Source organism: Ranitomeya imitator, chromosome 4, assembly GCF_032444005.1.
Source record: "Ranitomeya imitator isolate aRanImi1 chromosome 4, aRanImi1.pri, whole genome shotgun sequence".
In the NCBI taxonomy this organism is placed as follows: domain Eukaryota; kingdom Metazoa; phylum Chordata; class Amphibia; order Anura; family Dendrobatidae; genus Ranitomeya; species Ranitomeya imitator.
This window is the reverse complement of record NC_091285.1, coordinates 638,641,265-638,785,443: the sequence shown is the minus strand read 5'-3', so window position 1 is coordinate 638,785,443 and position 144,179 is coordinate 638,641,265. Positions and strand designations below refer to the sequence as shown.

General features: G+C 43.9%; 1 protein-coding gene across 1 annotated transcript; it reads right to left on the bottom strand.

The window, feature by feature from the left end:
- Window positions 1–40,465: 40,465 nt before the first annotated feature.
- Window positions 40,466–130,983, bottom strand: LOC138677043 (G protein-coupled receptor kinase 5-like). The gene is made up of 16 exons (XM_069766854.1): window positions 130,393–130,983; window positions 89,322–89,417; window positions 70,262–70,374; window positions 68,982–69,059; window positions 67,182–67,282; window positions 65,652–65,744; window positions 64,797–64,860; window positions 61,280–61,420; window positions 60,423–60,613; window positions 60,152–60,189; window positions 48,880–48,969; window positions 48,588–48,796; window positions 47,966–48,103; window positions 47,633–47,770; window positions 46,847–46,978; window positions 40,466–41,344 (listed from the first exon to the last, which is right to left on the bottom strand). The coding sequence occupies exons 1-16, from the start codon at window positions 130,442–130,444 to the stop codon at window positions 41,243–41,245; spliced, it is 1,776 nt and encodes a 591-aa protein (XP_069622955.1). The 5' UTR covers window positions 130,445–130,983; the 3' UTR covers window positions 40,466–41,242.
- Between the last annotated feature and the right edge of the window lie 13,196 nt (window positions 130,984–144,179).

Sequence of the window (144,179 nt, the reverse complement as noted above, 5' to 3'; positions counted from 1 at the left end):
TTAAGGGGCCATGGATATGGCCCCCCCAGCCTAAAAAAAAGCAGCCCGCAGCTGCCCAGAAAAGGCGCATCTATTAGATGCGCCAATTCTGGAGCTTTGCCCGATTCTTCCCACTTGCCCTGTAGCAGTGGCAAGTGAGCTAATGAGGGGTTAATGTCACATTGCTATTGTAAGGTGACATTAAGCCGGCTTAGTAATGGAGAGGTGTCAATAAGACACCTATCCATTACCAATCCTAGAGTAGTTAAATGGTTAATCAAACAGTATTAAACAAAGTATTTTAATGAAATAAAACAATATACACAGTTTTTCCATCTTTGTTAGTTTGCCATTCCAAGCGAAGCCCTCGATCTCCTGGAAAAAATGTTAAAATAATAAACCAACAATATACCCATACCTGTCCGGCGTACAGTCAGTCCCACGCAGCAATCCATATCTAGGGTAATTTACAGTTTACAACCGGGAGTGCTGCTAATGCGACCACCACCGGTTGTAAACTACTGGGGAATGAATGAAATGCTGGGAGCGGAGTTTCAGTGACTAGCGGTGACATCACCGAAGCTGCACTCCCTGCCGGCCTGAACTAAAATGAACTCTTCGGCGTGGGAAAATGCAGTCCACACTACATGGATTTCAGTCAAGATGCCGCTGATTATTGTAAATGTCGTTTTATATGTACCCCAGAGCATCTGTCTGAGCTCAATAGATGACTTTATATATAGTTAAGTGATAGTGATGAGCGAACATATTTAGTGATGAGCAAGCATGCTCGGGTAGTCTCCGAGTATTTTGGCGTGCTCGGAGATTTTGCTTATGTCGACGCAGCTGCATGATTTGTGGCTGCTAGACAGCTTGAATACATGTGGAGATTCCCTAACAAACAGGCAATCCCTACATGTATTCAGGCTGGCTAGCAGCCGTAAATCATGCAGCTGCGTCGACATAAACTAAATCTCTGAGCACACCAAAATACTTGGAGACCACCCAAGCATGCTCGGAGAAACAAGAGCAACGAGCATACTTGTTAATCACTAAATGTGTTCAGATTAGTTGTTATTTGACCATGCCCGGGTGCTAACCGAGTGTGTTCAGTGTGCTCGAATAATATGTTTGAGTTCCCGTGGCTGCATGTCTTGCAGCTGTTAGGCAATCCCTGCATGTGTTGTGGCTGTCGAACAGCCGTGAGAAATGCAGCCGCAGGGACTCAAACATATTTGTCAAGCACGCCGAAGACACTGTTAGCACATGAGCATGCTCGGATAACACCTGATTGGAACACATTCGCTCATCACTATTAAGTAACTATTTGCTTTTGGGAAATGTGTGGTTGTGGAGGAACGGGGTCAGTGGGTGCTCTCGTCCGCTGGCCCGGCTGTCTTTAGCAAGACTGCATAGACCACGGCTCATATCACTGAACGCCCGCTCTATCTCCCGGTGGGCAATACACTACACAGACAACACAGGGTTAAGGTAAAACAGTGTAAAAATACTTTATTGAACCAAAACACACAATAGTAAACAGAACAATCTCAGCAATTACCCCAACATAGACCCTGTCATGTGCACTTACTCTTCCATTGTCTTGCCAGGATAATGGTAGATGTTATATGAGAGCTCCCAGGGTCGCTATTCCACCAGTGATATACACACAGAGAAGAGATTCGACAAGCATAGGGAGATGACAGAGTACAGTCCATAGAGTCCGTACAAGGTCAAAAGCCAGTTGACATGATGGCAGAGCTCCCAGGGTCACTATTCCACCTGTGATACACACACAGAGAAGAGGTAACGATAAGCGTAGGGAGATGACCAAGAACTGTCCATAGAGTCCGTACAAGGTCCAAAGCCAGTTGACATGGGAGTCACCACCTGGCTTATCTGACCATCTCCATGGAACCAGGCGACCAGCGGGTCCCAAACCTGGCTTTCTCCAAACAGATCCATGGTTCAGAGATGGTCACTGGATCAGATCTGTGTCCTTCCAACAGGAGCCGAAAACCCCTAGGTTGTTTCCTATAGAATCATAGATCAGTGTCCCTTGTGATGGTGCCATGATGAATTGGCTGCAGTCCGTTCTCTTGTCTGTTAGGTGGTATGCAGAATGTCCGGCTGGTAGCTCTGTCTCTGTGCAGTTTTTTCATGATGTGATCTCTGATTATTTTCTGGTTAGCCAATAAAGCTATCACTCCTAGAATACTTCTGTCATCATTGGGCAGAAAAATATTCACATCGATTTTTCTGGCTAAAGGTACCTTCACACTCAGCGACGCTGCCGCGATACCGACAACGATGTCGATCGCTGCAGCGTCGCTGTTTGGTCGCTGGAGAGCTGTCACACAGACAGCTCTCCAGCTACCAACGATCCCGAGGTGCCCGGTAACCAGGGTAAACATCGGGTTACTAAGCGCAGGGCCACGCTTAGTAACCCGATGTTTACCCTGGTTACTAGCGTAAACGTTAAAAAAACAAACACTACATACTTACCTTCAGCTGTCTGTCCTCCCGCGCTCTGCTTTCCTCTGCACTGTCAGCGCCGGTCAGCCGGAAAGCAGAGCGGTGACGTCACCGCTGTGCTTTCCGGCTGGCCGGCGCTGACACAGGATGCAGGAGGAGTGCAGAGAAGCAGAGCGCCGGGGACAGACAGCTGAAGGTAAGTATGTAGTGTTTGTTTTTTTAACGTTTACGCTGGTAACCATGGTAAACAGCGGGTTACTAAGCGCGGCCCTGCGCTTAGTAACCCGATGTTTACCCTGGTTACCAGTGAAGACATCGCTGAATCGGCGTCACACACGCCGATCCAGCGATGTCTGCAGGGAGTCCAGCGACGAAATAAAGTTCTGGACTTTCCTCAGCGACCAACGATCTCCCAGCAGGGGCCTGATCGTTGGTCGCTGTCACACATAACGATTTCCTTAACGATATCGTTGCTACGTCACAAAAAGCAACGATATCGTTATGTCTGAAGGTACCACAATACAATTTGTTATTGTACATCATTATACCCAAAGCATGTAAGCTATTTTTAGAATTACCCAGGGTCCTTCAGTCCAACATCAAGATAAGGTAAATAATGGTGATGGGATCTATTAGCATATCAGCACACATCAATAAACAAAGCTTAACACACCCTATGTACAGTCACTATTACAGACTTAAGGTACCGTCACACTCAGCAACTTTACAATGATAACGATAGCGATCCGTGACGTTGCAGCGTCCTGGATAGCAATCTCATTGTGTTTGACACGCAGCAGCGATCTGGATCCCACTGTAATATCGCTGGTCGGAGCAAGAAGTCCAGAACTTTATTTCGTCGTTAGGTCGGCGTGTATTGTCATGTTTGACAGCAAAAGCAACGATGCCAGCAACGTTTTACATGGAGCTAACAACCAGCGAGAACGATCAGTGAGTCGCCGTTACATCACTGGATCGCTGCTGCGCCGTTCTGGAGCTGCTGTGTTTGACGTCTCTACAGTGACCTAAACAGGGACGCTCCAGCGATCTGCTCGTTGTCTATATCGCTGCAGCGTCGCTGAGTGTGACGGTACCTTTACACAGTATGTAGATAGTATATCAGTGGGCAGTCTGTCTTCTTGACCCACCAGACATAAACACTTAAATTCACAAGCCAATATACAGATAAAAAGCCAGTTCTTTTGGTTTGCAAAAACATGGTTGTCTGGGAAATTAAGATACAATCTGGTTTCTTCACAGTGGTCTTCCCAGGATTCAAACTTACCACCTCTAGCATGGCAATGTTCAGTAGTGAGACACAGGCTGTGCTGCTAAAATGTTTCTCTGCCTAAAGATCTAAATTGTATTTTCCATCTTTACAGACATTTTGTGCCAGTGCACCAAGATAAATCTGTATATTTTATTATTTTAGGGGAAAAAACTAAAACTCTTTTTTTTTATTAATTTCTTTTACTATAAAATAATTTAAAAAATAATGAAAAACAAATTACAGCAATCGCTTTTTAACAATAAATGTCATTAATCAGCAAATAACACGGACATATTTGGTGTCCCTGTAATTGTAACAATACAGGGAGCAGATTATTTATGGTGACCTGCAATTGGTTTTCTTTTCATTAAACCAATAAAAAGAAGTGAGTACGGAGTAAAGTGAGAAAACAGATCTGATCAGAAGTGCTTCATTTTTATGCAACACTTTGATAAATGTGGCACAAATAATGGCAACTTATTTTAAACTGACTTCAAAATCTATAGTCATCCTGATAAGTCTCTCCCCCTTGTCTCCATCTTCCTAGGACTCATCATTAACGAGAGATGAATTTCCGCTTCTGATCTTTATCAGCAAAATGAATTTCCTTCTTATGAATCATGTGACCAGGAAGAACGTTACGCTCCTGCAGACGGACAATACCGAAGACTCTGAACTGTGGGAGCCTCATACCGTGATTGTGGTGGTCATCTTCGGACTTGTGTGCGTCCTCCACCTGACGGCATTCCTGTACACGGTTTGCCTGCAGAGTTACTTAAATATTGGCGCCCAGACCTTTTCACACCCCTTCCACTACAGACGACAAGACAAGGAAAAGAACGTGTTTTATGGGCTTATATCTCCCATGTTCATGGACAATGAAGACTCTCAAAAAAAGGAGAGAATCCCAATAATGGTTGATATTTGACCCCAATATCCACTTCTTGGTCCCAATATCTGAACCTTTGGAAATAAGACTCATCGAAAAAAAAAAATTATGGATAATTAATATTACTAAAAATCTGTACAGACAACCCAACTTCATTTTTCGTCAATGTGGATTTTATTTTTCTAAAAAGAAAAAAAAAAAAAGAGAGCATGAACCGCACATCCCAAAATCATACGTTGATCTAAAGCCACTAGGCAAAAATTAATATAACTGAATATGAGGTTTTCAGTTTAACATTCTGATCAGACTGTATGAAGCCCACTGCCCCTTCACGGCAAACCTCGTAGTGGGTCCTAACGCCCTAACGGAGCGGAGCCGTGCGGCGCCCACCGCCACAGCGGCCATGCACCATTAGAGCGTTAGGACCCACTACGAGGTTTGCCGTGAAGGGGCAGTGGGCTTCATACAGTCTGATCAGAATGTTAAACTGAAAACCTCATATTCAGTTATATTAATTTTTGCCTAGCGGCTTTAGATCAACGTATGATTTTGGGATGTGCGGTTCATGCTCTCTTTTTTTTTCTTTTTTGCAAAGATTTTATTTTTCTATTGACCACACTTGTTTAACGCACAATTTTAAAGGGGTTGTCGTATTCGGATAATCACTTCTACGGCAGCTAGACATTAATCCCCAACCTAAAAGGTTATATACACCTTGGCGCAATTTTTTTTTCACGTTCATTTTCTCCCTACATGTAAAGTTAATACTTTCTAAATAGTAATTATTGAAAAAAATCTACCATTTTGATTCTGCTGAGTGTCTGTAAATCCTTTATCAAGTGGAAAGATCTACAAAAAAAAGTTACCTATCCCCCAGAGCTTGTGATGGCTCTCTGCTCTCCAGTCCCTTTTCTCCATGTTCGGTCTGAGTGCGATCCGACAAAACATCAGATAGCACTTAGACCAATGTTAGTCTATAGGGCCCATGCACAGAGTTGGTCCAAGGAAAAAAATCGCTGCATACCCAGGTTTGATTCGATATTTGGAACACTCAGCCATGCTTGTCAATGAGTCTGTTGAAAATATCAGACTGCACTCGGATGACATCTAACTGCAGTCTGATTTTCACAGACTGATAGAAAAATTCCCCATCTTCTCCTCATCTGAGAGAATCGGATCACACTTTGATCAAACTCTGATCAGAGATTGATCAGACTGTGATTTGCATAATTGATCCAATTCTCTCCGATGAGTGAATACACTGTCATGTGACCCTAGCCTTAAGGTACCGTCACACATAGCGACGCTGCAGCGATACCGACAACGATCCGGATCGCTGCAGCGTCGCTGTTTGGTCGCTGGAGAGCTGTCACACAGACCGCTCTCCAGCGACCAACGATCCCGAGGTCCCCGGTAACCAGGGTAAACATCGGGTAACTAAGCGCAGGGCCGCGCTTAGTAACCCGATGTTTACCCTGGTTACCATCCTAAAAAGTAAAAAAACAAACGCTACATACTTACCTACAGTCGTCTGTCCTCGGCGCTCTGCTTCTCTGGTCTGGCTGTGAGCGCCGGGCAGCCAGAAAGCAGAGCGGTGACGTCACCGCTCTGCTTTCCGGCTGACCGACGCTCACAGCCAGTGCAGGAGGAGAGCAGAGAAGCACAGCGCTGGAGGACAGACAGCGGTAGGTAAGTATGTAGTGTTTGTTTTTTTACTTTTAGGATGGTAACCAGGGTAAACATCGGGTTACTAAGCGCGGCCCTGCGCTTAGTTACCCGATGTTTACCCTGGTTACCAGCAAAGACATCGCTGAATCGGTGTCACACACACCGATTCAGCGATGTCTGCGGGGAGTCCAGCGACGAAATAAAGTTCTGGACTTTCTTCCCCGACCAGCGATCTCCCAGCAGGGGCCTGATTGCTGCTGCCTGTCACACTGGACGATATCGCTAGCGAGGACGCTGCAACGTCACGGATCGCTAGCGATATCGTCTAGTGTGACAGTACCTTTAGAGATAGCACCAGAGAAGTGGAGGAGATTCTACAGATCTCTAGTGTGGATAGGGAAGAAAACATCTATAGTCTCATGGAGGGCAGAAAAAAAATAGGCTGCAGAAAGGGAGGAAAGTACATGAAGAGGAAAAAAGTGCAGGAAAAAAAAACTGTGCTGGAAATGGAGTCATATTGCAGACAAATGTATTACAATTTATTGTCTCAAGGTAACCACTAACGTAATAATTTCTTGTATGACAAGGCTGTCCCTAACATTTAAAGTAATGACTAAGTATTTGGATACCTGGCCCCCCAGTAAGAAGCTATAATCTGAGGAGGAACTTGGCAGCACCACCAAATCAATGGGCTGCCCTCATAATATAAGGATATGCCGGATCCTCCGGAGCAAACACTCTTTGTAGTTGTTCTCCACTCTGGCTGATGAGGGTCCACGGGGAACACTCGTTCCATATTAACCTAAAATCACATATTCAGGATTGTAATGATTGATTTTCTAAACCTGACAACCACTTGAAGGCTAAAATTTTCACCCCGATTGGCCCAACGCAAATATCAGATCCTGGGGTATAATTGGACTGACATGAAGGTCTCCATCACACGAGTTTAAATGTTTTCTTTGATTTTTTTTTGCAGAATTTATTAGTGTTTTGGTGGCATTTGCTTATTTTGTAAGATTATATACAGTACATGCATTTTTCAAGGTTTTATAAATAAAAATGAAAGATACCCTAAGCTGGTTGTTTTTAAAGAAAAATGACAAAAACCAAGACACTGTGTTGTATATTGTAAAATAGTATAGTCTTTAAGGTATAAATGCATTGAAAAGCGCCCAAGCGAGCACCGGTTTCGCAGAAATTTTTTGCAGATAGATGTTGGTTTTCAATTAATAGGAAAATATGAAACCTTCCAAAAAGTGCATGTTTTTTTCCCAACAATTTATTCTTGTTTTTTTTTTTCACATTATCATAGGCTTCCTTTTGAAGATTTAAAAAAAAAAAAAAAGACAAGAAAAACAAAGATATAAAAGAGCAATAACTTCTCCATTGCAGAAGTCAAACAAACAATGCCTTTATTGGGCTGTGGTAAAGAAAAATCTTATATTCTTTTTGGCATGATCAAATCAAACAAATGAATCAAAAAATATTAGATCATTTCATTTGTATTGAGGAAAATTAACCTATATAATGTGTCTGTGAATGGCAAAAGTATGTGACCCCTTGTGCGCTAATATATGCATCTAAACATGTATAGCACAATGGAATTAATGGTGCTATATAAATTAATAATAATAAACACTCTCGGCGATTGTTGATTAGTGCCGCCCATCAGCCTGGAGGAATTTTAGCACATTCGTCCCAACAAAACAGCTTCAACTCTGTTATGTCGGTGGGTTTTCTCCCATGACCTGATTTCTTCGGGGCCTTCCACCTCATTTCTATAGGATTAAGGTCAGGACTTTGCCAAAACTTTAATTTTATTCCTCTTTAACCATTTTTGGTCGAATTTGGGTTATTTCGCTCGTTCTCGTCCAACATGACCCACTCTATTGAGATATAGGTCACGAACAGATGTCCTGACATTTTCCTTTACAATATAATGAAACTGGATGGTTATTGGCTGAACTGGATGGATTATAGGCTGAACTGGATGGACAAATGTCTTTTTTCGGCCTTACTAACTATGTTACTATGTTACTATGTAATATTCTGAACTCATTATTCCATCAATGATGGCAGCCGTCTTTTCTGATATGTAGGAAAACAAGCCCAAATTGTGATACTACCACCACTGTGCTTCACAGATGGTATGAAGTTTTCTTTTGTTGTAATGCAGAAGTTTTTTTTCTCCAAACGTAACACTTTTCTTTTAAGCTAAAAAAAAAACCAATAACTTTATTTTGGTCTCATCAGTCTACAACGCATTGTTCCAGTAGCCTTTTGGCTTGTCCAAGTGAACTTTAGCAAACTGAGGACAGGCAGTAATGTTCTTTTTTTACGGAGCAATGGTTTTCTCTTTGCAATTCTGCTATGCCCATCATTGTTTTTCAGTTTCCTCTAAATGGTAGACTTATAAACATTAACTAATGTTAAACAGGCCTTTAGGTGCTTGGAAGTTACCTTGGGTTCCTTTGTGACCTCGCAGACTTTAATACACCATGCTCTTGTGAGCTTTGTTGGTTGAGAACTCATGGGAAGTGTGCTGATAATGAATTTCCTCCATATGTACACAATCTGTCTGAATGTGGATTGGTGGAGTCCAATTTTCTTTGTTCGTGTCATGATACACTTGCACAAACATGCTGTGACGATCATATTGATATCTCATTGACCGAAGACGCTAGACTCTAATTTCAACTTCATATTATCTGTTAATCCTAGAGATTCACGTACTTTTGTCATTCACACACGAGATTGGATACATTTATTAAAAATAAAAAAGACAAAATATAATATATATTTTTTTTAAATAATTTGTTTTATTCGCTATCTACTTTTAGGACTTGTGTAAAAAGTTTAGTGAAGTTTTAAGTCAAATTCATGCAGAAACAGGGAAAATTATGAAAGGTCACAACCTTTCAATCACCATTGTACTTCATCACCTTATTTTGGATCTCTCTCTCCCAAACACCAAGCAAAAAGTGTTATCTTAACTGCCAAGTTTATCATCCTTTCTAAGCTGCTTTGAGCTGCTGCTCTAATAGGAATCCACATTCTAACACCATTTGGAAACACATTTCTTGTGTGAGCTTCTCTGCTTCCATGTTCAGAAAGGGAATTGTGTGTAAAAAGTGTTTGTCATGGATTCTGGCAAGAGCAGAAGTTCTAAATAGCTTCTAACGGAAGATGAACTAGTCAGTTAAAACAACACTTTTACGTGATATTTGGGTAAGAAAGAACTAAGATAAGGTAATGAAGTGTATTACAATATTTCATAACTTTACAATGCCTGGAGCACGGTGGCTCAGTAGTTGGCACTTTTGCTCTGCAGTGCTGGCGTCCTGGGCTCAAATCCCACCAAGGACAACATCTTCAAGGAGTTTGTATGTTCTCCCCGTATTTGTGTGGGTTTCCTCCAGTTTCCTCCCACACTCCAAAGACATATTAATAGTGACTTAGATTGTGAGCCCCAATGTGGACAGCAATGATAATGTTTGTAAAACGCTTTGGAATTGATGGCGCTATATATTTACCATCTTTACTATATGGTAAAACCAACCTGCCATTATGATTCTCCAGGTCAGTATGAGTATGCAGATGCCAAACATGCATATATTTTTAAGTGATCAAAAAATGTTTGGAATTTAAAAAAAAACAAATAAAAAAACATGTTGGTTTTGTCACCTGATGTTTTCATAGACTGACAGTCAATATAAAAGAGGGAAAACTTTCCCCCCCCCCCCCTTTTATCATTAAAGGTCACTCAGTTCCTATAGATCTCTTGATGCTATATTGAATTACCAAATGACTGCTGAACTTTAATCTCCGCTCTCTTTATTCTTGTTTTTTTTCTGTATGGCTTGTACAAAATTCAATGAAAAAGTTGTTTTTTGTTTTTTTTAAGTCGCTTTTTAATAGCCGGAAATAAAACAAAAAACATGCACGAAGGAAGCGTAAAGATATTTGAACCTAAAATAGGTGTTGATACAATAGAGACGTATAAAGCCGCAGTCAGACATAGTACAGAATCCACAATATACGGTAAATCTATCAATTCAGAGAAAAGTACAGTAAGGAATTGGGCTTTACAAAACATTTTTCATATTTGGCTGAAAACATTGGTGCTAGTTTCTGGTCCACGATATGACCAAAATGAAAAAATGTGGAGAAAAGCGGTCTGTTGCAAATCTACCGAAGTATGTACACATTGTACATGCAAAGCCTAATCTAGACCAAAAAAAGTAGGTAGAAAAGATGCGATAGCACTCACCAATCTGTGGCAATTCAAACGTCCTTTATTAGAACATACAGCAAGCAATCTTCACGGCTCGAGAAAGGGAGTGAGAATAGGAGTGCACAGGCAAGACGACGATGGCCGTTTCGCGCTAACACCAAGCGCTTCCATGGGTCTGTGTCCAGGAGGAAGTGACGCCTAGATAAGCAGGTACGTGACCACCAGCTCCTCCCGCGCCACCTCCCCCCGAGACAACCAAAGTGCACAGTGCGTGTAAAACAACACAAAACAGTTAAAAACAAAAGCTAGAGCACCTTACTACAAGCAGCAATATACAATAAGAACGGTGGCCAATTATAAATGTCCATTCTATCCATAATACTATAATGTCCTCCATTCAAAGACATGTAAAATAATCCACACCTGAATTCCCCTGACTTATCAGGAGAGAGAAAACAGAGAAACATGTATGCGGCTCACAAATACTTACCAAATTAACTTTTAACCCCTTTACCCCCAAGGGTGGTTTGCACGTTATGGACCGGGCCAATTTTTACAATTCTGACCACTGTCCCTTTATGAGGTTATAATTCTGGAACGCTTCAACGGATCCCGGTGATTCTGACATTGTTTTCTCGTGACATATTGTACTTCATGATAGTGGTAAAATTTCTTTGATATTACCTGCGTTTATTTGTGAAAAAAACGGAAATATGGCGAAAATTTTGAAAATTTCGCAATTTTCCAACTTTGAATTTTTATGCAATTAAATCACAGAGATATATCACACAAAACACTTAATAAGTAACATTTCCCACATGTCTACTTTACATCAGCACAATTTTGGAACCAAAATTTTTTTTTGTTAGGGAGTTATAAGGGTTAAAAGTTGACCAGCAATTTCTCATTTTTACAACACCATTTTATTTTAGGGACCACATCTCATTTGAAGTCATTTTGAGGGGTCTATATGATAGAAAATACCCAAGTGTGACACCATTCTAAAAACTGCACCCCGCAAGGTTCTCAAAACCACACTCAAGAAGTTTATTAACCCTTCAGGTGTTTCACAGGAATTTTTGGAATGTTTAAATAAAAATTAACATTTAACTTTTTTTCACAAAAAATTTACTTCAGCTCCAATTTGTTTTATTTTACCAAGGGTTACAGGAAAAAATGGACCCCAAACCTTGTTGTACAATTTGTCCTGAGTACGCTGATACCCCATATGTGGGGGTAAACCACTGTTTGGGCGAAGGAGCGCCATTTGACTTTTCAATGCAAAATTGACTGGAATTGAGATGGGATGCCATATTGCGTTTGGAGAGCCACTGATGTGCCTAAACATTGAAACCCCCCACAAGTGACATGTAAGACTCATGCTGGTGTGGTAGTTGGAGGCAGGTATATCTCGCCCAGGTGTTTGTCCTATGTGAATTAGGCCACTCAGTATCTTCAGGGTGCTAATGGGTTAATGTTTGCAGGAATAAAAGATGACCAGCTGGGGGTTTCCAGTGTCTGCCTGGGGCACACAGATTGCCTGCCTGTGTGAGACAAACGTGAGTGAAGAGTTGTGCTCAAGATCTGTGTGATGTTAGCTGGGTGGGAGAAGCCCCCCCAGTTGTTAAGATAGCAACGTATTTGTTTAGTTAGTGCCGGACAGGCTAGGATTTATTTTTATGTTTTGTTTTGTTCATGTTGCTTTCACGTTAATAAATCTGACCTGAGGTCAGCCTGCTCAGAAACCTGCTGTAAGCCTCAGATTCAATGCACAAACCACGTGACCTTTGACCCCAGCAAAGGCGATCCCAGAGTGTTTTGTCACATTGTGGTGGAGAACGCGGGCATACCGTGGCACAGGCGACAGCATGGAAGACGTGGTGAAAGCCTTAGTACAGTCCACTGCCGTACAGCAGCAGGCCACTGCCGCACAGCACGGAGCTAATCGCTTGATGGCCGCACAGCTGAAGGAGTTAGTGGACATGACGGTTGCAGACCGCCAACTTCTCCAACAGGTGGCGCAGCGCCTGGTGAGCATGCCTGACGCTGACCCGGAAGCAGAGTCCAGAAGGATCCATGTGAGTCGATACTGGCAAAAGCTGACTGCAGAAGATGACGTCGAGGCATACCTGACAACGTTTGAGCGGACGGCGTTGAGAGAGAAGTGGCCGAAGGCACGATGGGCCGATTTGATCGCCCCGTTTCTCTCTGGCGAGGCCCAAAAAGCTTACCATGATTTGGACCCGGAGGTCGCTCAGGACTTTGAGAAACTGAAAGCTGAGATCCTGAGATCCTGGCCCGGCTGGGTGTGACGACGGCTGTCCGGGCACAGAGGTTACATCAGTGGACATACCAGCAAGATAAACCGGCGCGGTCTCAGATGTTCGACCTGATCTACTTAACAAAGAAATGGCTGCAACCCGAGGTACTGACAATACCCGAAATAATCCAGCGGGTTGTCCTGGACAAGTACCTGAGAGTACTACCACCAGCGCTGAAAAGGTGGGTAAGCCAAGGAAATCCCACGACAGCGGATCAACTTGTGGAGTTGGTCGAGCGTTATTCCGTGGCAGAAGGACTTCCCGACGACACCGCCAACCCCCGGTCTGTGCCTCCTCCTCGTGGAACCGGTAAGACTGTTCCAGGGACCACGGGTGAAGGAAAATCGCTTAAAACTGTGGGGGAGGAGTCCGGGAATGCTCGCACTCCGAGACCAAGAGTATTGGACGGTGGTCTCAGTAGGGGACCTGTTAGGTGTTTCCGCTGCCATGAGAAGGGTCATGTTTCTGCGAACTGTCCTGTTACCGCTGAACTCATGCAGTGCGACGTTATAGACTCTAGAAAACGCATGTCTTTGGTTACACAGCTAGTGAGTGTGAATGCAGGTCAAAATGATACAGCGAAACACCTATGTGAATTATCTGTTGATGGGAAAAATGTTGTGGCATTACTAGACTCTGGAAGTGTGGTGACTCTGGTGAAAGCTAGTCTGGTGGCACTTCCGTCTGGTCCGTCTGACAAGTTTTCTGTGACGTGTGTGCATGGTGACACCCGCTCGTACTTAACAGCGGTCATATGGATTTCTACTCCCTATGGGTCAGTGCAGCACAAAGTGGGACTCGTTCCCGCATTGTTACAGGATGTAATCCTGGGCAGGGATTTTCCCTATTTCTGGCAGTTGTGGGAGAATCAGTTGCTCCTTCACGGTAGCTGTACCCGTGAATCTTCTCCCATGCCATCTGGAGGTCCCGAGTCCCTAGAGGAGACCCCACAGGAAGATGTTGCTGGGGAGGTTAGTGAATCTAACCTTCAGTACCCCTTCTCCGTCATGGCGGGGGAAACGGAGGAAACTGAGGAACCTCAGCGAGAGGCGGAGGCAGACAGCCATCCGGCACCCTGCCTGCCAGATTTGGGAGTCCAGGTGGATGACTTCCACAGCGAGCAAATGAAAGATCCTACCCTGACTCCGGCTAGGAAAAATGTAAAAATGATAGATGGGGTAACCGTAGAACCTGACACTAGGCTAGCGTACCCGTATATGGTTCTTGAAAATGATTTGCTCTACCAGGTAGAAAAAAAGGGGAAGACACAGTGCAACGGTTAGTGGTACCCAAACCTTATCGGCGGAAGGTACTGGATTTGGCCCACGGACATATAATGGGGGGACATCTGGGGGTACAGAAAACCACAGAAAGGATATTGCATTGTTTTGTGTGGCCTGGAATACATTATGATGTGCGTAACTATTGTGAGTCCTGTCCAGAGTGCCAAATCGCGGCCCCTAAATCTCAGTTCCGTAGCCCTTTGGTACCCTTTCCTATCATCGGGGTCCCTTTTGAGAGAATTGGGATGGATTTGGTTGGGCCCCTTCCCCGATCCGCACGTGGGCACCAACATATCCTCGTCATCGTGGACTATGCCACTCGTTACCCGGAAGCCGTCCCTTTGCGTAACACAGCTACCAAGACGATCGCCAAGGAATTGGTACAAGTGTTTAGTCGGGTGGGAATTCCAAAACAGATACTCACCGACCAGGGGACTCCCTTTATGTCGAGGGTAATGAAGGAGCTCTGCAGGCTCTTACAAATAGACCCGTTGCGTACGTCTGTCTATCACCCTCAAACAGATGGCCTGGTTGAGCGCTTCAACAAAACCTTAAAACAGATGCTCCGGAAGGCGATAGACAAAGATGGGAAGAACTGGGATTACTTGTTACCCTATTTGCTGTTTGCCATTAGGGAAGTTCCCCAGTCTTCCACAGGGTTTTCGCCTTTCGAACTGTTGTACGCCCGTCGTCCCCAGGGACTGCTGGACGTCGCAAAAGAAACCTGGGAAGGTCAAGTCACTCCCTTTAAAACGGTGATCGACCATGTAACACAAATGCAGGATCGTATTGCCGCTGTCATGCCCATTGTTAGGGACCATATGTTACAGGCCCAGGGAGCCCAGAGGCAAAGTTATGATAGAGGCGCTAAGGTCCGTACATTTGCACCCGGCGATAGGGTGTTGGTCCTAATCCCTACGGTGGATAGTAAATTCCTGGCGAAATGGCAGGGCCCATTTGAGGTCCGAGAAAGAGTTGGTGAAGTGAACTATTAAGTGTACCAGCCGGGTAAGAGAAAACCGGAACAGATTTATCATGTGAATCTGATAAAATCCTGGAAAGACCGCTCTGCCCTAACGGCGGATCTGCCCCGTCCGGTTTGTTCACCTACTGTACCGGAGGTGCAGGTTGCCGAGACTCTCTCAGAACGACAAAAATCTGAGGTTAAGCAATTTTTGTTACAGAACCGACAGTTTTTCTCCGAAAAACCTGGCCGGACTAAGTTGGTGAAACATGAGATTGTCACAGAGCCTGGCGTCACTGTTCATGTGAAGCCCTACCGGATTCCGGAAGCCCGCCGTGAAACCGTCTCCCAGGAAGTGATGGCAATGTTGGACTTAGGAGTCATTGAGGAGTCGCACAGCGCCTGGTCCAGTCCAATTGTGTTGATACCTAAACCGGATGGCTCCATCCGGTTTTGTAATGACTTTAGGAAACTGAATGCAGTTTCTAAATTTGATGCGTACCCTATGCCCCGGGTCGATGAGTTGATCGACCGGCTTGGTAAAGCCCGATACATTACGACCCTGGATTTAACAAAGGGGTACTGGCAGATTCCTCTGGCCGAGGCGGCCAGAGAGAAGACGGCATTTGCTACACCGGAAGGTCTGTTCCAGTATGTCTATATGCCGTTTGGACTTCACGGAGCTCCCGCAACGTTCCAGAGATTGATGGATCGAGTCTTGAGGCCTCACAGACAGTACGCTTCTGCCTACCTGGATGACATCGTAATTTACAGCATGGACTGGGAAACTCATCTCCAGAAGGTACAAGCGGTGATTGATGACCTGCGAGATGCAGGTTTAACGGCAAACCCCAAGAAATGCCACATCGGGCTTGAAGAAGCCCGATACTTGGGCTACGTGATTGGCCGAGGAGTGGTTAAACCCCAGATCGACAAAATACAGGCAATTCAGGGCTGGCCACAACCAGTGAACAAAAAACAAGTACAAGCTTTCCTGGGGATTGCCGGCTATTATCGCCGGTTCATACTCAATTTTGCAGCCATGGCTACTCCCTTGACGGATCTTACCAAGGGGAAGGGTTCCGTCATGGTAAAATGGACCTCAGCTGCTGAAGAGGCCTTCCACAGCCTGAAACGGGCTTTGTGCTCTCAGCCCGTACTAGTGACTCCTGATTTCAGCAGCGAGTTTGTGGTACAAACTGATGCCTCTGATACTGGTGTCGGAGCTGTACTTTCCCAGGTGAGGGACGGAGTCGAACACCCGATCCTCTATCTCAGTCGGAAACTGAATGTACATGAGCAGAGGTATGCGGTGGTTGAAAAAGAGTGCCTAGCCATTAAATGGGCTCTCGACTCCCTCAAGTATTACCTGGCCGGTAGGAAGTTTAGGCTGGTCACAGACCATGCCCCTCTCAAGTGGATGCACCTCCACAAAGACCGTAATAGTCGGGTAACCCGGTGGTTCCTTGCCCTGCAGGCTTACTCTTTTACGGTGGAGCACCGACCTGGGGTGCAGATGGGGAACGCCGATGCCCTATCCCGAGTGCACTGTTTCAAAAGTGTTCTTGCTCGACCGGAGTGGTCTGAGCAAGGGGGGGGGATATGTAAGACTCATGCTGGTGTGGTAGTTGGAGGCAGGTATATCTCGCCCAGGTGTTTGTCCTATGTGAATTAGGCCACTCAGTATCTTCAGGGTGCTAATGGGTTAATGTTTGCAGGAATAAAAGATGACCAGCTGGGGGTTTCCAGTGTCTGCCTGGGTCACACAGATTGCCTGCCTGTGTGAGACAAACGTGAGTGAAGAGTTGTGCTCAAGATCTGTGTGATGTTAGCTGGGTGGGAGAAGCCCCCCCAGTTGTTGAGATAGCAACATATTTGTTTAGTTAGTGCCGGACAGGCTAGGATTTATTTTTATGTTTTGTTTTGTTCATGTTGCTTTCACGTTAATAAATCTGACCTGAGGTCAGCCTGCTCAGAAACCTGCTGTACGCCTCAGATTCAATGCACAAACCACGTGACCTTTGACCCCAGCAAAGGCGATCCCAGAGTGTTTTGTCACAGACACCATTTTGGAAAGTAGACCCCCTAAGGAACTTATCTAGAGGTGTGGTGAACACTTTGACCCACCAAGTGCTTCACAGAAGTTTATAATGCAGAACTGTAAAAATAAAAAATCATTTTTTTTCACAAAAATTATCTTTTCGCCCCCAATTTTTTATTTTCCCAATGGCAAGAGAAGAAATTGGAACCAAAAAGTTGTTGCACAGTTTGTCCTGAGCACTCTGATACCCCATATGTGGGGGTAAACCACTGTTTGGGCACATGGGAGAGCTCGGAAGGGAAGGAGCGCCGTTTGACCTTTCAATGCAAAATTGACAGGAATTGAGATGGGACGCCATGTTGCGTTTGAAGAGCCACTGATGTGCCTAAACATTGAAACCCCCCACAAGTGACACCATTTTGGAAAGTAGACCCCCTAAGGAACTTATCTAGAGGTGTGGTGAGCACTTTGACCCACCAAGTGCTTCACAGAAGTTTATAATGCAGAACCATAAAAATAAAAAAATATTTTTTTTCACAAAAATTATCTTTTCGCCCCCAATTTTTTATTTTCCCAATGGCAAGAGAAGAAATTGGAACCAAAAAGTTGTTGTACAATTTGTCCTGAGTACGCTGATACCCCATATGTGGGGGTAAACCACTGTTTGGGCGCATGGGAGGGCTCGGAAGGGAAGGAGCGCCATTTGGAATACAGACTTAGATGGAATGGTCTGCAGGCGTCACATTGCGTTTGCAGAGCCCCTAATGTACCTAAACAGTAGAAACCCCCCAAAAGTGACCCCATATTGGAAACTAGACCCCCCAAGGAACTTATATGGATGTGTTGTGAGAACTTTGAGCCCCCAAGTGTTTCACTACAGTATCTAACGCAGAGCCGTGAAAATTAAAAATCTTTTTTTTTTCCCACAAAAATTATTTTTTAGCCCCCAGTTTTGTATTTTCCCAAGGGTAACAGGAGAAATTGGACCCCAAATGTTGTTGTCCAATTTGTCCTGAGTACGCTGATACCCCATATGTTGGGGTAAACTCCTGTTTGGGCACACAGGAGAGCTCGGAAGGGAAGGAGCACTGTTTTACTTTTTCAACGCAGAATTGACTGGAATTGAGATCGGACGCCATGTCGCATTTGGAGAGCCCCTGATGTACCTAAACAGTGGAAACCCCCCCCAATTATAACTGAAACCCCAATCCAAACACACCCCTAACCCCAATTCCAATGGTAACCCTAACCACACCTCTAACCCAGACACACCCCTAACCCTAATCCCAACCCTATTCCCAACTGTAAATGTAATCCAAACCCTAACCCTAACTTTAGCCCCAACCCTAACTGTAGCCTTAACCCTAGCCCTAACCCTAGCCCTAACCATAACCCTAGCCCCAACCATAGCCCTAACCCTAACCCTAGCCCTAACCCTAGCCCTAATCCTAACCCTAACCCTAACCCTAGCCCTAGCCCTAACCCTAATGGGAAAATGGAAATAAATACATTTTTTTAATTTTCCCTAACTAAGGGGGTGATGAAGGGGGGTTTGATTTACTTTTATAGCGAGTTTTTTAGCGGATTTTTATGATTGGCAGCCGTCACACACTGAAAGACGCTTTTTATTGCAAAAAATTTTTTTAGTGTTACCACATTTTGAGAGCTATAATTTTTCCATATTTTGGTCCACAGAGTCATGTGAGGTCTTGTTTTTTGCGGGACGAGTTGACGTTTTTATTGGTAATATTTTCGGGCACGTGACATTTTTTGATCGCTTTTTATTCCGATTTTTGTGAGGCAGAATTACCAAAAACCAGCTATTCATGAATTTCTTTTGGGGGAGGCGTTTATACCGTTCCGCGTTTGGTAAAATTGATAAAGCAGTTTCATTCTTCGGGTCAGTACGATTACAGCGATACCTCATTTATATCATTTTTTTAATGTTTTGGCGCTTTTATACGATAAAAACTATTTTATAGAAAAAATAATTATTTTTGCATCGCTTTATTCTGAGGACTATAACTTTTTTATTTTTTTGCTGATGTTGCTGTATGATGGCTCGTTTTTTGCGGGACAAGATGATATTTTCAGCGGTACCATGGTTATTTATATCCATCTTTTTGATCGCGTGTTATTCCACTTTTTGTTCGGCAGTATGATAATAAAGCGTTGTTTTCTTGCCTCGTTTTTTTTTTCTTTTTACTTACGGTGTTTACTGAAGGGGTTAACTAGTGTGACAGTTTTATAGGTCGGGTCGTTGTGGACGCGGCGATACTAAATATGTGTACTTTTATTGTTTTTTTATTTTATTTAGATAAAGAAATGTATTTATGGGAATAATATATATATTTTTTTTTTCATTATTTAGGATTTTTTTTTTTTTTTACACATTTGTAAAAATTTTTTTTTACTTTTTTACTTTGTCCCAGGGGGGGACATCACAGATCAGTGATTTGACAGTTTGCACAGCACTCTGTCAGATCACTGATCTGTCCCAGAGCGCTGCAGCGTTACCAAGTGCCTGCTCTAAGCAGGCACTTGGTAAGCCACCTCCCTCCCTGCAGGACCCGGATCCGCGGCCATCTTGGATCCGGGATTTGCTGCAGGAAGGGAGGTAGGAGACCCCCGGAGCAACGCGATCACATCACGTTGCTGCGGGGGTCTCAGGGAAGCCCGCAGGGAGCCCCCTCCCTGCGCGATGCTTACCTGCACCTCCGGCACATCGCGATCATGTTTGATCGCGGTGTGCCGGGGGTTAATGTGCCGGGAGCGGTCCGTGACCGCTCCTGGCACATAGTGCCGGATGTCAGCTGCGATAAGCAGCTGACACCAGGCCGCGATCCCCCCGTGAGCGCGGCCGATCGCCTATGACGTACTATTCCGTCCTTGGGAATTAAAGCCCACCCCACATGGACGGAATAGTACGTCTAATGGCAGAAAGGGGTTAAACAACAAAATAATTATTTCCAACTAGATGAGCACAAAATGGGGATCAATACAGGACGACAATCCATATAGAACAACAAATGTGAATAGTAACAACACTAGCGTTCTATAAAAAAACGGACATGTCGACACGATCATTGAGACCAGCTGGACCAGTGGCTTTCGTCCGTATGATCCTTAGTTTCTTGCCTCAGTAGAATTTTATGCAGATCACCACCCTGCGCCGGTAGATTAACTCTTTCAAGGCCCGCAAACATTAACACCTCTGGGTTACCCTGATGTTCCTCTCTTATATGCTCGATTAATCTCGGGACCCCTTTCCCAGTTTCAATAGATTTGAAATGTTCACGGTACCGTACATATAAACTGCGGATCGTCTTGCCAATGTAGAACCTCCTGCAGGAACAGAAGACCACATATACCACATATTGCGTCTTACATGAAATAAAGTGCCGTACTTGATGTGTAATGGGGCCAATATTCACCATTGGACCCTGCATATGAAACTGACAAAACCGACAGTGGCCACAGCGGTAATTACCCAAAGGTACGGCACGTTCCAGCCATGTGGATCTTTCTTTCGTGATCCGATTACGTACCAACGAATCTCTAAGGCGTGTACTTCGTCTGTTGGAGACTAAAGGGCCTCCTGTAGTCCTCCCTGCAAGATCCCTGTCCCTCTCCAACACATGCCAATGTCTACGAATCGACGTTCTTATTTCCCTATCTAACGGGCCGTATTGAAAGCAAAAAGTAAACCGTTGTCCGGAGGCATCCGGTCGCCTACCCTTTCTATCCAGTGATGTCATCTCAACCCGTTTTATGGCGGACCTCAAAAGCTTCTCTGGGTACCCTCTATCACGAAACCTCCCACAAAGCTCCTTAGACTGGCGTTCATAGCCTTCTTGCGTGTTATTCACTCGCCGTGTTCTCAACAGCTGGCTATATGGCAAAGACCCCTTAGTATGATGTGGGTGAAAACTATTAAAATGTAAGATAGAATTTACTGAGGTGGGTTTACGGAATATGGAAGTGTGTATGCTGCCATCTACCATTACCATTACCATGGTAATCTAGATTGCTTTTTCTTTCAGGGATGTTCTTCAGGACGTGATGTACTAACCTCAGCTCGATTTTCCATTTTTTTTCTTCCAAGTTCCAAGACCATAACTTTTTAATTTTTCCCTCCACATGAGAGCTTGATTTTTGCAGGACAAGTTGTACTTTTGAATGACAACATTTATTCTACCATATAATGTACTGGAAAACAGATAAAAAATTCCGAGTGCAATGCAATTGCAAAAAAGTGTAATATAAATTGTTTTAGGGGTTTATATTTACCGTCATTACTATATGGTAAAAACAAACCGCCATCATGATTCTCCAGGTCAGTACGAGTATGCAGAAACCAAACACATATTTTTAAGCAGTGAAAAAATGTTCAGAATTTAAAAAAAATAAAACTTAATACTGGCGTTTTGATTTTTTTTTTCCCATTACGTCGATTACCGCTCCTATTAATTTATCTTATATTTTGATAGAGCAAATGTTTTATGAATGCATCGATACCAAATTAGGTATATTTAACCCCTTAGTGACGGAGCCAAATTTTTGAAATCTGACCAGTGTCACTTTATGTGGTAATAACTCTGAAACGCTTCAACAAAGCCCAGTGATTTTAAGATTGTTTTTTTCGTGACACATTATACTTTATGATAATGGTAAATTTAGGTTGATATGCTTTGTGTTCATTTATAAAAAATATCAGAAATTTGAAAAAAAAAATGTAAAAAAATTTGCAATTTTCAAACTTTGAATGATTATCCCTTTAATCCCGACAGTCATACCACATCAAAACATTAATAAATAATATTTCCCACATGTCTGCTTTACATCAGCACCATTTGCAAAATGTTATTTTATTTTGTTAGCATTTTCTGAGGTTTAAGGCCGGCCTCTCACTCAGCGTATGAAAATACGGTCCGTATATTACGGCCGTAATACGCTGAAAAGTCCTGAAAATAGTGGTCCGTATCTCCTCCGTAGGCAGGGTGTGTCAGCGTTTTTTGCACATGGCATCCTCCGTATGTAATCGGTATGGCATCCGTACTGCGTGTTTTTATCGCAGGCTTGCAAAACCGACATACACCTATACAAGGGATCCATGTGTTAAAAAACAAAAAACAAAACATATATACTGATATAGATAGATAGATAGATAGATAGATAGAGATTCAAAAAAGAGGCAGCACTCCATTGTTAAGGTGAAAAAAAGTGGAAGGTTTTAATCAACCCACATAGCCGGGCGACGTTTCAGCTCCAACTGAGCCTTTTTCAAGCAGTGAGTAACCATACCTAACATCTATTTATACGTGTCTCAACAAATTTCTAATTAAATCCAATCATAATTTACAATCAATTTGTGCTTACATATCATATATATATATATTTTTTCCATTTGTTATTATCATATAGTGCCCATATTCATTAAAGTGACTTGTGCTTCTGTGCAATAAAACTAATTCCTCTTTTGTCATCCTCAGATTCACCTGATATACTGCCTGTAGTTATTATGCTGATAAACACCCCAATATCCGTTTTATTTTATGTACATTACAGTCCACTTACCCCTGTTTCACATGTGGACCCATGGAGGATGATTTGTTTGTAAGTCGGCGTTCCTTGCCGCTCACTGCGCATGTCACACATGCATCATCAAGCAGGAACGCTATTCTAACCAATCGGACGCTCTGTGTGGCCTTTTTTGCACGGCGCATGCGCAGTAGCGCCAAAAATCGCCATGTTGGTTGTGGCATATTACATTGTAGCGTCCTATGTTACTAACGCTTGCGCAATAGCGCTAAGCAGTTTAACAAGATTCTTATCACTTTACCTAGTATCATTACCACAGTGCTGCATGGAAAATATTTGAACAGGACTATTTTACTCTGAAATATTGCACTGTGTCAGACTGCATGTCTGAATACACTTAGTTGCCCAGCCATATTGAGTTTTCTATACTAGGTGGATCACTCTTCAAAGTCACTGGAATATTCTAATTAAGTTGCCTATCTAAGGAGACAACTAAAATAATATAATATATGACACACTGGTTTACTTATGTTTCTTTTCCTATGTTTTTCCTTTTTTCGTGGACCTTAAACTTCCTATCCTTCTTTTTTACATCCTCCTTAACTGAGTTTAAAAGCTTTCTGGGATACCCTCTCTCAGTAAATTTTTTTATTAATGTCTCCAATGCCTCATCTACATCTTCCTCCTTCTTGACAATACGTCGTACTCTTAGTAACTGACTCAGTGGTATTGATTCAATGGTTTTACGTGGATGTTGACTATCGTATACTAGCAGATTGTTTCTGTCTGTATTTTTGACATAGAGTTTAGTAATCAACTCATTGTTTTTTTTGTACAATCAATACGTCCAGAAACTGCATTTCTGTAGTTGAGGACACTAATGTGAATTTTATAGTTTCATCTATGGTATTGCGCAAGCGTTAGTAACATAGGACGCTACAATGTAATATGCCACAACCAACATGGCGATTTTTGGCGCTACTGCGAATGCGCCGTGCAAAAAATGCCACACAGAGCGTCCGATTGGTTAGAATAGCGTTCCTGCTTGATGATGCATGTGTGACATGCGCAGTGAGCGGCAAGGAACGCCGACTTACAAACAAATCATCCTCCATGGGTCCACATGTAAAACAGGGGTAAGTGGACTGTAATGTACATAAAATAAAACGGATATTGGGGTGTTTATCAGCATAATAACTACAGGCAGTATATCAGGTGAATCTGAGGATGACAAAAGAGGAATTAGTTTTATTGCACAGAAGCACAAGTCACTTTAATGAATATGGGCACTATATGATAATATTAGCAAATGAAAAAAATATATGTATGATATGTAAGCACAAATTGATTGTAAATTATGATTGGATTTAATTAGAAATTTGTTGAGACAAGTATAAATAGATGTTAGGTATGGTTACTCACTGCTTGAAAAAGGCTCAGTTGGAGCTGAAACGTCGCCCGGCTATGTGGGTTGATTAAAACCTTCCACTTTTTTTCACCTTAACAATGGAGTGCTGCCTCTTTTTTGAATCTCTGTGAATCTGGTGCAATCGTTGGACTGGTTGCCTGGGGCCTTGCACCTGAAGATAAGTACTAGTGTTGTGCTGTTCCTTTTTTCCTAATATATATATATATATATATATATATATATATATATATATATATATATATATATATATATATATATATGTCAGTAGACACATATGTATATATATTATTACTTCATACAGCGCGAGATAGCAGAAAGCCGGTAATTCAATTGCCGGCTTTTGCTTTCTCCTTCCTAAAACCCGACATGATATGAGACCTGGTTTACATACAGTAAACCATGTCATATCACCATTTTTTTTGCATATTCCACACTACTAATATTAGTAGTGTGTATATGCAAAATTTGGCCGTTCTAGCTATTAAAATAAAGGGTTAAATGGCGGAAAAAATTGGCGTGGGCTCCCGCACAATTTTCTCCGCCAGAGTAGTAAAGCCAGTGACTGAGGGCAGATATTAATAGCCTGGAGAGGGTCCACGGTTATTGCCCCCCCCCCTGGCTAAAAACACCTGCCCCCAGCCACCCCAGAAAAGGCACATCTGGAAGATGCGCCTATTCTGGCACTTGGCCACTCTCTTCCCATTCCCGTGTAGCGGTGGGATATGGGGTAATGAAGGGTTAATGCCACCTTGCTGTTGGAAGGTGACATTAAGCCAAAATAATAATGGAGAGGCGTCAATTCTGACACCTATCCATTATTAATCCAATACTAGTAAAGGGTTAAAAAAAACCACACATTATTAAAAATTTATTTATTGAAAAAAATCACAAAGGGTGTTGTATTAATTTATTCTACTCTCAAACCACTCACTGAAGACCCTCGATCTGTAAATTAAAAAAAAAATAATAAACCAACAATTTACATACCTTCCGAAGATCTGTAAGGTCCAACGATGTAAATCCATCTGAAGGGGTTAAAATATTTTGCAGACACGAGCTCCGCTAATGCAGGCTGCTCATGTCTGCAAAACCCCAGCGAATGAAGGTAAAGTAGGTCAATGACCTATATTTAGCTTCATTTGCGGTGAGGCGCCCTCTGCTGGCTGTTCCTAGATTGTGGGAACTTTCCTAGAAAGCTCCCTTGCTCGAGATCATAAGAGGGCGCCCCCTGCTGGTTGTCCAATTTTTTCCGCCATTTCCCACGCCAATTTTTTTCCGCCATTTAACCCTTTATTTTAATAGCTAGAACAGCCAAATTTTGCATATACACACTACTAACATCAGTAGTGTGGAATATGCAAAAAAAATGGTGATATGAGATGGTTTACTGTATGTAAACCAGGTCTCATATCATGTCGGGTTTAGGAAGGAGAAAGCAAAAGCCGGTAATTGAATTACCGACTTTTCTATCTAACAGCGCTGCGTATTCCTCGCAAGTCACACTGCTGGTCCGTGTGTAATCCGTATTTTTGGGGCTTCCATAGACTTTCATTGACGTTTTATTTGCGCAATACGGTGACAAACGCAGCATGCTGCGATTTTCTACGGCCGTAGAAAGCCGTATAATACTGATCAGTTTAATACGGCAGATAGGAGCAGGGTCATAGAGAATAATTGTGCCGTATTTTTTGCGAGTTTTACGGACGTAGTTTCTGCGCTCTTACGTCTGTAAAACTCGCAAGTGTGACGCCGGCCTAAAAATGTAGCAACAATTTAAATTTTTTTCAAGGAAATTTGCAAAATGTATTTTTTTAGGGACCTATCCATGTTTGAAGTGAATTTGGGGGTCCTATATATAGGGAAATCCCCACAAGTGATACCATTTTAAAAACAGCACCCCCTGACATATTGAAAACTGCAGTCAGGTAGTTTATTAACCCTTCGGGTGATTTTCAGGAATTAATGCAAAGTGGCATGAGAAAAATGAAAATGTGTATTTTTACCATCTAAATGTCACTAACTTCTGAGCAGATTACTACAGCCGTCAGACTCTAAATCCGCTATTTGGTCGTGAATTGCCATAGCAAACATCAGGACCACACAATCATGATCTGAGACCACCAATTGGGATAAAGAGGAAGCCCCCACACACTGTTAACCATTTTAAATGATGTAGTCACTACTGACAGCAGCATCTAAGGGGTTAAATAGATTTGGACGGTGCAAACACTGATCGTCGCTGATGCAGCAAGTTGTCAGCTATAGTGTACAGCCGACAGCTGCTGGATTGTCACCTGTATTTTATATTTGCCTCTTTCTTTAAGCAGAAGATAGATAACATCAGACAAAGCTTTGGCCCGCAGCCCCCAATGCCCCTCCTCTTGACTACTCAGCCCTGTTCCAAAGCCAGCTTCTCCACCATGACAGACGATCAGCTCTCCCTCCTTCTATCAAGATCACATCTCACCACTTGCACTCTTGACCCGCTCCCATCCTACCTCATCCCTAACCTCACAAAAGTCTTCATCCCAACCTTAACACAACTCTTCAACCTCTCACTTACAAACGGTGTCTTCCCCTCATCCTTTAAACATGCATCAATCACACCTATCCTCAAAAAACCCTCCCTCGACCCATCCTCCGTGTCCAGCTATCGCCCGATATCCCTTCTCCCTTTTGCCTCAAAACTACTGGAACAGCATGTCCATCTTGAACTGTCCTCCCACTTCTCCTCCTGCTCCCTCTTTGACCAGTTACAATCTGGCTTCCGAACACATCACTTAACTGAAACTGCCCTAACTAAAGTGACCAACGACCTACTAACCGCCAAGAGCAAGCGACACTACTCTGTCCTCCTCCTCCTGGACCTGTCTTCAGCCTTCGATACTGTGGACCACTTTCTTCTGCTACAGATCCTCTCATCTCTTGGCATCACAGACTTGGCCCTATCCTGGATCTCATCATATCTAACAGATCGGACATTCAGTGTCTCCCTCTCCCACACCACCTCCTCATCTCGCCCCTTGTTTGTCGGTGTTCCCCAAGGCTCAGTTCTAGGACCCCTACTCTTCTCCATCTATACCTTCGGCCTGGGACAGCTCATAGAATCCCACGGTTTACAATATCATCTCTACGCTGATGACACGCAGATCTACCTATCTGGACCCGACCTCACTTCCTTACTGACTAAAATCCCGCAATGTCTGTCTGCTATTTCATCCTTCTTTTCTGCTCGTTTTCTAAAACTGAACATGGACAAAACATAATTTATCATCTTTCCCCCACCTCACTCTACCCCTCCACCCGACCTATCCATCAATGTCAATGGCTGCTCACTTTCCTCGGTCCCGCACGCTCGGTGCCTCGGGGTGATCCTTGACTCTACCCTCTCTTTCAAGCCACATATCCAAGCCCTTGCCTCCTCTTGCCGATTCCAACTCAAAAACATTTCCCGGATCCGTACATTCCTTGACCATGAAACCACAAAAACACTAGTGCATGCCCTTATCATCTCCCGCCTTGACTACTGCAACCTCCTACTCTCTGGCCTCCCTTCTAGCACTCTGGCACCACTCCAATCCATCTTAAACTCTGCTGCCCGACTAATCCACCTGTCTCCCCGTTATTCCCCAGCCTCCCCTCTCTGCCAGGCCCTTCACTGGCTTCCTATTGCCCAGAGGCTACAGTTCAAAACATTAACAATGACATACAAAGCCATTCACAATCTGACTCCTCCATACATCTGTGACATGGTCTCCCGCTACCTACCTACACGCAACCTTCGATCATCTCATGATCTTCTACTCTACTCCTCTCTCATCTCCTCCTCCCACAACCGCATCCAAGACTTCTCCTGTGCTTCCCCCATACTCTGGAACTCTCTACCCCAACACATCAGGCTCTCACCTACCACGGAAACCTTCAAAAGGAACCTGAAGACCCACCTCTTCCGACAAGCCTACAACCTGCAGTGATCCCCAGTCTACTGAAGCGCCACATGACCAGCTCTACCCTCACCTAGTGTATCCTCACCCATCCCCTGTAGACTGTGAGCCCTCGCGGGCAGGGTCCTCTCTCCTCCTGTACTTGTGTGTGCCTTGTTTTACTCATGTTTATTATACTTGTCTATATTTGCCCCATTCACATGTAAAGCGCCATGGAATAAATGGCGCTATAAAAATGAATAATAATAATAATATCTCAGGTCAGTTAAAAGGCGTATTGGCGGTCACTAAGGGGATAAAAAATCTTTTTTAAATAAATGGGTGCAAAAGGAAGTGGTTTGACTTTTTCATATTTTTTTCCACTTTTACTGGATTTAATAGTCCCTTTTAGGCACTTGAAGATGCGATCATCCGATGGCTTGTGCTATGCATAGCAATGCATAGCTAAAATCACCATCTCCAATGAATGGCAGCCACGGGCTGGCTGTCACAGGAGGATCTTAATGACAGGCACAGGGGTCTTCAGCAGACCCTCGAGTGCCATGTCAAACCATTGGCGTCCCACGATCGAGCTTATATCCAAGAAAAAGAGACCTCATAACTCATGAAGGGTCTACAGGGTTGCTCTATCGTTTAATAGTTATACCTTATCCACAGGATCTAATCACCGGAGGTCCCGACTGTTGGGGGCTCTCCCGGAACCGAGAACTGTAGTGGAGGTCAATCTCGCACACTACTGCTTCATTCGTTCTTAATGAAAGTTCAGAAGATTGCTGATCGCAGCGCTCGGCTGATCTTTGAACTCCTATTAGAAGGAAAAGAGAAGCAGTGCGCATGATTGACCTCCGCTCCATTCAGCTGGGGCTAAGCAGAGCCACGGTTCTGGAGATTGGTGGGGTCACAGCGGTCGGACCCTTAGCGGTCAGAAAGTTATCCCCTATTGTGGTTTTATGGGGGCTAGTAATCAGTCTTTTGGTTTGTCCCAGACCTGAATGTTCTTTGATGGTTCAAAACCCGCAAGGTCAAAATAAGCAGCGTGTGCATGAGACCCCAAAAATCTCATTCATATTGCACTGGAAAAGCGTGGGAACAAGCCCTTATATTGTATTTTTCAGATAAATCGAAATTACTTAAAGATCTCCTCCCATCAAAGTTTTCATCCTCCTAATATATTGCATTCATATTATAAAGCACAGTGTACTTACAATTGCTCATTTTGCCTTTCTATCCAGATAATTCTTCTTTGCTCTATGTAGAAACAGGAAATCTCTTGTCCCTGCATTTATCATTCCCGCTTCCTCTCCTGACACAGCTGCTCCCTCCTCTTTTTGCAGCGACTCATGAGTCAAGCAAGGAAAATTGACCTCCTGTTTCTACATAGAAGGATTGAGCTCGTCAGTTTTTAATCACGTCATATCATAGACCTACTGGAAAAGAGAAGAATTAACTGGGTAGAAGGGGAAATTAGCAATTGTAAGTACATAGTGCAGTATAATATGATGACTGCTGTGTATTAAGAGGATAACATTTTTTTTTAATGATAGTAGACATACCCGCGGCTATTAACCAGTTAAAAACCGCTGTCAAACGCTGACAGCGGCATTTAACAAGCGCTTTGTTCCGGCAATCTCTCCGGAAATACGCACACCGGTGACATCAGTCACGTGATCGCAGGTCACCAGTGTGTTGACATGACAATCTGAGGTCTCCTGGAGACCTCTATGGTTGTCAATTCTGGCTTGCTGTGAGCACCACCCAGTGGTCGGCGCTCATAACAAGTCAGTAAATCTGCTATATAGAGGCGATCTGAGCATCAAGTTTTAATTTTTTTTTTTTTAAATAGGGATTTTTGTGTACTCACCGTAAAAATCATTTTCTCTGAACCACTCATTGGGGGACACAGAATCATGGGTGTTATGCTGCTGTCGCTAGGAGGCTGACCCTAAGTTGAAACAAAAAAAAGTTAGCTCCTCGCCTGCAGTAAACACCCTCATGCTGGCTTCCAGAGACCCAGTTCAGTGTAAAAGCAGTAGGAGATCATTAACAACATATAACATAATATTAGAGTATAACAAGTCAGAGTAAGCCAAAAAAGAAACGAGCCATAAGGCTAACAGGGTGGGTGCTGTGTCCCCCAATGAGTGGCTCGGAGAAAAGGATTTTACGGTGAGTACACAAAAATCCCTATTTCTCCTTCGCCACATTGGGGGACACAGAACCATGGGATGTCCCAAAACAGTCCCTGGGTGGGGAACAACATAACCAAATAACTCCGTATACCAACTGACTAAGTGCGCAACGGCCGCATGCAGAATACGTCTGCCATGGGCTGCATCCGCAGAAGATTGAGTGTGGACATTTTAGTGCTTCGTGAAAGTATGCAGGCTGGACCCCCCTGCGGCCTTGCAAACCTGCTCTGCCTACGCCTGGTGCCAAATGGCCCAGGAAGCACCTATCGACCAAGTTGAGTGTGCCCTAATCCCCGACGAGATAGGTCTGCTTCTGACCCGATAAGATTCTTGAATAGCTGATCGGATTCATCTGGCTACCGTGGCTTTAGAAGCGGCTAAACCCTTTCTGTGACCATCAGGGAGCACAAAGAGAGAGTCCGATTTACGGAAGGGGGCAGTCCTAGAAATGTACCTCCGGAGAGCCTTTACCATGTCCAAGGTGTGAAGGGCCTTTTCAACCCTATGTCTTGGCTGTGGACAGAAGGAAGGAAGAACGATATTAAGATGGAAGGATGAAACCAGCTTGGGAAGAAAAGACGGAGAAGGGCGTAGGACCACTGTCCTGGTGGAAGGTAAGGAAGGGCGCCCAGCAGGACAGTGCAGCCAACTCAAACTCGTCTGACAGAGGTTACTGCCACAAGGAAGGCGACCTTCCAGGAGAGAACAGTCAGCGAGACATCTTGCAGAGGTTCAAAAAAGGACTCCTGAAGAACACTCAGGACCAAATTGAGATCCCAGGTCTCTAACGGCATTCTATAGGGGGGTACTACGTAGGAGACCCCCTGAACAAGTCCTGACTTGCAAGTTAGCAGCAATCTTACATTGGAACAACACGGATAATGCCGAGATCTGACCCTTGAGGGAGCTGAGCGCCAGACCGGAATCCAAGCCAGACTGGAGAAATTCCAGAATGGAGGGAACTGAAAAAATGAGAGGGGGGGGGGGGGGGGCATACACGGAGCCTGCAGCATGAGAAGGCTTTCCAAGTGCGGTGATAGATGCGAGCGGAAGACATTATTATTATTATTATTTATTATTATAGCGCCATTTATTCCATGGCGCTTTACATGTGAGGAGGGGTATACATAATAAAACAAGTACAATAATCTTGAACAATACAAGTCACAACTGGTACAGGAGGAGAGAGGACAATGCCCACGAGGGCTCACAATCTACAAGACATCTTGCGAGCGCTTATCATGGTGGCAATGACTTGCTGGGAGAAACCAGCTTGAGTCAGGCTTCAAAAGCCAAGCCGGTAAACGTAGGGTCCCTGAGCTCTGGTGGTAGATCGGCCCTTGGTGAAGCAGATCTGGTAGCCGCCAGGGGACATCGGAGACTAGTTGAACTAGCTCCGGGTACCACGTGCGACGAGGCAAATCTGGGGTGACTAGGATCAAAGGAACCCCCTCCATCTTGATTTTCCGGATAACCTTCGGTAGAAAGCGAAGTGGAGGAAACACATACGGGAAGTGGAACTGATGCCATGGGGATATCAGTGCGTTCACCCCGATGGCCTGGGGATCCCGAGAACGTGCTATGAAATTGGGAACTTTTGCGTTCAGTCTGGACGCCATCAGATCCACGTCCGGAATCCCCCAACGAAGGGAAATCTGCTGGAAGACCTCCGGATGGAGTTCCCACTCCCCCAAGGCGAGATCCTGTAGGCTGAGAAAATCCGCCGCCCAGTTCTCGACGCCTGTAATGTGCATTGCAGAGATGATGGAGCGGTTGTTCTCGGACAAAAGGGTAATGTGGGAGACCTCCTGCATTGCCGCCCTGCTGCAGGTACCCCCTTGATGGTTTATGTACGCCACCGCTGTGACGTCTGATTGAATGCGAATAGGGTGACCAGCAAGGAGGGAATGGAGGCATCTCAGGGCAAACCTGATGGCTCAAATCTCTAAGATGTTTATCGGAAGTCTCGACTCCCGAGATGTCCAACACCCCTGGGCAGTGTGGTGGTGAAATACTGCTCCCCAACCGAGGAGACTGGCATCGGTAGTCAACACCAGCCAGTGAATTGGGAGAAAAGACCTTCCCTGGCTGAGAGATGATTCCAACGTCCACCATTTGAGCGCTTGCTTGATCCGCGGGGGACAGAGGACATGGCCGATCGAGGGATAAGGGACTCCTGTCCCAATTGTCTAGCAGAGCCTGTTGTAAGGGGCGGAGATGCAGTTGCGCGAAGGGGACAACTTCCATTGGGGCCACCATTTTCCCCAGGATCCTCATGGCAAACTGAGTGGAATGAGGAAAGGGACGACAAAGTGTCCAGGTTCCCTGCTTGAGCGCTTGGGCCTTGGACCAAGGAAGCAGGACCAGCCCCTTGGACGTGTCCAGGATCATGCCTAGGAAGGAGATCCGCTGGGCTGGAATGGGTGAGGACTTGTCCAAGTTTATCAGCCAGCCCAGGCGTGAAAGAGTATCCAAGGTAATGCTGACGCATGTGTTGCAGGCATGATAGGACGGGCCTTTGATCAGGAGGTCGTCTAAGTATGGCAACACAACCACTCCTCGGGAGTGAAGAATGGCCATGACCGCCGCCATGACCTTTGTGAATACCCTGGGTGCGGTGACAAGGCCAAAGGGTAAGGCCATGAATTGAAAATGGTCCTCCTGGATGGCAAAACGCAAAAACCTTTGATGTGGCGGGAAGACTGGGATATGGAGATACAGTAAGCATCTTTGATGTCTATTGATGCTAGAAACTCTCCTCTCTTCATTGAAGAGATGTCCGACCGGAGGGATTCCATCCTGAAGTGCCAAACTTTTACATACTTGTTTAGGAGCTTTAGATCCAAAATAGGGCGCACCGTCCCGTCCTTTTTTGGAACGACAAATAGGTTTGAGTAAAAACCTCTGAATCTCTCGCGTTCTGGAACAATAACCCCGTTTTGGCTGAGAGTTTTGATGGTGCAGTGAAGTGCACGAGTCTGAGCCCCTGAACTTGGGAGACGAGAGGGGAAGAATCGTGCCGGAGGGGAGGCGGAGAATTCTATTTTGTAACCAGAAGACACCAGGTCTCTGACCCATTCGTCGTTGACGGAAAGCCAGACATGTTGAAAAAGAAGGCGTCCGCCTACTTTGGTGGTGTCGACCGGAAAACTCCCCAAGTCATTGTGAAGGGAACCTGGAGGGCCTGGTTCCCCAGGTTCTGGGTTGCCTAGGCTTACCTCGCCAGGACTTATTCGGCCTGCATGAGGGCCGAGGGTCTCTCTCTGTACGTGGCAATCGTTCTGATCTGGACGAGGTTGTGGAGGTGAACCAGAATGGGCTACTGCAAAAGGGACGAAAGCGAAAATGTTGCTGGCGCTGAAAAGTAGTCCTAGGTCTGTGCTGCGGGAGGAATTTGCTTTTTCCTCCTGTAGCATCGGAAATAAGCTGGTCTAATTTTTCTCCAAACAGACGTCTGCTCTGAAAAGGCAGAGAAATCAAAGACTTTTTAGAATAGGAATCTGCACGCCACTCTCTAAGCAATAGTGCTCTTCTAATGGTGACAGCGTTAGAGGCAGCAATTGCAGCACAGTTCGCGGCATCTAAAGACGCATACATCACATAGTCTCCGGCCATGGCAATTTGTTTGGTGAGATCCGCAGCCTCAGACAGAAGAGCCTGGTCCTGAATCGATCTTGCAAGGGCATCTGCACAGAAAACCATTGCTTTTGCGACCCATGCCGCAGCAAAAGAAGGGGATAGAGAGGAATCTGAGGCTTCGTACACTGAGCGAGCAAGGAAATTATTTGACATTCTGTGGGATTTTTAATCAAAACCTTATCAGGAACGGATAAAAGCGTTTTGGTAGCCAAACGCGACACCGGAGGATCCACTAATGGAGGTTCCGTCCAATCTTTGACAAGATCTGTGGAAAAGGGATACTTTGTTTCCAGGGCCTTTTTCCCGTAAAGCGTTTATCCGGTCGCTCCCTCTGTCGCCGGACTATATCTAAAAAGTTCGGATGAGAGGCAAACACCCTATGGGATCGCTTGGTTCTTTTAAAAGATACCGCATGATCCGGTCATCGTCAACCTTTAGCACATGATTGACGGCTTCAATGAGGGAGTCCAGTCAATTGAAACTCCGGAAAATCCGGGTCCAAGGATGCCTCAGACTCATATTCAGAGTCATGGTCGCTGCGAGCCCCTGGAGAGGGTGAGCGAGAAGTGGAACTACCAGAGGCTGAATGGCATGAATGCTCAGGAGAGGTAGTGCGGTGCCGGTTTTTTGGATGTCCGTACTTTTTTCAGGTGTGAGCGGCCCCTGCTGGCCAATGATTCCCCTGTAAGGGAGGGGGTCTCTTAGCACAGGTAGACGACTGCCCCGCCTCCCCAGAGGGGTCTTGAAGGGATTCAATCGCTTTGGCCAACAAAGCCATGGATTGTGACAGTGACATGGCCCACTCAGGGGGCTAGATACGCTGGGGTCGGTAGCGGCGTAGGGCTCCTAAGCACATTGGGCATCACAGGCTGAGCAGAGAGGGGAGCTTTGAGGCCGAGGGAGAGGAGCCTGGCAGGTGGAGCACGCCGTGAAAAAGGTAGTATGTACTTTTGCAGTCTTTTTAGCTTTTGACTGCGACATGATGTACCCCAATATAAGTTAAAAACACTGCCTGGAAGCCATGTGGGGTAAAGCTGCAGGGAAGCACCTAGTGCAGTTTCTTTACCCAGTGTCCTGTAATCTGATGAGGTGGCGCTGAGTAGGGGAGACCGGCATCCAGGGCTGCTGAGATGTGAAGGCAGCCGGAGCAGAGCTTTGCTGGGGCGAAAGATGACTGCTGAGAGCTGGAAGATAGTCTCGCAAGGAGCGAGAAGCGCCAGGTCTGGGGGCGAAGCCGCAAAAGTGATGCGAGCGGTGGGCCGGGGCCTATCGAGGATGCAGCCCGCACTAGGCCAAAGCCAGGGACTAAGTTTATGGCTACGGCCGGCGCAGACCGAGAAGATGCCCCGGAACCCTGTGAAGTCCCTGCCGCTATGGAGCCCTCCTATAACCGCCAGAAAACGACCCCTCCTGGGTGGCACTTAACCCAATATGAAGGGGACTGCAGCGCAGCAGGTCAGAGCTTTGCCTGGGGTAGTTAGGACGGTGCAGGGTTGGGGGAGCCGCCATCCACCAACCCCTTAAAAGGGGGTGGAGAGGTACCATCCGCCTCCTTTCATCATCCGCTTTGTTCAGTGGTGATGCAGTGGGGGCTGCACGGACGCCACGATGGAGGGTGCCTCTGAACATCCAAGGGTATGACCTGGTGGGCAGGGCAAAATGTCCGGCAATAGGCCTGGCTGCAGAAGAGGATATGTGGAGGTGACACTCCATGTGCTCGTCTGTTAAGCGATGCGGGGAGATCATGAACCCTTGAAGGGGTCCGTCGCCCTAAGAAAACAGCCCAGGCAGTGGCATCCCACGTCGCAGGAGAGGATACGGAGAGGCGACACTCTCCGTGCTCGCCTGTTGTTGGTTCGGGGAGATCGGAGCCTAGAAAGGTTCCGTCGCCCCTTCAGCCGGGTAAAAAATTCAACAGTAAAAAAATAAAAAATTCTGGTCTGAATAGCAGACCCTGTGTGCCTCCTACAGACACTAAGCTTGAACTGGGTCTCTGGAAGCCAGCATGAGGGTGTATACTGCAGGGGAGGAGCTAACTTTTTTTTTGTCTCAGCTTAGTGTCAGCCTCCTAGCGACAGCAGCATAACACCCATGGTTCTGTGTCCCCCAATGTGGTGAAGGAGAAAGTAAAAAGTTCAAATCACCCCCCTTTAAAAAAAAAAAAAAAAAACAATAAAAATAAAATCAAACATATTTGGTATCGCCTCATTCAGAATCGCCCAATCTATCAATAAAAAAAAAAGGATTAACCTGATCGCTAAAACAGCGTAGTGAGAAAATAATGCTTTTTTTGGTTGCCGCAACATTGCACTAAAATGCCATAACGGGCAATCAAAAGAACGTATCTGCACAAAAATGGTATCGCAAAAAATAAGACCTCACCCAACCCTAGATCATGAAAAATGGAGATGCTACGGGTATCAGAAAATGGAGCAATTTTTTTTTTTTAGGAGGATCCTGTGGGAAAATATGACAAATGAGAATTAAGTCCTTGCACCCACCTTTTAGCCGACCTCTCTCATGACCGGGAGATGGGGGGAAGGGTGTGAATGAGACCTTTTATAATATTTCATCCAGAACAACAACTTGTCAGACCCAGGAGATGCAACGTGCCTTGTAGATCTGTCCAAGGTTCTGTGGCGCTCTCCTCCGCCAGAAAATATCAGTGATGCAATGCATAAGGACGCTTCTGTATTTTTGCCTTTTAAGTATTTTCATTTTAAAAAGTTACAAAAAAGATTAAATTAAAACACTGTACATGTGCAACAAGTGGGTGGTGTTCACAACATTCAACCTAAGGGTGCAGTAACACGGACGACGATAGCATCACAATGCTCGGTCTGGCCGGCGGCTTTTCTGACCCGAGAATGACAGCCTGCATTTCAACCACTACATACCTGTTACCTGCCTGGCGGACAGGATCCTCTCCACTTGCTCCTAGGTAGCGAGGAAGCCATTTTGAACGATTGGATTGGAAGTGGTGAAGTGTATTTATTTTTCTTAATAGACCTTTTACTGTGGGGTGTGAGGACGAAGCAGATTACAGGACAAATCAATCTACAAAGAGGGAGTCAAAAAATTCCACACTCCAGCAGTAGAATATATTTTACTAAACATTCAGAAATGACAAACTTTTTTTTTTTTTAACATAATTCTTTCTTCTTTTGAATACACTTTTTTCTTCTTTTACCAAACTTTTATATTTCATTATTAAAAAAAAAACATTTTAGGCTGAGCTGCGAGCCAGGAACGCATCACTGTCTTCAATCTCCTTCATACGTGAAACTTTGGCCTCGTAGGGTTTCTTTCAGGGAACATAATCCACTGTCACTCCTCTATCCAACAGATTCAGTTGACGTTCACGCTCAATGTTCTCATCAGTCATGGACGGCCATTTAGCTTCTTCTTCATGGCTGACACTTGCGCGATCTTCTCGATCCATTCATACAGCCATCTTTTACTACAAATCCCTTTTTCAATACTACGAGGGTTGGCCCGGCGCTGATATTTATCGAAGACTTTGTGCAGACCACAAAATAATAAAAAAAAGATCAAACCTTTAGAGCAGTGACCCAATACGTAAAGTGCTGATAAGTCAGTGCGCCCAACTGGAGTGCGGGAATTTTTTGACGCACCCTGATACACATGTAAGCTTATCGGCAAAGCTTATTCTGAAACAGAGATTAATTCGATTTGAGGGCGGTGGTAAATTTGGAGCTACGAGCCCGATAACTCCATTCCAACGAATAAGATGACCTTAGGAATTGGAAAAGTTTTTCACCTCTAGAACACTATTGAATTGGTCCCATGGTGGGTGATGCACAATTATGACCAGCTGTGAATGAGGATATACCGTTGCTGAACAGTTGGACAAATGTGAAAGCATTCTTTACGGTTAGAGCAGCAAAGCGCCGGATCACCTCCCAAAGAGGCGAATAATGGTGGAAACTGTGTGCTTGTACCAAGGGTGGAACATTGGTTTTCAGGAACACAATTTGCAGAACTATTAACATTTATAAAATGTAAGGCCAGGTTCACACTATATCTGAAATGTACACACGAGAGAGCAAAATAAAATACTCCGATTTTCATCGCTACCTGGACGACATTCGTTTTTATACATCGGCAATTAATAAGATTTACAAGAGTAAATACATTTTCCTATGTTGAAGAATTGGACTATATCCGTAACAATCGGATGCTATAAGGATGATCCATACAGGATCCCAACTTTGTTTGCTTTTTTACGCACCATCTTGAATACGGAGAAGACTAGCGCACACTACAAATTTTTTTTTTTTCTTTATTTTTTTTTAATGTCGAGATTTGGACCATGAAAAAAAAAAAGAACGGGCATCTTAACAGCCTTATTGAAGAACATTGGTCTGAATGCAGTCCGGACAGACCGAAAATACAGTCACGTTAACGTAGCCTCAAAGCGCGTTCACATGAGGCAGAATCGCACGGCAAATTCATAGCAATGTTACGGTCTTGGACTTGCAGAGAGGTAAAAAATTATCAATTGGCAACGTAAGGGACGTGTAACTATGAGCACATGAATTATTACCATTAATTAGGAAATTAACCTGCACGTTTTACATTTATTCAGATTGTAAAATAAAAGTGTTCACTAGTGGATAATAACCTTAAAGGGAATCATTCAGTAGGATCAACCCTCCTAAGCCGTCTATATGAGTATGCAGGTCATAGGAAGCTTAGTAAAATGATACCTTCATATCTGCAATCCGATGTCTTATTCCAGAGAAATCCACGTTTTTCTTAATATGTAAATTAGCTGTTAGGATCTATGGGCCGGACATAGATCTCCCCAAGAACCTATCTCCACAGCTTATTATAAATGAAAGAGGCATTAGGAGACGTGTAATGACTGACAGTCCACTCTCCTTAGCTACGTGTCTCACCCTGGTAACTCCACTTTCATTTACAATAAGCTCTGGAGGCAAACTCTCAGGGAGATCTATGTCCGGCCCATAGATCTTAACAGCTCATTTACATATGAAGAAAAACGTGGATTTTTCGAGAACAAGACATCGGATCGCAGATATACAGGTATCATTTTATTAAGCTTCCTATGCCCTACATGTCCATATAGTTGTCTTAAGAAGGTGAATCCTACTGAAAGATTCCTTTTAAGGATACATGCATGCACACAAGAGGACATGAAGTGAGGTTTTGCGAGCAGAGGACCCATATGCAAAACTTATCCTGGCTCAGCAGAAAACCGTGCGTAAAGTCAGATATTAAAACTGCAGCACGTCAATGTATTTTACAGATTGGTTGCGATTCACAGGCCTCCTGGTCTAGTACCCGACCAATCGCCATACAATTCCGGCCTCCTATAAAGTCGTCACATCCTATGTGACTGCTGTTACATCATCACAGTACAAATACCAGCAAGGTGTCCTCTGAAGTCCCAGTAATGGGTTTTTTACGCAGATCTATACCAAATTATGCACAATTTGGTGGAAAAACCCAAAATGATTTTCAAGAAAAATACAAGCCAGAAATTCATGCATTTTTTTAATGAGGTTTTTGACTCAAGTTATATTTTTTCAGCCTTTTGACTTCAATGAAAAGTTTGGCTTGGGATCTACGTAGAGGTGAGCAAGAAGATTTTCAGGATCCTGGACGGTTGCTCGTGGTGGCAGCCAGAGCAGAGTCTGCAAACCGCTTCTTACCAGCGGCATCTCCTGCACTTCTTGGAATTATTAGGCCTTTTTCAACAGCATCATTGTGCCGTGACACATGCGACGTTCTGCTGGGCCTACCAATCACGAGAAGAGCCGGGGATGCCAGCATCGTTCACAGTGGCCACGGAACTCGGACTTGGCTAGTAGACCGGGATTTGGCAAAATCTTTTTGCTCATTGCTAGTTCTACAGAAAATTGGAATCAAGGAAGCGATTTGCCGACATTATCTCAGGCAACACACCGTGAGCGCAACACTGAAAACATGAAACCAATAGGGCCTGGGGGTTTTTTTGCGCAGATTTCGATCCAGAAAAAGGGCATTTTCTGCTCTAAAGTCCAAGCAAAAAAAAATCTAGCCGTGAATTTACCACCATGAAAATCTGGTTAATTTTCTTCCTAGCCAAAAGTTCATCTATATGGGTCAGTATCCACATCTTTTTTTTCCAAAAGAAAAAAAAAAAGTTTCTGTTTTTCTTGCTTCCCTCGATCTAAACTCTTTTTTTTTTTCAGCAGGACATACGCCGACCCAACAGGGACTGATGATGGAACCATGCAACTCGTTCTCAGCAGATATGACTTTGTAATAAAAACGGACAAAGTGGACACACAAAAAAATAGATACAGAAGTTATATAATAACATTTGTCATTTCAATATTTTTGTTTTTGTCAACACCACTTTCTGCCAGAACAGTCCCCAAAAACTAGGTCTTAAAAAGTGATGGTAAGTTGGAAATGGTTGTGGGGGGTGCCATAAAAACTAAATTAAAAACTTACCTATTTGATGGCCTCAAGATACTAGGAAAATGGCAGAAAAGACTAACAATCAGCTTTTCCTCTCCCATATTATATATAAATATATATATATATTTTTTCATTTTTATTGGGGATGGGTGAGGTTATGGCAGACGGCTGTAGTTAAATCTCATCAACCAAAACCACTCCTCATTCTCACAAAGTTGTTGCTTCACATGCACTAGCACGGGAGGTGGGGAGAAGAGAAGAAGTAGTAAACTCGGTAATTGTTTTTGCCTCATTTTTTACCTCTTTAGCGCCAAAAACAAAAAAGCCACCTCAACTGCGGGTTGGAGATAGGATGACAATACGACTTTTGTAATAATGACCGATAATAAACACTGGCAAAAAGGCAACTGAAAAGAATACATGTTACATAATAATAGGAAAAATTGTCATAATTTTAGCACATTTGATTGATGAACGTTTCTTCCCGTTGGGAAAATATGGCAGGATGACACAAAATGGGATTTCCCAGTCATCCCGTTTTCTTTTACAATGCATTACCAAGTCAATAAAAAAAAAATACAGAACGATAATAATAAAAAAAAAATAGAACAAACACAGCTTGTATATTTCCATGGACGTCGCATAAAACAGTTTATCAGAAATGATTTGCTTAAAATGCAAAAAGAGAAAAAAAAAAAATTAAAAGTCCGAGATCTCACCACTGCTGGAAGCAGTAATTGAAATTTTCCCATCAGTCTGTTTGGTCATCAAAGACCTAAAATATATATTTATATTTTTTCCTGTAAAAAGTTTTGCACAGAGTCCAAGGGTAAACCTGAGAAAACGGGTGGGACGGAGGAAAGAGGCTTGTTGGATGGCTTCTTGAGAAAACCAGTGCGGGATGGTTCGAAGATATTCCGTCAAGATGACAAGTCCGTTCCCGTTCTGCTTTGGAAGTTGTGGTTTGTGGCGTTCACGTTTGAAAGGGAGGAGTCGTTTGGGGTGATTCCATAGTCGGCCGGCTGGGAAGGGAAAGGGCAAAAAGTTACTAGTAACAAAAAAGAAAATTGGCCATCGGTTCTCAAAAAAATACAATAAAGCGGGTCTCCAAAGTGCGGCAGCTGCTACACCTGCATGAGGCGGGAGGATAGATTGTAAAACTAAGGTATTATATATTATATTATCAATTAAAATGCAAGTCGAAATTAAATCTAATCAATATATGGTGTCTTCTACTAAGGTCAAATATTTCACATTTTCACTCATCCTGCTGTTGTTTTTCTGCACCTCAGTTCCTAGATTTTCATGCATAGGTGAGTCACTTGGCGTTGTTTCCATGTCGGAGGTATGGATTTTTGCCCACAATACTTCCATGAAGACCAGTGGCGTAACGTGAAACTCAAGGGCCCTGATGCGAAAGCTCCAACGGGGCCCCCAAATATTTTTCATCATAAATAGTAATAGTCTTTCTCTATAGGCCAAAGGGACTTTTAGGGCCCCCTAGGCTCCAGGGCCCGGATGCGATTGCAACCCCTGCACCTGTTGTAGCTATGCCCCTGATGAAGACCACTTCTGGTCAGACTTCTCTTATCAGTCAGTATATAGGTGTAGCTGGTTGCTGACAGTTCTGAGCTGATGGAACTGCTGGACATCTTCTGATTTGGAAGAGAAGTAAGCAAGGTGTGTATTTCATCTGCTGCACTAAGTTTCCTTGGACGACCTCTGGGTTTACGGTCTCCAAAATTGCCCATTTCTTGGTTCTGAAAACCCCTAGTCTGCTTTGAAATCCTAGGCTGGGAGAGACCTTACTGATGCAGTATACAGTGGGTACGGAAAGTATTCAGACCCCTATAAATTTTTTTATTCTTTGTTTCATTGCAGCCATTTGGTAAATTCAAAAAAGTTCATTTTTTTTTCTCATTAATGTACACTCTACACCCCATCTTGACTAAAAAAACAAAAAAAAAACTAATAGAAATTTTTGCAAATGTATTAAAAAAGAAAAACTGAAATATCACATGGTCATAAGTATTCAGACCCGTTGCTCAGTATTGAGTAGAAGCCCCTTTGGAGCTAGTACAGCCATGAGTTTTCTTACGAATGATGCAACAAGTTTTTCACACCTGGATTTGGGGATCCTCTGCCATTCTTCCTTGCAGATCCTCTCCAGTTCCGTCAGGTTGGATGGTGAACGTTGGTGGACAGCCATTTTCAGGTCTCTCCAGAGATACTCAATTGGGTTTAGGTCAGGGCTCTGGCTGGGCCAGTCAGGAATGGTCACAGAGTTGTTCTGAAGATCTGAAGACACTCCTTTGTTATTTTAGCTGTGTGCTTAGGGTCATTGTCTTGTTGGAAGGTGAACCTTTGGCCAAGTCTGAGGTCCAGAGCACTCTGGAAGAGGTTTTCATCCAAGACATCGCTGTACTTGGCCGCATTCATGTTTCCTTCAATGGCAACCAGTCGTCCTGTCCCTGCAGCTGAAAAACATCCCCATAGCATGATGCTCCCACCACCATGTTTCACTGTTGGGATTGTATTGGGCAGGTGATGAGCAGTGCCTGGTTTTCTCCACACATACCACTTAGAATTATCACTAAAAAGGTCTATCTTCGTCTCATTAGACCAGAGAATCTTATTTCTCATAGTCTGGGAGTCCTTCATGTGTTTTTTTTGCAAACTCTATGCCGGCTTACATATGTCTTGCACTTAGGATAGGCTTCCGTCGGGCCACTCTGCCATAAAGGCCCGACTGGTGGAGGGCTGCAGTGATAGTTGATTTTGTGGAACTTTCTCCCATCTCCCTACTGCATCTCTGGAGCGCAGCCACAATGATCTTGGGATTCTTCTTTACCACGGCTCTTCTACCAGGATTGCTCAGTTTGGATGGATGGCCAGATCTAGGAAGACTTCTGATGGTTCCAAACTTCTTCCACTTAAGGATTATGGAGGCCACTGAGCTCTTAGGAACCTTGGGTACTGCAGAAATTCTGTTGTAACCTTGGCCAGATCTGTGTCTTGCCACAATTCTGTCTCTGAGCTCCTTGGCCAGTTCCTTTGACCTCATGATTCTCATTTGGTCTGACATGCACTGTGAGCTGTGAGGTCTTATATAGACAGGTGTGCGCCTTTCCAAATCAAGTCCTATCAGTTTAGTTAAACACAGCTGGACTCCAATGAAGGAGTAGAACCATTTCAAGGAGGATCACAAGGAAATGGACAGAATGTGACTTAAATATGAGTGTCAGAGTAAAGGGTCTGAATACTTATGACCATGAGATATTTCAGTTTTTATTTTTTAATAAATTTGCACAAAAAAAAAAATCTACATTTCTGTTTTTTTTCAGTCAAGATGGGGTGCAGAGTGTACATTAATGTGAAAAAATTAACCTTTTTGAACTTACCAAATGTCTACAATGAAACAGAGTGAAAAATTTAAAGTGGTCTGAATACTTTACGTACCCACTGTAACTACCTGGTGTCTTTTTGCTGTGCTCCAACGTCTTGCTATGGTGTGTGACCTGCGACATGGAACTGGCTTCATCTTTATAGCAGAGATTGGGATCATAAAAAAAAAAATCTGATTGCATTCGGACCAATGTTATTTTATCATTGTGTGTTCATCCACAATTTTTTTCCAGCTTGGATCGGATCACGATCGGACTGGAAAAAAAAAAAATCACAGCATGAAATCAATGGGTGTGAGAACAAAAAAAAAATTACATGGCTCTCGGACCATGTGAGTGCTTTCCAATTTTTACACACCGACGTCCTTTGAAAAACTAGCAATTCAGCAGACGTGTAGAGTAATATCACAGCGTGACCCGACAGGATAGAATAGACATATACACATAGAATCAATACATATAAAGATGTCAGTGACATATACAATTAGTACAGTGTGTGTAGTTAATGTACATGTATTTTATTACTAAATATATTAATTTCTCAAAAAAAATGGGATGGGCTCTAGCGTAATTTTCATAGCCAGTAGAGGGAAAGTGGACAGCTGGGGGCAGATGTTTATAGCCTGGTAAGGGGGTAATACCCATGGAGCTTAATAGGCTATTAATATCAGCTCACATCTGTATACTTAGCCTTTACTGGTTATTAAAATGGGGGACCCCCCAAAAAACAGACGTAGGGTCCCCCCTATATTTACTAACCAGCAAAGGCTTGGCAGACAGCTGTAGGCTGATATTAATAACCTAAGAAGGGGCAATGGATACTGGCCCCTCCGAGACTAAAAACATCAGATCTCAGTCGCCCCATAAATGAAGCCAAATCTGGCACTTAGGCTCAGTCTACCCACATTGCCCGGGTGCAGTAGCAAATGAGGTGACAGTTGGGGAGGTTGATGTCACCTTATTTTCAGGTGACATCAAGCCCAGAGGTTAGTAATGGAGAGGTGTCTATAAAACTACCCCATTGCTGACCCCAATGTCATATTCTATAAAATCACACACCCAGAATAAATTCCTTTAATTGAAATAATGACTCAGAGGGCCAATATCCATGGCCCCTTCATAGGCTATTAATATCAGCCCACAGTTATCTGCATAGCCTTTGCAGGTTATTAATTATAGGGGGACACTATCATTTTTTGTGAGGGGTCCACCATTTTAATAACCAGTAAAGGTTAAGTATACAGCTGTGAGCTGATATTAATAGCCTGGGAAGCTCCAAGGGAATTACCCCCTTCCCAGGCTATAAACATCTGACCCCAGCTGTCCGGTTTCCCTCTGATGGTTTGGAAAATTAAGCGTAACCCCATGCCATTTTCTTAAGAAAAATAATAATTTATTAATTAAATACATGTACAGAGAGTTACACTCACAAAGCAATGATTATACATCTCACTCACATATTCATATATATATTTTTGTATCTATCTTGTAGCGTATTTCATTGGAAAACAGTGTAAATTACAGAAAATTGCTCTGTGTAAAAGCTCATGCAAGAGTCGCATTGCAATCGTATGTAAATCGGATGCTAGGTGTTAAAAATCGGATTGTACTCGCATGAAAAAAGCGTGACACTCGTCTGACTCTTCAGGAACAAAATCGGACTGATTTTAAAATCGCTAGTGTCTCTCTGGCCTTAGGCAGCCCCTCATCCGATTTTAAGCCTCCTACACAGCTGTTTCTGTTTTAGTTAATGACTTTGTTTCAAACAACCTATAAAAATGCTGATCACCATCACCTGTTCGGTATAATTGGTTACTCATGCACTTGACTATAATCCTACAAAATCTCTGACTTTGTGCAAGTTTACCTAGAAAACTGTTGCTGTTCTGAAGGCAAAGGATGGTCGCACCAAGCATTGAGGGGGTTTATAATGGGAACACACAAATCCCAGTATAACCATGATTCAACTGAACCTCAGGGATATCAATCAGTTATAAGTGATTGTAATCTAGTTCACCTGCTTTTGTGCAAATGAAAGTGACAACAAAAAGACAAGGCAATGGCGCTACTGGTTGTGGCCATAGACTCTTTCTCTCTTCTTATTCTCCTGACTTATTCTTCTCTAGCTTTAGGTTTTTTGTAGTGCCCTTGTCGCACAAAGCTATACCTGCAATGCATTCAGGTGGCACAGGTAGTCCAGATCCTCCAGGATGGCACAGGTTTGCTGTGTCTCCCAGCACAATGTCAAGATCATGGAGCAAATGCCATGATGAGAGCCTTTCCAGAAGGACATAAGAAGGACATTAGCCAGGACCGCTAACTGCTCCTTTGTGCGAGGGGGAACAAGAGGAACGCTGGCAGAGCCCTACAAAATGACTTCCAACGACTACTGGCGTGCATGTTTCTAACCGAAGTGTCAGAAGCAGACTCCATGAGGGTGGCATGAGGCCTGGTGTCCTGTAGTGGGATCTGTACTTACAGCTCCAGTCGAATTAACCAGAGAACGGCAGAATGGTCAGGTCATATTACGCACATGGGACTCATGAAAGAGTCTGGAGATGCCGTGGTGTCATTTAGCATGGCCAGGTTGGTGGAGAGACGGTGAAAGCCTGGGGAGACAAGTCCTTGGAGGCCTCCAAACAATAGCCCAATAGCTATCAACGTCCTCAGAGTCAATGTCAGACCTTACACTGGTGCAATGAGCCCTGGGTTCCTTCTGGTGAAGGAGAATGCTTGGCCTTAGGTGGCCAGAGAGTGTAGGCAGTCCCTGGATTATGAAGGTATTGACATCATTGACTGGTCCTCATGTTCCTCAGACCTGAATCACACCGAGAACCTCTATGATATCATGTGTCAGGGCATCCGATGCTGCCAGCTAGCGCCACAGACTGTCTAGGACCCAGTGATCCAGGTCTGGTAGGAGATCCCTGAAGATCCCTTCTGCATTCTCATCAGGACCATGTATGACTCCAGAAACATGGGAGTCATACACACTAGTCACAATTTATATCAGTGAAGAATTTCAACTTGAAGCTTGCATCCATCGAAGAGATGTGTGATTTAAGTGTCCACATGATTTTTTTTTCAGCAGAGTTATTCGGATGAATAAGCGATACTTACATGTCTTCGGAAGATCCTTTGGAGCAGGCTACGTTTTGGCGGTTCGGGAAGCTGCCTCCAGTCAAGATCCGGGCAGCGGGTCCCGTTTGGTCCGAAGATGTTGAGGTCCTTGAAGCATTCAGTCTCAATCATCTAAAGAGACAAACACAAAAATCAGTGGGATTGTAATAAATGTGCGTGTGATCTGTGGCGGAACCAAGCAAGAACTGCTTACTCCACCTGCAGTGCCCCCACTGGGGAAGTAAGGCATTACACCTGTCTCATTGAAATCCTTAGGAAGCTGTCTCTGCGTAAACAGGGGATCATCATGTAAAAACAACCTAACAAGGTATTTAAAGAGGGTTGTATGGTGAAAACAATATATCCATGGAATAGGTGATCACTTTCTGATCTTTGGTGGGTCCAACTGATGGGACCGCACTGGTAATTTTTATCCCTGACGGGGCACTTTTATCACTGTTAGTATGGAGTGTCAAGTCTATTTATTCTTTATGTTGCGGACTGAAAAAAACCAAGGACAGCTCGTCAGCCCCATGGGTAATGAATGGAGCAATATATGAATGATAAAATGATACCAGTCTGCAGCTGCCACTAGAGGGCGCTCACTGTACTCAATGGTAAGTGTGTATACAGTAAGCTCCCCCTAGTGGTGGCTGCAAGCAACTACAATTATATCATGTCAATTTTATCCCTATACCGGGACACAGAGCGTTAACCCCATTAAAGATAGATTAGGAACCTGCACATAAGCAGCAAAGTTGGAGTTATACATTAAAAAATACTCACCTCATTCTGCCAGGGAATTGGCACACAGCCTGTGGCAAACTTGACATAGAAATCATTGTCTGTTTTATCCAAGTTGACCCCTTTAACTGTCGAAAACTGCTCAATATCCAGCACATCCTTACAATACACCGCCCGAGGCTAGGGAGTGAGGAAAACACAGACGTAAGCAAATTTACAGTGAAATATTACAATAGAATAATATAGTAATCAGAAGTGGTGCCAGGGATGTGGCAGGTAGGAGGAGGTCCGCAGAACTCCGGTCTGGCACCTACGGACAACCGACGTGGCCACAGGACCCAGGTCTAGTATCTACACATCCTACAAGATACATACGTCTGGCACAAAGGACGGCTTCATCACTCCAGCTTCCAGCCTCTTGAAATTGATGTTCCTGAGAAAAGGATGCTGCTTCACTTGGCTGGCACCCTGCTCATTGCACCCCAGCCGCTGCTTTGGGTCTTTGGCTAATAGCTGCGAAGAACAGAAAGGACAATTATAACTTCTCCATTCACTTTGGCTTCAGAAACTTCTATTTTTTTTTCTTTTTTAGCTCCTTAATATAAATTACGTCCCAAACTAAGTTTTTTTTAAACCATTCTAGAAGTGACCATGTATTAATTTCCTTTGAGGGATAAATAAAAAAAAGTAATTAACCTTTACTTAGGAAAAAACAGTTCATTAATCTAAAAAGACATATTAGGTACCACTGCAAACAGAGCGACACATGGAATAAAGTAAACCTGATATTTTCCAAGTGAAAATGCGTTAATAAAAAGTGAATGTTATATACCGTATATATTTTTTTATTATTATGCTTGTCTTATATAATATAATCTACACCCCTGTTAAAATGCCAGATTTTGAATCCTCTTGGTATGGCTTTTTTTTCACTTGATAAAAACCTAGCATTTTAACAGTGGTGTAGTACCACGCACGAGCCTATAGGGGCACTTACCATCTTACATATAGACTTTGCGTCTTCTGTGAACTTATCAGAATACGACTCTTGTTCGTCTTGAACTCGTTTTTCCACCTCTTCCCTTTTCACCCGTTCCTTCCTGGCACGGAACGGAGACTGTCCCTCGATCATTTCGTATATGATGCAGCCCATCCCCCACCAGTCAGGGCTAAATGTGTATCTCTCATTCTTAATGACTTCTGGAGCTGTAACGAGAGGAGGATAGTGGGTGATCGAGCCGGCCGCAGTGTTATCTGCCATAGGTGACACTAATGGTGGAGACACTTACCCATGTAGCCCACAGTTCCCACTCTTCCACGGATACTCTCACCATCAGGAATTTTGATAGCCAACCCCAAATCTGAGATTCGGATGTGACCTGTGCAGGAAAAAAAAAAAGGAGAACTGGTTTTAAAGGTGACTATTACAATGGAAGACGTGATAAACAGCAGCGCTCCAGTATCTAGACGTCTCTGCTGTGCTCAGCCTCCCACTAGAAGAAGCAAGTGTAATTCTATGTAAGTGTATGTGCATATATACTATGTAAGTACTTCCTTAAAGGGAATCTGTCAGCGGGTTTTGCTATGTAATCTGAGAGCTGCATGATGTAGAGGCAGAGACCCTGATTCCAGCAATGTGTCACTTACTGGGCTGCTGCTTGTAGTATCAATAACAGCAGTATTTTATCAGCAGGAGATCATCACTCCAGGACTAGGAGTCTCGTGCCTCCTAGTCAACTGCTCTGAATAACTCCACCTGTTGTGAGTTCTGTTTTTGGGCTCCCTCTGGTGGTTACTGATGGTACTGGGTGATTTGTGTTCTGCTGTCTCTGGTGTCCACCTGTTCTATCAGGATATGGGAGTTTCCTATTTAACCGGGCTTTCTTGTCATTTCCTGGCCGGCTATCAAGGTTATCAGAGTGTTTTGTTACCTCAGCTTCTGGCTTCAGTAATCTTCAGGACAAGCTAAGTTTTGATTTTCTTGTTCCACGCTTTGCTTTATTTTTGTCTTGTCCAGCTTGCAGATACGTGTTTCTTTGCTGCTGGTTGCTCTAGTGGGCTGTAATTGCTCCTCATGTTCCATGAGTTGGAACATGAGTTCAAGTAATTTCAGGATGGTTTTTTGAAGGGTTTTTTGCTGACCGCGCAGTTTACTTTTGTATCCTCTGCTATCTAGTTTTAGCGGGCCTCATTTTGCTGAATCTGTTTTCATACTGCGTATGTGCCTTCCTCTCATTTCACCGTCATTATATGTGGGGGGCTGCTATTTCTGTGGGGTATTTCTCTGGAGGCAAGAGAGGTCTGTGTTTCTTCTAATAGGGGAAGTTAGATCTTCGGCTGGTGCGAGACGTCTAGGATCAACGTAGGCACGTTCCCCGGCTATTATTATTTGTGTGTTTAGGTTTAGGGTCGCGGTCAGCTCAGGTTCCATCACCCTAGAGCTCGTTTGTGCTTGTCCTTTTGTGATTCCCTGCCATTGGGATCATGACAGTATAGCCGGCCCGAAAGTTTTGGCTGAAGTAGGAGGAAAAGTAGTCTGAAGAAGTTTTTTTTTTTCCCCACCTCAGAGTTTGCTGCCTAGCCTTAATTGCAGCCTGGCTTTTTTTTTTTTTTCCTCCTCTTAATCCTTGAATGGCTCTGACCTCAGCTGTTTATCATGGACGTCCAGAGTTTAGCTTCCAGCCTGAATAATCTTGCTGCTAAGGTTCAAAATATACAAGATTTTGTTGTACATGCTCCTATGTCTGAACCTAGAATTCCTATCCCAGAGTTCTTTGCTGGAGATAGTTCTAGTTTTCTGAATTTTAGGAACAATTGCAAGTTGTTCCTTTCTTTGAAATCTCGCTCTTCTGGAGACCCTGCTCAGCAGGTTAAGATTATTATATCTTTCCTGCGGGGTGACCCTCAAAATTGGGCATTTGCATTGGCACCAGGGGATCCTGCGTTGCTTAATGTGGATGCGTTTTTTCTGGCATTGGGTTTGCTCTATGAGGAACCTAACCAAGAGATTCAGGCTGAAAAAGCTTTATTAGCTCTCTCTCAGGGGCAAGATGAAGCAGAAATATATTGTCAAAAATTTCGGAAATGGTCAGTGCTTACTCAGTGGAATGAGTGCGCCCTGGCCGCAAAGTTCAGAGATGGCCTTTCTGAGGCCATTAAAGATGTTATGGTGGGGTTCCCTGCGCCTACAGGTCTGAATGAGTCTATGACTATGGCTATTCAGATTGATCGGCGTTTACGGGAGCGCAAACCTGTGCACCATTTGGCGGTGTCTTCTGAACAGGCACTTGAGACAATGCAATGTGATAGAGTTCAGTCCAGAAGTGAACGGCAAAACTATAGGCGGAAAAATGGGTTGTGCTTTTATTGTGGTGATTCAGCTCATGTTATATCAGCATGCTCTAAACGTACAAAAAAGGTTGATAAGTCTGTTGCCATTAGTACGTTACAGTCTAAGTTCATTCTGTCTGTGACTCTGATTTGTTCATTATCATCCATTTCCGTCGATGCCTATGTAGATTCAGGCGCTGCCCTGAGTCTTATGGATTGGTCATTTGCCAAGCGCTGTGGGTTTAGTCTTGAGCCTCTGGAAGTCCCTATTCCTTTGAAGGGAATTGACTCTACACCTTTAGCTATGAATAAACCTCAGTACTGGACACAAGTGACCATGCGTATGACTCCCGTTCATCAGGAGGTGATTCGCTTCCTGGTATTGTATAATTTACATGATGTCCTAGTACTTGGTCTGCCATGGTTACAAACTCATAATCCAGTCCTTGACTGGAAAACAATGTCTGTGTTAAGCTGGGGATGTCAGGGGGTTCATGATGATGCACCTCCGATTTCTATCGCTTCATCTACTCCTTCTGAGGTTCCTGTATTTTTGTCTGATTATCGGGATGTTTTTGAGGAGCCTAAGCTCAGTTCGCTTCCTCCTCACAGGGATTGCGATTGTGCTATAGATTTAATTCCTGGTAGTAAATTTCCTAAAGGTCGTTTGTTCAATCTGTCAGTGCCAGAGCATACTGCTATGCGGGATTATGTTAGGGAGTCCTTGGAAAAGGGACATATCCGTCCATCTTCGTCCCCTTTGGGAGCAGGTTTTTTTTTCGTGGCCAAAAAAGATGGTTCCTTGAGGCCTTGTATAGATTATCGTCTTTTGAATAAGATTACCGTAAAATATCAGTATCCTTTGCCTTTGTTGACTGATTTGTTTGCTCGCATTAAGGGGGCTAAATGGTTCACTAAGATTGATCTTCGGGGTGCGTATAATCTTATACGAATAAAGCAAGGTGATGAGTGGAAAACCGCATTTAATACGCCTGAGGGCCATTTTGAGTATTTGGTAATGCCTTTCGGACTTTCTAATGCTCCTTCAGTCTTCCAGTCCTTTATGCACGATATTTTCCGTGAATATCTGGATAAATTTATGATTGTGTATTTGGATGATATTTTGGTTTTTTTCTGATGACTGGGAGTCTCATGTTCAGCAGGTCAGGAAGGTGTTTCAGGTCCTGTGGGCCAATTTCTTGTTTGTAAAGGGCTCAAAGTGTCTCTTTGGAGTCCAGAAGATTTCTTTCTTGGGGTATATTTTTTCCCCTTCTACTATTGAGATGGATCCCGTCAAGGTTCAGGCTATTTGTGACTGGACGCAGCCTACATCTCTTAAGAGTCTACAGAAGTTCTTGGGCTTTGCTAATTTCTATCGTCGTTTCATAACTAATTTTTCTAGTGTTGTTAAGCCTTTGACGGATTTGACTAAGAAGGGTGCTGATGTTGCTGATTGGTCTCCTGCGGCTGTGGAGGCCTTTCGGGAACTTAAACGCCGGTTTTCTTCTGCTCCTGTGTTGCGTCAGCCAGATGTTTCGCTTCCTTTCCAGGTTGAGGTTGATGCTTCCGAGATTGGAGCGGGGGCGGTTTTGTCACAGAGAAGCTCCGATTGCTCGGTGATGAAGCCATGTGCGTTCTTTTCTAGAAAATTTTCGCCCGCTGAGCGGAATTATGATGTTGGTAATCGGGAACTTTTGGCCATGAAGTGGGCATTTGAGGAGTGGCGTCATTGGCTGGAGGGTGCTAGACATCGTGTGGTGGTCTTGACTGATCACAAAAATCTGATTTACCTTGAGTCTGCCAGGCGTCTGAATCCTAGACAGGCTCGTTGGTCACTGTTTTTCTCTCGTTTCAATTTTGTGGTTTCATACCTGCCAGGTTCAAAGAATGTGAAGGCGGATGCTCTTTCTAGGAGTTTTGTGCCGGACTCCCCTGGAAATTCTGAGCCCACTGGTATCCTTAGGGATGGGGTGATTTTGTCGGCTGTCTTCCCAGACTTGCGACGTGCTTTGCAGGAGTTTCAGGCGGGTAAACCTGATCGTTGTCCGCCTGAGAGACTGTTTGTTCCGGATAGTTGGACCAGTAGAGTCATCTCCGAGGTCCATTCTTCTGCGTTGGCAGGTCATCCTGGAATATTTGGTACTAGAGACTTGGTGGCCAGGTCTTTTTGGTGGCCTTCCTTGTCGAGGGATGTGCGTTCTTTTGTGCAGTCTTGTGAGGTTTGTGCTCGGGATAAGCCTTGCTGTTCTCGGGCCAGTGGATTGTTGTCACCTTTGCCTATCCCGAAGAGGCCTTGGACGCACATTTCCATGGACTTTATTTCGGATCTCCCTGTCTCTCAAAAAATGTCCGTCATCTGGGTTGTGTGTGACTGCTTTTCTAAAATGGTTCATCTGGTACCCTTGCCTAAGTTACCTTCCTCCTCTGAGTTGGTCCCTCTGTTTTTCCAGAACGTGGTTCGTTTGCATGGGATTCCGGAGAACATCGTTTCTGACAGGGGATCCCAGTTTGTGTCTAGATTTTGGCAGACGTTCTGTGCTAAGATGGGCATTGATTTGTCCTTTTCGTCTGCATTCCACCCTCAGACGAATGGCCAGACGGAGCGAACTAATCAGACCTTGGAAACTTATTTGAGGTGTTTTGTTTCTGCTGATCAGTATGACTGGGTTACCTTTTTGCCGCTGGCCGAGTTCTTAATAATCGGGCTAGTTCTGCTACCTTGGTTTCTCCTTTCTTTTGTAATTCGGGGTTTCATCCTCGTTTTTCCTCTGGTCAGGTGGAGCCTTCTGATTGTCCTGGAGTGGACATGGTGGTGGATAGGTTGCAGATTTGGAGTCATGTGGTGGAAAATTTGAAGTTGTCCCAGGAGAAGGCTCAGCAGTTTGCTAATCGCCGTTGCCGCGTGGGTCCTCGACTTCGTGTTGGGGACTTGGTGTGGTTGTCTTCTCGTTTTGTTCCTATGAGGTTCTCTTCTCCTAAGTTCAAGCCTCGGTTCATCGGTCCCTATAGGATCTTGGAAATTCTTAACCCTGTGTCGTTTCGTTTGGATCTCCCGGCATCGTTTGCTATTCATAATGTGTTCCATCGGTCGTTGTTGCGGAGGTATGAGGTACCTGTTGTTCCTTCGCTTGAGCCTCCTGCTCCGGTGCTGGTGGAGGGAGAATTGGAGTATGTTGTGGAGAAGATCTTGGATTCTCGTGTTTCCAGACGGAAACTCCAATATTTGGTCAAGTGGAAGGGTTATGGTCAGGAGGATAATTCTTGGGTGGTTGCCTCTGATGTTCATGCTGATGATTTGGTCCGCGCTTTTCATAGGGCTCATCCTGGTCGCCCTGGTGGTTCTCGTGAGGGTTCGGTGACCCCTCCTCAAGGGGGGGGTACTGTTGTGAGTTCTGTTTTTGGGCTCCCTCTGGTGGTTACTGATGGTACTGGGTGATTTGTGTTCTGCTGTCTCTGGTGTCCACCTGTTCAATCAGGATATGGGAGTTTCCTATTTAACCGGGCTTTCTTGTCATTTCCTGGCCGGCTATCAAGGTTATCAGAGTGTTTTGTTACCTCAGCTTCTGGCTTCAGTAATCTTCAGGACAAGCTAAGTTTTGCTTTTCTTGTTCCACGCTTTGCTTTATTTTTGTCTTGTCCAGCTTGCAGATACGTGTTTCTTTGCTGCTGGTTGCTCTAGTGGGCTGTAATTGCTCCTCATGTTCCATGAGTTGGAACATGAGTTCAAGTAATTTCAGGATGGTTTTTTGAAGGGTTTTTTGCTGACCGCGCAGTTTACTTTTGTATCCTCTGCTATCTAGTTTTAGCGGGCCTCATTTTGCTGAATCTGTTTTCATACTGCGTATGTGCCTTCCTCTCATTTCACCGTCATTATATGTGGGGGGCTGCTATTTCTGTGGGGTATTTCTCTGGAGGCAAGAGAGGTCTGTGTTTCTTCTAATAGGGGAAGTTTGATCTTCGGCTGGTGCGAGACGTCTAGGATCAACGTAGGCACGTTCCCCGGCTATTATTATTTGTGTGTTTAGGTTTAGGGTCGCGGTCAGCTCAGGTTCCATCACCCTAGAGCTCGTTAGTGCTTGTCCTTTTGTGATTCCCTGCCATTGGGATCATGACATCCACCTCCACCAATTGGCACTTTTCTGCTTATGCAAAGTGTACACAGAAAGCATCCAATCAGCTGCAGGGGCGGAGTTATACACAGCTCAGCTTTCAGGTCTGCAGTAGAATAAACAGGGATAGCATGAAAATGACAGCAAGCATCACTGGAATCAGGGTCTCAGCCCCTATATCATGCTGCTCTCAGATTACACACCAAAAACCTGGTGAAAAGTTTCTCTTTAAAGAAATGCTCTCTCCGCTGGTCCTAATTTCTTATATCTTCAGGGGGATTTTTATTTTTTGGTGGAGACAGGAATCTCATTCATACTCCTGCTTTATGACATCAGGGGAAATTTTTATTTTTTGGAGAAAAAAATAATTTTTTTTAATAACAGATCTAAAAACCTTTAGAGAAGTCACAGGTGAGTTTACTACACCGGATAGTAGCACTTTCCCGGCGGATGCATCTCGTTTCCTATTAAGCAATAATATAGATTTTTTTTTCTTTCTGGGAACACACTGGCTTATTTACTTCCAGTGACCCTTCGCCCTATAAAACCTGATGTCATAAAGCAGGAGTATGAATGAGATTCCTGTCTGCACCACTGAGCTGATGATGGGTTTTCACTGTAAAATTACAGACCAGCGAGCTGACCTTAAGAAGCGCAGCGTCAGCAGCGTCCGCCCCCTAAACTATACAGAGGAAAGACCAATTAAATGTTGGCTGCACTTACAGATGATGACTACTCTCAATTCACCCTTACGGGAATAGTTGTTATGTTGACAAATTGCCACCGTCTCCAAACCTTCCATATCCTAAAACGCTCCAGATTTGAAATTCTAATTTGCTAATTCCGAACTTTTTCACACTTTGCATTTTTATTCATGCAGAAAAAAGCAGCGTTTTACCGCAACAGCAAAATGAATAAGAGTTTCTAAAAAATAAAAAATGTCACTGTTTCACTGCATTTTTCCCCCTCATTGAGATCTGAGAATATTGGTGTTTTTTTTTCTCTCTGCTCTGCTCTCCTGTTTTTCACTACTTGCTCTCCTGTCTTTCACTACTTGCTCCTGCTCTCCCGTCTTTCACTACTTGCTCCTGCTCTCCTGTCTTTCACTACTTGCTCCTGCTCTCCTGCCTTTCACTACTTGCTCCTGCTCTCCTCTCTTTCACTACTTGCTCCTGCTCTCCTCTCTTTCACTACTTGCTCCTGCTCTCCTGTCTTTCACTACTTGCTCCTGCTCTCCTGTCTTTCACTACTTGCTCCTGCTCTCCTGTCTTTCACTACTTGCTCCTGCACTCCTGTCTTTCACTACTTGCTCCTGCTCTCCTGTCTTTCACTACTTGCTCCTGCTCTCCTATCTTTCACTACTTGCTCCTGTTCTCCTATCTTTCACTACTTGCTCCTGCTCTCCTGTCTTTCACTACTTGCTCCTGCTCTCCTGTCTTTCACTACTTGCTCTTGCTCTCCCGTCTTTCACTACTTGCTCCTGCTCTCCTGTCTTTCACTACTTGCTCTTGCTCTCCCGTCTTTCACTACTTGCTCCTGCTCTCCTGTCAGTAAGACTGCAAATAGGCATAACAGAGAGGTGGACTTTCAGTTAAGGACATGCAGGCTGCCGGGTAATACTAGAAGCAATGTAAGCTAGGAAATGAGGAGAAAGAAAGTTCCAGGACCTATAGTGCTGGCAGAATACTGCCAATTATGAACCACACACTCAAAGCGTGGATGGCAATTTCCAGAGCATGAGAAGTAAGACAGTTCCTGGATATGCAAGACAAGCTGTGATATCTTCTGTGGGTGTCTCCAATGTTTTGGGTCAAATAGCTGGTACATTTTAGTAAAGTACATGGCAAATATAAATAAAAAAATTGAAAAAAAAACAAAACACTGGTGCGCCCCATGTTCCCTGAATGTTTAAGTCAGGGACAGAGATAGCTAGCATCGGAACCCTCATATCCAAGCTTCCTAGATCCCTCATTTTTTGGACCCCCCCCCCCCCCCCATTTGGACTTTCTAAGAATACAAGACAAAACACTTTCAACATTTCGCCACACGGAGGCATAAATGTCCTCTACAGTGTGCTCTATATAGCCTTAAAGGGCACCTCCCACGTTCTGAACTGCCATTGTGCATAGTGCCGTAGACACAGAGGTCAGACCGCTCACAGGGCCAGATAGGCCGAGGGGTCTGCGGCCTCATAGAAAGTCTATGGCTTACACTGCAAATATAGAGAAAAAAAGTATGCGTGGATGCCAAATACATGGAGGGTTTTGTTTTATGCTTTTTTTTTTAATTTATGGACTTTTCTATTTGCTGATATTTTCTTATTACTTTAATTCTTTTTTTTAATCCTGTTAAGGGATTATCACTTTACATCTTTATTTTATTCCTGTTTGCTAACACTTTATTCTCTGCTTCACACTTAGATGACTTAACTGTAGACTCACAGAATGGGGTCCTCTGACTGGAGAGGGGTTCCCCAGTCTCTGATCAGATCACCAAGACACCCAGAGGCCTGAGTGAATCAAAAAACAGCAATCAAAGGCATAAAAAGCACTTATGGCCCTGAGTATATCCGATCCACGACGCTGGGTGGGTCTGCAGAGTATATTTGACCCACAACGCTGGGCCGCTCTCCCACCTGATATAGCACTTTCAACTATATCGGCATTCTGGTTGTAGATACAGTTGAAAGCAATGATGGAGGAGTGAGCGTCAGCTGACGCTTCCTCTCCCAATATTCCCCCTCTGTATCTGATGTCTCAGCGCGGGGGGCACAATGACATCATTACAACTCGTCGCTGTATCGACGTGTGCAGAGGATACAAAGACACCATGAAGAGATCGGACCAGTGAAGGAAAGGGCAGAGGTGAGTAATAATTTTGAATTTGTTCATTTATACTGTATGGGGCCATTATACTATATGGAGCACTACGTGGGGTCCATTACACTGTATGAAGCACTATTGGAATCCCATTATACTGTATGGAGAACTCTGGGATGCCAATTATAACTGTATGGAGAACTATTTGGGGCCCATTATACAGTATGGAGCACTATGTGGGCCATTATACTGTGTGAAGCACGATGTGGGGCCATTATTTTCTATGGAGCACATTTTTGTGGCCATTATACTGTATGGAGCACTATGGGGCACATTACACTGTATGGCGCACGATATAATAATAATCTCTCTATTTATATAGTGCCAACATATTCTGCAGCACTTTACAGACATCATCATCACTGTCCCCGATGGGGCTCACAACCTACATCCCCTATCAGTATGTCTTTGGAGTGTGGGAGGAAACCGGAGTGCACGGAGGAAACCCACGCAAACACGGGGAGAACATACAAACTCCTTGCAGATGATTTCCTTGGTGGGATTTGAACTCAGGACTCCAGCGCTGCAAGGCTGCAGTGCTAACCACTGAGCCACCGTGCTGCCCTATGGGGCCATTATACCGCATGGAGGACTATGTGGGGCCCATTATACTGTAAGGAGGACTGTGTGGGGATTACAGTTGGAGAATCACACTATGATGGGGGGTCATCATTTTTTGTCGGGAGACACTGAGGAAGGAGGGTACAGTGGGGTCATCATACCGTGTGTGTGGAAGACTTCACTGTGGGGGAGCACTTTTGTTTGCATCTTACTTTATTATCTGCATTATGCAAGGTCTTTCATCCTTTGTTATTACATATTTAAATTAGACCATGTGCTTTTTACTGCTCTTGCATAACATATCATATTCCAATATTTTATTCTAAGATCTATTAATTAAAATGTACTTTGTTGGTGGGACAACCAATTTAAGTTTATTTCCACATGAAAAAGTTCATCATTATATTTGATAATAACGAAAGACTCTCAATTGTAGACTTTTTTTCTAATAAATATTAAGCTCGGCCCGCGACTTTATCCAAGGTTTTAATTTTGGCCCTCTGTATTTGAGTTTGACATCCCTGGCTTAAATGGTTTCTCGTCTTCATAAATGAGTATTATGGGATAGTACTTGTAGAAACAAGCAATTTTGCAATTTACTGCTAATTAAAATTTTCAGCCGTTCTTGAGATATTAACGTTTCTTTTATTTACAGCTCGTTGCCTTGGAGACCGACCACCGCTGATAAAACTGCAGAACATGAGTAGTGCTTTATAAGCTTTTATCTACTGAGCTGGAAAGCTCTGTTGTGAAGCTGGCCATGATCGCTAGAACACGTTGTTGCCGCCTAATCATGGCCAGCTTCAGCGCTTTGGTACACACGTTGGACAGCAGCAGTGGTCGGTCTCCTAGGCAACTAGCTGTAAACAATATAATAGTGTTAATATCTCAAGAACGGCTGAAAATTTTCACAAGCAGTAAATTGCAAAAGTGCTTGTTTTTACAAGACCTAGACAGCAATGTCCTATTAATGAAAATTGGAATGAGCCTTTAAACAACACTTGAGATTGGAGGCGCCTCTTAGACCAGGAGGCTTCTCTAAAACAGAAGCAATTAGCACCAATTTGTTTTTAGAGCAGTAGGACACTGTAAAGCAATAAACATGTCACGTGCTGCTGACTAAATGATTTTTATGTGCTTCATTGTGTCAAAACTGTGGCCTTGTGGTTCTTGGCTGCATGGCAAACTACCACCCCGCAAACGCCATATTAAATCCCGGCCTTGTGACACCAACCAAATGCAAGAATTAAGGGTGCGCAGCCCCTACAGATCTCTTTTTAACTCCCGGCAATGGAATTATAGTGTGCACGCAGCTCCAGCTGTACTTAATGCAGTCACAGATCTCGACTATCAAGGTTAAAATCAGCGCCATCACCGGTTACTTTGTCACATCTCCTGTGGACAGAAGTATTCACCGCTGACTTTGGCTGGACCCCTGACTGATGAGAAGGCATTAGTCACACCCTAAGGGTACAATAAACCTAGACACATGACCCCGAAAAGAAAAGTTACTGAGCAAAAAAAAAAAAATCATGAATCCACAAACCGATAATCTGGAATTCAGTCCGGGGACAAAGGGAATGAAAACTTAACAAAACATAGCGACAATCGGTCTTCTGCAAATTGTATCTGAGCGCGGAGCAATCGAGTTGAACGGACTTGTCTGACCGAGCGTTACTTACCGTCGTCATCTAAGAGAATGTTTTCTGGTTTCAAATCCCTAAAAAAAAAGCAATGGGGAAAAATAAATAAATTTGAAATTGTAAATAATATAGAAGAGTCAGCAAACGGGTCAGGTTTTGTCATTTCAGTGATGGCGTTCACCACTGAAATCAATGAAGAGTTGTGCGCTGATGCAAACAGCATTCGCAATTGAAGTCTATGGAAGCAGTGACAGGAGAGTTGGAGGGGTGCGGACCTGCACCCATCAGTAAATGAGGCCCTCGCTCTTACCTGTACACTATGCCTTCCTGGTGCAGGTGTTCTAGCCCACAACAGATTTCAGCAGCATAGAAGACCACACGCTCTTCCTCGAAGCCGGGGTTGCCCATGTTATAGATGTGGAATTTGAGGTCTCCTCCATTCATGATGGTGAGGACCAAACATAAAGCATCTTTAGTTTCATACGCATACGCCAAGTTTACCTGCCCACGGAAAACAACCGGAAAAAAAAGGTTCAGGTCCGGACAACAACATAAGAGCGTGTACAAAACGTCCCCAGAGACAGCGCCACTTTTGCCCCTTTGTTATGCTCGGTATTGCAGTTCACTACTATTCAATGAATGCGGCACAGCTGCAATATTAGGCATAAGCCAAGAACAAGAGTTTTGCCATATTTTCAGGGTGTTCTGACACCCTATGACCATTTTTAATCAGTGAAGCATCTCGGAAACACGTGTTTAGTTTCTCTGCAGCACTCCCACAGGACAAATTAAGTGTTACACAGAGTGTAATTAAACCAATGAGATGTCTATGTAATAAATGGAAATGGCTGGGTCCTCCAGAGCAAGAGAGGATTTTTGCAGCTGCTTTCCATTCCAGCTAATGGACAAGGCCACTGGATATTGGACATAGGAACTTTAAATCAGATAATTGGCTTTTCTTCTATCCTCCTGCTGTGAAGGATGGATGCGTCTGACATTGTAGATCGCTGAAGATTAATACATCCTGCAATTCGGGGACCAATAAATCAAAGTTTTCTTTAACGAGATTATACAGCCCTAACCTAAAAGCCAATGAGAGTTTGTGAGCCTAACTAACCAGCTGCTCATCCCCCCATGTATAACCACCGTAGCCCTGCAGCTCCGTACCACAAAGCGGCTGTTCACTTTTTCCAGGATCTGCTTCTCATTTAGCGCCATGGACTCGCCTTTTCTTTTCTTGATCCTCTTCTTCTCTAGCTTTTTGCATGCATACATCTTCCCTGTGGCACGGACCTGGCAGGCACACACCTGGGGGCAGAGGGGTCGTATGAGGGTGCAGCCGGAGGAACCATCGGGTACAGTCAGCGACCATCACACGGGCAGCGCAAATGGTGTATGAAACATATATAGGATGCCCCACATGAAATAGGGGCAGTATAGGAAGTCCACTGTGAGATAGAAAGCACTGCACAAAGTGTGGCAAAACTAAACTACATACGGTACACACTGAATATAAAAGATCAAGTGGTGAGGGATTGACTAGACAGTATGGAAAGCATGATATGGACTGTATAAAAATACTATAAGGACTGTATGGGGCAAAGAGTAGATAATACTATAAGGACTGTATGGGGCAGAGAGAGTAGAGAAATACTATAAGGACTGTATGTGGCAGAGAGAGTAGAGAAATACTATAAGAACTGTATGGGGCAGACGACTTCACTGCTTTCAAACAAGCTACACTTGCCTTCAAATCAGCCCTCACCTCTGCTAAACAGACCTATTTCACAAACCTTGTATCTTCATTATCCTACAACCCAAAACAACTGTTCAGCACATTTAACTCTCTCCTCCGTCCTCTAACTCCCCTCATCTCTTCTGAAGACTTTGCCACCTACTTCAAAAATAAGATAGACCAAACAAGGCAAACCTTTACTGTTCCATCACCCCAACCACTCCATATACCAGACCTCTGCCCTTCTCTAATAACCTCCCTCTCCAACATCACTGAAGGAGAGCTAACCCATCTCTTCAACCTATCACTATCTTCTGGTACCTTCCCCTCGGCCTTCAAACATGCCACCATCACACCCAACCTAAAAAAAAAAAAACCATGACCCAACTGCTATGCCCAGCTATCGCCCCATATCACTGCTCCAGTTTGCTTCAAAACTCCTTGAGCAGCATGTCCATGCTCAAAATTCCTCCTACCTCTCATCCAACTCTCTCCTTGACAACCTCCAATCTGGCTTCCGCCCCCAAAACTCCACCGCAACTGCCCTGACCAAAATTACTAATGACTTACTCACAGACAAAGCTAACAGACAGTTCTCCATCCTCCTCCTTCTCGACCTGTCCTCTGCCTTCAACACAGTCGACCACTGCCTACTGCTACAGATTCTTTCTTCCCTTGGCATCAAAGGCCTTGCCCTGTCCTGGATTGCCTCATACCTTTCTGACCGCACATTCAATGTCTCCCACACTATCTCCTCATCCCGCCCTCTCTCTTTGGTGTCCCTCAAGGCTCTGTCCTGGGGCCCCTACTTTTTTCCATCTATACCCTTGGCCTATGACAACTAAAAGTCCCATGGCTTCCAGTACCACCTGTATGCGGACGACACTCAGATCTACTTCTCTGGCCCAGATGTCACCTCTCTGCTGTCCAGAATCCCGGAGTGTCTGTCAGCCATATCCTCCTTCTTCACCTCTCACTTATTAAAACTCAATGTAGACAAAACCGAACTCATCAACTTTCCTCCATCTCGCGTATCCCCCCTACCTGAACTATCTATTATGGTAAACGGCATCATGCTCTCACGCACCTGAATTCCGCAGCCATGGAGTAACTCTCGACTCTGCCCTGTCCTTCAAACTGCACACCCATACTCTTGCCGCCTTCTGTCGCCTCCAACTCAAAAATATTGCCAGAATACGTCCCTTCCTCAGCCCTCAATCTACTAAAACTCTTGTGCATGCCCTCATCATCTCCCGCCTCGATTACTGCAACACCCTCCTCTGTGGCCTCCCCGCTAACTCTCTTGCACCGCTCCAGTCTGTCCACAACTCTGCTGCCCGGCTAATCCACCTCTCTCCTCGCTACTCCCCTGCTTCTCCCCTCTACAAATCCCTCCACTGGCTCCCAATTCTCCAACAAATCCAGTTCAGACTACTAACACTGATCTACAAAGCCATCCACAACCTGTCTCCCTCCCTATATCTCTGAACTAATCCCCAAATATCTTCCCTCACGTAATCTTCGATCCTCCCAATACCTCCTTCTCTCCTACACACTTATTTGTTCCTCACACAACCGCCTCCAAGATTTCTCCCGAATATCCCCCATCCTCTGGAATTCCATGCCTCAATATGTCCGACTATCCACCACCCTCGGATCCTTCAGACGGAATCTGAAAACCCATCTCTTCAGGAAAGCTTACAGCCTGCAATAACCATACTGCCGCCTCACCAACCACCAGAGCTGCCGCCTCACCACCACCAGAGCTGCCGCCACGTCACCAACACCAGAGCTGCCGCCTCACCAACACCAGAGCTGCAGCACCCCGACCTCCTGTCTCTTCCCCACTATCCCGTAGAATGTAAGTCCGCAAGGACAGGGTCCTCTCCCATCTGTACCAGTCTGTCATTGTAAATTTGTTTACTGTAAACAATATCTATAACCCTGTATGTAACCTCTTTCTCATGTACAGCACCAAGGAATTAATGGTGCTATATAAATAAATAATAATAATGGCCAGAGAGTAGAGAAATACTATAAGGACTGTATGGAGCAGAGAGAGTAGAGAAATATTAAAAGGACTGTATCAGGCAGAGAGTAGAAAATACTGTAAGGACTGTAAGGGGCAGAGAGTAGAGAAATATTAAAAGGACTATATAGGGCAGAGAGAGAGTACAGAAATCCTATATAGACTGTATAGGGTAAAGACAGCACTACATGAAACATTGTGGGACGGAGACAGTATAAAAAATACTATATAAAACAGAAGAATAGTTCTATAGTTTTAAAAGGTTGAATGAAGACACAAGACCATGAAGTTAAACCTATAACCTAACATATTACTCTAGAACAGTGATTCCCAAACTCCAGTCCTCTCGGCCCCCAAAACGTGATGTTTTCAGGATTTCCTCAGCATTGCACAGGTGATGAACTTATCATCAAGACACCAGAAATTGTGAAATACTAAGAAAATCCTGAAAACATGATCTGCTGGAGGCCATGAGGACTGGAGTTTGGGAAACATTAATCTAGTGGAAGAAAAAAAAACTATAAAAATACAATAGAAAGTACTATATGGAGAGCACTGGAATAGAGAGTACAGAATAAATAGTATAGAAGACATTTATATGGCAGTATAGGACTGCGACATTACAGTTCGGAGTCTTCCCCCAGCAATAAGATAGAGGATAATTGACCGATTACAGGAGGTCCAACCGCAGGCATCCTCAGCAATGAAAAGAACACCACACCTCCCACATCTGGAGCGCCGTCCTCAGCTACCCCCATGACTGGGGTGGAGGATGGAGGGGCAATAACCGCCTTGGCTCCATTCTCATCATCACTGAGTTTTTCCCTATCATATCGATGGGTTATAACTTTCATGTGTGGGAATAACCATTTAACGTAGTGTCAGAAAGACCATCATCATCAGATAAAGCGTTAATTTACCTCCCCGAATCCCCCTTTTCCGAGCACCCGGTACTGCCTGAAAGTGTCCTTTGTAACGGCTAGTCTGAAAAAAGGGAAATGGAAGCAAATCATTATCACTGATCGACACCATCTTATTACAGGCTCTGCAGAGATCGAGAGGCCTCGAATGCTTCTACCTCAAAAATATCTGGAGCAAAAAAAAAAATATTAAAAAAGAAAAAAACAAAAAAAAGCAAGTGGGGTAGAAGTCGCCCCACTACTCTCCTCTTCCACCAATGGATAGCCGTCGCCATCTTGCTCCTGTGAGGCACCTACCTGAGTGACGCGGCTCGCGGGAATATGGAGACCTAAAATATGTCAGATCCTATCCCAATAATAATAACAAATACATCCAGGCAGAGATGTAGGATAGTTCTTCTGATTAGCTATGTCGCGTATCCTATTTGCAGGGCACTGCCGCAGTTTAGGCATCCATGGTTACGACCACTCATATAGTGACAGTTGGTGGTCATAATTATGGATACCTAAGCTACTGCAATGCTCTGCACATGGGGAGAGCAATAGCGGATTAGAAGAACTATGCTACATTCCTAATTGAAGGTATTTGCTAATATTATTATTACTATAGCTACTACATATAGGGATAGGATCTTGGAGATCGGAATACCCCTTTATAACCTGAACATATCATTCAACTTCAATTAAAGGGGTTGTCCAGGTTTCGAAAGACCTTGCCCTATTTTATTTTATTTATTTTTAACCAGAACCTATTCCCCACCTTTATTACTTAGGTCACGGGTGACACTAGAGAGTCCTCCGTATCTCACAAAATTATCCGATCTTTGCCCCGACTGTCCCTTCACAATCTCTTACCTTTCAAGGCTTTTCCATTGGAGGAAGCGGTCGAAGTACATACTCTCCTGGTACTCTCTGAAAGGAGACCCCCGCAGGTACTCATGTAGCAGGCTGAAGGAAAGGAAACCCCTAGTATTAGACGCGATCCCATAAATAAGACCCTCAGAGATGGTGCGGAGCGATTTGTACAACCCAGTCCCTCGGCCATGACACTGGTCTTTGACAGAAGGATGGAAACCCCCAAGAACTGCCTCTTCCCGGACGGCATCCTCGGCTCTTTGTTTGATAAGCTGGCCTGACATAACAGTTGCAGTGTGACCCATAAATGATGTTGCGCCAGGCCGGCTAATCAAAAGAAGAGCCGCGGACGCCATCAGGTAAGAGGCAGTTCTTGAGGGTTTCCATTCTTCACAGACCAGTGTCATGGCCGAGGGACTGGGTTGTACGAATCGCTCCGTACCTACTCTAAAGACTCGCTCCGTACCAACCCTAAAGACTCGCTCCGTACCAACCCTAAAGACTCGCTCATCTCTTCCATGTAATGAAAAGCGATCAAAACTTTGTAAGAAACCTAAAATGGGACCGATAGATATGACAGTTCGCCACTCCAAAAACAAGCGCCCTCACAGGTCCACAATCAATAAATTATAAAAAAAAAAAAAAAGTCAGAAAAATACAAAACAAATGAAATAAAATAATGTTTTGTTGTCAGAATTCAGATTTTTTTTTTAACCCACAAAATATATTTTAAAAAAAAATCTATGGAATTTTAGTATCGCTGTAATAGTACTGACCTAAAAAATCATGCCGTCAGGTAATTTTTAGTAAACGCTGAACACCAAAAAAGCTAAGCCACCCCAGGAAAAAAAATTTAATAATGAAATTGCATTTTTTTTTTCGCCATTTCACTGACGTTGGAATTTTTTTTGTCGTTTTACAGTATGTTATACGGTTAAGAAAATGGCGTCATCCAAAACTACAACTCATCCTGCAAAAAAAAGCAAAGAAGCCTTTATGCGTCTATGTTGTTAAAAGAAAAAGTCTACTGAAAGATATGGCTACAAACTGAAATTGGCTCCAGTGGGAAAGGGTTAAAGGAGTATTCCCATTTGCAAGATCCTAGCTCAATATGTAGAATGTGTAATAATACTAGCAAATACCTCCAATTAGACTAGTACAGTTCTTCTGATTCGCTATGTTGCTTACCCCATGTGCAGGGCATCGCTGTAGCTTAGGTATCCATGGTTACAACAACTAACATAGTGCCAGTTAGTTGTTAGTGGTCTTAACCATGGATACCCAAGCTACTGCAATGCCCTGCACATGGGGTAAGTGACACAAGAAATCAGAAGAACTATACTGGAGGTATTTGCTAATATTTTTATTAATACACCTACTACATACTGGGATAGGATCTTGGAGATGGGAATAGCCCTTTAAACTGATGTCTTCTCTAATAAGTGGCAATACTAAAGAGTTACACACGGCTCTTGAGTTTTGTTTCCCTACTTAAAAAAATATATATATATTTTCTACGAAAGCACTCACTTGATACAACTGCTGAAGATGTCCTTGCAGGGGCTCTTCTCGAAGTTCATTATACATTCTTCCATTTGTGAATCGGGGATTTCTGGCACATAATCGCGAGACTGGAGGGGGAACGACGTCATAAAGGAGGGAAGAACGGAAGAGGATATTAGAAGAATTAGCGACCCGTCCCAAACAGACAGCCCATATTACAGCCTGGAACAAGCGTCTCTGTGTCAGTCCGCTGAGCCCGTACACCGACGAGGGATCATTACAGGACAATGACTGCTCTCGAGACGGTTAATGATACCCGAGGTAGCCGAGAAGTGAACCCAAACATGGTGCGGAGGAAATGGTGCAAGTCGTGAACCGTGCGGCCCATGTATACAATTACCATTAGCCATAAGACTTCGAAGACAGAGTAAACGGGCCACAGAGAATTTACCCGAAACCTCAGGAACCACCAACAGCCCCACTACACCTCCTGTGTGCTGCTGATTATACAATATAGTAAAAAAAAATACCGTACATATTTTTTTTATTATCATCAGTTGGCTATGTTCACACGTTACATTTTTGTTTCTTACTACCAAGAGAGAAGATTTTGCCTTAGGGAAAAAAAATGCAACGTGAGAACATAGCCATACATATGGCAAAACGGAGCACAGTGACAAGACACAAGGTAGTTATACTGCATCTGCAAAGATCACAAAGCACACTGGGGTTTCAAAATGTGCTGTCCAAGCTCTTTTGAAGAAGATGTGAGCAACATTGAGAAACGTCAATGTAGTGGTCGGCCAAGAGGACTTCGTGCAGCAGATGAAAGACACTTCATGTTTATTTCTTCTCGAAATCTCAAGATTTCCAGCAGTGCCATCAGCTCAGAACTGACAGGAACCAGTGGGACCAAGCTAAACCCATCCACCATAGGAAGAAGTCATGGTCTTCATGGAAGAAATGTGGAACAAACATATCTTAGGCATTTTAGCCAAGTGACTCAACTATGTTCAAAATATAGGATCTGGAGTAAGATTTGTGATGTAAGGAACACTTCCGCTCATCATGAATTTGATAGGCGGGGTTCACCACATCCCACCTCAGTTCTGCCCACTTTGTTAGAGCTGGGCAAAAATCTCAACATTTTAATGCATCCTCGCATGGCCTAAAAAAGTTGCAACTTTTCCAAGCTTTTTACGGCAGAATATTAACATAAATCGTGGGCCTTTACGTTTACTAAGCGGCTGACCCCACACTAGTCTCTCACGTGCGGAGCTATCCCACCGCCTCTTTCTGCAGTAATATACAGGTTTTATTTCTTTTTGCAAATCTGGATTCAATACGGAAGCTGACTGGCCATTGTGACACAGCACACCATCTAATAGCTGTAGGGCCCTCAGAGAGGACCCCCAAAAATAACTAAAATAAGGGTCCCAATTCCCTATTGTTCCTCTCTGAGGTCAGGATTGATGTGATGATTCCCCCTCACCACTTATGGGTCTGACGGAGCTCATCGCTGCCAAAGATTTCATTTCTGGTGTTCTGATGCACAGACAAAAACGCGTGGGCATTTTAATAGATGGGGCATCTTATTCCAGAGCAGAGGGTAGAACGCAAGTGTCAGTAATTCTCAACTACCCCCAACTTTAGTGGAAGTACTCTAAAATCCACTACCTAAACTGGCTTCTGGACTAGTGTAATTTTTAATATTTCTATATGGAAAATGACAAAAATAAAATTCAACAATATTTAATAATAAAAAAAACTAAAAAAGGGATAAAACATACTATGCAGAGTTAGGTAATCTAGGACGCGATGACTTACCTTTGAGGTGAAGAACCTATTTATGATTTCCTCTCCTGTCTCTTTCCTCTTCTCATCTGAGGACAACTCATAATTTGACTATTGAGGAAAATAAAAAAAATATATTGGTGATCCCATGCCAAATTAATATATTTTCCAGGCTAGGACTCTTTGGCGACTTTTGAAGTGCATTTAACATCGCTTGTTGGCTGCTGATCACCTGACAAATTCGCTAATTGCTTGTCAGTCGGGTGAAATGATATTTTAGCTTGCTTAAAAATCATCGTTCTCAACATCGCTGCATTTTTAGATTTAGCAATGCAGCAGAGGTGAGCAAGCTAGCCCTGCCCACAACAGGATTTCTGTGTACATTGTCTATGGACAGTGAGCTGCTTATCACAGACGGGGCGGAGTCGGAATTGAAAGCAAGCACCAGCTAGTCACAGCAATGATAATCATCAGGTGATAAAACCTTCCGTGTAAGAAAACAACAGCACACAGCTTGACATGCGATATGTCTTTGAATTCCGTGTTTTAACCTCTACCTCATGTTGTCCTCAGATTAAATCTGTCAGCAGGTTTTTGCTGTGTAAAGAGTAACTATTGTTTAATAATTAAAACACGAAAAAGGAAAGTCTAAAAAACATGTTAGCGCAACGGTCGACGTGTTTCGAGCTACAATAGCTGTAGTGTATAGTGTAGCTCGAAGCGCGTCGGCCGTTGCGCTAACATGTTTTTTAAACTTTATTTTTTCATGTTTTAATCTACAAATAATTGTCATGTTTTAATGAATTTTGAGGTTGCTGGATTTTCCACTTTTTTGGTTACGACTACTTAGGCTATATTCACACTTTGCGGATTTCACTGCGGATCCGCAGCGGATTTGACCGCTGCGGATCTGCAGCAGTTTCCCATGAGTTTACAGTCCAATGTAAACCTATGGGAAACGAAAAACGCAGTGCACATGCTGCGGAAAAAAACGCGCGGAAACGCTGCGGATTACATTCCGCAGCATGTCACTTCTTTTCTGCGGATTTTCACCTGCTCCAATAGAAAACTGCAGATGAAAATCCGCAGAAGAAAACGCAGTAAAAACCGCGATAAATCCGCAGTGAAAACGCGGTGCGGTTTTCACTGCGGATTTTGGAATTCTGCTGCGGAAAAATCCGCAGTGGAATCTGCAAAGTGTGAACATAGCCTTATAGTGCCTGAAACATTTTAAGGGGAATCTATAACGAAAGCCCCACAACGTAAATGTAGCGGGTACCGATCGAGAAGTGAGCCCCGTATCGCCTTCTTACCACTGCATCGAGGAAGAGGATGATTTTGAAAAGGTGTCTCCTTGTTTCACAGAATTGGCGAAAAAGTAGGCATCCAATGGGTTGCTTTTCACAAATGCTGGTGTAATCCCGGTCTATAGAGGAATACAAAGAAAGAGTTCAAAACTTTGTAATTAATTCTTGGGTTCAAAGTGAGATCAGAAATGTGGTCGAGACAAAAAAACAAAACAAAACGAGACAAAAAAACACTCAATGCAAAAACAAATCAATTTAACATATCAAGTATTTTGGGAGGTAAAGATTGGATGCAAAGACCCCTCCACCAACTTTGACACCTCCGAATGTAAGCAACTACAGGGCCCCTGTGGAGATCGGAGAGATAACACTATGGATGGGCAAGTGTTAGTTTTATAATGTGTATAATGTGCGTGTTTGTGTGTATGTAATATGTATGTGTGTGGAATGTAAATATGTGATTAATGTTTTTTTTCGTCAATGTCCGTTCTTGAGTCTATGGGCTGTGTGAGCAGTCAAGAATGTTTCGGCTGTGCTGTATGAAGAGGGAGGCGTTAGGGCTGAGAGTTTGTCCCATCGTCGAGGACTTTTAATGCAGTCGCATAAACTGATCTTAGGCCACATTCAGTATTTTACATCAGTGTTTGTAAGCCAAAATGAGGAGTGGGTGAAAAATAAAGTGGTGAGGGGTTTCTATTATACACTGTGTGCAGAATTATTAGGCAAGTTGTTTTTTTGGATCACATGATCCTTTTTATACATGTTGTCCTACTCGAAGCTGTTCAGGCTTGAGAGCCAACTACCAATTAAGTAGATCAGGTGATGTGCATCTCTGTAATGAGGAGGGGTGTTGTCTAATGACATCAAAACCCTATATAAGGTGTGCTTAATTATTAGGCAACTTCCTTTCCTTTGGCAAAATGCGTCAGAAAAAAGATTTGACGGGCTCTGAAAAGTCCAAAATTGTGAGATGTCTTGCAGAGGGATGCAGCAGTCTTGAAATTGCCAAACCTTTGAAGCGTGATCACGGAACAATCCAGCGTTTCATGGCAAATAGCCAACAGGGTCGCAAGAAGCGTGTTGGGCAAAAAAGGCGCAAAATAACTGCCCATGAATTGAGGAAAATCAAGCGTGAAGCTGCCATTTTCCACCAGTTTTGCCATATTTCAGAGCTGGAACGTTACTGGAGTAACAAAAAGCACAAGGTGTGCGATACTCAGGGACATGGCCAAGGTAAGGAAAGCTGAAAAAACGACCACCTCTGAACAAGAAACATAATATAAAACGCCAAGACTGGGCCAAGAAACATCTTAAGACTGACTTTTCAAAGGTTTTATGGACTAATGAAATGAGAGTGACTCTTGATGGGCCAGATGGATGGGCCACAGGCTGGATCAGTAAAGGGCAGAGAGCTCCACTCCGACTCAGATGCCAGCAAGGTGGAGGTGGGGTACTGGTATGGGCTGATATCATCAAAGATGAACTTGTGGGACTTTTTCGGGTTGAGGATGGAGTGAAGCTCAACTCCCAGACCTACTGCCAGTTTCTGGAAGACAACTTCTTCAAGCAGTGGTACAGGAAGAAGTTGGTATCGTTGAAGAAAAACATGATTTTCATGCAGGACAATGCTCCATCACATGCCTCCAACTACTCCACAGCGTGCTTGGCCAGTAAAGGTCTCAAAGAAGAAAAAATAATGACATGGCCCCCTTGTTCACCTGATCTGAACCCCATGGAGAACCTGTGGTCCCTCATAAAATGTGAGATCAACAGGGAGGGAAAACAGTGCACCTCTCGGAACAGTGTCTGGAGGCTGTGGTGGCTGCTGCACGCAATGTTCATCGTAAACAGATCAAGCAACTGACAGAATCTATGGATGGAGGCTGTTGAGTGTCACCATAAAGGAAGGTGGCTATATTGGTCACTAATTTTGGGGGGTTTTGTTTTTGCATGTCGGAAATGTTTATTTCTACATTTTGTGCAGTTATATTGGTTTACCTGGTGAAAATAAACAAGTGAGATGGGAATATATTTGTTTTTTTATTAAGTTGCCTAATAATTCTGCACAGTAATAGTTACCTGCACAAACAGATATCCTCCTAAGATAGCCAAATCTAAAAAAAAAAAAAACACTCCAACTTCCAAAAATATTAAGCTTTGATATTTATGAGTCTTTTGGGTTGATTGAGAACATAGTTGTTGATCAATAATAAAAATAATCCTCTAAAATACAATTTGCCTAATAATTCTGCACGCAGTGTACTTTTCCTGTGATTTTTCCACTCCTGATTTTGGCTTACAAATACGGATGTAAAATACTGACCGTGTGAACGTGGCCTCCTGGAAATGGTGCTTATGTTAGATCCTACATGGCCGAACCAACAGCATACTGTTATCTTTCCCTCTACCATTGCACCCAAAAAGTCCCAGCTACTCAGATCTGGTTTGGGTAGGACAGAAGTATTTTGAGGGACCAAACGACCAGCCAACCGATGGAATAGTGCTGCCAGTGATCAGTGAATGACATGGGCGCTTTTTTTGTCTGAGGCTTTTATAAAATATTTCTATTAATGGACAGCTGGCAGCTATTCTTCCAGACATCACCATAACCATGCATGCTGGACTCGGCTAGACATGCATGTTTTGTCAATGACGAGGAGAGAATAAGTGACTTCCCAACTTCTTGGGCAGCTCATCTCATGTGGGAGCAAATGATTGAGCGTGTTAAAATTCAACATGCTGATCCTTCTCTCAATATCTGCCGTAGGGAGGAGTTGGACGACCACCATACACATCAGACAGTTTACCGAGGAGTTGGGTGACCATCATACAAAATAGACAGTTTGCTGATCCAGCCAAAAAAGTTAATTCAATGAAGCGAGAAGAGTAAGGGTACCGTCACACAGTGCAATTTTCATCGCTACGACGGTACGATCCGTGACGCTCCAGCGTCGTAACAATATCGCTCCAGCGTCGTAGACTGCTGTCACACTTTGCAATCTACGACGCTGGAGCGATAATTTCATGACGTATGTGCGATGTAGAAGCCGTTGGTTACTATGCGCACATCGTATACGATATATGTTACACCATGCAATCATGCCGCCACAGCGGGACACTAGACGACGAAAGAAAGTTTCAAACGATCTGCTACGACGTACGATTCTCAGCGGGGTCCCTGATCGCAGGAGCGTGTCAGACACTGCGATCTCGTAACTATATCGCTCGAACGTCACGAATCGTGCCGTCGTAGCGATCAAAATTGCACTGTGTGACGGTACCCTAAGACATCCCCCCAGTAGACGCTTATCTCCAGCTGGAACAAAAGATCGGACACGTTGAAATCTTAATACAAAGCTGGTCAACCCTGTCGTAATCTGGTGGGTTTGGCCAACATTCATCTACGGTAATGTGCAAGACCATTTTAATGGTAATTAAAATATCTGCCAATACTCCTGGATATCAGAAATACATTATCATCATTTATTGTCAGAACTCAATCTATACTATACAAAGAACAATTCTGGTCAGCTGCTGCCAGTGTCGCTAGTCTTATAAGGTTGTCCAGGCCTAAAGATGGCCTACTCATAATATAGGTCATCATTAGGAGATTGATGAGGGTCCGACACCTGATAACCCCCGCCACGGTTGAGTTGAAAATGCTCAGAACTACAGTGTATCCCTGAATATAAGACCTACCCAGAAAAAAAGCCCTAGAATGATTTTACAGGGTTTTTTGAGAATCCTTGAAACACGAGCCCTATAGGGGAGATGGGAGAAAGGGGTCAATTGCCAAGGTGCCCCATTCTCTTGGGGCCTGCACACATTTATGTTCTGAGGTTAAAACTGTATAAGGACCTTTGGTGACATCACAGTGATGTGACCATAATAGCACCAAAGGTCCTTTAAACAATGGGAGTCTAGAGGAACGGAAGAGGAGCCAGGTTGGTATGAGACCACAATGTCATCAAAGGTCCTGTAACTGCAGTAGTGTAAAAAGAGAAGACAGGGCTGGCGTTAGGGGAAGGGGGGAACTGGGAAATTTCTCTGGGCCTCCACTTTCTTAGGGGCCCCAGAACTTCTACTCTAATCTTAAGACTCCTAAAGATGGGCCATCAATATAACAGTTCTCTACTAACCCATCTAATAAGACTGATCTAAATCCTGAGACTATGTCCTTGGCAGGGCATGAGTGGGGAGTTTTTGTTTTTCTAATAAAAAGAGAAACAAAATGTTTTTAAGTAAGCATATGATTACAATTAAAGTGGATAAGTCTAAAAAGAAATCTCCCTTGTGTCCCTGGAGAGGAGCCATGTCCCTCCCTTCTCGTCCTCATTGTCCTATGTCTGACTTTGAGACAACTGACTTCAGAAGGAGCCTCTCCCCTATGCTAGGTTTGCAGTAAAATACTAACAAATACTGCTAAGCCCCACCTACTTGACCATATTCCAACTCCTTAGCCATAATAGTTCAGCTAAAAAAATGAAAGGGAACTGGTCACTACACTTGGGGAGGAATAAACCATCAGCATGGGGTTACGTAACTTGAAAATTTTAATGGAGATCTTAAATAAATGAATATAATAAAGAAACAAAGCACAAAACAAAGGGCATAATCTGAATCTACTTCTGAACGAGTAGTAAACGCTTTGAAAAAAGTTGATGGAAAATCATCATTAAGTGATGTACCACATATAATATTTCTTTTATATCTGTATATCAGAATAGATATGAGCGGTGACTAGACTACCAGATGGTCTTCATCTGCCGTCCATCTTCTTTGTTTCCAAGCAGCACACAATTAGTTTTCAAGTCTAGAAACAGTACTTTTGGGTGAAAAAAAAAGTCTATGTATAGATCCTGGGCTACACGCCAGTAAAAAGGACAACAAGGGAATGTTTAATAAGTGTGAGAGGGGAAAAAACATACGGTAATAAAAAAAACATTTGGGCTTCAGATTCCCAGGAACACAGAAATATTTTCAAGTCTCTTGGGAGCAAGAGGACGCAAGAGTCTCCGCAGCCTACAGGGATGATCTGCTTGACCTTTTTCCATCGCGAAACAAATTATTATTATTATTTATTATAGCACCATTTATTCCATGGTACTTTACATGTAAAAAGTGGTAGGTCGGAAGAGGTAGGTCTTCAGGTTCTTTTTGAAGGTTTCCACGGTAGGCGAGAGTCTGATATGTTGGGGTAGAGAGTTCCAGAGTAGGGGTGATGCACAGAAGAAATCTTGTATACGATTGTGGGAAGAGGAGATAAGAGGGGAATATAGAAGGAGATCTTGTGAGGATCGGAGGTTGCGTGTAGGTAAGTACCGGGAGAACAGGTCACATGCAGCCTCCTACTCTCTGGACTCCCCTCTAGCACTCTGGCACCACTCCAATCCATCCTACACTCTGCTGCCCGACTAATCCACCTGTCCCCCCGCTATTCCCCAGCCTCTCCCCTGTGTCAAGCCCTTCACTGGCTTCCTATCGCCCAGAGACTCCAGTTCAAAACCCTCACACTGACATACAAAGCCATCCACAACCTGTCTCCTCCATACATCTGTGACATGGTCTCCCGGTACCTACCTACACGCAACCTCCGATCCTCCCAAGATCTCCTTCTCTACTCCCCTCTCATCTCTTCTTCCCATCACCGCATCCAAGACTTCTCCCGTGCTTCCCCCATACTCTGGAACTCTCTACCCCAACACATCAGACTCGCGCCTACCATAGAAACCTTCAAAAAGAGCCTGAAGACTCATCTCTTCCGACAAGCCTACAGCCTGTAGTGATCCTCAACCTACTGAACAGCCGCACAGCCAGCTCTTCCCTCTCCTAGTGTATCCTCACCCACCCCCTGCAGACTGTGAGCCCTCGCGGGCAGGGTCCTCCCTCCTTATGTACTCGTGTGCCTTGTTATCTGCTCATGTTTAATGTATTTGTCTATATTTGCCCCGTATTCACATGTAAAGCGCCATGGAATAAATGGCGCTATAAAAATGTATAATAATAAGAAGATGTATGGAGGAGACAGGTTGTGGATGGCTTTAGATGTCATGGTTAGAAAAATATTTAGAATTGAGAGTCCACAGTGGTTGATACCTTTTAATGGCGAACTGAAAAGATGGTAAATTGCAAGCTTTCAAGACTACAACACGGTACCAAGATATATTTATTTCCTGTATGTCATGGTTAGGGTTTTGTACTGGAGTTTCTGGGCAATGGGGAGCCAGGGAATGGATTGACAGAGGGGAGAGGCCAGAGAATAGTGGGGGTATAAGTGGATTAGTTGGGCAGCAGGGATTAGAATAGATTGGAGGGGTGCAAGAGAATTAGAAGGGAGGCCACAGAGCAAGAGGTTAAAGTAGTCAAGGCGGGAGATGATGAGGTCATGGACTACGGTTTTTGCAGATTCATGGTTGAGGAATGTACTGACCCAGGAAATATTTCTGAATTTAAGCCGGCAGGAAGTGGAAAGGGCTTGGATATGTGGTTTGAAGGAGAGATCAGGGTCAAGGATTACCCCGAGGCAGCGAGCTTGTGGGACTGGGGAGAGTGAGCACCCATTTAATTTAACGGATAGATTTGTTGGGGAAGACGAGTGAGATGGGGGAAAGATGATGAATTCTGTTTTGTCCATATTAAGTTTTAGAAATCTAGCGGAGAAGAAGGATGAAATAGTGGACAGACATTGAGGAATTCTGGTTAGTAGGGAGGTGATATCTGGTCCAGAGATGTAGATCTGTGTGTCATCAGCATAGAGGTGATACTGAAAACCGTGAGATTCTATGAGCTGTCAGAGGCCGAAGGTGTCAATGGAGAAGAGCAGGGGCCCAAGGACTGAACCTTGCGGACTCCGACAGATAGGGGGCGAGGTGACGAGGTGGTGTGTGAGTGGGAGATGCTGAATGTCCGGTCTGTTACGTATGACGAGATCCAAAATAGGGCCGAGTCTGTGATGCCAAGAGATGAGATTGTCTGTAGTAATAGGGAATGATATTACATATTTATTTTTACATAGTGCTAACATATTCCGCAGCGCTTTACAGTCTGCACACATCATCATCGCTGTCCCCGGATGGGGCTCACAATCTAAATTCCCTATCAGTATGTCTTTGGAATGTGGGAGGAAACCGGAAAACCCGGAGGAAACCCACGCAAACACAGGGAGAACATACAAACTCCTTGCAGATGTTGTCCTTGGTGGGATTTCAACCTAGGACTCCAGCGCTGCAAGGCTGCAGTGCTAACCACTGAGCTGCACCCTACTATGTCAAAGGCAGAGGACAGGTCCAGGAGGAGAAGGGCAGAGTAGTGTCGCTTGGCTTTGATAGTTAGTAGGTCATTGGGCAGTTTCAGTGAAGTGGTGTGACCTGAAGCCAGATTGTAAGCGGTCGAAGAGGGAGTAGGAAGAGAGGTGGGAGGAAATAAAAAGAACATTGAAAGAAAGAGAAAGAGAGAGAGAGAGAGAGAGGTGGGAGGACAGTTCGAAATGGACGTGTTGTTCCAGTATTTTTAACGCAAAGGGGAGAAGCGATATCGGGCGATAGCTAGATACAAATTATGAGTCAAGCGAGGGCATTTTAAGGATGAGTGTGATTGAGGCATATTTGAAACATGACGGGAAAACACCAGTTGTTAGTGATAGGTTGAAGAGATGGGTCAGGGTTGAGATGAAGACTATGATGAGGTTCGGGATGAAGTGGGATGGGATCGGGTCAAGTGCACATGTGGTGAGATGTTATCTTGAGAGTAGGGCGGAAAGTTGATCTCTAATTGTGGAGAAGTTGGTTTTGGAGGAGGAGGGCTGAGTAGTTACGAACAGGGGTTGTAGGCCAAAGCTTTCTCTGAAGTTATCAATCTTCTGCTTGAAGAATAAGGCAAATTCTTCAGCTGAGATGAGTGGAGAGAGAGAGGGTGGGGGACAAAGGAGAGAATTGAAGGTGTTGAATAGCCATTTAGGGTTGTGAGACAGGGAGGATATGAGAGATGAGAAGTAGGTTTGTTTAGCTGTGGAGAGTGTGGCCTTGAAAGTAGTGAGGGACTGTTTGAATGTGATGAAGTCCTCGTTGGAGTGGGATCTTTTCTATCTCCGCTCAGCAACCCTGGTAGCCTGTTTCAGTTCTTTGGTCAGGTTGCTGTGCCAGGGTTTATTTCACAAGCTTTGGTGCGAGCGGTGTTCATTAAAGATATCCCCTGACCTACTTCTATTTATTAATACACAACTTAGTCCTATTTAAAGTAGCAATCCTATGAAAACAGGTGCCCACTCCCAAATTTCTAGACAGTTCTAACACAACATCCCAGGTCAGTAAAACACCACAGGATAAAGTGAGCAAAGGAAGGTCCATTCACTTAGACTATGAGGGACAGTGTGCTATATGCTATAGCCAATAAAACAACTTCTTTATAAACCTTTAATACATAAATAGTATATAAATAGTATATAAATTAGAGCATATACACAATGGGTTTTTAAAAAAATAGGAATACACATCAAGTATTACAATCCTAGTACCATAATTGGTATCTCAAACTAATAACATGTGCAACCTAGTTAATGCTAGACAATGCTAACTCCCTACAAGTCTACCTATTACAGATACAGTTAGACTTATGGGTTTTAACAAAAAACCACCTGAAGACTTGCTTAAAAACGATAAAGCACAATGGCAGAGTATACAGGACAAAAGGTCATGAAGCTATTACCTGGATCCTGCACCTTTCTTGGGTTTACTTCTGTATCTTATCAATATTTGATGCAATAAAAATTTATTTTTTATACCTTGATTTAGCTTCACTCCTTTATCCTGTGGTGTTTTTACTGACCTGGGATGTTGTGTTAGGCCGGGATCACACATGCGAGAAACACGTCCGTGTCTCGCATGTGAAATCCAAGCTGTGGCGCCGGCACTTGGGAGCGGAGCGTGCGGCTCCATGTGTTGCTATGCGGCCGCACGCTCCGCTCCACAGTGCCGGCGCCACAGCTTGGATTTCACATGCGAGACACGGACGTGTTTCTCGCATGTGTGATCCCAGCCTTAGAACTACTTCTATTTATCATAGGACGCTGAAACTGCACATATGTAATTATATAAGTCTCTATAGGTTACGTGCCAATTTGCATCTCAGAGCTGATAACAGTCTTGATTTTATAGGCGCTAAAGTGGTGTGAGGTTTGATAACAGACCCAGTGGACTACAGAGAAACTATCAAGTTCCTTTACTTGAAAGGCCGCACACCAAAGGAGTTGACCGATGAGATGAAAGATGTTTATCATGATGATTCCCCATCATATGAAGTAGTCAAGAACTGGCATCGTCAATTCAAATGTGGTTGGACTTCGGTGCAAACAGCTCCAATTCCAGGGTGACCCCACTCTGCTAGTGATGAACACACCATCCAGCAAGTGGAGGTCGCCATTTTGGAAAATCACTGTGTAACCATTCGCCACCAAGCACAAAATGCCAAGATTAGTGTGGGGTCCGTGAAAAAATAATCCAAGACCATCTTCACATGCATAAGGTATCCGCTCGCTGGGTTTCCCGGCTGCTCACACCTTTCCAGAAGCAGGAACAAGTCCAATGCTCTCAGGCTCTATTGATGATGTGCCATGGAACCAGGAGGACTTTTTCAACAGACTGATCACACAGGATGAAAGCTGGGACCATCACTATGATCCTGAGACTGAAAGTCCAGTCGATGCAATGGGAGCATCATGACTCACCGCCTCAAAGAAGGCAGGTGCCCAACCCTCGGTCATGCTCACACAGTATTTTGGGACTAGCAAGGATTAGTATTGATGGATTTCCTAGCAAAGGGAACCATGATCACTGGGGCTTACAATGCTTCACTACCGCAGAAATTGCGGGAGGCCATCAAAGCCAAGAGACGTGGCATGCTCACCAAAGATGTCCGCCTTCTGCAAGACAATGCAACAGTTCACAACTCACATGTTGCACAAATGGAAGCTTGCTCCTGTGGCTTTGAAATTCTACTGCATTCCCCTTATTCACGCGACCTCGCACCATCGCACTTCCACCTCTTTCAAACAATGAAATTATTTCTGAAGGGCAAGCATTTTCCAGATGATGATACTCCGGTTACCGAAGTCACAACGTGGCTTTTGGAGCAACCTGTTGACTTCTACAAGCGAGGTGTTTACAGTTGCTTAACCCCCGGAGCTTATTTCGGTTTTGCGTTTTCGTTTTTCGCTCCCCTCCTTCCCAGAGCCATAACTTTTTTATTTTCCCATCAATATGTTCATGTGAAGGCTTATTTTTTGCGGGACAAGTTGAACTTTTGAACAACACCATTGGTTTTACCATGTTGTGTACTAGAAAACGGGAAAAAAATTCCAAGTGCGGTGAAATAGCAAAAAAAGTGAAATCTCACCCTTGTTTTTTGTTTGGCTTTTTTGCTAGGATCACTAAATGCTAAAAATGACCTGCCATTATGATTCTCCACATCATTACAATTTCACAGACACCAAACACATCTAGGTTATTTTTTATTTAAGTGGTGAAAAAAAAATTCCAAACTTTGCTAAGAAACAAAAAAAAGCACACTTTTCCGATACCAGTAGCGTCTCTATTTTTCGGGTCGGTTGAGGGCTTATTTTTTGCGTGCCGAGCTGATGTTTTTAATGATACCATTTCGGTGCAGATACGTTCTTTTGATCGCCCGTTATTGCATTTTAATGCAATGTTGCGGCAACCAAAAAACGTAATTCTGGCATTTCGACTTTTTTTTCTCGCTACGCTGTTTCGCGATCAGGTTAATCCTTTTTTTTATTGATAGATCGGGCGATTCTGAACGCGACGATACCAAATATGTGTAAGTTTGATGATTTTTTTTTTTTTAACGGTTTTATATTGAATGGAGCGAAAGGGGGGCGATTTAAACTTTTATAATTTTTATTTTATTTATATTTTTAAACACATTTTTTTCTTAACTTTTGGCATGCCTTAATAGTCTCCATGGGAGGATAGAAGCTGGCACAACTCGATCGCCTCTGCTACATAGAGGCGATGCTCAGGTCCCTCCTATGTAGTAGAATTACTGCATTGCTATGAGTGCCGACCACAGGGTGACGCTCACAGCAATCCGGCATCAACAACCATAGAGGTCTTCAGGAGACCTCTGGTTGTCATGCCGACGCACCGCTGACCCCGGATCACGTGACGGGGGGTCAGCAGTGCGCGTATTTCCAGCCCGATGGCCAGAAGCGATTGTTAAATGCCGCTGTCAGAGTTTGACAGGGGCATTTAACTAGTTAATAGGCGCGGACGGATCGCGATTCTGCCCGCGCCTATTGCGGGCACATGTCAGCTGTTGAAAACAGCTGACATGTCGTGGCTTTGAGGTGGGCTCCCTGCCGGAGCCCACCTCAAAGCGGGGGTAGACGTCAGCACGTACTCTTCCGTCCGATGTTAGTAAGGGGTTAAAGAGATGGGAGAAATGTGTGTCCTAGGTGGAACCTATATAGAGAAGGACTAATAACTGTGTCTGTAAGAGGGAGAAGGGATTCAGAGAGTGAGTGTGGATCGAGGCGTTTACGATTTCAGCGAGGGTGTGCAAGTTTGTGGGGGGGGATTGTGGACCTGGAGAGGAGAGGGAAGAGAATGTGAGTAGGTTGTGGTCAGAAAGAGGGAGAGGTGAGTTATAGAGGTTAGATAGGGAGCAGAGGCGGGTGAAGATGAGGTCCAGTGTGTTGCCATCTGTCACGATCCATTTTTGGATGCGTGGCAGCTCAGTTTCCACTTTAAAGGGAACCTGTCACCTGAATTTGGCGGGACTGGTTTTGGGTCATATGGGCGGAGTTTTCGGGTGTTTGATTCACCCTTTCCTTACCCGCTGGCTGCATGCTGGCTGCAATATTGGATTGAAGTTCATTCTCTGTCCTCTATAGTACACGCCTGCACAAGGCAAGATTGCTTTGCGCAGGCGTGTACTATGGAGGACAGAGAATGAACTTCAATCCAATATTGCAGCCAGCATGCAGCCAGCGGGTAAGGAAAGGGTGAATCAAACACCCGAAAACTCCGCCCATATGACCGAAAGCCAGTCCCGCCAAATTCAGGTGACAGAGTCCCTTTAATTTAAACGTAGATTTTTTCCTTTCAGGCCATGAGGGGTTAATGTCAGTTTCCCTAGCTGGCTGTGTACTGCAATTGTAGAATTACTCGGTCAGCTGATGTGGGTGGTGACCACTCCCACTATCCTTTAAATAGTCACCTGACGCATGAGCTGACTGTCGGTGATAGAGCAATCTATGTTGACTAAGCCTGGAGTAAGGAGCTCTCTGGGTGCAGTGGTGAATCTGCTGGTTTCGTGGAATTCTTGGTCTGGGTGCCTTTCTTCTGCTGTGAAGTGCTTTGCAACAGAGAAGGCTATTAAGCTAAGTTTGATGCTTTTTCCTTGTCTATTGCGTGTTTGTCACTGTCCCCTGTATTGTTCCATCTGCAGTGTTGAGGTTAGCGCCCTTGCCAGCCAGTGCACTAGTCAGGGCACTGCTAGGTGACTGCGAGGGATGAGGTTCCTGACAGTGGTGGTGGGGGGGAGGACCCACTTAGGGCATTAGAGGAGTGCAGGGACAGGCTCAGGTTTGAGCTCAGGGGGGTGTCCATCCCTTATTCCCTATAGGTAGGGCCTTCCTCTCCCCATTTCCATCCTGTTTGAGTATCATGCCGTCCACTGACGACCCCCTGATGGGATCGTGACACCATCTTTGTTAGTGGCTGCAGAAGACCATTGAGTGAGGCCGAAGGAGGAATTGAGAGATAGAAATTTAGCGACAGCTGAGAGAGAAGTGTCAATGGGGATGTTGAAGTCAACCATGATGATAGTGGAGATGTCAGTGGAGAAGAAATGAAGCAGCCAGGTGGTGAAGTCGTCGAAGAAGGTGATGGCTGGCCCTGGGAGGGCGGTAAATGACAGCCAGTTGGAGGTTGGTTGGGGGAATAGATGAACAAAGTGTACATCGCAGGGAGAGAGGGTAACAGAGGGAGGCTGTGGGATTTGGATGAAAGAACAGTTATGTGACAGGAGAATACCAACTCCTCAGCCATGCTTTCTGCTGGGGCGGGGTGTGCGGGAAAGGTGGAATCCACCATACGAAAGTGCAGCTGGAGAGGCTGTCAGAGGGGGTGAGCCAGGTTTCGGTGATAGCGAGGAAGGGAAGTTTGTTTGTAATAAAAAGATCATGGATGTAGGAAAAGTTTGTTGCAGACAAACGGGCATCTCTGAAGCTGAAGACATCAGAGAGGTACAAGACTTTGTCCAACCTTCTTATGAACCTTCAGCAGAGGCCTAATTTTTTGTAAAACAGATCCATAGCCTCCCATACTGGAAATCTCCAGAGCCATAAATCTGACCACCTTAGTCAACCCCTTAGGCTATGTGCACACGTTGCGGATTAGGCTTAGGAATTTCTGGTGTGGATTCTGCCTCTTCTGGCAGAAAACGCACCTGCGGTTTGCAGTAATAATAATAATAATTTTTATTTATATAGCGCCAACATATTCCGCAGCGCTTTACAAATTATAGAGGGGACTTGTACAGACAATAGACATTACAGCATAACAGAAATACAGTTCAAAACAGATACCAGGAGGAATGAGGGCCCTGCTCGCAAGCTTACAAACTATGGGGAAAAGGGGAGACACGAGAGGTGGATGGTAACAATTGCTTTAGTTATTCGGACCGGCCATAGTGTAAGGCTCGGGTGTTCATGTAAAGCTGCATGAACCAGTTACCTGCCTAAGTATGTAGCAGTACAGACACAGAGGGCTATTAACTGCATAAAGTGTATGAGAACATGATGCGAGGAACCTTTTTTCTTTTTTTTATTTATTATAAATAGGCCACACAGGGATCGTTAGGTTAATGCATTGAGGCGGTAGGCCAGTCTGAACAAATGAGTTTTTAGGGCACGCTTAAAACTGTGGGGATTGGGGATTAATCGTATTAACCTAGGTAGTGCATTCCAAAGATATTCCACAATATGGAAACTGATGGTGGTACAAGCCTCTTGTGCGGTACCACCAGCGGAACGCTGTTGCACCACACACTGTATACGCCGTGCGCACCACACACACACTGTATATGCCGTACGCACCACACTCACCACACACAATGTATACCCCGTATGCCCCACACACTGTATTCGCCGTACGCACCACACACACTGTATATGCCGTACGCACCACACACACTGTATACGCCGTTTGCACCACACACACACACTGTATATGCCGTACGCACCACACACACACTGTATACCCCGTATGCACCACACACACTGTATTTGCCGTATGCAACACACACTGTATACGCCGTACACACCACACACAGAAACCCACTGTATATGCCGTACGCACCACACACACACACACACGGTATATGCCGTACGCACCACACACACAGAAACCCACTGTATATGCCGTACGCACCACACACACACGGTATATGCCGTACGCACCACACACACAGAAACCCACTGTATATGCCATACGCACCACACACACACGGTATATGCCGTACGCAACACACACACACACACACACGCGGTATATGCCGTACACACCACACACACACACTGTATATGCCATACGCACCACACACACACTGTATATGCCGTACGCACCACACACACACACGGTATATGCCGTACGCACCACACACACACACACCACACACACTGTATATGCCGCACACACCACACACAGTATATGCCGTATGCACCACACACACACACTGTATTTGCCATACGCACCACACACACACTGTATATGCCGTACGCACCACACACACACTGTATATGCCGTACGCACCACAGACACAGAAACCCACTGTTTATGCCGTATGCACCACACACTAGATAAAGTTGAATCACCTAGGAACAATATAAAACTATAAAAGATTTTGTAAAAAACAATAAAATTAATATATATTAATAGTAGTGATTGCCCTGGGTGTTAAAACAAGAAAGAAAAGTGGAAACCACTCATGACCAGAAACAAACCCAAACACCAGTATTATGGATGCACTAGGGAGACCAAACTGGATTATAAAATAATATCTTTATTAACTAACTAGATGGCAGCCCGATTCTAAAGAATCGGGAGTCTAGAAACCATAGATACTTTGTATTATTCTTACATTTGAATAAATAATTAATAAATAATAGTAAGAAAGAACAAAAATAATAGGCAGTATATGGAGAAAACACCAAACAAAAGTTCAAAATTGGTGTGAAAATGTCACTGAACCACTTCACAACTAAATATATATAGTTTTGGTAAATGGTATTATCATTTTTTTGACGAAATTCGGCAGGAGCTTGAAGAGCAACGTCACTGGGCCCACCTCCACGCAGTAGAAACTTGCTGTGAGGTAAAAATTCAAAAATCACACCAAAATGGCGGGTGGAGTGTGTCACAGTACGGCACGTTTCTGATTGGTCGCTCGCAGCAGGCGGCAACCAATCAGACACTGGACACTGTTGACGTCACTTATCTCCGGACATTATCTCCGGACATTATCTCCGGACATTAGCTCCGGACATTAGCTCCAGACATTAGCTCCGGACAAAGCCACGGAAGTTGGCACAAATTGCAGGAAGTAGTATTCTAGGCAATTATATATTAGATAGTAGCAATACAGAAAAAAATAATAAAAAATAATAATTTTTAAAATAAAACAGACTGTTGTGCGAATCAGGACAGTATGTATAATAAAAGTAAACCCAATTCATATAAGTGCCACCAATGGGCATGTGCAAGGTAATGATTCCCCTTTAAGGCCAGTCTCACACGTCCAGATAATTCCGGTACTTGAAAAATCGGTACTGGAGTTATCCGTGTCCGTGTGCTCACGTGGCACATCAGTGTGGCACACGTGTGGCAGCCATGTGCCGCACGAGTGGCGACTGGGTACCACATGGACCATGCAGGAGACAGCGCTACAGTAAGCGCTGTCCCCTGCTTTGGGTGCTGAATCTGGAATTCATTCCTTCTCCCAAGCAGCGTTCGCTGGAGAGAAGGAATGAAAAATCAGGGTTTTTTGTTGTTGTTAAAATAAAGTTCCCGGTAATCTCCCCCCTCCCACCCCCTGTGCACCCGCACGCTGGAAATAAAATACTCACCCAGCTCCTTCGATGCTGCCTCTCAGCGTCGCAGCTTGTCCTATATGAGCGGTCACGTGGTGCCGCTCATTACAGTGATGAATATGCAGCTCCACCCCTATGGGTCTCCCTGGTGCATCCATAATACTGGTGTTTGGGTTTGTTTTGCACCACACACACTGTATATGCCGTACGCACCACACACACACACTGTATACGCACCACACTGTATACGCCGTACCCACCACACTGTATACGCTATACCCACCACACCACACACACTGTATACGCACCACACTGTATACGCCATACCCACCACACACACACACTGTATACGCACCATACTGTATACACCGTACCCACCACACACACACACACTGTATACGCACCACACACACACTGTATATGCCGTTTGCACTACGCACCACACTGTATACGCCGTACCCACCACACATACACACTGTATATGCCGTACGCAGCCTCTTGCACAGTACCACCAGCGGAACACTGTCGCGAACACGCCGCCGCCGGGATCAGCTGAATGATTCACTGACTGCAGCCATCTTTGTACAGGAGGCGCGCCTGGGCAGTTTTAAGGTGACCGCCGCTATCTGTCTGCCCAAAGATGGCGGTGGTCTGATTTACTGCGCCTGCATGCATTACACTCAGATGCAGTGAAGCATTCGGCTGATCCCGCCGGCAGATGGGCGACGTGTCTACAGGCAGAGGAAGCCGGTCATATTAAAGGGGTTTTCCCACTAAGGAAAGTTAATTTAAAAAACTGTCTGACCGTGTAAGGAGTATAACACATCTCCTGGGCAGGGGAGGAAGCAAAAGACAATACTGACATTACAGCAGAGGATCACAGAGGATTCATTTTGTGAGGTAAAATATTTCACTGACTGTTTTTAAACAGGGATCCAAGAAGTATCGTTTCTCCTTGCGGAGAGTGACATGTTAAGCATGTCGAGGTGAGGAGACTTAAAGCCGCAATGCTCCTCTGGGAAATATGCAAATTGTCTCTTCAGAGAGGAAGAGGACTAGAACTCTAGTGCCAACTATTGGAAGTAGCAATCCTAACAGTCAATGTCGACCCTTTAACGAGCCTTGTCACATGACATAGGATAATAGCCAAACCAGAATCTCATTGTTGCCAGGTGGAGCGGGAGACATGTGCTACAGTCGTGGTATGGAGAATGGACTGCGACTACAGACTACACTGGCGGGGGATACAAAACCTGTGGGCCAACCAAAAGTTGGTTCGGGGGCAGTGAACTATTGGCCCCAGCCAGGATGGCATCTTGTGGACTGGGGGACACTGCATTGTGACCATCTACCCGGGAATTACTGTAAGACCATGGATGTAAAGAATAAAAAATAGTAGCACTGTTAACATGGCAAGGTGATGATGACAACCCACAACCTGAGATCTTCACAGGTATTTAAAGGGACACTGTCACCTGAATTTGGAGGGAACAATCTTTAGCCATGGAGGCGGGGTTTTTGGGTGTTTGATTCACCCTTTCCTTACCCGCTGGCTGCATGCTGGCCGCAATATTGGATTGAAGTTCATTCTCTGTCCTCCATAGTACACGCCTGCGCTGTGCAAGATTGCCTTGTGCAGGCGTGTACTACAGAGGACAGAGAATGAACTTCAATCCAATATTGCAGCCAGCGGGTAAGGAAAGGGTGAATCAAACACCCAAAAACCCCGCCTCCATGCTGAAGATTGTTCCCTCCAAATTCACGTGACAGTGTCCCTTTAAGGTGATGTCAGCATACTTAATTCTTATTAATATTAAGTGATATAAATATTTTATACAAATATTACGGTAATTGTAATTAATATGTTAATATTAATATTGAGCAGAATTAATTTCGGCCTATTGGTCCGGCCTCCAGTCATGGTCTCTCATGTGGCCCCTCAGGAAAATGAATTGTCCACCTCTGATCTAGACAGATGATGGCGACATGGACAACAACACAGTCGCTCCATGATCTCGTGAATTCGCTTTAAGCAAACACAATGTTTTCTACAGGATGAGTCACAGTCCCATTAGACTAATATCCATCTTTTTATTTCTTGCTGATCCTTCAAGACTTCTTTATCCTATTCTGTGCAAAGAAGCAGCCAAATTCCTTCCCGTTAAAGATGACGTCTACAGACCTAAAATCTCCAGGCATTCTCTGCTGATTCAGTGTCTGCGCAGAGACCCGCGTCCACCGGTCTGTACGCACACCGGCGGGCGGCCGCAGATGTGTGAAGCTGATCGTCCACTGATAAAGGCCCCGGATTCATCACCGTCGTTTCTCTAATCTTCTAATTAGCTCCTTTTTTTTATTGGGTTTTGTATTTTGGAGTCTTTTTCTTTTTCTCTCAGCAGCTTCACTTTCCTAGATTTTTTTTTAGACAGATTCATAAAATTCCACTTTTACCAAATTGCACAACAAGCTTACTGACAGTTTCCAAGCACAACCACCTGAACTGTAAATGTCTCTGCGGACTATTACACAGGATCTACAAGGTTAGTATTTTTTTTTCAATATATTTGCAAAGTTCCTTAGAAATGTTGTATGGTGTGTTTATAAGCTGTAAAATGAGGGAAGCCTACACTTTGAAGGGAACCTGTCATCAGGACTAGTCCGGAGACCAGATTTCCTTTAAGCCTCATTGGCCATTCTAAATGTCCATGATGGCATTTCATGTGCAGGTGATTTCCTCTTAACCTTCAACGGTACAATTTGGTACCTACTGTCTAAATGTCTCGTCTGACAGATCTAGGCCTGGACCCAAATACGGCCTTTATTGCAATCTAGGCCCAAGGGATCCAGCAGCAGCAACCCAGCCCAATATTACCATAATCATTGCCTCCACCCCAGACTGGAGAGGCGCACGTGCCCTTCTTAATATATCCCTACAAATAGAGGAGGAGTGCATCTACTCACCCAGCTGTTTGCGTAATTCTTCACACTGGCTGATATGTGGAAACTTTAGAATTTCCTTCCATTTTTTACTCCTCCCTTTCCTTTTACCACCACCACCTGCAAAAGGAAAAAGTTAGGAGACTTGTAAATAGAATAGTAACAGCATACAGTAACAAACAAACGTAGAAAATAATAAAAATAGTAATTAGGATTGAGCAAAAAAGATTTGTGCTGCCCAGCGACAGTCGGACCAGGACAGTCTTCATTTCTGCGCCCAGCATCCTAGGTGCCTCTTACGATTATTGGGCCGCATGACGTCGCGCCTGGCCCATTTATTACCAAGGGGGATAAGGAGCATTACTTTGGGAACACTGGTCTACCGTCAGTGAAGCAGCAGCAATTGGGATAAATGCAGGAGAAAAAAAACAACAATCATAAAATCATAAGTAACGCTAAATAGTATCAATAAAATCATCCTCTCCAAATGTATGGGTCTTTAACCCCTTTACCCCCAAGGGTGGTTTGCACGTTAATGACCGGGCCAATTTTTACAATTCTGACCACTGTCCCTTTATGAGGTTATAACTCCGAAACGCTTCAACGGATCCTGGTGATTCTGACATTGTTTTCTCGTGACATATTGTACTTCATGATAGTGGTAAAATTTCTTTGATATTACCTGCGTTTATTTGTGAAAAAAACGGAAATATGGCGAAAATTTCGCAATTTTCCAACTTTGAATTTTTATGCAATTAAATCACAGAGATATGTCACACAAAATACTTAATAAGTAACATTTCCCACATGTCTCCTTTACATCAGCACAATTTTGGAACCAAAATTTTTTTTGTTAGGGAGTTATAAGGGTTAAAAGTTGACCAGCAATTTCTCATTTTTACAACACCATTTTATTTTAGGGACCACATCTCATTTGAAGTCATTTTGAGGGGTCTATATGATAGAAAATACCCAAGTGTTACACCATTCTAAAAACTGCACCCCTCAAGGTGCTGCTCAAAACCACATTCAAGAAGTTTATTAACCCTTCAGGTGCTTCACAGGAATTTTTGGAATGTTTAAATAAAAATTAACATTTAACTTTTTTTCACAAAAAATTTACTTCAGCTCCAATTTGTTTTATTTTACCAAGGGTAACAGGAGAAAATGGACCCCAAACCTTGTTGTACAATTTGTCCTAAGTACGCCGATACCCCATATGTGGGGGTAAACCACTGTTTGGGCGCATGGCAGAGCTCGGAAGGGAAGGAGCACCATTTGACTTTTTAATGCAAAATTGACTGGAATTGAGATGGGACGCCATGTTGCGTTTGAAGGGCCACTGATGTGCCTAAACATTGAAACCCCCCACAACTGACACCATTTTGGAAAGTAGACCCCCCAAGGAACTTATCTAGATGTGTTGTGAGAACTTTGAGCCCCCAAGTGTTTCACTACAGTTTCTAACGCAGAGCCGTGAAAATAAAAAATAAAAAATTCCCCCCAAAATTATTTTTTAGCCCCCAGTTTTGTATTTTCTCGAGGGTAACAAGAGAAATTGGACCCCAAAAGTAGTTGTCCAATTTGTCCTGAGTACGCTGATACCCCATATGTTGGGGTAAACCCCTGTTTGGGCACACGGGAGAGCTCGGAAGGGAAGGAGCACTGTTTTACTTTTTCAACGCAGAATTGGCTGGAATTGAGATCGGATGCCATGTCGCTTTTTGAGAGCCCCTGATGTGCCTAAACAGTGGAAACCCCCCAATTATAACTGAAACCCTAATCCAAACACTCCCCTAACCCTAATCCCAACAGTAACCCTAACCACACCTCTAACCCAGACACACCCCTAACCCTAATCCCAACCCTATTCCCAACCGCAAATGTAATCCAAACCCTAACCCTAACTTTAGCCCTAACCCTAGCCCTAACCCTAATGGGAAAATGGAAATAAATACATTTTTTTAATTTTTTTATTTTTCCCTAACTAAGGGGGTGATGAAGGGGGGTTTGATTTACTTTTATAGCGGGTTATTTAGCAGAATTTTATGATTGGCAGCCGTCATACACTGAAAGACGCTTTTTATTGCAAAAAATATTTTTTGCGTTACCACATTTTGAGAGCTATAATTTTTCCATATTTGAGTCCACAGAGTCATGTGAGGTCTTGTTTTTTGCGGGACGAGTTGACGTTTTTATTGGTAACATTTTCGGGCACGTGACATTTTTTGATCGCTTTTTATTCCGATTTTTGTGAGACAGAATTACCAAAAACCAGCTATTCATGAATTTCTTTTGGGGAAGGCGTTTATACCGTTCCATGTTTGGTAAAATTGATAAAGCAGTTTTATTCTTCGGGTCAGTACGATTACAGCAACACCTCATTTATATCATTTTTGTTATGTTTTGGTGCTTTTATACGATAAAAACTATTTTATAGAAAAAATAATTATTTTTGCATCGCTTTATTCTGAGGACTATAACTTTTTTATTTTTTTGCTGATGTTGCTGTATGGCAGCTCATTTTTTGCGGGACAAGATGACGCTTTCAGCGGTACCATGGTTATTTATATCCGTCTTTTTGATCGTGTGTTATTCCACTTTTAGTTCGGCGGTATGATAATAAAGCGTTGTTTTTTGTCTCTCTTTTTTTTTTTTCTTACGGTGTTTACTGAAGGGGTTAACTAGTGGGACAGTTTTATAGGTCGGGTTGTTACGGACGCGGCGATACTAAATATGTGTACTTTTATTGTTTTGTTTTTTTTATTTAGATAAAGAAATGTATTTATGGGAATAATATTTTTTTTTTTTTTTTTTTTTTTACACACTTGTAAAAAATTTTTTTTACTTTTTTACTTTGTCCCAGGGGGGGACAGTACAGTTTGCACAGCACTCTGTCAGATCACTGATCTGACATGCAGCGCTGCAGCGTTACCAAGTGCCTGCTCTGAGCAGGCTCTGTGAAGCCACCTCCCTCCCTGCAGGACCCGGATCCGCAGCCATCTTGGATCCGGGACTTGCTGCAGGTAGGAAGGTATGAGACCCCCGGAGCAACGCGATCACATCGCGTTGCTGCGGGGGTCTCAGGGAAGCCCGCAGGGAGCCCCCTCCCTGCGCGATGCTTCCCTGTACCGCCGGCACACTGCGATCATGTTTGATCGCGGTGTGCCGGGGGTTAATGTGCCGGGGGCGGTCCGTGACCGCTCCTGGCACATAGTGCCGGATGTCAGCTGCGATAAGCAGCTGACACCCGGCCGCGCTTCCCCCGTGAGCGCGGCCGATCGCCTATGACGTACTATTCCGTCCTTAGGAAGTAGGGCCCACCCCACATGGACGGAATAGCACGTCTAATGGCAGAAAGGGGTTAAAAAAAAAATGGAGATGAAAAATGTTGTATTTATATTTTTTTACAAAAGCAAAAAAACAGTAATAATAATAACTGAAATAAAGAATGTATAAAAATTTAAAAAAAAAAATTAAAAATAAAATAATAGTAATAAAAAGAAACTATAAAAGTTTGGTATTGTCGTAATCGTACTGACGTGACAAATCATATTGCCGGGTCATTTTTACTGCACACTGAACACTGTAAAAAACAACCCACAAAAAAAAAAAACAATGGTAGAATTGCACTTTTTTTTTTTACCATTTGATGGCACCAATAATAAACAAAAACAACATGTTAATATCTAAAAAATGTCTTCAAATTTTAATAACGGGTAAATTGAAAAATTGCTTGTATTTACAAGCGCTACCTGACCATATCCATTTATAAAGGTAGGAGTAACCCTTTAATAACAGCGTCGGCGATGTACCGACAAAGCGAATATCCTTCATTTCTACCTCAAACTGTTAGAACTCTGTAGAAACTGCCAATGGTTTCCTGCCCCGCTGCCTAAAACAGACCTCGCAGTGCGCTCCGTAATGAGCACATCCCGGAAAATTAAGACCATGAAGATTTGGCAAAGCCCAGCACTGATCAAAGTTATCTTGAGGAAACATGCTGAATATAGACTGGTGACGAAAGTAGACTGGAATTCGCAGTCTGAAATTAGGAATAATAATCCGCAGAGAAGCATTCCTTAGTCAGAAGGAAACATCTAACCTTTCAGTGGAACGCCAAACATTATAGTAATCTTACTAGATTCCATAGAAAATAAAAAAACAAAAACATTTTAATGCTGAAGAGGTGTTGTAATGGTTGTTATTACTGATGAGCGAAGCTCGGATAAGGTGTTATCTCAGCATGCTCAGGTGCTAACCGGCATGCTCGAATAATATGTTCGAGTCCCCGTGGCTGCATGTCTCAGGGATGTTCGACAGCTGTAACACATGCAGGGATTGTCTGTTTGTTAGGGGTCTCAAACATACTTTTGAGCATGTGTACACTGTGCATAGTGCTGCTCTTGGATTACACAGCAGAAACCTGGTAACAGATTTTCATTAACGGGTCAGATATTGACCTATAGAGTTCAGACCTATAACAAGCAAGTCTGGATGAGAGCTAATTTGCATAATAGCTGGTTCTCCAGGAGAAGAACCAGTACCTCAATCCAATGCTCCTTCAATGGCAGTGTTCATGATCATCAATCCTGGTAAAGTTCTGGTTCATCAATGGCACCTCATCCAGCCAACTGGTAACCTGGTCTGCATCAATGTGGAGCAAGAACATGAAACAGTTGTCTAGAGATGGGCTTCTCTGGTTCAGCTAAAATCCTTTAGCTCTTTCATGGGTCACACATTGACTTACCCAGTAGTGACCTATAGGAAGCATCAGAAAGTCTTCTTCAGCCTGGCGGAGAGTATTTTTCACCATTACCTTTTAGAATCCTAATCACGGCTGGACTTCAATGAGGAGAACCAGTACCCCAATCCAATGTTCCTTCAATGCTGGTGTGGACATCCATCAATCCTGCCAAGGTTCTGGTCCATCAATGGAACATCATTCTGCATCAATAAGTAGCAAGAAATCGAAACAGTTGTCTACAGATGGGTGACTTACGTTGGCTAAAATCCATTGTCATGTTTCGAGGCACTTTAATGGGTCAGACACTGACTTACATGGTAGCAATTTATCGTTGCATTAGACAATTTTATTTAGCCTGGAGAACTAATTTGCATACTTTTCCAGCTGGATTTCCTAGAGAAGAACAACCAGAATCCCTTGAGAACTCCAATCCAACATTCCTTTAATGCCAATGTTGACAGCCATCATTTCTGGCAAGGATCTGGTGGACCAATGGCACATCAATTTTAATTTTTTTTTTGGCTAAAACAAGGGTAGAACCGCTCAAAAAGGCAGCTTTGACCTGAGCCACCCTAGAAGATCAGTATATTATGCACACTGGGTACGGTGGGCTGGGCAGTATGCTGGGTGGATTACATAATCGTCCCCTGGAGACCCTGTTCCTTCAGAAATTAGGTCATTAGGTCAAGTAAGCTTGAGGTGCCCGAGGAGTGGTGACCTTGGATTGCCCTAACTCACTGGATGTGGGGAAACCCCCTTGTTTTGTGCAGATTTGTTCAAAACATTGATGGTTCTGTGGCAGAATTCTTGCCCGCCAAGTGGGAGACCCGTGTTTGATTCCCGGCCATTGCAGCGCTTTAAAAGGTTGATGGACCTAGGTCTTTTTTTCCAACCTATGTAACCATGTACCGCACTTCAGCTTTTCAGTGGTTTTGAGCACACACCCTTTTCCGGTCCTCTGGCTAGGATGGAGAATGTCTGAATTCTTGGTTGAAGGTCCGGCTAGTATTACACTAGAAACATCTTCATTATTTAATTGTTTTCACTTGCGTGTCACCCTTTGCACATGTGTCCTAGTCAATAGGACTTGTCAGGATGCGGTTCCCTTACCGTTACCTTCCTGATGGGTCTAGGTAGGGTTCAGGGGAGTTTAGCCATCAGGTTCCGTTCCCCCCATAAAAAACCCATGGCTCTCTTTTCTCGTGAGGGAAGCCAACCTAGATGGCTCCTAGTTCTGCTTGGGAGGATGCTGGGAGCAATGTTGGGTCTCCAATGGCTTTAGCAAAGGGTGGACCACTAGTTCCCCGACCTTTGTTGTGGCCGTCTGGCTCGAAGGGATAAGGATCGTTTATTGGTGTTATTTTCTCCTGTTGGAGAGAACTACAGCTGACCACATCCAAGTGCAATTTTGTGGCACATTAAGTGCCTTTTTTAGCACACTTGTGTTTAGAGAACAGTTCTTGGGCTCTATCAAAAAAATGGCACATCAGTTATTGCACCAGTAACCCGGTCTGCATTGATGAGTAGCCCCCACACAAAAATTGAATCAGTTGTCCACAGGTGATTTGGATAAAATCCTACAGAGCTCTTTACTGGGTTGGACAATGGTCTACAGTGTAGAGACATATAAGTAGACTTTTCTTTGACCTGGACGGGAGCTAATAGGCATACTCTGTCCCAAGGAGCATTTGCCTGTTAGGGTACCGTCACACAGTGGCATTTTGATCGCTACGACGGCACGATCCGTAACAATATCGCTCCAGCGTCGTGGACTGCTGTCACACTTTGCAATGTACGACGCTGGAGCGATAATTTCATGACGTATGTGCGATGTAGAAGCCGTTGGTTACTATGCGCACATCGTATACAATATCGTGCACACCTTTGTTACACCATGCGATCATGCCGCCACAGCGGGCCACTAGACGACGAAAGAAAGTTTCAAACGATCTGCTACGACGTACGATTCTCAGCGGGGTCCCTGATCGCAGGAGCGTGTCAGACAGCGAGATCGCTGGAACGTCACAGATATATCGCTGGAACGTCACAAATCGTGCCGTCGTAGCGATCAAAATGCCACTGTGTGACGGTACCCTTAAGGTACTGTCACACTGGACGATATCGCTAGCGATCCGTGATGTTGCAGCGTCCTGGCTAGCGATATTGTCCAGTGTGACACGCAGCAGCGATCAGGCCCCTGCTGTGATATCGCTGGTCGGGGAAGAAAGGCCAGGACTTTATTTCGTCGCTGGCTCTCCCGCTGACATCGCTGAATCGGTGTGTGTGACACCGATTCAGCGATGTCTTCGCTGGTAACCAGGGTAAACATCGGGTTACTAAGCGCAGGGCCGCGCTTAGTAACCCGATGTTTACCCTGGTTACCATCGTTAAAGTAAAAAAACAAACACTACATACTTACCTACCGCTGTCTGTCCTCGGCGCTCTGCTTCTCTGCTCTGGCTGTGAGCGCCGGGCAGCCGGAAAGCAGAGCAGTGACGTCACCGCTCTGCTTTCCGGCCTCTGTGAAGCGATGAGAAGTATGAAGCGACGCTGCAGCGATCCGGATCGTTGTCGGTATCGCTGCAGCGTTGCTTAGTGTGACGGTACCTTTAGAATCCAAACCTCGGTTGGATCTTCATGAGAAGAATCTCTATAGAAGGAAATGTCTAGTGCGCCGTGAAAGCATTGTCTACTATCTCAGATCTCTCAGCAGGGAATTATTTCCTTTAGCCACAAGGATGACTCAGTTGTTTGCCTTCCTCTTCATAGAAGTCAATGATCTCAATGAGAACATGTCCAAACCCACACCCGAATCATCACCACCAACTCCCGCTTAACAGGATGATTTGATACTGTGAAAGTGAATAACCTGGTTTCGACATACTACCTGTGCGGTACACCCCGTGATTACCAAGTGACTGATCTTTTCTTTGCTCTCAAAGAGTAATACCATCATAGATCGGGTATTACTGAGCTGGCACTAAACTGCAGCCTCATTTTCTACAAGGCTCCTAGGATAAGGCCAGATCTGACTTTAGTCATCAATATGTCTGCCTCCTCTGTCTGAAAAGGACTGTCAGAAGGATTTCACCCCCCACATTATTTATATGTGCATATCGCTCTTTCAAAGTCAAGTCCAGCAATACCTTTACATGGCCAGTTTATTCCTCTGTTGCTGAGAAATCAGCGTTTTAATTGATAGGCAAATGAGACTGAAGAGATCTGAAATCTGTCGCTCCAGCTCTACCTCTTCCTGCTTGACCGACAACTTTGCCAGAAGCCAAACAGCACAGAAGGTGTCAGTCAAGCAGGAGGAGATGGTGCTTGGTGGGGAATAGAGCTGGAATGACGGAGGCTTCAGACCTGCAGCTTATCTGCCTATAGATTCAAAAGACTCCTTTAAAAGAGCACAATAAAAAAATTACAATACAAAAGAACTAAAACTTGCAAATGTGGTTCATAAAAAAAGAACAAATATTAATAAAAGGACAAATGTGACAGGCATCTATCAAGACACCATGAACAACAATAAGTGTCTATAAGTGATGTACAGTGCCTACAAGTAGTATTCAACCCCCTGCAGATTTAGCAGGTTTACACCTTTGGAATTAACTTGGCATTGTGACATTTGGACTGTAGATCAGCCTGGAAGAGTGAAATGCACTACAGCAAAAAAGAATGTAATTTCTTTGTTTATTTTTTTTTTTAAATTGTGAAAAGTCTTTTCAGAGGGTCATTTATTATTCAACCCCTCAACCCACCAGAATTCTGTTTGGTTCCCCTAAAGTATTAAGAAGTAGTTCAGGCACAAAGAACAATGAGCTTCACATATTTGGATTAATTATCTCTTTTTCCAGCCTTTTCTGACTATTTAAGACCCTCCCCAAACTTGTGAACAGCACTCATACATGGTCAACATGGGAAAGACAAAGGAGCATTCCAAGGCCATCAGAGACAAGATCGTGGAGGGTCACAAGGCTGGCAAGGGGTACAAAACCCTTTCCAAGGAGTTGGGCCTACCTGTCTCCACTGTTGGGAGCATCACCCGGAAGTGGAAGGCTTATGGAACTACTGTTAGCCTTCCACGGCCTGGACAGCCTTTGAAAGTTTCCTCCCGTGCCGAGGCCAGGCTTGTCCGAAGAGTCAAGGCTAACCCATGGACAACAAGGAAGGAGCTCCGGGAAGATCTCATGGCAGTGGGGACATTGGTTTCAGTCAATACCATAAGTAACGTACTCCACCGCAATGGTCTCTGTTCCAGACGAGCCCGTAAGGTACCTTTACTTTCAAAGTGTCATGTCAAGGCTCGTCTACAGTTTGCTCATGATCACTTGGAGGACTCTGGAGACTGACTGGTTCAAGGTTCTCTGGTCTGATGAGACCAAGATCGAGATCTTTGGTGCCAACCACACACGTGACGTTTGAAGACTGGATGGCACTGCATACGACCCCAAGAATACCATCCCTACAGTCAAGCATGGTGGTGGCAGCATCATGCTGTGGGGCTGTTTCTCAGCCAAGGGGCCTGGCCATCTGGTCCACATCCATGGGAAGATGGATAGCACGGCCTACCTGGAGATTTTGGCCAAGAACCTCCGCTCCTCCATCAAGGATCTTAAGATGGGTGGTCATTTCATCTTCCAACAAGACAACGACCCAAAGCACACAGCCAAGAAAACCAAGGCCTGGTTCAAGAGGCAAAAAATCAAGGTGTTGCAGTGGCCTAGTCAGTCTCCTGACCTTAACCCAATTGAAAACTTGTGGAAGGAGCTCAAGATTAAAGTCCACATGAGACACCCAAAGAACCTAGATAACTTGGAGAAGATCTGCATGGAGGAGTGGGCCAAGATAACTCCAGAGACCTGTGCCGGCCTGATCAGGTCTTATAAAAGACGATTATTAGCTGTAATTGCAAACAAAGGTTATTCCACAAAATATTAAACCTAGGGGTTGAATAATAATTGAGCCACACTTTTATGTTTAAAATTTATAAAAATTTAACTGAGCAACAAAACTTTTTGGTTTGTAAGATTTATGCATCTGTTAATAAATCCTGCTCTTGTTTGAAGTTTGAAGGCTCTAACTTCTTTGCATCTTATTAAACCTGCTAAATCTGCAGGGGGTTGAATACTACTTGTAGGCACTGTATCTGCAGTCGGTCCCAAGGATGAGATAAGATTAATTTTTACCAATTTCTTCCAGATATCAAAATTATCTAAAGTGTCAGAAGGTTGCTTAGTGCTCTTCACCCAACGAAATAAAATGCACATTCACATAAAAATGACCGGTAAGAACTATATTTTTTTTTTCTTACATGCATGTATCTGAGGCTAAAAATAATTTATTAAATTGGGTTTCATTAAGAAATTAGAACTGTTTGCCTTCTATAGACAGAGTTAATGCAGAACAATCCCTCTAAAATTAAATTTACCTGCACATTAGCACTATGGCTGCAGGCAAATACCGTACCTTTTTATTTTATTTTAAAGAACAGTTCCTTTTAAAATGGACATGTAGCATCTGTTTTTTTTTTACTTATATGAATGCATTTTGTTGTACAGAAAGTATTTTTGCAATATGTTTTCATTGTAAAGTTTGGGCTTTTTGGCTTCTACAGCCTTTATGCATCACAGTACATAGCATATAATTCATTCTGCAGTCTGGTATGTACAGTACTTCATAGAGGATGTAGAAGCCAAACGGTCCAACATTTTTTTTGGTAAATAAAACCCTATTGATAAAATGATTCCTATCCAAAAAATACATGCATTTAAGGGGTAAAAATAAAAAATTCTTCCCTAACTCTATTCTCTACAGTACATGCAAATCATGAAGCCGCCTGACATGGAGTAAGACCTCTGCATGACATTCACATCCAAACATGGGTGATGTAAACTACATGCAAAACTATATATTGACTTTTACTAGATTGCGACTGCAAAACTGAGAAGTGTCACCCGAATACTAAGAACGACGTCTTCCTGGACTCAATGTTAGGAATGAATACGATGGAGCCGTAAGACAGGATTCGTGCACTCGTCGGACCGGTCGAGCAGAGTTTTCTATTTTTAAAACAACAATTTCACTTTCATGTCTTGTAAGAGATCAAAATCGGGTTAGCTGTCAATCAACTGGGGTGCAGGGCAGGAAGGATATACCGTATACAGTGTGGATGTAAAAGGTTGTATACAACGTATGAATGTCTTCTGTTTATGTAAATTAAGGCTTCAAAGTGACACGAAGCACGAACAGATCAGGCGAGAAAAAAAAATTTGAATAATAAAAAATATATATATTGTAGCAAAGTCAGGTAAGACAGGGTTAAAACCTAGCACTGCAGGTCTTGATTAGATGCACTTGACTTGTTTTGACTAAGAACTAAGGCCTGTGTTCATTAGGTGGGCGTCAGTCTGCTGAATGAAGCAAAGTGGAGTGTGCTGCTGGTGAGGGAACAGCCAAAATGTGAGCTCTAGCAGAGGGGAGAGAGAAGACAGAAGAGAGCTGTCAGGGTCTCTCTCTGTATGGACACTGCACGGGTCAGCTAGGAAAGCAGAGCAGTCTGTGTGTTGGAGCCGCAGAGAGCCGTGTGGAAGCTGCAGCCTGTTCTGTGGGAACTATGCCCAGAGTTGAACACTTCTGTTTGGCGCTGGAAGTTGCTGGAGTTCGGGCTGAAGGAGCTATCGCAAGTGATGGGATTTTATTGGATGTCTGACTTATATTAATCCGGGTTATGATGGGTGGGGATAAGCAAGAAAAAAAAAAAAAGAACAACGAAGGATTGGACATACTGAATTTTAAATGCTCAATCCGAAGGGAGATAAGCCAACGTCAGAAGTGTCTGGTAGCGATTTACAGATCCGGAGGATTTGCGGATAATCTGTGCTGTTGGTATCCCATATAATAAAACCAAATCCAGACCGAAAGGACACGCGGTTTCTCTTTATTCCGTCAACACGTTTCGAAGTACTACAGACTTCTTCATCAGGACTAGAAAAGCATCCGATGCAAACCTCCTACTGCATGCGACTGCTCCGATTAGTATACCAGGCAACGTGGTGCGACCATCGCTGGGGCCTAGTAATAAAAGGAGCCGGAGATGCCGCAAGCAGGGTTTTGCATTGTTTTGGGTCCTTCAAATTTTTGCTTTCAATCCTAGTGTTGTATATAAAGGACCCTATTCATCGATTTTCTCACCAGTCTTGGTGAGGGGGCATGTTGGGAGTCAGACGCTCCTAATTCCCACCTCTTAATGAATCCGGAGTGTCTGACGTGTGACGTGCACCTTGCCATAAATCTTACTCCAGTCTGTGACTGGACTAAGCTTTTTGGCATAAGGATCGCCACCAGCTCATCATGATTTAGACGATCTGTGACGTCACGCCCGTGCCACGCCACAATCCTGTCCGAGGTCCGCCAATTTTGGCAAGGCTGGGAGAAACTGGCGTTAAAATGTCAAAAGTCGCAAAATTTCAAGTTATGACTTTTCAAAGAGAATTCTGGCGAAACTGCTTTGATGAATAGGCGCCAAAAACAATCCTCGACTTTGGAAGTCAAGGTGAGCCCTCATGTCCTCTCCTCCGAGTGACTGGTGGTGGTCTTCAGCTCCGGATGACCACATTCAGCAGGGTGGTGACGAGTGGGTTTAGGATCCAGATTTTGGTTTTAAAAATCTAAAAACCCTTTAATAAATTTCCATTAACAACAAAACAAACATGTTTCTGACGCGTTTCGAGTTCGTTCTATGGCTGAGAGTTCAACTAAGTGCTAAGCAGGGGCAATAACCTATCAAATCGTGCTAAAAAGTTTGGTTGCCCTTTACATTCATTACATAAACCTACGTCAATCGCCCGGTGACCTACATTCCATCATAAAACCGGACCCAGTCAAAGTTTACCTTCTAAAGTATGCCAGAGCCGACGCTAAAGGAAAGGGCTGGAGTCCAGGGCATTGTGTGCTCATGGCACCTTTTGTGGTAACCTTGGCACGGCTCGCGGCGACACTGTTTGCTTTTATGTAATTGCCCTACCAAAAGTAAATATTAAATAACGAAATCAAACTGAACAGCGAGTAAAATGTCTGATTGTGTTATCGTAACACAAATGTTTCCTTCTGGAATGAAGTCAGCGCTCACGACACAGAGCTGGGCAGATGCCAAAGTCAGCGGCGGCTGCGAGGAGCAGAACGTAACACAGCCGGGCGCGGAAGTACACCAGAACACATCATAACACGGCACCGGGTGGGGCGACACCGCAGTGTGGAACAGAGGTCAGGACATGGCCGACAGGCCGGGGGGCACACCGCCATGTGTAATACAGCCCCACAACATGGAAAGCGTTTACCACACTGTGGATGGGAGAAACAACAATCAGATATTTCCGCAGCAAGTCGGCTTCGCTCTGACAATTCTCACATTTGGACATTTGAATAGATTTTCTTCGCCAGTAAACATTGCTCAGGGCTTTTGCATACGGCGCAGCTTCCTCCATCCATTCCTGACGAAAGCATTCAAATGATGGAGGCGTGCGGCTCCTACACACTCGGCATGAGGACACCGGCTCCTCGCCTTACAAGTCAGATTAGCCAAATAGCCTGCAGCCCTAGCGTCAAGAATTTATTATATGATGTGGGATCAATAGGAACGACAATAAAATGGGAGATACCATACAGATCCCATATTAAACGGTTAACCATTGTTTAACCCCTTAAGCCCCGAGGGTGGTTTGCACGTTAATGACCGGGCCAATTTTTACAATTCTGACCACTGTCCCTTTATGAGGTTATAACTCTGGAACGCTTCAACGGATCTTGGCGATTCTGACATTGTTTTCTTGTGACATATTGTACTTCATTTTAGTAGTAACATTTATTCGATATAACTTGCGTTTATTTGTGAAAAAAACGGAAATTTGTCGAAAATTTTGAAAATTTCGCAATTTTCCAACTTTAAATTTTTATGCCCTTAAATCACAGAGATATGTCACGCAAAATACTTAATAAGTAACATTTCCCACATGTCTCCTTTACATCAGCACAATTTTGGAACCAAAATTTTTTTTTGTTAGGGAGTTATAAGGGTTCAAAGTTGACCAGCAATTTCTCATTTTTACAACACCATTTTTTTTTAGGGACCACATCTCATTTGATGTCATTTTGAGGGGTCTATATGATAGAAAATACCCAAGTGTGACACCATTCTAAAAACTGCACCCCTCAAGGTGCTCAAAACCACATTCAATAAGTTTATTAACCCTTCAGGGGTTTCACAGGAATTTTTGGAATGTTTAAATAAAAATGAATATTTAACTTTTTTTCACACAAAATTTATTTCAGCTCCAATTTGTTTTATTTTACCAAGGGTAACAGGATAAAATGGATGCCAAACATTGTTGTACAATCTGTACTGAGTACGCTGATACCCCATATGTGGGGGTAAACCACTGTTTGGGCGCATGGCAGAGCTCGGAAGGGAAGGAGCGCCATTTGACTTTTAAATGCAAAATTGACAGGAATTGAGATGGGACACCATGTTGCGTTTGGAGAGCCACTGATGTGCCTAAACATTGAAACCCCCCACAAGTGACACCATTTTGGAAAGTAGACACCCTAAGGAACTTATCTAGATGTGTGGTGACCACTTTGACCCACCAATTGCTTCACAGAAGTTTATAATGCAGAGCCGTAAAAATAAAAAATCATATTTTTTCACAAAAATGATCTTTTCGCCCCCAATTTTTTATTTTCCCAAGAGTAAGAGAAGAAATTGAACCTCAAAAATTGTTGGCCAATTTGTCCTGAGTACGCTGATACCCCGTATATGGGTGTAAACCATTGTTTGGGCGTATGGCAGAGCTCGGAAGGGAAGGAGCGCCATTTTACTTTTCAATGCAAAATTGACTGGAATTGAGATGGGATGCCATGTTGCGTTTGGAGAGCCCCTGATGTGCCTAAACATTGAAATCCCCACAAGTGACACCATTTTGGAAAGTAGACCCCTTAAGGAACTTATCTAGAGGTGTGGTGAGCACTTTGACCCAACAAGTGCTTCACAGAAGTTTATAATGCAGAGCCGTAAAAATAAAAAATCATATTTTTTCACAAAAATAATCTTTTCGCCACCAATTTTTTATTTTCCCAAGGGTAAGAGAAGAAATTAGACCACAAAAGTTGTTGTGCAATTTGTCCTGAGTGCGACGATACCCCATATGTGGGGGTAAACCACTGTTTGGGCGCATGGCAGAGCTCGGAAGGAAAGGAGCGCCATTTGACTTTTCAATGCAAAATTGACTGGAATTGAGATGGGACGCCATGTTGCGTTTGGAGAGCCCCTGATGTGCCTAAACATTGGAACCCCTCACAAGTGACACCATTTTGAAAAGTAGACCCCTTAAGGAACTTATCTAGATGTGTGGTGAGCACTTTGACCCAACAAGTGCTTCACAGAAGTTTATAATGCAGAGCCGTAAAAATAAAAAATCTTATTTTTTCACAAAAATGATCTTTTCGCCCCCAATTTTTTATTTTCCCAAGGGTAAGAGAAGAAATTAGACCACAAAAGTTGTTGTGCAATTTGTCCTGAGTGCGACGATACCCCATATGTGGGGGTAAACCACTTTTTGGGTGCATAGCAGAGCTCGGAAGGGAAGGAGCGCCATTTGACTTTTCAATGCAAAATTGACTGGAATTAAGATGGGACGCCATGTTGGTTTGGAGAGCCCCTGATGTGCCTAAACATTAAAAACCCCCACAAGTGACACCATTTTGGAAACTAGACCCTCTAAGGAACTTATCTAGATGTGTTTTGAGAGCTTTGAACCCCCAAGTGTTTCACTACAGTTTATAACGCAGAGCCGTTAAAATAAATTTATTTTTTTTTCGCAAAACTTTTTTAGCCCCCAGTTTTGTATTTTCACAAGGGTAACATAATAAATTGGACCCCAAAAGTTGTTGTCCAATTTGTCCTGAGTACGCTGATACCCCATATGTGGGGGGGAACCACTGTTTGGGTGCATGGCAGAGCTCGGAAGGGAAGGAGCGCCATTTGGAATGCAGACTTAGATGGATTGGTCTGCAGGAGTCACATTGCATTTGCAGAGCCCCTGATGTACCTAAACAGTACAAACCCCCCACAAGTGACCCCATATTAGAAACTAGACCTCCCATGGAACTTATCTAGATGTGTTGTGAGAACTTTGAACCCCTAAGTGTTTCACTACAGTTTATAACGCAGACCCGTGAAAATAAAAATTCTTTTTTTTTTTCACAAAAATGATTTTTTAGCCCCCAGCTTTGTATTTTTACAAGGGTAACAGAATAAATTGGACCCCAAAAGTTGTTGTTCAATTTGTCCTGAGTACGCTGATACCCCATATGTGGGGGGGAACCACTGTTTGGGCTCATGGCAGAGCTCGGAAGGGAAGGAGCGCCATTTGGAATGCAGACTTAGATGGATTGGTCTGCAGGCGTCACGTTGCATTTGCAGAGCCCCTGATGTACCCAAACAGTAGAAACCACCCACAAGTGACCCCATATTGGAAACTAGACCTCCCATGGAACTTATCTAGATGTGTTGTGAAAACTTTGAACCCCCAAGTGTTTCACTACAGTTTACAACGCAGAGCCGTGAAAATAAAAATCCTTTTTTTTCCCACAAAAATGATTTTTAGCCCCCCAAATTTTTATTTTCCCAAGGATAACAAGAGAACTTGGACCCAAAAAGTTGTTGTCCAATTTGTCTCGAGTACGCTGATACCCCATATGTTGGGGTAAACCCCTGTTTGGGCGCACGGGAGAGCTCGGAAGTGAAGGAGCACTGTTTTACTTTTTCAATGCAGAATTGGCTGGAATTGAGATCGGACGCCATGTCGCGTTTGGAGAGCCCCTGATGTGTCTAAACAGTGGAAACCCCCCAATTATAAATGAAACCCTAATCCAAACGCACCACTAACCCTAATCCCAACTGTAACCCTAACCACACACCTAACCCAGACACACCCCTAATTCTAATCCCAACCCTAATCCCAACCGTAAATGTAATCCAAACCCTAACCCTAGCCCCAACCCTAGCCCTAACCCTAACCCTAGCCCTAACCCTAACCGGAAAATGGAAATAAATACATTTTTTTTAATTTTATTATTTTTCCCTAAGGCTAGGTTCACATTGCGTTAGGGAAATCCGTTTAGCACTAGCGGATTGCGCTAACACAATGTCTTTTTAGGTGTCGTGTTTAGTGGTCGCGTTAACGTCCCCGCTCTGGAAGATCGGGGATCGGACCTCGGGCGCGCCGCGGACGCTGCAAGCAGCGTCTGAGGCGCGCCACAAAAGAATGGCACCTTGCTAGCGCGAGCCGAAAATGGCACGCTCTAGCGATGCGCTACACCTGAAAATCACATTGCTGTCAATGGTTGTGCTAACGGACCCGTTGCACGGCGCTAATTGTGACATTTTCGCCGTGCAACGCTGTCCGTTAGCGTTAACCCATTAACGCAATGTGAACCTAGCCTAACTAAGGGGGTGATGAAGGGGGGTTTGATTTACTTTTATAGCGAGTTTTTTAGCGGATTTTTATGATTGGCAGCCGTCACACACTAAAAGACGCTTTTTATAGCAAAAAAGTTTTTGCGTCTCCACATTTTGAGACCTATAATTTTTCCATATTTTGGTCCACAGAGTCATGTGAGGTCTTGTTTTTTGCGGGACGAGTTGACGTTTTTATCGGTTACATTTTCGGACACGTGACAGTTTTTGATCGCTTTTTATTCCGATTTTTTTGTGAGGCAGAATGACCAAAAACCAGCTATTCATGAATTTCTTTTGGGGGAGGCGTTTATACCGTTCCGCGTTTGGTAAAATTGATGAAGCAGTTTTATTCTTCGGGTCAGTACGATTACAGCGACACCTCATTTATATCATTTTTTTTATGTTTTGGCGCTTTTATACGATAAAAGCTATTTTATAGAAAAAATAATTATTTTGGCATCGCTTTATTCAGAGGACTATAACTTTTTTATTTTTTTGGTTATGATGCTATATGGCGGCTCGTTTTTTGTGGGACAAGATGACGTTTTCAGAGGTAACATGGTTATTTATATCCGTCTTTTTGATCGCGTGTTATTCCACTTTTTGTTCAGCGTTATGATAATAAAGCGTTGTTTTTTGGCTCGTTTTTTTTTTTTTTTTTTCTTACGGTGTTCACTGAAGGGGTTAACTAGTGGGCCAGTTTTATAGGTCGGGTCGTTACGGACGCGGCGATACTAAATATGTGTACTTTTATTGTTTTTTTGTTTGTTTTTTATGTAAAGAAATGTATTTATGGGAATAATATTTTTTTTTTTCTGCTTTATTTAGGAATATTTTTTTTATTTTTTTTTTACAAGTGTGGAAATTTTTTTTTTTACTTTTTCACTTTGTCCCAGGGGGGGACATCACAGATCACCGATCTGACAGTGTGCACAGCACTCTGTTAGATCGGTGATCTGACATACAGCCGGGCAGGATTAGAGCTGCAGCTGCAGCCTGATCCTGACCCGGAAGTGCTCCCTGCAGGACCCGGATGCAGCCCGGCGGCCATTTTGGATCCGGGGACTGCAGGGAGAAGACGCTCGGTACACGGTGAGCACACCACCGTGTACCGATCGTCTCAGGGAAGCCCGCAGGGAGCCCCCTCCCTGCGCGATGCTTCCCTGCACCGCCGGCACACCGCGATCATCTTTGATCGCGGTGTGCCGGGGGTTAATGTGCCGGGAGCGGTCCGTGACCGCTCCTGGCACATAGTGCCGGATGTCAGCTGCGATAGGCAGCTGACACCCAGCCGCGATCGGCCGCGCTCCCCCCGTGAGCGCGGCCGATCGCATATGACGTACTATCCCGTCCATGGGAATTAAGTCCCAGGTCACCTGGACGGGATAGTACGTCATATGGGATTAAGGGGTTAATTTTTTATATACCGTATATATTTTTCCCCCATAAATCAATAGTGCACGTGAAAATAAGAAACTTTGTAATATATCTTATCAGAGAAATTTGCTTCATTCTCTTCCAGGACCGGTCTCTCATTCTCAAAATTGTCAATTAACAGGTAAAAAAATCTGTATTCAGCGAGTACAGCCCTTCCCATTACTGTGATAGGGTATGACAGTTGGTGCTCATAAAGTTCTATGGAGAACTGTAACTTGCTGCGGAATGTTTGTGTGTTCCGCTAGCTCCTCCCCCTCCATAGAATTTTAAAAGCACCAACTGTCGTTTCCCATCTCATTAATGGGAAAATCTGTCTTCACGGAATATACCGTAGATTTTACCCATGAATTAAGAATGAAAGATCAGTCCAGAAGAAAAAAACAAACTTCTCTGATAAAATATACATCCTCAATTCCAAAAAAGTTAAGATGCTACATAAATTTTATAGACAGCAACGATTTAGAGGTCTCTTAAAGCCGTATTTTATTCACAGCAGAACACAGAAGATCGGAAGGTGAACGTCGGACATTTTTTAATTTCATTTGAAAGAATTAACTCCTTGAGAAATTCTCAAAAAATTTGGAAAAGTAAAATGGTGGTACGGTAATGAGAAAACAGCTGGAATTTCAATTTTCAACTAAGTGTATAAAAAGAGCATTTTAGAGAGGCAGAGTCTCTCAGAAGCAAAGATGGTCAGAGGTTCACCAGTGACCAACTGTGTCTAAAAATTGTGGAGCAATTTCAGACAAATGTTCCTCAACGTAAAATTGTAAAGACTTTGAATAACCCACCATGTACATATATCATGAAAAGATTCACTGAATCTGGAGAAATCCATGTGCACAAGGGACAAGGCAGACGGTCAATATTGGATGCCCATGATCTCCAGGCCCTCAAGGGGCACTGCAATAAAAACAGGCACGATATGGTGGTGAAAATCACTGCATGAGCTCAGGAATACTTCCAGAAATCATTGATCACAGATCTCCGTGTAATCTACAAATTTAAGTTTGTGAAAAGAAGAAGCCAAATATCAGCACAATCCAGAAATGCCAAGGCCAAGTCTCATATATAATCGACTGAGGCAAAATAGAAAACAGTTCTGTGGTTGGATGTGATATTCTTCATGGAAACCAAGCTGACTCAGAGGAGAAGGACCATCCAAGCTTGTTATAAACGCACATTTCCTGCATCTCTGATGGTATGGGGTTACATTCGTGCCTATGGCAGGGGTGGCTTAAAGCACCATCAATGCTGAGCATTATATAGCGGTGATTGAACAACATATGCTCCATCCAGACAATGCCCATTTCATGGAAGGCCTTGCATATTTCAGCAAGACAATGCTAAACCATGTACTTTATCCACCACAACAACAACAACATGGCTTCCCAGAAGAGTTCGGGTGACGGCCTGGAGTTTAAACCAATCTGTGTTGAATGCTGTAGCCAGGATCATATTCCTCACCAACCGTTACACCGATGCCTCTACCCTGTTCCAGTAATTGTACTGGTTACCCATCCACTCCAGAGTTCAATATAAAACGTATCACTCTCACCCACAAAGCACTCCATGGCTCAGCACCACGCTACATCTCCTCCCTCGTCTCTGTCTACCACCCTACCTGTGTCCTCCGTTCTGCTAATGACCTAAGGTTAACATCCTCAATAATCCAAACCTCACACTCCCGTCTCCAAGACTTCTCGAGTGCTGCAGAATATGTTGACGTTATAGAAATAAAAATTATTATTAATATTATTCTTCAATAGAAAACACTTGACACATTATGAAACGAAAACTACGGAAAGAAGAACCCCCACCCTTCCCCGATTGTGAATCAGCGAGAACCCTACATCAGACAAGAATTGGACAAGGTTCCTAGCCCCAAACTCCAGCAATTGTTTCCTCACTTCACACACTTGTAAAAAGACGAGGGGATGCTCCACAATAATAGACGTGGCCCGGGCACAACTTTTTTTTAGATTTGTTGCTGCCACCAATTTCTAAAGGAGTTAACTTTTCCGAATGAAATGGAAAAAAGTCCGATGTCCACCTCCTTATCTGTGATCTGTTGTGATTAACATAGAAGAGGTTTCCAGATCATTGAATTCTTGCTTTCTTTATATTTTACACAACGTCCAACTTTCTTGGAATTGGGCTTGTATGACAAAACTTGCTTATTTCCATATGTACTATTGAGTTAAGAAATAAAAATTAGTCTTTAATGCTGCCCAAAAGTTACCAAGATCAGTCGATGATCTCAGGTGTAGAAAGAGAGGCCATTAATGTAACATTTAAGAAAATCCCTGTAAGCAGACAATATAGAAGACCAGGGGACTCCACCGATTTTTACTGGAGGTCTGATGGTAGGTCTGCCAGGAGAAATCAAACTAATGCCAGATCTGGCACACAAGGTTCTGGCACCAATCAAGGAATTTTAGGGGACTGGTCAGGGGCCTGAATAAGTTAAGGTATCTGGTTTGGGCTGAAATGATCTTGGGGTCTAGGTGGAAATAAATGTTATCTGGCTTAGATCAGACCATAACATGACCACAGACCCAAGGAAGTGGACTTTTACTAAAACTACCGTAGTTGAAAAAGTTCACAGCTTCTATAAAAAAATCAACTGTAAATACCTGTTTTTTCACGTCCGAGTTGAACGTGGTGAACACAGATAATTGGGCTGATGCAGCCAACATTAGTACATCCGCATTGACAAGATGACCAGTGTGGACCCAAATCTTTTTCTTTCCAAAAGTCACAGAATGAAAACGGTCACTGAACGATAACCCAATCACTAGGCATCACCCTACTCCAAAGTAATCCGAAACGCCTTGATTACATATTGACCCCTCATTATGCGCTTATAAAACGAAGTGACCTAATCCGCTTATTATCCTACATCCAATCAGAACCGCTCGTCTTGTCTCCTTGAGCAGAAGACGCCAGATGAAGTGACAGATGTTACAGGAAATAAAGAAGCTTCACATAAAACCAGTAAGATGAACATAAGATGCCCCAAGAAGATTAAGATGCAGAGATTTCACTTATATCAGCCCCGGAGTAAAAAAAACATCAGTGTTCGTGTTCCCGAAGTGATAAGACGACTGGTTTCAACTACGTCCAGGTATCATAATCCAGCTGTGTCCTTCCAGAACATCACGCTCCAGCGCAGTATGGCCTTTCCTTTACAGAGAATAATGAATCAGGGTTTTATGATATATTATGTTGATTCTTTTTTTACATATTCCATATTACAATTTACCATATAAAAAGAAAAATAAATCAGAAATCTTCCAATTTTTACACTAGGCCATAGACTAGAATAGAGTTTTCAGCAGTTTCATTACCATCACAGACAGGATTACAATGACAAGTAACATCTCCATAAAAGTAGACAACCCAGGATCCACCATTTACAACAGTGATATCACAGGTCACCTCCTGCGCTGCCCTGCACAATTATCTTTGATGAGACCAGAGCATGTCCAGAAAGCTCTCCTGCATACGGCAATGATTCAGAGCCGGTATACGGATCATCATAGACAGGTTTACAATAAAAATCTAAAATGCATATACGGTAATCTTTTTACACGTGGACCTTGAAGATAAAACTCCTAACATCCTAACAGAAATAATAGAGAAATAATCAGCTTTTTTCATGCTGCAAATAACAGATGAGATTAGAAGGAGATGGGACAAGTGATTTTAGAGGGATAAACGGCTGGGCGAAATCAGATTTCACTTGGCAGGAAGACGTGATGCCAGATGGTGCAGAACCCACTGCGTGCAACCCACGGTCTGAAGAGCAAAATCACACAGGACAAAAGCTACAGAGGAAGGACTGATCCAAGAGGGGACACTAACGGGATTTTATTTTATAGCTTGATCTCCTCTGTGTACATTATGGGGTATATCTGTACATAAAGGGGGCACAGGGCGATCTATTAACACCCCTCTCCCCGACCGAGGACTATAAAGCAGTGTTCACACATGGTGGATATGAGGTATGGGAGAAATACAAGACAGTGATCCAGGACTCCAAGATCTTTTTTTTATAAATGTAGAAAGCAACTGGTTCAGGCACTGGCCGCACAAGTACCAGGGGTTCAGGCACTGGCCACACAAGTACCAGGGGTTCAGGTTCAGGCACTGGCCACACAAGTACCAGGCGTTCAGGTTCAGGCACTGGCCACACAAGTACCCGGGGTTCAGGTTCAGGCACTGGCCGCACAAGTACCAGGCGTTCAGGTTCAGGCACTGGCCGCACAAGTACCAGGCGTTCAGGTTCAGGCACTGGCCGCACAAGTACCAGGGGTTCGGGTTCACGGACTGGCCACACAAGTACCAGGGGTTCGGGTTCACGGACTGGCCACACAAGTACCAGGGGTTCGGGTTCAGGCACTGGCCGCACAAGTACCAGGGGTTCGGGTTCACGGACTGGCCACACAAGTACCAGGGGTTCGGGTTCACGGACTGGCCACACAAGTACCAGGGGTTCGGGTTCACGGACTGGCCGCACGAGTACCAGGCGTTCAGGTTCAGGCACTGGCCGCACAAGTACCAGGGGTTCGGGTTCAGGGACTGGCCACACAAGTACCAGGGGTTCGGGTTCAGGGACTGGCCGCACAAGTACCAGGGGTTCGGGTTCAGGGACTGGCCACACAAGTACCAGGCGTTCGGGTTCAGGCACTGGCCGCACAAGTACCAGGCGTTCGGGTTCAGGCACTGGCCGCACAAGTACCAGGCGTTCGGGTTCAGGCACTGGCCGCACAAGTACCAGGCGTTCGGGTTCAGGCACTGGCCGCACAAGTACCAGGCGTTCGGGTTCAGGCACTGGCCGCACAAGTACCAGGCGTTCGGGTTCAGGCACTGGCCGCACAAGTACCAGGCGTTCGGGTTCAGGCACTGGCCGCACAAGTACCAGGCGTTCGGGTTCAGGCACTGGCCGCACAAGTACCAGGTGTTCGGGTTCAGGCACTGGCCGCACAAGTACCAGGCGTTCGGGTTCAGGCACTGGCCGCACAAGTACCAGGCGTTCGGGTTCAGGCACTGGCCGCACAAGTACCAGGCGTTCGGGCACTGGCCGCACAAGTACCAGGGGTTCGGGTTCAGGCACTGGCCGCACAAGAACCAGGCGTTCGGGTTCAGGGACTGGCCACACAAGTACCAGGGGTTCGGGCACTGGCCGCACAAGTACCAGGGGTTCGGGTTCAGGCACTGGCCACACAAGTACCAGGGGTTCGGGTTCAGGCACTGGCCACACAAGGGCACTGGCCGCACAAGTTCCAGGGGTTCGGGTTCAGGCACTGGCCGCACAAGTACCAGGGGTTCGGGTTTAGGCACTGGCCACACAAGTACCAGGGGTTCGGATTCAGGCACTGGCCACACAAGTACCAGGGGTTCGGGCACTGGCTGCACAAGTACCAGGGGTTCGGATTCAGGCACTGGCCACACAAGTACCAGGGGTTCGGGCACTGGCTGCACAAGTACCAGGGGTTCAGGTTCAGGCACTGGCCGCACAAGTACCAGGCGTTCGGGTTCAGGGACTGGCCACACAAGTACCAGGGGTTCGGGTTCAGGCACTGGCCGCACAAGTACCAGGGGTTCGGGTTCAGGCACTGGCCGCACAAGTACCAGGGGTTCGGGTTCAGGGACTGGCCGCACAAGTACCAGGGGTTCAGGCACTGACCGCACAAGTACCAGGGGTTCGGGTTCAGGCACTGGCCGCACAAGTACCAGGCGTTCAGGTTCAGGCACTGGCCGCACAAGTACCAGGGGTTCGGGGTCAGGCACTGGCCGCACAAGTACCAGGGGTTCGGGTTCAGGCACTGGCCGCACAAGTACCAGGCGTTCATGTTCAGGCACTGGCCGCACAAGTACCAGGCGTTCAGGTTCAGGCACTGGCCGCACAAGTACCAGGCGTTCGGGTTCAGGCACTGGCCGCACAAGTACCAGGCGTTCGGGTTCAGGCACTGGCCACACAAGTACCAGGAGTTCGGGTTCAGGCACTGGCCGCACAAGTACCAGGGGTTCGGGTTCAGGCACTGGCCGCACAATTACCAGGGGTTCGGATTCAGGCACTGGCCGCACAATTACCAGGGGTTCGGATTCAGGCACTGGCCGCACAAGTACCAGGGGTTCGGGTTCAGGCACCGAAGTACCAGGGGTTCTTTAGGCACCTCCCTAATGGGGAGGGTGCCTTTTATACAAGATGTCTCCCAGCTATTGGCTTGGGGCAACTTAGCAGGTGGGCGCTGCCCCTCTTAGAGCAAGGGAATGAGCAGGCGCCACCGGGACACAAACACAGGAAGCACGATGCACGCCTGGAGCGTCAAGTATGTTGGCGTCCCTGCACGGAGTAGGAAAGGAAACCATGCAGGGATGCCGGCATAGGTGCTACAGCAACGTTTAAAAGAAGAGGGGGAAAAAAAACAAAACAGTACAATGTGGAGGAAAAAGTCCACAATGAACAAAACCCGCAGCATGCTCCCTACATTGAGACAGTACTATGAATATTACAATTTACAGATTTTACAATTTTACAAAGAATACACAGCACAATAAAAATGTGTTCCGAGCAAACTTTACCACGGATTTACAACAGGATCCATGTAGAAAAATGACACTTTATTATAAAAAGACCCCTAAGAGACCATTTTATAAATGTTTTTTTTCTTGCTAAGAAAAATATGTATCGTATCTATTATATATGAAAGAAGCTGCATAAAAAAACAAAGGATTTTGAAATTAATTTAAAAAGAATATCCTGCATTTTACAAAAAAAAATAAATTGTTGTTTTTTTCCGTATCGGGATTCCAGATCAATTATCGAGGGAAAATATGAGTCTAAAAACAATGACACAAATAAGAAGCTGACTAATTTTATGTGCTACTGACATCAAAAGGAATCCGCTCGCTATTCACAGGGGGGATGTTTTTTTTTAACTTGAAAGGGCAGCGAGACAAATTAGCATAACCTTAATGTGTTTCTATAAAGCGCCATATATATAACCGCCATATCTACATCTATCTAAGGAACGAGGACTGCAGGCGGACAACTGTACAAATGGAGGTGCGACAGGGAATACCTCTATAGTCAGCAGCATGATGTAGGGGCAGAGACCCTCATTCCAGTGATGTGTCACTTACTGGGCTACTTAACACAGTTTGGATAAAATCCCTGTTTTTTTCTGCTGTATATTTAGCAGCACTATCAATGCTGAGCTGTGTAAAACCCCGCCCACAGTCCTGATTGGCAGCTTCCCGAGTACACTGCCAGAAAGCTGCCAACCAGGAGCATGGGCGGGGCTACAAAACTTAGCTGGACCGCCTGGCATGGGACACCTAGCCCCGCAGCGATAATTTCCTGCTGATAAAACACTATTTTAAAAAAAACAGCAAGCTGCAGAACAAATGACACATCGTGCTCTGTAATCGAAGAGCAAATAGCAAAAACCTGCTGACAGATTCCCTTTAAGAGCTCATTCAGATGACAGCGATTTTTCTCACACTCAAAAACACGGTGTGAGTTTCAATTTTTTTTTTCCAGAGTTTCATCAGTCCGGTCAAGTGTCACTTTTTTCCAACATATGGTCAAAGTTTCATCAGTTTTTCTCAGGGGAAAAAAAAAAAAACTCAACCTTTTCATATAAAACAGTCCATGAAAAATGGGAAACCCACGGATGGCAGCATCCAATTGCTGTTTGATTTTTTTTTTCACAAACCCGCAGACTTTAGATTGGCCAGACTGATCAGGGAATCGGATCTAGATCGTCCATATCTCTATGATTTTGTGCAGACCACTCAGTCTCCAAAGATTTGCATACATGTGAACAGCCTCTAAGACTTAATGGGCCAATTTCAGGCCATAAATGAGCAACGAATGACTACGGCATATACACAAGTCAATCGCCGATGGTTTACCAGCCACTTCCTACTGGCCAACATAGACCATCGGGGACAGAATGACCATAAAGGGTTTGTCTGGGACTTTAACACTGATAACCTATCCTCAGGCCATAATCACACATTCAGTATTTTACCTCAGTATTTGTAAACCAGGAGTGGGTGAGAAATACAGAAGTGGTGACGTGTTTCTGTTATACTTTTCCTCTGATTGTTCCTCTTCTGGTTTTGGCTTACAAATACTGAGGTAAAAAACTGAGGTAATACTGAAAATGTGACCGTGGCCTTAAGATAGGTCATCAATGTCTGATCGGCACGGGGGCGACACCCGGCACCCGTGTCCATCAGCTGTTCTTGATGTCTCTTGGGTCAACTGTATAGTGGCCGCATGGGGTGGATGTGCAGTTTCGACTGAACTGTGTCGCACCGCAAGTGATCAGTTCTGGTCGCCACCAACACCAGGAAAAGCTAACCAGCGGGGTGGCGGGTGTCGCACCCACACCAATCAGACATTGAAGACCTATCGTAAGGATAGGCCATCAATGCTCAAGTCCTGGACAACCCCTTTAATGCAGTTATTCTGTCCCCATACAGTACTAGATGGTGGCCCGATTCTAACGCATTGGGTATTCTAGAATATGTTTGTATGTACGTCGCGCTGTGAGTGGGGGTTAAATTCTGACCCAATATCGCTAATTGGTCGCGCCCGGCTGACCGATCAGCGAAGCGTGGTTCAAATCTGGCGCCAATTTGCGGCCGGACTGCGCCTGTCGCTGATTGGTCGCAAGATGTCAGGGCGCTGGATGTCGGGGGTTCGGGGTGCAAGATATACTACGTGGCTGTACTATATAACACAGCCACGTAGTATGTAGTATATAGCACCGCCACGTAGTATATAGCACAGCCACATAGTATATATAGCACAGCCACAGTGTATAGTAGCCAAGTAGTAAATAACACAGCCCACGCAGTAAATAACACAGCCCACGCAGTAACTAACACAGCCCACGCAGTAACTAACACAGCCCACGCAGTAACTAACAGAGCCCACGCAGTAACTAACAGAGCCCACGCAGTAACTAACAGAGCCCACGCAGTAACTAACAGAGCCCACGCAGTAACTAACAGAGCCCACGCAGTAACTAACAGAGCCCACGCAGTAACTAACAGAGCCCACGCAGTAACTAACAGAGCCCACGCAGTAACTAACAGAGCCCACGCAGTAACTAACAGAGCCCACGCAGTAACTAACAGAGCCCACGCAGTAACTAACAGAGCCCACGCAGTAACTAACAGAGCCCACGCAGTAACTAACAGAGCCCACGCAGTAACTAACAGAGCCCACGCAGTAACTAACAGAGCCCACGCAGTAACTAACAGAGCCCACGCAGTAACTAACAGAGCCCACGCAGTAACTAACAGAGCCCACGCAGTAACTAACAGAGCCCACGCAGTAACTAACAGAGCCCACGCAGTAACTAACAGAGCCCACGCAGTAACTAACAGAGCCCACGCAGTAACTAAGAGCCCACGCAGTAACTAAGAGCCCACGCAGTAACTAAGACCCCACGCAGTAACTAACAGAGCCCACGCAGTATATAATACTATAATACTGCCCACGCAGTATATAACACTGCCCACACAGTATATAGCAGCCACGTAGTATATAACACAGCCCACGCAGTAAACAGCCCACGCAGAAAATAACACAGCCCACGCAGTAAACACAGCCCACGCAGTATATAGCAGCCACGTAGTATATAACAGCCCACGCAATAAATAACACAGCCCACGTAGTACGCAGCAGTGTGGGCACCATATCTCTGTTACAAAAAAAGAATTAAAATAAAAAATAGTCGTGAGACCGCTAAGTCATCTGGGTAATTTCGCAATGCATCTCTGGGAACAGAAGCTGGCGGCAGCGTCGCCGCTCGCGCGCATCGGTGGACAGCGGAGGGTGAGAATAGAACCATTTTTAATTTTTTTAACATGATATTTTTTTACTATTGATGCTGCATAGGCAGCATCAATAGTAAAAAGTTCGTCACACAGGGTTAATAGCATCGTTAACAGACTGCTACAACACAATGTGGGTGGCGGGCGCTGACTGGGGGGGGGGGGTAGTATGGAGCGGGCGCTGAGTGCAGGGGAGTAGGGAGCGGCCATTTCGCGGCCGGACTGTGCCTGTCACTGATTTCAGCGACTTGGGATTTCCGTGACAGACAGACAGAAAGACGGAAGTGACCCTTAGACGATTATATAGTAGATGTAGGTTATCAGCAGCACATCTGGTTTACACAGGTTGATGTGCTGCCGGCAACGGTGACTTTTAGACTGACAAAATTGATCTAATCAGCCGGCCGATGATCGGGAGCCCTTATGAAGCTTAGTCACCCATTAGCAACCCCAGAGTATAGGAACTGATCTGCAGTACCCGGCAGCAGCCGCTACACACGGAGATTTGCTGTGTAGCCAAATGCAAGGTTTACGTCCAGTCGTTACCGCCCGGAACTGGAAATGGCAGATCATTGGGGTGCTGGGTGCCAGGTCACCACCGATCTGTTATGGATAGCCTATCCAAAGGATAAGTCATCAAAGACCAGACCTGAGTGATCAATAAACCCAAGACTCCTCAGTATTTACCCATATTGATACTGATGACATGAAGCGAATGCGATGGCTACAGCTATTTACCAAGCGCCAGGAACAGATACATTAGACTAGAGACATCCTACCCCGCCAATATTCACAGCTGCCTATTGTGTATGGGGGCCCCTGACAAATGATGGGGAGAGATAAGGATAGTCATGTCTCATTTCAGGTTCCCAATTCATTTGTTTTCTAAAGAAGCCGCCAGAGATATCTGGCAGCAGCTCTTTCATAGTACCCAGGAATACTCGACAGAGCAAGCCCTCCTGTGCATGGGACAATCGAGTGAGATAACTAGCGGCCAATCGTTCATCCGGCAGGTTTCTAAAGTGTGCTTTACTTTAGAGCATCGAGGAGGAATCTCCCAAGCAGCATAGTCTAATTTCTTTAAGGAGTCTCTCTTACTAACGAGTTTTCAGAAACAGACCCCCTTTTTACATACACAATGACATCAGCCACTTTCGGGAAGTTAATCGCTGACTTTAGATTAGTATTTACTTTTCCAGAAGTTCACGTCTGAATTGCGGAGTTTCTTTACCATATTTAATTGAAGTTATTCTAGAATCCAAACAGTTCCGACATAAAGTCTAAACTTAATTCTTTGTCTTTTTTTTATTGTTTTTATTTTTTATTAACTACTATGGAAACCATGTTTTAAAAGGATCCCATACACATTAAAGTCAGCTAAGCCAGTGACTTCGGCAGGAGACCAGATGACCATCTGATTTGTTGAGGGCCTCCTGACTCCATCTCGACAAATGATGTTGGGTGAGGTTGGGATCGGGCAACTTGGATTCTAATGTTCCATCCTTTTCAGGGGAGATGTTTAGCCAGAAGAGGCTTTCTCCCCTCTCCCCATTGGATCTTCATCCAACACTGCCCAGGTCTCTGTAATTATGATGGGGCTAATCAGCATGCAAAGATGCCAAGTCATCCGAAACTCGAAATTTTATGTTCCAGGCTCAAAAAAAAAAAAAAAAAAAAATAACGTGGTCAGTCACCTTACACAGTTGTCGGATGACAGCAATTCCTCCTGACAGACAGCGTACATGTGCTCTTATTTGGAAGAAGCGAAAAAAGGTGGACGCCCGACACCTCTGCCAGATGTTTATTTGATGGATCAGTCTTGTTGAAGTCCACCATGCCCGCTCCTTCTTCTCCCCAATATCGGCCGAAGTGGAGACTTGAGACACTCACTCAGTTGATGATTGTCCAGTCCCGGTGGGTTCCGTCAATCTTCATCAAATGTGTATGGACTTCGTCATGATTTTTGCTCTTGGCAAAGTCACATGCTGACACCATACAGTATAACATTTCCTAATTAGCAGACTACACCGAGGGGACAGGTCATTGATATCGGGTAGCGAGGGTCCGACACTTGGCATCATCACCGATCAGCACACCCTGCGCGAATAGGACCTGCTAACAGCTGACCAGGGACCGCCGGATGACCAATCCTACAGGCTTGTGCACATAACCGTATTTTCGGTCCAAGTGCATTCCGACAAAAACAACATACCGCATTCAGACCAATGTTATTTTATGGGACCAGGGACATGTCCGATTTCTTTGCAGCATGCCGGATTTTTATCTGACATTCCGATCGCACTCGGTTATGTAAGTCAATGAGTCCGTGGAAACCATTGGACGGCACTTGGATGACATCTGAGTGCAGTCCGATTTCCACAGACTGACAGAATGGAGGAAATGGAAACATTTTTCTTGCTCCATCTTCTTCTCATCCGAGAGAATCGGATCACAGATTAATCTGAGTTGCATTTGCATAATTGACCCGATTCTCTTGGATGAGAGAATACACGCTCGTGAGACCCTAGCCTCAGGATAAGTCATCAGTACTGTAGTTCTGGACAACCCCTTTAAACTCTACAGATCCCTTTCATGCTTCCATCATTGCTGTCAGAGGTCACAGACTGTGTATCCATGACATATATGACGACCATTTTGTCTGGATTTCTCCCCTGAGACATAAGAGGTCTGTGTGGGACCCCCACTAATCCACAATGGTTATCAGATTTTATTAGCCTTGCTCAGAGATGAGCAGCGCCGGATGTATCTTGCGGCCGCTTGTCTTCTCTGATGTTGATGTGGAAGATGATCTGCCTCATGAAACAAGAATAACATATGAAAAATCCACCTCCTGCTGCGATAACCAGATTATCAGATGCGGCTGGAGAAACGGGCAGTAATGGGAATGGAGGAGTAGGAAACTCCAGTTCTGCACTCCACGTCATTACGCGGAGCTCCGACCACCGTCTGACTTGTTCTATTACTTAAAGTGTTTTAGACTTTGTGTAAAGTTTATTCCAACAGCTGCAAGTCAGTGATTAATTAAAAAAGAGGTTCTGCAGTAACGGGAGTCTTGCTCCGCTGGTGCATCTTAAAGGCATCTTACTTACATTTCTGCAGTGTGTTCTACGGTTCCACCTGAATCCCCCCCCCCCTCTAAATATGTGATCCACAGTACCCACCCAAGGGGGTCACAGAGTGACACGAATGGAGTTTTTTTTTTTTTACAAATCCTGAACAATCATTTAAAGTGGATTAGCCTGGTGGCAAACTCTCTTTAACACAGGGGTGTCAAACTGCATTCCTCGAGGGCTGCAAACAGGTCACGTTTTCAGGATTTCCTTGTACTGCACAGGTGATAATTTAATCACCTACACAAATAATGAGTTGGTGATTAAATTATCACCTGTGCAGCACAAGGAAATCCTGAAAACATGACCTGTTTGCAGCCCTCGAGGAATGCAGTTTGAAACCCCTACTTTAACACCTTCCCTGCCCACGATGTAATTGGGGGTAATAGCACAATAAGGGGGTGAGTGCAGGTGTATGGTTTGGGATGTCGTACACAACTACCTCTAACAGCAGTGATCGGAGCTAACCCCGATCACTGCTGTGTGCTACTTGTAATGGCTGGTGTCAGTCTGGGCTTCAAAACCATAAGCATTGCAGTATATAGTACAATCTCAAAGTCCCCTATGGGGGACTATAAAAAGAAAATGTTTAAAAAAAGTCAGTTGTAATAACAAAAAAATTCCATATCCTAAAATGCTGAAGACAAAACAAACAAACAAAAAAATTATAAATCACTCTCTCTCTCTTCCTCATCTAAAAAATAAATACATTATTGCAAGGTCCATACAAGTCTGATACAGGAACATATAAAATGAATCCCTAAAATAAATAGGAAGAAAAAAAGAAAAGAAAAGGAGTGCAATACTTTTGCAAGAATTGCAATGAAAAGAGAGAGAGTACAAAGGAGGGCAACAAAATTAATAAAGGGGATGGGAGAACTACAATACCCAGATAGATTAGCGAAATTAGGATTATTTAGTCTAGAAAAAAGACGACTGAGGGGCGATCTAATAACCATGTATAAGTATATAAGGGGACAATACAAATATCTCGCTGAGGATCTGTTTATACCAAGGAAGGTGACGGGCACAAGGGGGCATTCTTTGCGTCTGGAGGAGAGAAGGTTTTTCCACCAACATAGAAGAGGATTCTTTACTGTTAGGGCAGTGAGAATCTGGAATTGCTTGCCTGAGGAGGTGGTGATGGCGAACTCAGTCGAGGGGTTCAAGAGAGGCCTGGATGTCTTCCTGGAGCAGAACAATATTGTATCATACAATTATTAGGTTCTGTAGAAGGACGTAGATCTGGGGATTTATTATGATGGAATATAGGCTGAACTGGATGGACAAATGTCTTTTTTCGGCCTTACTAACTATGTTACTATGAAAATGTTGTATGTACCCCAAACTGGAATAAATAAAAAAAAATGTCATCTCAGCACACAAAAAAAAACAAAAACACACACACAAGTCGTCATACAACTCCATCGATGGAACAATAAAAAAAAATTGTTATGACTCTTGGAAGTAAAAGAGAAAAAAATAAAAACCCAAAAATGAAGAATAAATAAAAAGACACTGCAGCTGCTGTGGAACCTCTTTAGGAAGAAAATAACAGCTCTTCAAGCTGGTCAGGTGGTATCACCAGTCAGGCCATGACGTTCCCAGACTCCTCTTGTGATTACTATTAGGCCACATTCACACGGTCAGTATTTGGTCAGTATCTTACATCAGTATTTGTAAGCCACAACCAGGAGTGGGTGATAAATACAGAAGTGGTGCATATGTTTCTATTATACTTTTCCTCTGATTGTTCCTCTCCTGCTTTTGGCTTACAAATACTGAGGTAAAATACTGACCAAATACTGACCGTGAGAACGTGGCCTATAACCCCATCTCAGCCTTCCCCTCACGTTGTGATGTACTGGTGAAGTATGTGTACTCTGTTGATACATTGCAGAGAATTTCTCCATGACTTCAGAAATATCTTTAAGGCCTCGAGTTCTCATTGGTCGACTCCTTAAAGGGCATGTTCATTTATTCAGTTTAGAATACCTAAAAGAGAAACTGTCTTTGTTGCCCATAGTGGTGGTAGCAACCAATCAGAACTCAGCTTTCATTTCATAAACAGCTATGGTAAAATAAAAGATGACCTGTGATTGGTTGCTATGAGCAACAAAGGCCTTTTTGAGAAACTAGGCCTCAAAGCCTTCATAATGCCCCATTATTAGGCTTATGTTTTTCTCTAATCTCATAAAATACCCGGTAATATCTTAGTTTTTAGGCCTTTTCCTCAAGCAAATCTTCTACATCCTCAAACACCCATATTATTATAGCTGTGATATACAATTATCCCATCTCCGAGAGGTAACCTATAATTTCCACCTGTAAGGAGACTACACAAGACGTAGGTCTCCTCGTGCCAGCTGCCTGACATTCCACAGAGTTGGACATTTCATGGAGAAAAAAAATGCCACATTATTAATATATAGCAACATGTTCATTCTCCACTTGGAAGCCAACCGTTCTCTTAGGCCATGTTCACATATACAGTATTTGGTCAGTATTTTACCTCAGTATTTGTAAGCCAAAACCAGGAGTGGGTGATAAACCCAGAAGTGGTGACGTGTTTCTATCCACCTCTGGTTTTAGCTACAAATACTGAGGTAAAATACTGACCAAATACTGACTGTGTGAACATGGCTTTAATGAGGATATAGGGAAAAAAAAAACACTGCGAAAATGAGCACAAAAAAAAAAAAAAAAAAAAAAGACTCCAGCTTTTTCCTTAAGCGGCTTTGTGAAAGAAAACTCTGGTGGCTCCATCGTCAGATTAAAGACACCATATGCACATACAGAAGCCTTACAGCGTGTTCACATAGTCTTTTTTTTCAGGTTGAAAAATCCACATTAAAAAAATCATTTTTTAACATTTTTGTTTTCATAGCTTTTTTGGGTATGGGGTGTTTTTATTGATTCAGTTGTCAAATTTGGAGAGTCTTTTTTCCCCTCAATTACTGACATGTTTTTTTTCCCCCAGTGTGAAAAAAAATAAGCAAAAAACAAACAACAACAAAAAAAATAGCGTCCCTTGCACCTTACTTGTTTTTCCAATGAAGTCAATAGGAAAATTCTTGAAGATTTTAATGTTGATTTTAGATCAAAAGCCACACTGAAAAACACTATGTGAACATAGTATAAGGGTTCACAACATATTTAAGACGTCGAGGTTTTCCTGGGTGTAGCCGGGTGTGAAAAAGACGTTGTGTGCACATACCCTTATAGCCTGCTTATATAGAATAGAGTTTTGGGGCTGAAAAACAACTAACATTTTTGGGACTTTAGTATACCATATGTTTTCTTTTAAGTGTTTTCTATGTATGGAGTTTTTCTGCTTCATTTGTTTCACAAATCAAATATGAAGAGGTTTTACATCAAGAATTTGTTATTTTATTTATTTTACAGACTTCTATTGCGCCATTAATTTTACGTTGCTTTACAGACATGATAAGAATTCACATGATAATTCTTTACACATATGGAAAAATACATGAAAAAAAAAACCAAAAAAAAAACCCGACATGTGCTTTATAGATGTACCGTATTTTCTCAGAAATCAATAGGTTTTTAATGTGGATTTTGAAGCAGAATTTGATCTAAAATTCATGCCAAACATGCTTACACCGGTCTTTAAATACTGACGACTTAGGGGCGATCTAATAACCATGTATAAGTATATAAGGGGACAATACAAATATCTCGCTGAGGATCTGTTTATACCAAGGAAGGTGACGGGCACAAGGGGGCATTCTTTGCGTCTGGAGGAGAGAAGGTTTTTCCACCAACATAGAAGAGGATTCTTTACTGTTAGGGCAGTGAGAATCTGGAATTGCTTGCCTGAGGAGGTGGTGATGGCGAACTCAGTCGAGGGGTTCAAGAGAGGCCTGGATGTCTTCCTGGAGCAGAACAATATTGTATCATACAATTAGGTTCTGTAGAAGGACGTAGATCTGGGGATTTATTATGATGGAATATAGGCTGAACTGGATGGACAAATGTCTTTTTTCGGCGTTACTATGTTACTATGTCTGGTACGGATTTTTAGAACAGATCCGCTTAAAAATCCACACAAAAAAAAGTTTATTGTTGAATATTTCCCTGGGATATGTTCACACAAGTTTTTCTTTACATATAAATATCTGCTGTGGTGTTCAGTTCTGATGATGTTTTTTGACACCGCTTTAGGGGTTTTTTTCCAGCTAGGTTCCTTTTCATGTTTTCTTATTTTTTGCAACATTTTTGAGTTTAGGGTCAAAGAAGTGGCACGTTGCTTCTTTTTTTTTCCCCCTCGAGTGGATTTTAAAACCTTATGGGAAACAAAATTGTAGAATGATGTATATTGCGGGGCCTAGTGAGCACAAAGAAGTCCTGGATGCCGGGCGCAGAACTGAAGACCAGATGCCAAGGAGGACCAGACTGGAAGCCGGACCAGGGCATTGAGAATTGCACTGCTCATACCCAACAGATACCATGTTGAATCCAATGGACGCCACTATACGGGGTCCAAGGTTGTGACGGGGGTTTCGCTTATTGATGGATTGGACAGAGTAATCTGGTTGTGATTGAGTAGATGGCAATGGGCTTTTCCTGATGGATCGTTAGTGGGACACACAATCACCAGGATAGACTATCACCCCCATCAGTCCTCATAGGGGCTATCAAAGTAATTTATAGTATTTTCATACATGGTCTTGCTCCCTGCAGCCCTAAGTATAAGGAAAGGTACCAGCGCCCGGCCAAAATCCTAGTGACTTTCTATAATATTTTATGCCAAAAATACCCTTTACCCAATCTTCAGTCATTGGGCATGTAGTGCAGACATATTATTATACGACATTCCTGCCCATGGTACCGACAAACCCATAATACAAGGAGTGGGGTCATTATAGGAAATGACGGTCACAGCTTATAATGAAAACCCGCCACACCCAATATACGATCAAGGGGTGTCTGAATCCAAAATATGGGCACTGGCGGTACTATGGCCGCACCTCAAAAGCCCGTCCTCCCGAGAAGTCCTCTCCAACTGCTTCACAGCTACAACTCCCAACAGGCCCCAGCATGACGGGTGAGGAATTATTACCTTTGTTGCCAAAATGTTTCCATTGGATGATAACAGAGAACTCTGCAAACTTTTATCAGATCGACGCTATGGCAGAATAAAAAGTGGTAGGGAGGGATAATCGTGTGCACATGGGCATAAACCCACAGGCTTCCAAGGGGCCATACTATGTGCGTTACTTCATGCTCCACTGCAGGCTTAGGTGGTGGATTCATCATTTGATGGGATTTTAAAGTCACTTATTTGCCTTGTAGAATTTTATGATTTTTTTTTTTTTTTTTTTTTACTCCAAATTCTTCAAAATGCTTCATGTGGTTTCTGCATTTTCCCCAAACGAAAAAAAAAAGCCTTTTATTTTTGTCTTTAGTGCAAAAAGTCGCATGTTCCGCTACAATACTTACTCCGAGGGAAAAGAATGGAGGAGTAAATTGGAGAAAATATTTTGTCACTTTTTAAAAAACAGTTTCAATTCATTCATTGGGATGAGCGCACGTGCTCGTTACTCCAGTTTGCTGCGGGTGCTCGAGTGACGTGTTTGAGTCCCAGCACCCGAATGTTTCACAGCTGTTAAAACAGGCATAAGACATACGGGGAATGTCTGATATAATATTCCGGCACACTCGGTTAGCACCTGAGCATGCTCAGATAACACCTTATCCCAGCACGTTCACTTATCACTAGCGCTTATTCACCCAAAAGAAACCAAAAAAAGGTCCCTGCGTCCTCTCTATGGTCGAATATCCAAAAAATATGAGAATGACTTGATTATCTGGGTGGAATTGTTACTATTAATAATAAAGTGATACATAATCACAGGAATACGTCCAGCAGGTACTCGCCCTCCCCGGACCAGTGCCGAGTCACGACAGCTGTGCTGGGGATTGTGTATAGGCCATAGAGGGGATGTTACATCCACAGCGCTGCAGCCAATCCAGACAGCACGAGCCACTGATCGGCTGCAGCGCTGTACACAGTCACCAGATGGAAAACACTGACCAAGTGCTGAGCGTGTGAACGTGGCCTTACAAGTGGCGAACAAAAAGCGCAAACTGAACGGCGACAAGTCCATTGATACTGCGGATGTAATGTCTATTGTCTGTACAAGTCCCCTCTATAATTTGTAAAGCGCTGCGGAATATGTTGGCGCTATAGAAATAAAATTATTATTAAATCAAAGGAAATGAAAATTCAAGAAATTCAGCACCTTCTCCGCAACAGATTTCGGCGCCGGTTTCATGTTGTGGATTTGTCTGGCCGCAGATGAGGCACATGGGAACGTCATCAATCAGAAGACTTCCAACAATAATTAATCACTACAGATATAATTAATAATAACGTAAATATTAACAAGACACCCATCACGAGTCCAGGGTAATGGGTACATTATTAGGAGCACTGACAAAAAATAAAAATAGTAATATGTATAGCTAATGCAAAACACAAAGTGAAAATATTATATATATGTACACACACATACACAGTAACAAATATAAAATATAGAAACATTTTTCTTTAATTATATATATAATATATATTAGTATATATTACTGCATTATAAACAAATATATATTAACTAGATGGCAGCCCGATTCTAAAGAATCGGGAGTCTAGAATCCATATATACTTTATTAATTCAAATGTAAGAATAATACAATTAATAAATAATAGTAAGAAAGAACAAAAATAATAGGCAGTATATGGAGAAAACACCAAACAAAAGTTCAAAATTGGTGTGAAAATGTCACTGAACCACTTCACAACTAAATATATATAGTTTTGGTAAATGGTATTATCATTTTTTTGACGAAATTCGGCAGGAGCTTGAAGAGCAACGTCACTGGGCCCACCTCCACGCAGTAGAAACTTGCTGTGAGGTAAAAATTCAAAAATCACATCAAAATGGCGGGCGGAGTGTGTCACAGTACGGCACGTTTCTGATTGGTCGCTCACAGCAGGCGGCAACCAATCAGACACTGGACACTGTTGACGTCACTTATCTCCGGACATTAGCTCCGGACATTAGCTCCGGACATTAGCTCCGGACAAAGCCACGGAAGTTGGCACAAATTGCAGGAAGTAGTATTCTAGGCAATTATATATTAGATACATAGTATACAAATAACATCAAAAAAATAATAAAAATTGTAATATGGTAATTATAAAATAAACAAAAATAACACAATACTACTAATAATAATCTAATATATAATTGCCTAGAATACTACTTCCTGCAATTTGTGCCAACTTCCGTGGCTTTGTCCGGAGCTAATGTCCAGAGCTAATGTGCGGAGCTAATGTCTGGAGCTAATGTCCGGAGCTAATGTCCGGAGCTAATGTCCGGAGCTAATGTCCGGAGCTAATGTCCGGAGATAAGTGACGTCAACAGTGTCCAGTGTCTGATTGGTTGCCGCCTGCTGCGAGCGACCAATCAGAAACGTGCCGTACTGTGACACACTCCGCCCACCATTTTGGTGTGATTTTTGAATTTTTACCTCACAGCAAGTTTCTACTGCGTGGAGGCGGGCCCAGTGACGTTGCTCTTCAAGCTCCTGCCGAATTTCGTCAAAAAAATGATAATACCATTTACCAAAACTATATATATTTAGTTGTGAAGTGGTTCAGTGACATTTTCACACCAATTTTGAACTTTTGTTTGGTGTTTTCTCCATATACTGCCTATTATTTTTGTTCTTTCTTACTATTATTTATTAATTGTATTATTCTTACATTTGAATAAATAAAGTATATATGGATTCTAGACTCCCGATTCTTTAGAATCGGGCTGCCATCTACTACTAATAATAATACTACTAACAATAATAATACTACTAATAATAATAATACTACTAATAATACTACTAATAATAATACTACTAATACTACTAATAATAATACTACTACTACTAATAATACTACTACTACTAATAATACTACTAATAATAATAATAATACTACTAATACTACTACTAATAATACTACTACTAATAATAATACTACTAATAATAATAATACTACTAATAATACTACTAATACTACTACTAATAATAATACTACTAATACTACTACTAATACTACTACTAATAATACTACTAATAATAATACTACTAATAATAATACTAATACTACTACTAATAATACTACTAATAATAATAATACTACTAATAATAATACTACTAATAATACTACTAATAATAATACTACTAATACTACTACTAATAATACTACTACTACTAATAATACTACTACTAATAATAATACTACTACTAATAATAATAATACTACTAATAATAATAATACTAATACTACTACTAATAATACTAATACTACTACTAATAATACTACTAATAATAATACTACTAATAATAATACTAATAATACTACTACTAATAATAATACTACTAATAATACTACTACTAATAATACTACTAATAATAATAATACTACTAATAATACTACTAATAATAATAATACTACTAATAATAATACTACTAATAATACTACTAATAATAATACTACTAATAATAATACTACTAATACTACTACTAATAATACTACTACTACTAATAATACTACTACTAATAATAATACTACTACTAATAATAATAATACTACTAATAATAATACTACTACTAATAATAATACTAATACTACTACTAATAATACTAATACTACTACTAATAATACTACTACTAATAATAATACTACTAATAATAATAATACTAATACTACTACTAATAATACTAATACTACTACTAATAATACTACTACTAATAATAATACTACTAATAATAATACTACTAATAATACTACTAATAATAATACTACTAATACTACTACTAATAATACTACTAATAATAATACTAATACTACTACTAATAATACTACTAATAATAATAATACTACTAATAATAATACTACTAATAATACTACTAATAATAATACTACTAATACTACTACTAATAATACTACTACTACTAATAATACTACTACTAATAATAATACTACTACTAATAATAATAATACTACTAATAATAATACTACTAATAATAATAATACTAATACTACTACTAATAATACTAATACTACTACTAATAATACTACTACTAATAATACTACTAATAATAATAATACTAATAATACTACTACTAATAATAATACTACTAATAATAATACTACTACTAATAATACTACTAATAATAATACTACTACTAATAATACTACTACTAATAATACTACTAATACTACTAATAATAATACTACTAATACTACTACTACTAATAATAATACTAATAATAATAATAATACCACTACTGTGCGTTTTTCGAGTCTTTTCTCACCTTCTCGCGCTTTCAGTAACACCGTATTGGCCACAATATTCTCCAGCTCCATCGTCTCCCAGGTTACGGAGGAGCGGTCATTAAACGGACGGGGCGATTATCATGGGGGCAATTAATCGCTAATGTAAGAAGCGAGCAGGGGCATGTGGGGTCCCACAGGTCCAGTGACCCCCTGGGGGGAGGATTTTCCTCTAATAGATAGGGGTCCTCCTATCTGTGTGGAGGGTCCTGGGGGACCACACTGTACAGCAGGATGGGGGTCCCTCTGATGGGGGCAGCACTGGGCTCAGGGCCCCCGCAGATACTGGGGCAGCAGGAGGCTCAGGTTTGGGGGTCCGGGGATGATTACTTGGAGGGGAGCAGGCGCCCCCTAACCAGCAGCTGTGGGCAGAGGAGGGGGATCCGCTCCTAGATCTCTCCGGCTGATCGCCGCGATCCTCGGGGCAGGAGATCGGGGATCCTCCCCAGCGCTGGTCCCTGGCCGGGGGGTGAAGATCCCGGGGCAGCAGGAAGTAACATGGAACTGGAGGCGGCGAATGGAGACGGTAGATGCTACATCCTAGTGGCGAAAGGACCTGTGATGACGTCATCACCACGTGACCACCACGTGTGTGTGGGAGGAGCCAGGCTGCGGGCTGTGAGGCGAAGAGCCGTGTGTGTGTAATGTGTGCGGTGCAGAGCCGTGTGCGTAACGTGTGCGGTGCGGAGCCGTGTGTGTAACGTGTGCGGTGCAGAGCCGTGTGCGTAACGTGTGCGGTGCGGAGCTGTATGTAACGTGTGCGGTGCAGAGCCGTGTGTGTAATGTGTGCGGTGCGGAGCCGTGTGTGTAACGTGTGCGGTGCAGAGCCGTGTGTGTAACGTGTGCGGTGCAGAGCCGTGTGCGTAACGTGTGCGGTGCGGAGCTGTATGTAACGTGTGCGGTGCAGAGCCGTGTGTGTAATGTGTGCGGTGCGGAGCCGTGTGTGTAACGTGTGCGGTGCGGAGCTGTATGTAATGTGTGCGGTGCAGAGCCGTGTGTGTAACGTGTGCGGTGCGGAGCCGTGTGTGTAATGTGTGCGGTGCGGAGCCGTGTGCGTAACATGTGCGGTGCAGAGCCGTGTGTAACGTGTGCGGTGCGGAGCCGTGTGTGTGTAATGTGTGCGGTGCAGAGCCGTGTGTGTGTAACGTGTGCGGTGCAGAGCCGTGTGTGTAAGGTGTGCGGTGCGGAGCCGTGTGTGTAACGTGTGCGGTGCAGAGCCGTGTGCGTAATGTGTGCGTAATGTGTGCGGTGCAGAGCCGTGTGCGTAACGTGTGCGGTGCAGAGCCGTGTGCGGTGCAGAGCCGTGTGTGTAATGTGTACGGTGCAGAGCCGTGTGCGTAACGTGTGCGGTGCGGAGCCGTGTGCGTAACGTGTGCGGTGCGGAGCTGTGTGCGTAACGTGTGCGGTGCGGAGCCGTGTGTGTAACGTGTGCGGTGCAGAGCCGTGTGTGTAACGTGTGCGGTGCAGAGCCGTGTGCGTAACGTGTGCGGTGCAGAGCCTTGTGCGTAACGTGTGCGGTGCAGAGCTGTATGTAATGTGTGCGGTGCGGAGCCGTGTGTGTAATGTGTGCGGTGCAGAGCCGTGTGCGTAACGTGTGCGGTGCAGAGCCGTGTGCGGTGAAGAGCCGTGTGCGTAACGTGTGCGGTGCAGAGCTGTATGTAATGTGTGCGGTGCAGAGCCGTGTGCCTAACGTGTGCGGTGCAGAGCCGTGTGTGTAACGTGTGCGGTGCAGAGACGTGTGCGTAACATGTGCGGTGCAGAGCCGTGTGTAACGTGTGCGGTGCGGAGCCGTGTGTGTGTAATGTGTGCGGTGCAGAGCCGTGTGTGTGTAACGTGTGCGGTGCAGAGCCGTGTGTGTAAGGTGTGCGGTGCGGAGCCGTGTGTGTAACGTGTGCGGTGCGGAGCCGTGTGTGTGTAATGTGTGCGGTGCAGAGCCGTGTGTGTGTAACGTGTGCGGTGCAGAGCCGTGTGTGTAACGTGTGTGGTGCGGAGCCGTGTGTGTGTAACGTGTGCGGTGCAGAGCTGTATGTAATGTGTGCGGTGCAGAGCCGTGTGTGTAATGTGTGCGGTGCAGAGCCGTGTGTGTATCGTGTGCACTGCAGAGCCGTGTGTGTAATGTGTGCGGTGCAGAGCCGTGTGTGTAACGTGTGCGGTGCAGAGCCGTGTGCGTAATGTGTGCTGTGCAGAGCCGTGTGTGTAACGTGTGCGGTGCAGAGCCGTGTGCGTAATGTGTGCTGTGCAGAGCCGTGTGTGTAACGTGTGCGGTGCACTGCAGAGCCGTGTGCGTAACATGTGCGGTGCAGAGCCGTGTGCGGTGCACTGCAGAGCCGTGTGTGTAATGTGTGCGGTGCAGAGCCGTGTGTGTAATGTGTGCGGTGCAGAGCCGTGTGTGTAATGTGTGCGGTGCAGAGCCGTGTGTGTAACGTGTGCGGTGCAGAGCCGTGTGTGTAACGTGTGCGGTGCAGAGCCGTGTGTGTAACGTGTGCGGTGCAGAGCCGTGTGTGTAACGTGTGCGGTGCAGAGCCTTGTGTGTAATGTGTGCGGTGCAGAGCCGTGTGTGTAATGTGTGCGGTGCAAAGCCGTGTGTGTAATGTGTGCGGTGCAGAGCCGTGTGTGTAATGTGTGCGGTTCAGAGCCGTGTGTGTAACGTGTGCGGTGCAGAGCCGTGTGTGTAACGTGTGCGGTGCAGAGCCGTGTGTGTAACGTGTGCGGTGCAGAGCCGTGTGTGTAATGTGTGCGGTGCAGAGCCGTGTGCGTAATGTGTGCGGTGCAGAGCCTTGTGTGTAATGTGTGCGGTGCAGAGCCGTGTGTGTAACGTGTGCGGTGCAGAGCCTTGTGTGTAATGTGTGCGGTGCAGAGCCGTGTGTGTAATGTGTGCGGTGCAGAGCCGTGTGTGTCATGTGTGCGGTGCAGAGCCGTGTGTGTAACGTGTGCGGTGCAGAGCCGTGTGTGTAACGTGTGCGGTGCAGAGCCGTGTGTGTAATGTGTGCGGTGCAGAGCCTTGTGTGTAATGTGTGCGGTGCAGAGCCGTGTGTGTAACGTGTGCGGTGCAGAGCCTTGTGTGTAACGTGTGCGGTGCAGAGCCGTGTGTGTAATGTGTGCGGTGCAGAGCCGTGTGTGTAATGTGTGCGGTTCAGAGCCGTGTGTGTAACGTGTGCGGTGCAGAGCCGTGTGTGTAACGTGTGCGGTGCAGAGCTGTGTGTGTAACGTGTGCGGTGCAGAGCCTTGTGTGTAACGTGTGCGGTGCAGAGCCGTGTGCGTAATGTGTGCAGTGCAGAGCCGTTTGTGTAATGTGTGCGGTACAGTGCCGTGTGTGTAATGTGTGCGGTACAGTGCCGTGTGTGTAATGTGTGCGGTGCAGGGCTGTGTGTGTAATACAGTCAGGAAAATAAGTATTTGATACGCTGCCGATTTCACAAGTTTTCCCACCTACAAAGAATGGAGAGGTCTGTATTTTTTATCGTAGGTACACTTCACCTGTGAGAGACAGAGACTAAAGATAAAATAAAAAAAAAATCACATTGTATGATTTTTAAATAATGAAATGGAATTTTATTGCATGAAATAAGTATTTGATCACCGACCAATCAGCAGGAATTCTGACTCACAGAACTGTTAGATTTTTCTTTAAGAATCCCTCCTTCTCTGCACTCATTACCTTTATTAATTGCACCTGTCCACAGAATCAATCACACTCCAACACCTCCACCATGGCCAGGACCAAAGAGCTAAGGACACCAGGGACAAAATCTTAGACCTGCACAAGGCTGGGATGGGCTACAGGACAATAAGGCAAGCAACTTGGTGAGAAGGCAACAACTGTTGGCAAAATTATTAGAAAATGGAAGAAACACAAAATGACTGTCAATCTACCTCAGTCTGGGGCTTCCATGCAAGAACTCGCTTCGTGGGGTAAGGAGGATTCTGAGAAAGGTCAGGAGTCAGCCCAAAACTGCAATGGAGGACCTGGTCAGTGACCTGAAGAGAGCTGGGACTACAGTCTCAAACATTACCGTTAGTAACACACTAAGCCGTCATGGATTAAAATCCTGCAGGTCCCCCTGCTCATGGCAGCACACGTCCAGGCCCGTTTGAAGTTCACTAATGACCATCTGGATGATCCAGCGGAGGCAAGGGAGAAGGTCATGTGGTCAGATGAGACCAAAATAGAAATGTTTGGTATCAACTCAACTCGCCGTGTTTGAAGGAAGAAGGATGAATACAACCCCAAGAACACCGTCCCAACCATGAAGCATGGTGGGGGAAACATCATACTTTGGGGGTGCTTTTCTGCAAAGTGTACAGGACAACTGGACCGTATTGAAGGGATTGTGAGATTTTGTTCAACAACCTCCTTCCCTCAGCAAGAGCACTGGAGATGGGTCGTGGCTGGGTCTTCCAATGACCTGAAGCACACAGCCAGGGCCAACTAAGGAGTGTCTCCGTAAGAAGCATTTCAAGCTCCTGTAGTGGCCTAGCCAGTCTCCAGACCTGAACCCAATAAAAAATTTTGGAGAGAGCTGAAACTCAGTGTTGCCCAGTGACAGCCCCGAAACCTGAATGATCTGGAGAAGATCTGTATGGAGGAGTGTGCAAACTTGGCCAAGAACTACAGGAAACATCTGACCTCTGTAATTGCAAACAAAGGTTTCTGTACCAAATATTAAGTTTTAATGTTCTATTGTATCAAATACTCATTTCATGCAATAAAATGCTATTATGTAAAAATCATACGTGATTTTCTGTTTTTTTATTTTTAGATTCCGTCTCTCACAGGTGAAGTGTACCTACGATAAAAATTAAAGACCTCTTCATTCTTTTTTAGGTGCAAACTTGCAGAATCGGCCCTTGACATATAATCACAGTGCTGGAATTGAGAAGTAAATCTGATCTTGGTTAACAAACCCTTTATATTCCACAGTTAATAGGGCCGGCAGAATCTAAGTGGTCTGAACGATGTTACGCCTAAATAAGGGAGTGGCCACCGGAGACATAAAGGTGGCCAGGGGTTAAAGAAGGCCCTTTTTCTTTAGAGAAAAAAGACAAAAGAAAGATTCTACAAATATTATGACCCACAGAGTTAAAATGTATTTTTACAGAGTAAGGGGGCAGGCAAATGACCTTACAGATCGGACCAAGATCAGAACACAGTGCACAGACTGGCTGGCGGCTCTCCCGACTCAAGCGTGAAGACTACAGTTCATGCATTTCTATGCAGCTGTCACGCTCTGATCGGAAAAGCCGCCAGCCAGTCCATGCACTGCATTCCGATCTCGATCTGATCTATAAGATTGTCTGCCTCCTTAGGGGTTTTTCAGGCGTCATTTTTTTGCGTATGAGTGTTATCTGTATTTTACAGGAACAGCACAAATACCTAAAATTTTAATGGAGCTGTTCACAGGTTTCTGATTTCTTTCTTAGACCAAGCAGTCAGCGCAAAATCACGAAGCCATGTCCAATATTGATCCGAGTGTCGGATCAAAATCGGCAGTGCAAATCTGTGTGTCCGTGAAAAAATCGAACAGAACTTGCTATGCAAGCGCGGTCTGATTTTTATGGACTGTCAGGTAAAAGAGGAGAAACTTTTTTTTTACGTAAGAGAAAAACTTCAGAAAAACAAACTAAACTGATGAAACTCTGATGACACTGTACTGAAAATCACTGATGAAACTACGTCCGCTTTTCTCGTATGTGAAATCAACTGACGTGTAAATGAGCCCTTAGACAAACACAAAAAAAGTAACGCAAATTTATTCTCAATGTAACTACTGCTGATTTGTGACGGCCTCAGAGGTTTGTTTGAGAACATTAGGAATCAAATAGCATCATGAAAACCAAGGAACACACCAGACAGGTCTGGGATAAAGTTGTGAAGAAGAGTAAAGCAGGGTTAGGGTATAAAAAGTAGCCCAAGCTCTGAACATCTCACAGAGCACTGTTCAATCAATCAAAAATTGAAGGAGTATAAACCTACCAAACTATGGCCATCCACCTAAACTGACATCCCAAACAAGGAGAGCACTAATCAGAGATGCAGCCAAGAGGCCCACGGTCACTCTGGAGGAACTGCAGAAATCCACAGCTCGGGTGGGAGAATCTGTCCCCAGGACAACTATTAATCATGTACTCCATTAATCTGGCCTTTATGGAACAGTGGCAAGAAGAAAGCCATTTTTGACAGCCATATGAAGTCCCATTTGCAGTGTTCAAAAAGCCATATAGGAGACACCCCTAGCATGTGGAAGACAATGCTCTGGTTAGATGGGGCAAAAGTAGAAGGTTTTGGGCTAAATGCAAAATGCTATGTATGGTGAAACATTAACACTGCACATCAGCCTAAAAACACCATCCCCACAGCAGTGGCAGCATCATGCTGTGGGGATCCTTCTCTTCAGCAGGGGCAGGGAAGTTGGTCAGAGTTGATGGGAAGGTCGATGGAGATAAATACGGGGCAATGCTGGAGGAAAACTTGCCAGAAGCTGCAAAAGACTTGAGACTGGGGCGTAGGTTCACCTTCCAGTAGGACAATGGCCCTAAACACACCGCCAGAGCAACAATGGTTGGTTTATTCAAAGCATATTCATGTGTCGTGTTTGAACTGTCCAGTCACAGTCCAGACCTAAATCCCGTTGGGAATCTGTGAGATGACTTGTAAATCGCTGATCACAGACACCTCCATCTCATCTCACTGAGTGAGAGTGAGTGTACAAAGAATGGGCATAAATGTCACCTCTGTGCAACGCTGGTAGGGACAGACTGCAGCAGTAATCCTTTTGTGGTAGATTATGCTTGGAGTACAGCACCTCCTGATTATATTCAGTCTTTTCATTCAATTCGAGAGGTCGTTGTACACTTCAGGGACGCACACTGACAGCTTGGGGCCCCTGTGCAAGAAATGTGTCTGGGCCCCCCTCCTTTTGTGGCAAAATGCTATCTATAATATAATTTTACATAGTTCTCTATCTTGTTCTTTACATACCGGATTCTCATTACAATTGTTGTTTATAGCACTCTGTCTTTATGTCTTTATTTCATAGTGTCTGCTCTTGTTAGATATAAACTGAACTGACTGTTGATGGAGTATGGTAAAGCTTTTTTTCTGATGGCGGAGGTGATGGACTGGTCTTCTGGTCAGATGCTGCCCCATCAGCAGTCATGTTACATCTAACAAGAGAGGACTATGTGATAGAGAGAGGGCGCTGTGAATAACCAAAATAATGAGAATACTCAATGTATGGGATGGAGCCATACATAGCTAGAGAGAACGCTAGGTAATAAGGGACGAAGCAATACATAGCAAGAGAGGATGCTATAATAAGGATCGGTGCTATACATTGCTAGAGAGGATGCTATATAATAAGGGACGGCGCTATACATAGAGTGGGGAAAAGAAGTATTTAGTCAGCCATCAATTGTGCAAGTTTATCCACTTAAAAAGATGAGAGAGGCCTGTAATTGACATCATCAACTATGAGAGTCAAAATGAGAAAACATCCAGAAAATCACCTTGTCTGATTTGGCAAGATTCATTTTGCAAATTATGGTGGAAAATAAGTATTTGGTCATTAACAAAATTTCATCTCAATACTTTGTTATATATCCATTGTTAGCAATGACAGAGGTCAAACGTTTTCTGTAAGTCTTCACAAGGTTGCCACACACTGTTGTTGGTATGTTGGCCCATTCCTCCATGCAGCTCTCCTCTAGAGCAGTGATGTTTTGGACCGGTCGCTGGGCAACACGGACTTTCAAACTCCCTCCAAAGGTTTTCAATGGGGTTGAGATCTGGAGACTGGCTAGGCCACTCCAGGACCTTCATATGCTTCTTACGAAGCCACTCCTTCGTTGCCCTGGCGGTGTGCTTGGGACCATTATCATGCTGAAAGACCCATCCACGTTTCATCTTCAATGCCCTTGCTGATGGAAGGAGGTTTGCACTCAAAATCTCACAATACATGGCCCCTTTCATTCTTTCTTGTACACAGATCAGTCGTCCTGGTCCCTTTGCAGAGAAACAGCCCCAAAGCATGATGTTGCCACCCTCATGCTTCACAGTAGGTATGGTGTTCTTTGGATGCAACTCAGCATTCTATCTCCTCCAAACACGACAAGTTCTGTTTCTACTAAACGGTCCTACTTTGGTTTCATCAGACCATATGATATTCTCCCAATACTCTTCTGGATAATCCAAATGCTCTCTAGCAAACTTCAGACAGGTCCAGACATGTACTGGCTTAAGCAGGGGGACACGTCTGGCACTGCAGGATCTGAGTCCCTGGCGGCATAGTGTGTTACTGATGTTAGCCTTTGTTACGGTGGTTCCAGCTCTGTGCAGGTCATTCACTAGGTCCCCCCATATGGTTCTGGAATTTTTGCTCACCGTTCTTGTGATTATTTTGACTCCCACGGGGTGAGATCTTGCGTGGAGCCCCAGATCGAGGGAGATTATCAGTGGTCTTGAATGTCTTCCATTTTCTTATTATTGCTCCCACAGTTGATTTCATCACACCAAGCTGATTGCTTATTGCAGATTCAGTCTTCCCAGCCTGGTGCTGGGCTACTGTATAATTTTGTTTCTGGTGTCCTTCAACAGCTCATTGGTCTTCACCATAGTTGAGTTTGGAGTGTGACTGTTTGAGGGTGTGCACAGGTGTCTTTTACACTGATAACAAGTTCAAACAGGAGCCATTACTACAGGTAATGAGTGGAGGACAGAAGAGCCTCTTGAAGAAGCTACAGGTCTGTGAGAGCCAGAAATCTTGCATGTTTTTAGCTGATTATCTTTTGTGCACTAATATACCAACAGCCAACACTAGATTGAAAGTGGTTGTTTCATCGGTATTACTGCACCTGTGTTTCTGCCATCATTAATCGGGTCCGCTTCACCATCTGAGAGTGCATTTGTTTGGAGGCCTGAGCAGGTAATCATCTCTGCTTCTTTTCTCTGTGATTTTTTTTCAAATTTTTGGAGGATTTTTAAGTCCTTTTTGCGTCTGCGAGCTCTGTTTTAATGTTTTTAGGTGACCAAATACTTATTTTCCTCCATATTTAGCTAAATAAATCTTGCCAAATCAGACAAGGTGATTTTCTGGATTTGTTCTCATTTTGACTCTCATAGTGGTGGTCTACCTATGATGTCAATTACAGGCCTCTCATCTTTTTAAGTGGGAGAACTTGCACAATTGGTGACTGACTAAATACTTTTTTCCCCACTGCAGCTAGAGAAGATGCTACACAATAAGGAACCGAGCCATACATAGCTAGAGAGAATGCTACATAATAAAGGACTGGGCTATACATAGCTAGAGACAATGCTACGTAATAAGGGACAGAGCAATACATAGCTAGAGGGAACGCTATATAATAAGGGACAGCACCATACATAGCTAGAGAGGATGTTACATAATAAGGGACAGCTCCATACAGTATATAGCTAGAGAGAATGCTACATAATAAGGGACCGAGCCACACACAGCTAAAGATAATGCTACGTAATAAGGGACAGAGCAATACATAGCTAGTGGGAGCGCTATGTAATAAGGGACAGCACGATACATAGCTAGAGAGGATGCTACGTAATGAGGGACAGAGCAATACTTAGCTAGAGAGGATCTATCTATATAATCGTCTAAGGGGTACTTCCGTCTGTAACGGAAATCCCGTGTTGCTGATTGGTCGCGGCCTCCCTACTCCCCTCCTGTCAGCGCCAGTGTGTCGCCCCATCCCGAACCAACTTTTTACTATTGATGCTGGCTATGCAGCATCAATAGTAAAAAGATATAATGTTAAAAATAATAAAAAAAAATAAAAAATCATGCTATTCTCACCTTCCGTCGCCTCCGCAGCTTTCCCGCTCCTCGCGATGCGGCCGGCAGCTTCCTTTCCCAGAAATGCATTGCGAAATTACCCAGATGACTTAGCGGTCTCGCGAGACAGCTACGTCATCTGGGTAATTTCGCAATGCATCACTGGGAACGGAAGCTGCCGGCCGCATTGCAAGGAGCGGGAAAGCTTCAGTGGACGACGGAAGGTGAGTATATAACAATTTTTTATTTTAATTCTTTTTTTTCACAGGGATATGGTGCCCACACTGCTATATACTACGTGGGCTGTGTTATATACTATGTGGGCTGTGTTATATACTACGTGGACTGTGTTATATACTACTTGGCTGCTATATATTACGTGGCTGCTATATACTACATGACTGCTATATACTACATGGCTGCTATATACTACATCACTGTGCTATATACCACATAGCTGTGCAATATATTACGTGGCTGCTATATATTACGTGGCTGCTATATACTGCGTGACTGCTATATACTATGTGGCCGTCTGTGTTATATACTACGTAGCTGCTATATATTACGTCGCTGTGCTATATACTACGTGGGCTGTGTTATATACTACGTGGCTGCTATATACTACATCGCTGTGCTATATACTACGTGCCTGTGCTATATACTACGTGGCTGTGCAATATACTGAATGGCTGTGCTATCTACTGCGTGGGCTGTTATATACTACATCGCTGTACTATATACCAGGGGTGTCAAACTGCATTCCTCGAGGGCCGCAAACCATGCGTGTTTTCAAGATTTCCTTAGCTTTGCACAAGGTGCCGCAATCATTATGTGTGTAGGTGATTAAATTATCACCTGTGCAGTACAAGGAAATCCTGAAAACATGACCTGTTTGCAGCCCTCGAGGAATGCAGTTTGACACCCCTGCTATATACTACGTGGCTGCTATATACTATGTGGCTGTGTTCTATACTACGTGGCCAGCTGCGACCAATCAGCGATATTGCCGCGGGATTTAAACACCGCTTCGGTGATTAGTCGTGCCCAGCCAACCGCAACCAATCAGCATAGCTAGAGAGGATGCTATACAATAAGGGCCAGCACCATACATAGCTAGAGAGGATGCTACGTAATAAGGGACAGAGCAATACATAGCTAAAGACGATGCTATTTCATTAAGGACAGCGCCATACATAGAGAGGATTCTACATAATAGGGGACAGAGCAATACATAGCTAGAGAGGATGTTACATAATAAGGGACAGCACTATACATAGCTAGAGAGGATGCTGCATAATAAGGGAAAGCACCATACATAACTAGAGAGGATGCTACAGAATAAGGGACAGCAATACATAGCTAGAGAGGATGCTGCATAATAAGGGACAGCACCATACATAGCTAGAGAGGATGCTATACAATAAGGGCCAGCACCATACATAGGTAGAGGGGACGCTACGGAATAAGGGACAGAGCCATACATAACTAAAGACAATGTTATTTCATAAAGGACTACACCATACATAGAGAGGATTCTGCATTATAAGGGACAGAGCAATACTTAGCTAGAGAGGATGTTACATAATAAGGGACAGCACTATACATTGAGAGGATGCTACATAGTAAGGGACATAGCAATACATAGCTAGAGAGGATGCTACATAATAAGGGACAGCACCATACATAGCTAGAGAGGATGCTACATAATAAGGGACAGAGCAATACATAGAAAAAGACGATGCTATTTCATAAAGGACAGCGCCATACATAGGATTCTACATAATAAGGGACAGAGCAATACAGGGCTAGAGAGGATGTTACATAATAAGGGACAGCACGATACATAGCTAAAGAGGATGCTACATAACAAGGGACAGAGCAATACATAGCTAGAGAGGATGCTACATAATAAGGGACAGCACCATACATAGCTAGAGAGGATGCTACAGAATAAGGGACAGAGCAATACATAGCTAGAGAGGATGCTACATTATAAGGGACAGCACCATACATAGCTAGAGAGGATGCTATACAATAAGGGCCAGCACCATACATAGCTAAAGAGGATGCTACGGAATAAGGGACAGAGCAATACATAACTAAAGACAATGCTATTTCATAAAGGACGGCACCATACATAGAGAGGATTCTACATCATAAGGGACAGAGCAATACCTAGCTAGAGAGGATGTTACATAATAAGGGACAGCACTATACATAGAGAGGATGCTACATAATAAGGGACAGAGCAATACATAGCTAGAGAGGATGCTACGTACTAAAGGGACAGCACCATATATAGCTAGAGAGGATGCTATGTAAAAACATAGTAATACATAGCTAGAAAGGATGCTACGCAATAAGGGACGGTGGCATACATAGCTAGAGAGGATGCTATACAGTATAATAAGGGACAGCACTATATATGGCTAGAGTGGATGCTACCTAATAAGGGAAGGCGCCATACATAACTAGAGAGGACGCTATATAATAAGATATGGCGATATACATAGCTAGACAGGATGCTATGTAATGAGGACTGCTCCATACATAGCTAGAGAGGATGCTACATAAGGGGACGGCGCTATACGTAGCTTGAGAGGAAGCTATGTAATAAAGGACAGCAACATACAGTACATACAAGTGGTTCTCACTAAATTAGAATATGATCAAAAAGTTAATTTATTTCAGTTCTTCAATACAAAAAATTAAACCCATATATTGTATAGAGTCATTACAAACAGAGTGATCTATTTCAAGTGTTTATTTCTGTTTAATGTCGATGATTATGGCTTACAGCCAATGAAAACCTAAAAGTCATTACCTCAGTAAATGAGAATAGTTTATAACAACAGCTTGAAAAATTATTTTAAAATCTGAAATATTGGCCTACTGAAATGTATGTTCAGTAAATGCTCTCAATACTTGGTCGGGGCTCCTTTTGCATCAATTACTTCTTTAATGTGACGTGGCATGGAGGTGATCAGCCTGTGGCACTGCTGAGGGGTTATGGAAGCTCAGGTTGCTTTGATAGCAGCCTTCAGCTTGTTTACACTGTTGGGCCCCCAAACCATCACTGATTGTGGAAACTTCACACTAGACCTCCAGCAGTTTGGATTGTGGCCTCTCCACTCTTCCTCCAGACTCTGGGACCTTGATTTCCAAATGAAATGCAAAATGTACTTTCATCTGAAAACACCTTTGCCCACTGAGCAACAGTCCAGGTGTTTTTCTCCTCGGCCCAGGTAAGAGGCTTCTGGCATTGTCTATTGGTCCTGAGTGGCCTGACACAAGGAATGCAACACTTGTAGCCCATGTCCTGGAGTCCACTCCTTGTGAATCTCCCCAAATTTTTGAATGGCCTTTTCTTAATAATCATTTCAAGGCTGTGGTTATCCCGGTTGATTGTGCACCTTATTCTACCTCACTTTTTTCTTCCACACAACTTTCCACTAATATTCTTGGGTACAGCACTCTGTGAACAGCCAACTTCTTTAACAATGACCTTTTGTGGCTTACCCTCCCTGTGGAGTGTGTCAATGACTGCCTTCTGGACATCTGTCAGTCAGCAGTCTTCACCATGATTGTGGAGCTACTGAAATAAACTAATGAACCTTTTTAAACACTTAGGAAGCCTTTTGCATGTGATTTTTGTCAATTATTCTATTTTACTGAGATAATGACTTTTGGGTTTTCATTGGCTGTAAACCATAATAATCATCAACATTAACAGAAATAAACAATTGAAATAGATAACTCTGGGTGTAATGACTCTATATAATATAAGGATTTTACTTTTTGTATTGAAGAACTTAAATAAATTAACTTTTTTGATGATATTCTAATTTAGTGAGAAGCACTTGTAGCTAGAGAGGATGTTGCTGTTACATCCCTTGCTGCTCCCCGACCTGGCATCTACACCTTACCTGCATCGGCATCCTCTGCGGTCCCCCGGTCCG

Excerpts from the sequence above, each read along its gene's own strand:
- LOC138677043 (XM_069766854.1), bottom strand. The coding sequence starts at position 130,444 with ATGGAGCTGGAGAATATTGTGGCCAATACGGTGTTACTGAAAGCGCGA. Across the intron at positions 67,283-68,981 it reads ATAGGTTCTTCACCTCAAAG|TCTCGCGATTATGTGCCAGA; the intron begins GTAAGTCATCGC and ends TTCCCCCTCCAG. Across the intron at positions 48,970-60,151 it reads CATTCTCTTAGATGACGACG|GTCACATCCGAATCTCAGAT; the intron begins GTAAGTAACGCT and ends TTTCCTGCACAG.